Raw genomic sequence first — 121,896 nt, 5'->3', positions numbered from 1 at the left:
ATTAGCTGGGGTGGACAGAGGAGGAAAGCAAGGCTCCAAGCTTGGCTTTCAACCATGTCCAGGCCCCCAAGAGAGGAGGAAGGGGAAGGAGGGACGGGCCACACACCAGGGAGGGGGTGCGTGAGGGCTGCGACCAGCCTGGCCCGCTCCTGCCGCCCCCGGGCCACCTGCAGCCCCCAGACCCCTGCCAGGACCTGATCCCACCCTCATCCGACCCTGCTCCCTAGGGTGGGGCCCCGAGAGCCCTAATTTATGGCCCGTCGAGGTATGCTGGAACATGCCGGGCCTTCCTTTCTGGCTTCCAGGAAGGACTGAGCCAGCTGTGCAGAGAGCCCAGGGCCAGGCCGTGCCAGCATCTGGAGCCGCCTAAATCGCCAGGCCCGACAGGCAGCAGCGGCCGAGGACCTCGGGTCCCTCTTCTCGTTGCCGTGGGTACCTGCCCTGAGGGCTCCCGGTGGCCTGTCACCCACCTGTCGGACGGGGACGAGGCTCCGGGGCCAGGCTGTCCAGGGCTCTCCGCTCCAACACCCAGGAATTTGGAAACGGGCCGTGCATGGGGCCTGGGCGTGTTTTCCACATGCTGTTGGCTTTGGGGGGAGGCCCAGAGAGGGGCCTGCAGGGGGGGCCGCAGGAAGGGCTGTGGGCAGCAGGGCCCAGTCCCGCCCCATGGGCTCCAGCCCGCCAAGAGAACAGGCCGAGGCCCGCAGACCCCTGCCCGACGCCTGCTCCCTCCTCCGGGGCCCAGCTGGCGCCGTCGGGCCGTCAGGCACAGACCCAGATGCCTTATCTCCTGCCGCTTCCTCACTCCTCCAGCATCCGCCCTGAGGCCCTCACCAGCGCTGGCCTGTCACCCAGCACTCCTCGGACAGGGCTGCACCCCAGAGAACAACGGAGCAGGGGAAACTCACACAGACATACACAGAATTTATTATTTTTAGACGAATTTCAACCTGCCTGAAGTTCCAGGAGGCGGCAGGGCTCACACCTTGGGCTCTGCAAACACCTTCCAGCCCTCCAGCTGGCCCATCTTGACCAGGGCGGCCGTCATGCCCATGTACGCACAGGCGGCAGCTCCAATCCCGTAGCTGTGGGCTGTGAGAGCGGGGAGGCTGGCGTCAGGCACGCACGCGGGCAGCTCACTCATGCCCACCCGGGGCGCCGGCAGTGACCGCGAGAGGACAGCCCCCACTCCAAGCTCGGGTGGCCGGGATGAGCCCCCAGGCCCCGTGCCTTTGAAGACACGTGGCGTGGAAACAGGCAGGGAGGAGGGAGGAGGGAGGCAGCAGTCCAGGCTGCTGGGTCCGGGGGCGGGAGGGGACGGATGGCATGTTGGTCGGTCTCAGCTAGTGTCCTGGCTGAGCCTGCCCTGCGGTCCGGGAAGCGGAGAACACAAGACGCCTGTGGCCTGAGAACGGCCGCAGGAAGGGGGTCTGCCTGCTGGGTGCGGGGCTCACACCCCCATCGCAGGCTCAGGGGCGCTGGTCAAACCCAGACCCCAGCCAAGGTCTCGAAGCGAAGGCCAGGAGGGCGCGGGCCTTCTTCCTCAGCATCCTCCCTCTCTGCCCTGCTGGAACCGTCCACGGAGCACTCCCGGCCTGCTGGGCCCTAGGCCCAGCGGTTTATCTGAGTGTGGCTCTGCCCGCCGCGCACCCCTGCCCCACCCAGGCGAGAAGAGCCGTCTGCTTCCTAGTCCAGGCGGCTCCACTGTGCAAGCCTGGCCTGGGGCCCAGCCCGCCTCCCACTAGGGAGGCATCCGCTCCTGCTTCCCGGGTGCCCTCGGGCCACCTCATCCCCCCTCGGAGACTCAGTTCCTGCATCTGTAAAGTGGGGATGGTGAGAGCAGCTCCCCTGCAGGGCCCTGGGTGCTGGGAGAGGGGCTGCAGCTCCAAGGCCAGCCCCACATGCTCCGTGCGTGCTCAGGGGCCGGCGGGGGAGACAGGCGGCGACCTCGTGTTCTCTGACAAGACGCAGCAGACAGAGGAGAGAGACGCGGCAGACAGGAGAGAGATACGAAGCGAGGGCGGGCGGGGGCCAGGATCACACACCCTGGATCGTATGTAGGGGGCTGGAACAGCGAGAGGGACCGCCGTGCTGACATCTGGGGGAAGGGTGTTCAGGCAGAGGGCACAGCCCATGCCGAGGCCCTGGGGCAGGACCGTGCCTGGTGTGCAGGGGGCACAGCAAGGAGGCCACGGGGCTGGAGCAGAGCGAGCGAGGCGGCGAGGGCAGGGAGGGGACGGGAACAGTCCACGCGCGGGGCCTCGGGGGGCCATGCCAAGTGTCACAGGCAGCCACAGGAGGGCGAGAGGGTGTGGCGAGGTGGGCGCGGGTAGCTGCCTGAGCAGCAACAGCTGAAACCACTGCTACGCTAGCTGGTGGCCAAGGTTCAAAGGTGCTGGGAGCTCTCAGGGCAAGGGCCGGCTCTGCAGGTGGACGCGCGTTCTTCCTGCCCGCCGCCCCCACCAGGCCCAGGCCCAGGAGACAAGAGAGGGAGGAGGGGTGGCAGAGGTCAGGGGCGCGGGCTCACTCACTGCGTGCTCCCAGGGCCAAGCCTCCGGCGCAGCCTCCGAGGAAGTAGTTGAGAGGGTCGTCAGGCTTCTCGCGGACCTGGGCGCTGATGCAGGAGGTGAGGCCGAATATGGCACCGATGGCAGCTGTAGGAGCGGAGGGGAGGGACGGGCCCTGAGTCTGAGTCAGGGGCCCAGACCAGCGCCGGGAGGGCCCGCGAAGGAGAAGCCCACGCGCCGGGTGGTCTCGCTCGCTCACCTGCGGTAAACGTGTACCGTCCTGTCCTCGCCACTCCCTCCAGGAAGGAGGCCGGGGTCTGGAGCGCCACGCTGTAGGCGGAGGCGATGAGGCCTGTGGGAAGAAGGGGCGGGGAGGTGAGTCAGACCCGGGCCCTGGCTGGGGGCTGGCCCCTCCCCATCCCACAGTGACCGCTCCCTTCATCCTCACAGCAGCCACCAAGGTGGCTCCTGGCGCCACTGCTTGGCCCAGGAGGGGCTGTTTCAGTCCCACAGTCGATGAGCTGGGGCCCAAACCCGGCTCCGAGGCCTGGGCTCTCACCCGCCCTCTCCAGCCCCCAGGCCTCCCCCTACCAAGGCCTACAGAGTGCCACCTGCGTCCCCCTGCCCTTGCTGGCCCCCCGCAGGGCACCAGCCCAGCACACGGCCTCCGCAAGGATGGGCTTGGGCCTTGGCGGCTGCGCTGGCACTCTGGCCCCGCTCCCCACTCCCACGACAGGCTGCATCCACCCGCAGGGCCCAGGGTTCCTTAGCAGAGGCTCGGAGGCTCGCTCCGGGGCCACCAAGGCCTCTTCCTCGCCACCGCCGGCCTGTCCCTCGGCCCTGGCTGGCTCAGCCTCGCCACTCTCATCAACTCTTACATCTCCGCCGCCGCCCCGGCTGCCCTGCCCCTGACGTTGGCTTTTACGTGTGAGGGGCCCTGGTGGGGGCCAGGCCTGGAGCCAAGTGCCAGGTGGGCGGCCAGGCCTGAGGTCCTAGCCTGGGGCATCCTGAGGGAACGCAGACCTGGGCCGTGTGTGGGTCTGGGGTAAGACTGGGGCAGCCTCGGGCAGCCTCCCCAGCCAGACCCTCTTCAGTGGACATTAGACCAAAGGCAAGCTGGCTGGCTCCAACACGGGGCTCCCCACCCTCCAGCTGACCCTGCTCGGGGCAGACAATGCACCCCTCCTCTCCCGACAGACCACCAGGGGGAGCAGGCTGCCAGCACAGAACTCCTGGGGCCAGCCCACCCCAGACAAAACACAACTGCCACTTGCCAGGCGGCAAGGGCACCCACCACCCCATTCACCCTCCTCGGGGCCCAATGGGCTCAGTCCCCTCTGATCCGTCGCTTCGTGGGCAGGGCGGGGGGTGTCCTCAGACAGGCAGAGCGACTTGCCTGATGCCACCCAGCAGAGCTGCCTGGAAGCCAGAAGGGTCTACGCCAAAGGCCAAGCGCCACCTTCACCGATGCCCCGGGGATGTGGGCCCCGCCAGGTCCCCAAGCCTGCAGCTTCTGGAGACCTCACAGCTTGCGTGCAGCCCTCACGTGACCTTCCTGGCTGAGCAGTGTTCCCCCCCAGCCCTGGCTGGGGTTCAGCTCACAAGAGCTGTGGGGAACTTTTCACACTGCACAGCGGGGGTAACCTTGAGAGCAACCCCGAGGCCAAGAGGGCCACCCCACTTCCCAGACAGGGAAACTGAGCCCCAGGGACGACAGGAAAAGAGCACACACACAGAAGGCTCCCTCACGCAAGGCGCCCACCTGAGGACTCCCCAGATCAAATCCCTCCTAATCTCATGATGAACCCTAGGGTCCCTGCTCCCCTCAGAGCGGCTGAAGGCTGGGAAGGGGGGAGGGGACCAGAGTCTGGGGTTCCCCCAAGCCTGCACGGCCCGCCCTGGCCCAACAAACCCCCTTCTTCAGTCATTCTCTCACACGTCCCCACCCCCAAACCCCACCTTGCAAAGAGGCTGAATCAGAGGGGGCTCCCCATCCTGCCTGGGACCTGGGGAGGCACGATCTCCAGAGCTGGGCCAGGAAGCAGGAGTTATGACCCTCTGCCGAAGAACCACTGACAAGATTCAGTGACGGTCCCCAAACCCAGTCAGGCAGTGAGTCCTGGCGGGGGAACCTGATTGACCCCACCCCCATTTGCCTGCGGTCCTGCCTGAGGGACGCCCAGTTCACAGGCCACGTGGGACACAGAGTGCCCCACAATCCCAAGACCCCTCAGAAGTCCTTTACCTGGGAGCGGATGACCTGGAAGGTGCCGGACTATCCCAGGGTCAAGGACTGGCCCCCTCCCCCCAGCAATCCTTCAGTAGGTGATGTGCCAGCCCGCGTCCCCGGGAGCCCACCTAACTCCTCAGACGCTGCAGCCGCCCTCCCCAGCACTCGAGAGTCTCTACTGACTCGGCCCTTCCACAGGCTCCCGTCACCCCCTCAAAAGGCCCCTCCCCAGGCCCTCCGCCTGCTCCTAGCCTCCTGAAGTGACCGTCTTGACACGGTGCACATTCATTCATTCACAATCTGTAACTGTGGGCCCACATACATTCATTCACTCGTTTATTGTGTACCTTCCCTCACTCATTAATTCATTCACAAGTCACTCATTCATTCATCCTAGTTACTGTGGGCCTTCCTTCTCTCATTCATTCACAGTCATTCATTCACTCACGAAGTCACTCTTTCGTTCACTCCTAGTTACTGCCCTGTCTTCCTTCCTTCCTTCCCTCACTCATTTGTTCCTCCAGTTATTGCGTTCCCACGGGGTGCTGGGCTGGGCTAGAGCCCAGCTCCCTGCCCTACAGGGGCTCACCATCCCAGGGAAGCCAAGCGTGAAACGAGTTCCCTGGGTGGAGGGCTGAGGGGCGGCAGGGATGGAAGGAGCGGGGAGGTGAGGGAGGATCCAGGAGCACGTTTAATCAGGTCCTGAGTGTTGAGTGGAGTTGGTCAGTGAGAAAATGCGGGCGGGCAAAGTGAGTGACACACGCACACAGCAACGCCCTCGAAGACCCCCGGGTCCCCTGTAGGGCTCCTGGAAGCCAGCGACCACCCCCAAAACTGAGTCTCTCCACGACCACCCGACATAGCGCCTCTGTCAAAGGTTTCCACCCGCACCCCCTCAAACACCCTCCAACAAGCCCCCTCCAGGCTCTGTTCAAGCAGATGCCACAAAACCCATCCCCTGGGGCTCCCCCTTCAGCCTTCCTGAAGACCCTTCAGGAGGACCCTGGAGCCGCATTCCTTGCCCCAGTCACCCCCAGGAGCAGACCGGGATTTGCAGCCCGGCTCCCAAAGACACCGGGGCAGTTCATCCACCTCTCTAACCTTCAGTTTCCGCCTCTGAGAAATGAAAATGATAACGGTGCTTCTTATTAAATATGCAGAAAATGGTAGCGTTGACTAGGTCCTAATGCAAAGCCTCCCAGTGCAGACTCAAATTCTGCCAGGCCCTGTTGCAGGAGCTGGAGATACAGAGGTGGCCCCCAAACCCATCATACCTATGTCTCAGACTGAGATTGGGAAGGAGACTAGAAGAGGCTAGACTCCAGGGTCTCTCTCCCCTGCAGAGGATTGCCAGGGCTGTGCATCCCCTCAGATTCCCCCAAGGCTACCCTTATGGTAGCTGCTGACTCACTTCATTTATCATCTCCGCAGCGCCCCTAAGACCCCTCTGATGGCCCCCAATAAAAGTTTCAGATGTCTCTGACCACCCAGTTCTCCTGGATCCTACAAAGACCTCATCCCACTCCAGAACCTTCTCAAACTTCTGCCTTCAGACACCTCAATAATAACCCACGATCCTGCCAAACTATCTCAAAGACACCAGTTGGAAAGTCTCAGAACCCTCCAGCTTCTCTGACACCGATAATGGCCCCGTCCCACTCCACCACTTCCCACTCCATCACTTTCCCAGAGCCTGGTGAGCGTTTCAATAATAACCTCAAAATGCCAGCACCCAGGGATTTTGACGACCCCAGTGACCAGCTTGTAACATGTACCACGACCTTCCAGGGCCCTCCAACCCTGCCACACCCATCCCCCCACAACGTCTATCTCACACCAGCGGTCCCCATGGCCGGCTCAGACACCCCGACGATGGTCACGTACCACTCCGCGAGATTCCCAGTCCCCATGGGACCCCCTCGGACTGCTCCCAGTGACCCTATGACCTCTCTGCGCCCTGTGAGTTAGTCCGACACCCTCACAAAGTCTACCTTGTACGAGAGCCCCCGAGCGTCCCAAGGCCGCCCCAGACACCCCGACGATGACCACTGCCACCCCGCGAGATCCGCTGCCCCTCCAGGACGCCCTCGGACAGCCCCCAGTGACCCCACGGCCTCCCTGCGCCCTCCGCCCTGGGGACCCGACCAGCGCTCACCAGTGGCACCACCGATACTGGTGGTGGCGTAGGCCTTGTGGTGGCACTCGGTACCTTCGGGGATGTCCCAGTACTGGTGAAGAAGCGTCTTAGCCATGACGGAACACCCCGGGCCCCGCACCGCAAGACCCCACGGCTCCCAGCGCCCAAGGGCGGACGCCGCTGACTCTCGCGAGACTTGCTGGGCGGCGCGCTCAGCCTCTCTTGCGGGCGAGACGGCAACAAGCGAGCAACTTTATTGAGCGCCGCGGAGGTGGACACGGGTCGCGCTCAAGCGCTTGGAATCGGGACTGGCGTAGAGGAAGAGCGCGTGCAGCCCTGGCCGACTTCTGGAGGGGGAAACTGAGGCCGACCAGGATCAGTGAAGGCAGATGTCGCTAGTTCAGCTCAGAAGGTCGTGGGTCAGGAGTGGTTGACTCCCGGAGGTGGGGCCTAACTAGGGGCGGGACTATCAAAGGTACTAGGCCTATCCACAGGCACAGACGAGACCGCGGGGCCGTACTCCACTTGATAGGAGAGAGACGTCATTATGGGGCGGGACGTGGCGGGATGTGGCCACTCCCAGCGCCCGAATCTGTGGGGAGGCTTGGTTACGCCCAGTGGCCAGTCTTAACCCAGAGTCTGAACAGCGTGCGACTATTTGGGAGCGTGGTCAGGCTCAGGGGCTTAACGAGAAAGTGTCCAATCCCAGTGCTCGGATTCTTAGCACGATGTGGTCTGTGCCTAGTTTGTGGCTAGTCCAACCCCTGGGCGGGATGAAGAATGCTCTAGGCTTGGGGCGTGGCCAGAGCCCAAACATAACCTGAAGGCTTGTGGGCCTGACCAACCCGGCGTTAGCTTCTAAGTGGGGGGGGGGGGGGGGGGGTTGGTCCTGTCTCGAGGGAATGACCAATCCTGCTGCCAGAGCCCGAACTGGGGCGCCACCAGAGGACAAGGCCAACCTGGGGGCGTGGTTTGTTAAGACCTTGGCCAATCTTGGAGTTAGGCCCGGCTCAGGGGTGGAGTTTCGAGTTGCCGGAACCAGCGAGGGTGTTCGAGTTTGAGGAGGGCGAGACCCAGCCCTGGAGGCGGAGCCTAGCAGTGATCGCGGCCAATCACGCCGAAGCCCTGAACGGACCGCTGGGGGCGTGGCCCCGTGGGCGCGGCCGGACCGGTTCCGGGCCGCCCGTGGGCGTGGCCGGGCCTGGACCGCGGCGGGGCCATGTCAGCGCCGCCGCCCTTGCAGATCCGCGAGGCGAACGCACACCTGGCTGCGGTACACCGGCGCGCGGCGGAGCTGGAGGCGCGGCTGGACGCGGCCGAGCGCACGGTGCGCACCCAGGCCGAGCGCCTGGCCCGCCACGACCAGCAGCTGCGCGCCGCCCTAGACGAGCTGGGCCGCGCCAAGGACCGGTGAGGCTCGGGGCCGGCCACATGGACTTCTCGGAGGAGGTGGGCGGAGGCAGAGCCGAGACTGGAAAGGAGGACCGGCAGGGGAAATCGTGTGCATTCACGTGGAGCCGGACTACTGGTGGGATTGGAAAAACAAACACCAAAATACTTGACTTAGTTTTCACTATGTAAAGTTGAGAGGTGTCATACAAGTGTGGGTATCTAACTTAAACAGGGTCCATTTTACCACTAGGCAAAATCGGCTGGTCCTGAGTGGTGCAGGGACCACCAGCCGCCTGATGTAGGTACTGGAGCCATGGCAGGTTCTTGAGGAGGGGAGGATGGGATGATATCAGCAGTTTTGAAGAGTCCCTCTAGCTGAGGGTTGAAAGGGATGAGACAAGTGCCCAGGGAGGAAGGTGGTGCTGAGGACCGGGTGGGAAAAAATTCAGAGCTGGTTGGATTCATTACTTCATCTTTACTGAGCATCTACTATGGGCCAGGCACTGTGCTGGGTATTAGGGCACATCAGTAAGACCTATGCAGCCCTGCCCTCAAGCAGACACATTGTTAGGCAGTTCCAATATGGGGTGATTGGGTGTGTGTGATGGAGGGCCACACGGCTCTGAGGGGGCCCAGAGGGAAGGCTTCCTGGAGGGGGAGCCATCTAAGCTGAACAACAAATAGGAAAAGAGGTAGGGGACAAGGGAACTGCAGGAAGAGCTACAGGGATGGATGAGAGAGTGTGTTAGTCTGCTGAGGTTGCCGTTAAAGAATACCACAGACTGGGTGGCTTAAACAACAGCAAATCATTTCTCACAGTTCTGCAGGCTGGGAAATCCAAGATCAAGGTACTGACAGATGCAGTTCCTTGTGAGGGTCCTCTTCCTGGCTTGCAGATGGTCATCTTCTCACTGTGTCCTCACGTGGCACAGAGAGAGAGCAAGCTCTCTGGTGTGTCTCTTACAAGGAAACCCTCATGACCTCATCTAAACTTACCTCTCAAGGCCCCATCTCCAAGTACTATCACATTGTGGCATAGGGATTCAATATATGAATTCGGGGAGGGAGGGACACAGACATTCAGTCCATAATAGGGGGACTTTATCCTGACAGGGATGGAGGTCGGGAGCAGGGGAAGAGAACCTCTGGCTCCCCCGTGCCATAACTGCCCCGTGTTGCCTTCCTGCCAGTGAGATTGCCGCTCTCCAGGAGCAGCTGTTGACCTCCGAGGCTACTGTCCAGAGTCTGCAGGCTGCCGTGTGCCGGAGGGACAAGCTCATCAGGCAGCTGCAGCCCCGGGCTGAACTGCTGCAGGACATCTGCCGCTGCCGGCCACCCCTGGCTGGGCTGATGGCCACCCTGGCTGAGGCTGAGCGCCTGGGGCCCTTGCCGGCCAGTGTCCCCAGTCACCCACTCCCTGGTGGGCCCAGTTCACACCTTGCCAACAGTACTGGGGAGGAAGAGGACAGGGACCACCTCCAGCCTGCTGTGTTTGGGACCACTGTGTGAGTCCCAGAGTAGATTCCAGGATGGAGAAAGAGGACCCCTACGGGGACTTTTTCCACTGCTGTGGGTGTCCTTGGGGGTCACCAGTACCCCAGAGAGGACCCCGTGGCAGAGCCATAATCCTGTCCAAACGTCAGAACCTGCTAAAGAGTCATAGGTTTCAAATGGGCGGCCTACAGGAACAAACGCAGATGTTGAACCCGGAGAGAAGTGTTTGTTTTTTTAAAAACAAAACTTTGAATCAATCAATCACCCTTGTTGGAGAACTGGCAGTGCTGACACAAAAATCTGGATTTCTAGCTTCGGACTGGGCCGTGCCTGCCTGGATCTGAGTCCAGGGCACCCTCTTCAGTGAGTGTGAGTTTCAGGCCCCACATGTCTCTTAGGGCCAGATGTCTGGCCCCTGAAGCATCTGAGTTTGAGACCTCTCTTTTTCTAGTGGAGGCGGATGATTTGAGTTTCTCTCCCTTTCCCCCTTGCCCTGATTTTTGTTCGTCCCGAAGCATTCCCCATCCTAAAGCTTTTTCTTATTCTCATCTCAGTCCAGAATTGTGAGCCTCAACCCTCAGGCCATTTTGCATTGGTTATATGAAGACAAAGTTTTAATCCTAGATTTTTTCCCCCCAAACTCTATCCTTCCCTCAACGCAGGGAAGAGTGTGTGCGTGTGTGATGTGCTGAGATGTCTGCAGCCAGGCTTTGCTGCCCAGGCAAACTCGGGCACCCCATAAGCTTTTCTTGATAGCGTCCTGCCTCAGGGTCTTGACACTGGCTGTTCCCTCCGCCTAGAATGCACTTCCCCCAGCTGTCACATGACTAGCTCCTTGTCACTCAGGTCTTTGCTCAAACGTCACCTCCTCCCAGAGGCCTTCCCTGACCACCTTATTGGAAGTCATTCTTCTCCACTCCACCCCCACTGCCTCATTTGATTTTCTTTATGTAACTTCTTACCATCAGAGTGGAAGCTCCATGGGGGCAGGGTTTTTGTTCTCTGTCACCAGTGACAGGCACACTCTGGGACCCCGGTAGGAACAGGATGGGTCTATGGGCCCTGAAGAGAGCCAGGGACCCCAGCACATCCCATGAGGCGCCCCGGCCAGTGTAGCTTTTGTAGCAGCAGCTGGCTCCTTTTTATATTCCTTAGAGAATCTATTTTTTCACTCCTTATTTCTATGCTGCCCTTCTTGGCCCAAGATATTCGGGGTGCTTTTTTTTTAAAATCAAAACAGGGAACCCTGTGCCCTTCTCTGCCCAGCCCAAGTGCCTGGCCTGGTACCATGGTAGCTTTTTACCGCCTCCTGACTCAGGGAATGGTCATACCAGGAACCATGGCGGGGCACAGCCCCTTTCAGCCCGGAAGGCTCAGCGTCCACCCTCAGCCCTCAGGATGGGGCCGCCTGGCGTCTCACAGTGACCCCTCAGTGTGGCAACAATGGCCCGGTTTTCTCCTTTGGACGAACAGGGGTTGGAGGGTGCTGTTTGTACGAGGCGAAGGCAGGCTGGCGCCTGTCGGAGCTCAAGAATAAACCAAATGATTTCGTGGCATTGGTCCTTCCTCCTTTCTTCCTGGTGGGGGAGCTGGAGGGGGGCTGCTGTGCTGCTCCTGGTCCAGGGTGGGGCCCCGCTGGGTGCGGAGACACAAGTTACAGCCCCGGGAGCTTGTGCCAGGCACTCCACACACACGGTTGTGTCTCATCTCCTCAGACAACTATGCACACAGGCATCACCCCATTCTACAGCTGTGCAAAGCAAGGCTCGAGAGAGGTAAAGTGAAAAGGGCCTCTGGGTCGGAAGGGCCCTGGCCACTTCCAATTTTTTATTGTTGAAATTCTGATTCTCTTAAAAATGTGCAGATGCCCAAACAGAGCTACAGTAGTTGTGGTTACATTCTACATTTTTCTATATATATAAAAAAAAATCCAACATTTGTAACCCTCATAAAAATACACAATGGAGTATTTCTTTGCCTATGTAAAGAATTTTGGACTGCAGCAAGCCACAAGAATTTCTGCAGCAGAGTGCCACTGCAGTTTCTCATAAAACTGATGGTGTTGCAATCAGCTGTGGCTTGAATCGCAGCGCCGGGTGGCTTGTGATCCACGGCTTGCCTTCTGACTGTGGCAGCAACTTTCGACAATACCACTGTGCTGTGTGCAACTGCAAGCTTTGAAAAGCTTCTGATGATCTCTGGGTCTCTGCGGGTGGTGGCGTCCCCAAACGGGGGCCCACGTTTTTAGTCCTGGGAAATCCATTATCATTTTCAGTCCTGACTGTTGGTGTAACGCTCTCGGTTGGCAAGATGTCCAAAGTCTCGACAGAAGGCATTCAGTGATGGCAGCCTTGGTTCCTCTTGGATTACGGATGTCAGGGGTCAGGGTCGCTTCTCCGGCCGGTACTGGAGCCCCTGGCTCAGCGGCTTGTCATGAATGAGCCAGCCCACCAAGTGATGTTTGAGACCTGGAAACCAACCACCAGGTGACCCATATTGACTGGCCCTAAGTAACTACCAGGAATTGCTTTGTTCAAGTCAACGTTGATGTCTGTAGGACCCAGCTGTGAGCACCACCTGCTGGACAGGGGCCTGGGTCACCTCGAGTCCTTTAAAATTGGATCCCTCAGCAGCTTTGGCTGCGGCCGTGTGAAAAGGGGCTGGTGGCTGGTGAAGCCCAGAGAAGGGAGGGGACCTGCTCCAGCTCACACAGGAATTGGGCCTTGCCTCCCTCCATCCAGGACACTGGTCCCCACAGGGCTGTGGCCCACCCTTCCTCCTTGTGGTTAGGAAGTGACCCCCTCCCCCCCACCACCACCTGGGCCTGGCTTTATCCCAGGACCTGGGCACTGCAGGGAGTAAGCGAGCAGGACAGCACGTGGACAGCGGCGGCAGCAACAGCACTGCCCTGTGCCTCTCGGCCCGCCATATGCCCCCACAGGGCCATGCTGAGGGCCATGAGGCTCTGGTGCCTAGAGAGTTACAGCTGGGGCCCCTCCCAGTCTCCAGGGTACCGTCCCTTAGCAACAGCCCGGCCCGGCAGGACACACTGCCAACGCTGGGCAGAGCAGGCAGAAGGCAGAAGGCAGGCGGAGCAGCTACCCGGACTCCAGGACAGACGAAGGCCAGGTGAGTGAGCGGGGGCACCCGGCCTGCAGCCTGGTTGCCGAGCGGGAGCCCCTCCAGATCTCTCTCCCATCCAGCAGCCCAGGGAGCCCTGACCCATCATGGATGCTGTGGACGCCACCATGGAGAAGCTCCGGGCCCAGTGCCTGTCCCGAGGGGCCTCAGGCATCCAGGGTCTGGCCAGGTGAGCTGTCCCCTCACACCTCCCCAACCCCCCGGATCACTTTCCAACCACGCTCCCTGCCCACGCCCCCTGCCCCCCAGGTTTTTCCGCCGCATGGACCGGGACAGGAGCCGGTCCCTGGACGCAGGGGAGCTCCAGCGGGGCCTGGCCGAGCTGGGGCTGGTGCTGGACACAGCCGAGGCGCAGGGCGTGTGCAGGCGCTGGGACCGTGACGGCAGTGGGACGCTGGACCTGGAGGAGTTCCTGCGGGCACTGCGGGTGAGGCCGGGCGCTCGACCGCGCGTGAGTCCCTCCACCCTGTCGTCCGGGGGTGCCAAGTCCTTGTGGGCTTATCCACATCGGTGTGGGGACTCGGGGGACCTCCCGAGCTCCACCCCCCCAGTCACCACCTCCCCCCAGCCCCCCATGTCCCAGGTCCGGGAGGCAGTCATCACAGCCGCGTTCGCCAAGCTGGACCGCAGCGGGGACGGCGTGGTGACTGTGGATGACCTCCGGGGGGTGTACAGCGGCCGCGCCCACCCCAGGGTGCGGAGCGGGGAGTGGACGGAGGAGGAGGTGCTCCGCCACTTCCTGGACAACTTTGACTCCTCCGAGAAGGACGGGCAGGTGGGTGCGCGGGTACCACCCCCTCTGCCCACGCCTGCGGTCCCCCCTGACAGCCCATCTGCCCCCAGGTCACGCTGGCCGAGTTCCAGGACTACTACAGTGGCGTGAGCGCCTCTGTGGACACGGATGAGGAGTTTGTGGCCATGATGACCAGCGCCTGGCGGCTGTGAGCGGTGCACACCCACTCGGCTGGCACCATGCAGCGTAGGGCCCCACCTGGCACCCCTGGGTCAGGGCCCCTCTCACCTGGGCTTTGAGCTGAGCAGCCCCGGGGTGGGGGATGGAGGGGATTGTGGGAAGATTGAGGCCGCAGAACCGGCTGGACCAGGTCTCCAGGGACACGGCTTGGCCACCAGGTGTCAGTGGGACAAAGGTTCCAACGATGGGTCACTGGTTCAGGAGCCCAGGGAGTGAGACCCTCCATGCCCACGCCATGCCGACCCCAGGTCTCCTCCTGGGTCTGCTCAAGTGAACCCTGTCAGCACCCTCACCCCTCCCTCGTGACTCCCCCAGGAAGCCAGGCAGCGCCCGGGTGGGGAAGCAAACTGCTCTTCTGTGACGCAAGGCTCTGCACGGAGCGGCCGGTCTTGGAAGGCAGCCGAGCTTGGTCACCTGCCCAGGTGTGGAGTGCGGGGCAAGCCAGGCTGCTGAGGAACCGTTCCTGGCCAGGTTGCCTGGCTTCCTGAGGCCCCTGGGGCATGCGGGAGGCCAGAGTTTTAGTTAAAAGTTTTAATGTAGTTCCCAAATACATTTCATATGACAATCTTACATAAATGTTCCAAAACACATGGGCGTTATCTGGTTTTACTTGTCACTAGTTGGCTAAGGCTTAAAGCAGAGAAGTGTGACCGGATCTGCTGGGAGGGCCTTTGGTGTCGTCCCGTGGCTCAGGCGCGGACGCGGATGCGGGCTGCACAGGCCACCCTGAGGTGTGGGCGGCACAGCTCAGACGGGCCTCCCCCTCACCCTGTGAGGGCCCTGTGCACAGAGGCCTCCTCTGCGGGCCCCGCCAGGCGGGCGGCACCCAGCTGGCTCTTGGCCACGCTATGGGGTGGGGCGGGCAGAGGGCGCCGCTCCTGTGTGTGCTGCGAGCATGGGTTCTGCCCATGTTGTCTGGAACCGGTCCGCTCGCTGCCCCCTCCTTGAAGGCCCTGCCAGGGTCCCCCTCTGCCTCTCACAGAGGCCCCCAGCCCTCGACGGTCTTGGGGGCAGAGATGTCCAGGGCTGGGCAAGGAAGGAACGGCCAACAGCAGGAAGCAGGTTTTGCACCTGGGTGCCTGATGACGGGTGACCCATGTTATGGGGACAGACAGGAGGATGGGGGGGAGCCCTCCCACGCCCTCCCATGCCCAGTGACCCTTTTCTAGATAGGCTCTCCAGGCCCAGGGCCCAACCCCTCCGCACCCCACGACTTGGCCTGGAGGAACCCCAGGTGGGGAGCACCCCTGGCATGGGGGCCGGGGCCACAGGGGGAACGAGGACGCAGCCCACGACGGAGCCGTGCCTGCTCAACACACAGAAGAGAAGCGCCTCGATCTAGGAAACCAAATACAAAGCCCTGGGGGGAAAGGAAAGGTCTAACAATCAACCCCCCAAATCAGAACGTGGGAGCTGGGAGGTAAAGACAGTAGTAACAGAAGGTCCAGCAGGCCCAGCGTGACACTGTGTGGACAGACCCGGTGCCCGGGCAGGTGGAGGCGGGGAGAGCCGGCGACACGACGAGGGTGGGGTGAAGAAACGAGGGGTCCCAGTCCCAGTGAGAAGCCGTGACAAGTCTTAATGTGCCATTTCAATTCAAGGTGGGGAGGGAAGAAATGTTCTTTTTCGTTTTGCTCATCAATATGATGAGGTTCGTGTCCCAAACCACATTCAGGCAGTTCCCGAGTCTGCTTCTGAACGGGACGTGCGGATCCAGACTGTGGCCACCCAGCGGGGAGTGTGGTTCCCGAGCCCCGCGCCTCGACGCTGCCGGAGGGAGGGGCGGGCGGGCGGGCAGACAGACGGACAAAGCAGCAGGCTCGTGGGCAGCCGGCTCCCGGCGCTATGTGCTCCCGGCCGTCTGCCCGTCCCCTTCGTCGCCAGCGCCTGTGGGGAGCGGTGGCCTGGCCGTCAGGTGTCTGACCTGGACACAGCCCCACCCCTTGGGTCAGCCCCGGGACCCCTGGCTCACCGCCTCCGGTGGCCCCCGACGGGGCCAGGACGTCGTCGTCGTCGCTGTCGTCCTCGTTGGACGGGGCCGCCCCAGGCTCGGGGGCCGGCGTCCTGGCCTCCTGCTCCTGCTCCACGTGGCTGCGCAGCGCCAGGATGCGGTGGTGCAGGGCCGCATACAGCTGGCCCGTGTCCTTGGAGCTGGCCTGGTGGAGGCAGAGGGGAGGGCCAGGTTACAAGGCCTCACGGGGAGACCCCTCCTCAGGTGACGTGGCCGCAGCCCCTGCCGTAATGGGATGTCCCAGCTCCCGGGCTGGACTGGGGAGGAGCCTGACCTCTCTCCTCGACAAACCCGGGGACAGCAGACCGAAGCTCCCCCAGGTCCAGGGCCTGTCCTCCCGAGGGGTCCACAGAGCCTGGGCCGGGCCAGCCTTCGGTGAGCCATCCCGACCCTGGAGGCCTCCTACTCTCCCCGGCCAGGCCCTCAGTGCAGGGCTCTGAGTGCTAGGCATGGGGCTGCCCTGCCCTCGTCCGGGGGCTGTTTGGACAGCTTTGTTCCCCGAGAGGCCGGGGGCAGCCCAGCCCGTCCCTGGGGCTGCTCACCGAGATCAGGAAGACCTTCACGCCCTGGTCCTCCGTGTCCATGGCTGTGATGCGGATGCTCTTCTCACTGGCCTTGTCCATCTGCATCTGGGCCCACAGCTTGGTGTTGAGGATCAGCCGCAGGCTGCCCTGGGTCCGCATCACTGCAACCAACGAGGCCATCAGCTCTGCCCCCCACCCCTCGACGAAGCCGCTACGAGAACAGACACAATCTGCAGGAAAGCCAACACCCCCAGGGTGAAATCCCACAATCCCCCCAAGGTCCACGAAAGCCTCCTGTCTGCTGAGCGGCAGCCCTGGCAACCTCCCACCCCTGGCGGCACATCCAGTGGATGGAGCTGGTGCCAGGACGGCGGCTCCCCTGGGGAAGGGGCTGGTCAGGCGGCAGCAGGAGGCGGAGGTGGGTCTGCACACTGGGGACACGCCACACGAAGTCTACGCCCCCTGACTGTCGCCACACACAGGCCAAGGCGCAGCTCCTGCCCCATGAAAAGGAGCTAACTGCTTAGAGGAAGCGTCAGGGCTGACCGCTGCTCAGAGCCTCCATCAGGAGGGAGACAAAGGTAGACTGAGGGCAGCACACAGTGGAGAAGAACAGGGGACAGGCCTCTCCTCTCTGGAAATGTGTGTGAGACCACGAGTTCCACCCACAGCGGGCCCAAGGCCAATGTTGTCCTGCTCAATTTGTCCGAGCCTACCCACCCTGCCCGAGCCCCAACCCCATGGACACAGGTGAGCCCTGGCCTTCCTGCCAGCCCGGCCCTCCCCACTGGAAAACCCGGAGCAGATTACAAGCGGTCACCCCAATCTGGGTGACCCTCACCCCCTCCAGCCCTCTGGGCCCGGCCTCACAGCCCAACCCACCCCCCGAGGTGGACTTGGAGGGAAGGAAGGTCAATGCCAAGGATCAAAGGCTGCGTGGGGTGAAAGGAGACGATGGCCGGGAAGGATCTCAACAAGGGAGGGAGCAGTGCAATTACAACGAGGCTGGTCACAGGCTGATGACCCAGGGGCAGAGCCACGAGCCGCGGGGGCTCAAAATCCTGCGCCCTCTCTGTCCAGATACACTTGCACGTTTCCATTAGGGAAAATGAAAAAGAACAGTGCCCGAACAGAAGCCCAAGTGCATAAAAACAGTGCCGAAAAGACGCAGCGTGAGCTACGCCTGGGCCAGGAATGGACGTTTCTGTAAAGGCCGCAGGACAATTTTAACTGGGGAGGATTAAAACAACAAAACAAAACAAACAAAAAAATGAACACACACGTTTCACATATATACAAACATGCCCGCACACACATCCGTTCTGTAACAAGCGTACTTCCGGGAATAAGATTCACGTGTAGATGGCCCCAGTAGCATTACTTTCAAGTCAAAAACAATTAGAAACAACCTACATGTCCGTCAGCAGGGAAATGGCTGAATACACTCACGGCCGATGGAATGTTAATTCATACAGAAGCTTTTCAAAAACAGTCATATTTTAGGGAAAATTTAATAACACAGGAACACGCCCACAAAACGGCAAGTGAAAAGAGCAAGAGACAAAGTCACCCCACTTCCTTAACAAAGATCCACAGAACAGGAATGGACCGCCAAGACATTCTTGGCAGACAGAGATCTCCCTCTTTTTGTAAAGAGATTTTCGTTGATGTTTGATTTCTTTGTTTACTCACCACGAAACAACTGACACTTTATAAGAAAATACGTTTGAAAATGGCTAAATCCTTTCATCCACTTTCACGATCAGGAAGAGGAACATCACAGAAGGGCTGGCGGCTGGAGCCTCTGGGCCAGGCCGGGTCCCGCAGGCTGAGGGCCGGCTGTGGGTGCAGACAGGGAGCCCCGCCCCGCCGCGCCCCAGGCTCCTCCACAGAAACCTGGCCGAAGCTCACCTAGTCGGGACTGCAACGTCCCATCGTCAGTCGATGCCATGTCGTTGAGTCTGAGCAGCCCCCGGCCTCTCTCCACCCACGACTGCGAGGTCTTGTCAAAGACAAACAGCTTACACTGGATCTGGAACACAAGGTGGCCCTCTGGGTGAGCAGGGACCCTGGCCGGCAGACAGACCCCGGGAGCCTGCAGGGAACCCGCGATGAACCAGCAGGGTCAACGAACTATGGTCTGGGGGACACGTCTGGCCCTTGGCCACTTTTCTGTCCTGCCCTCGAACTAGAATGGACTTTACATCTTTAGAGGAGTATTAAAAAAAAATAATCATTAAGGAAATGCACATCAAAACCACAATGAGATACCACTTCACACCCACTAGGATGGTAATAACCAAAAGGACAGATGACAACAGGTATTGGAGGATGTGGAGAAATCAGAACCCTCACACCTTGCTAATGGGGATGGAAAATGGGGCAGCCACAGTGGAAAACTGTTCTCCAACACATTAAACGTGGAGTTATCATATGGCCCAGAAATTCCACTCCTAGGTATCTACCCACGATAAGTGAAGCACGTGTTCACATAGAACTATTACGTGAATGTTCACAGAGCATCATTCTTAATACCTCAGAAGTGGAAACAAACCAAGCGCCCACCAGCAAGTGACTGGATAAACAAATGTGGGCTACCAATACAGTGGACTGTTATTCAGCCTTGAAGAGGAGTGAAGCGCCGACACACGGTCCACCAGGGATGAACCTCGAAAATGTGGACACAAAAGGCCACATGTTGTACGATCCCATTCACGTGAAATGTCCACAACAGGCAAATCCACGGAAACAGAAAGTGGGGTTGCCTGGGGCTGCAGGAAGGGGGATGGGCAGTGACTGCTCATGGGCACAAGGCTTCTTTTTGGGGGGGCAAAAATGTTCTAAATTAGTGAATACAGTAAAAACCACTGAACTGTACGCTTTAAAAGGTTGAATTTCATAGTATGTGCACTGTACCTGGATAAAGTTGTTATACAAAAAAAAAATGCAAGAGAGACCACACGTGGCCCTTTACAGAAAAAGTTTGCAGATCTTTTAAGTCAGTATCTCTCAAGATAGATAGATAAGAAAAACTGTGAGTGGGGGAAAAAAGTACCACTAAAAACCCCACATTAAAAACTCCCCAAAGCCACATATACGTGGTTTATAGACACACACGCAGGTATGTGTGAAAGGACGAAGGGCAGATGGAGCCCCACCACACTGGACGTGCTGCCCCAGGAGGGGAGGGAGATGGGACGGGGCACGGGTGCCATGAAGTCTGGTCTAAGAAAAGAACACAGCACCATCGGGACAAAATAATCACAGCTGTTGACTCTGGGTGGCAAGAGGTGTTTGTTACACGTCTTTGTAGTTCCCTGAATTATCGAGACTGTCTCAGAACAGACCGTTTTGCTCTAAAACAGAGCAGTACAAGAAGTCCGCTAGCCGCACCGACGGGTCCCAGAGGCCGGGCGCGCCTCACCTGCAGCACGTTGCTTTCGGCCTCCTCCCCGGTGATCACCTCCACCTTTTCCAGCAAGCACTTCCGCGCTGTCGCCTTGGTGTAGGCGGCCGCCGACTCGGCCAGCGACTCTGCAATGTTATTAGCTAAACGACATTGACTATTGATTTGGTCAGGGGGAGGGTGTACCTCACAGGACACCCAAAGGGTGGCTCTGGCCTCAAGGGGGCCAGCGCCTCGGGCCCACAGCGGACCCTGGCAACGCACCACGTAACTCTGCCTCGGAGTCTGCTGGGCGGCCACCGGGAGCGGCCAGTGCAGCTGCGGCCTCCCACTCTCCCACGCAGGCGAGGAGGGCAGACAGCGAGAGACCTCCGAGGGCGCTGAGGAGCGTCTGCCGCCTCAGGGCGAGGAGGAGGGCGACAACCACCTCAACCCCATCCTGGTCACCAGGCAGGGCCCCGGGCCTCGCCCCCCTCCTGCTCACTGGACAGCCAGCACGCACGGCTGTGGGCTGTGCCCGAGGGTGGTTCACAGCGTCCCCGCCCCTCCCTGCCTCCCGGACGCCCCCGGGAGAGGGCAGGACCGAGGCCTACCTTTCTCGGGGGTGGCCTCCTGGGACGAGGACTCGGACCCGGACTCGGCCACTGTGTTTTCTCTGTTGGCATCCGGGCTGACCTCATTTAACTTGGGCGGGCTCTGCGGGGAACGAAGGCGCACAGGAGGAGGGGGCGTGGGGGGTGGTCCCGGGGGCCGACCGCTGCAGGACAGGGAACCCCTCTGCCGGGAGGCAGCTCCTGGCGCCCCCCGCCCAGCAGAGGACCCCCTCTGCCGACGCTGGCCTCCCTCCCGCACTCTGGGGACCCGCCCAGCCCCAGCCCATGCACACTCAGCGCCTGCTGAGCAGCATCAGAGACAGGCGGTCCTCAGTCCTCACAGGCCCGCCCGGACGCGCACGCGAGCCGCCTCTGGAGCCTCTGTGGCGTCACCTGGAGGTGTGTGCCACCAGCCGACCTTGGGCCACCTGGTCCCCCTGGCCCGTGAAAGAGTTCTTTGCCTACTTCATCGTAATCGAAAAAGGACAGTACTGACGCTCAAGAAAAGAAGCAGGCGGCTCCTTAGTGAAACAAACACTGAGACCAAGACGGCAGGAATCAGGTGGGCCCCAAACAGCGCCTGAGCTGCCCTCACAGTGGACACAGCGGGGCTGTGTGTAATGATTGGGAAAGAAAAGGAAGAAAGAGAAGGAAGCGGGTAACGACCCTAGAAGCCCATCCCGGGCTGGCTGGGCTCTCTGGGACCAGGATGTGGCCCGCGGTCAGCCACGTGCCTCAGCCGTGGTGTGTCAGGAGTGCAGGGGACACTGGAGACCCTGCAGGGTTGCCCCCTCGCCCCCCACTCTGTGCTGCAGCCTCACGGTGGCGATGGGGCTGCCCTCCCTTGGCTTCAGAGGTGGCACAGGGTGGTCCCGGCCCACATGGCTAAGGAGTCTGGCCTGACGGCTGTCACCGCACCTGCCCTTAGCTGGGAGGAAGCGCGGCCCGTGACTCAAGGGAAGCCCCTCTCAGGACGAGGAAGGACAGGATGCGCGACACTGGCTCCTACAGAGCCTTCCTAGGCCACCAGCGCCGCCCCCCGTTTAAGCTGAGTCTGAGCTGGGTCTTCTTTCTCTTACTTGAAAAAGAAAACATTCTAATTTCACAGGACTCAAGGCAGCAGCCACACCCGACGTGTCCCAGTGACCTGCGGGAGGCTCCGAGAGCCTTCCAGGCCCTGGGCAGGACAGTCCCCACGGGGGTCACTCACCAACACGCGCTCACTCATGTTCTGGCCAAATATGAATTTGCTGCTGGCGGCGTCCGCACTGTTGGCTGAGCTCTCTAAACTGAAGAGGAGACACGCTGTGAGCGCAGGGTGGCACAGGGCCAGGCGGTGTGCACGCCCACATGCGCGGCACACACACACGGTCGCACGGTCGAGGCCCCGCTCCGCCTCGGGCTGGGCTGGTGTGCCAGGGACAGGTACCCGCAGGCCTCCATGCCAGCCCTCTCCAGGCGGCAAACACAGACCCTTGGCTCGCACCGCCTGGCACCAACTGCACACGGGCGCCGTGTGACACACCAGATGCCCGTCTTCCCCAACCCCCAGGAGGTGGGCAGCACCACACAGAGGCTGAGCGCAGGGGCGTTCCGTCCACTCCCAGCAGACAAACCCGGCTGTCTCTTGCCAGTGGGCTGCCCCCGGGAGGCACTGCAGCTCTCTGGGTCCCTCCCCAGGCCTGCACCAAGGAGGTGATGCCTCCTATGGGGTGGCCGGCAGGTGACACAGGATGACCTTTGGGGAGCGCTCAGCAAACGGCAGCTGCCCTGGCGGTCACACTTCATCCGTTTTAAGACATCACAGGCTGCACGTGCCTCCCAATTTGGGAAACACTCAGGTGCAAAAAATGCGTCTTAAAATATCTGATGCACTCTGCTAACCGGGGGCCAGGCAGCCAAGCAGCGAGGTCACTGTTCCCATCGGGCCTCTCCGAGGTGGGAGCCCGCACGGCGCCTGCTCTCCTGGCCCATCTCCCAGGCAGGGACGAGCCTTCCTTCTCAAACACCCCGGCAGCCAGGCTGTTGGCAAGTGCCACCACCAGTAGCGCCAACGGCGAGCCCAGATCCAGGGCAGGGAGCACCTGGTGACAGGAGACAGCCGAGCTGTCACTGGCCCACCGGGTTCTGTTCTGGGCACGAGGCCCGGGTGACAGAGGTCACTCCCGGGGCTGGGCTGAACAAGCCCACGGGACTGGGGTCCTGCCTTAGATGTCTGCTGAAGCCCACCATCCCAGCCCCTCCACATCTGTGTCCAGAGCGGAAAAGAGGGAGGGGCTGCACGGTGACTGGGATTCTGGCTGCACGTGCCCTTGCCCTCCCGAGGAAGGACTGGGCTGGCTCCTGGTGCAGGAGGGTCCAGGCTTCTCTGGGCCCTGAGGCAGGTACCACGGGTGACCACGGGCCCGAGGCGGAGGCTCTCCCCGGACAAGGCTGGGCACCAGGCCCGAGGCGCAGACCTGGAGCTGATGTACTGAAGGAAGTAGTTGGTGGCGGCTGGCGCTTCTGAACTGGGGTGTCCGGCGTTCTCCATGTCCACTACTTCAGCGTTCTCATTTATTAACTGGGAAACAGAGAGGAAACACTGCTCAGAGAACGGCATGTCCTGGACCTCTGCAGCTCAGCCTGCGTCCACAGGCCCTACGCTGACATGCGGCATGGCTCCGTCTACATGTGTGTACCCTGGGGTGTGGTAAGAGTTAAGATACAAAAACAGTCCATAAGGCACTAGGGAGCCTTTTCTACCTTGTTTTAAAAAAGCACACTCAGGCTGGCACCTTGTTGGCATTTTTATCAATACTTCTGCACCGAGGAATCACAGGTCGCTTACAAATCTTACATTTTAAGGGGTTCATTATAAACAAAACAGAAGCATCATTTCTCAAGGCTGCTTCTACGCCAACTGCCATGCTAGCCTGGTTAAATACATTCTCCGATGAAACTCTCCCGGGAACGCTGAGAGGTGGGTGTTAGCGACCTTGCTCTGAGTGAGGAAGCAGAGGCTCAGAGCGGTTAAGAAACCACGGCTTTGAGTCGCCCCCCCATTGAGAAGCTGGGATGCAACCATGAGACGCCCGGATCCCCACGAGACATCGTCCCCACCCCAATCTCAAGGCAGCGAGGAACAGACTCGACCTGATGGCTCAGGCCAGGCCCCCGGTCCCCAGCATGGGTGGATTTCCAGGTCCTCCCTGCTGTTGCTTTCTGCTCCCAGGAGGGGGCAGCTGCCAAGGGACTCAATATTTTGCCTAAAGCTGTGCAACATCAACACCTATTCTTGTGTCTCTTGGGGTATGTGTGCTTCTACTGGACCGTGGGCACCAGAGGAGGAAGCTGACGGCGTGGCCTGACATCTCCTCCACACCCGAGACACTCTTGTTTTCTCGTTTCAGGGCTTCTCACCTTTTGCGTTACTGACCCCGGGCGCGGGTGGTTCCCTGAGCGGGGACGGGGGCTTCCTGGGCACTGTGGGGTGTTGGTCAGCATCTCTGGCCTCCACCTACTTAGTATCAGTGGCACCTACCCCCCAGCTGTGGCAATGACAAATGTCCCCAGACACAGCCACTGACACTGCCCCTCAAGCCTCCAGGAGCTTCTTGCCAGATGAGCTGCTGGAAATGGCACAGAGGGACCTTCAGTCCCTGGGGCTGGGACAGGTCTTCCGAGAGGGCCAGCGCGTGGGGTCCAGAACCCAGATCCCCTGCCACTGCCACATGCTCCCCACCCCCGACTCAAAGTCCCCAGACTAGACCAACACACCTGGGGGGCAGCCAGGAGGTGACAGATCCTGTTGCCTCCTGTGGGAGAGAAAACAGTATCTTTCCACCTGCCCTCCTTGAAAAAAACAAGGCGATGGCTCTCAACTGGGGGTGACATGGTCCCACGGGGAACATTCAGAACCGCTGGGGATGCTTTTGGTGGTCGTCACTGGGGGCGGGGAGGGGGTGCTGCTGGCATCTAGAGGGCGGGGGCCGGGGATGCTGCTCAACACCCTACAGTGCGCAGGACGGCCTTCCACAACTAAGAAGGATCCGGGCTGAACGACGCTAGTGCTGAAAGAAAGCCTGAAGTAAGCACAGAAAAATCTCTTTGGTGACCTGGAAAGCATCGGATCCTAATGTCTGCTTGTTCCTTGGCTATAAACACGTCAGCTGTCAGGGCTAAGGTGCCTCTCTCAGCCTGGCTCCTGGAAGAACGAGGGGGCCTGCCGCCAGGAGCCACCGCTCAGCCCCACACTGGCAGGGGTGGGGCAGGGTGGGGGGCAGCCGGTCGGGGTGCTGCCAGGAGTCAGCAGCACAGCACGGAAGGGACGCAACAAGCAGCTGCTGGGCGCTGAGGCCCAGGACCACCCCAGACACGGCCCCCACTCCCCATCCCCGGGCAAATGAACCTGGGGGAGGCGTAAAAAGATCCCTTCACTGGGTCAACAGCTCATCCGGCCTTCTGACCACATACCTTAACTCTGTCCCTCAGGTTCTGCCCGAACACAAATGCCTGCTGTGCAAGCTCCTTCTTCTCGCAGCTCTCCTCAGAAGCACTGCTGGACTCATTTTTCTGCAAGTCTTTCTCCTGGTTAAAACAAGCAAACAGAACAACTGAAAAGAAGCCACACATCAGCCCCGAGAAGCGAGATGAGCCATCTCACACCACTGCATTTGCCTGGCGTGAATCCTGTGGAGCGGGCCCTGGGGTGGGGGACCAGGGAGATGCCCTAGGGCTGGGGGGGACCAGACCTCTCCAGGGAGGGGGAGGGGCGAGGTCTTGGCAGTGCCCTCGTCACCGGGAACACTGGGTGGAGACGGTGGGGTGGGGGGTCACGTCCAGGTCTCCCTCCAGCTCAGAGCCCTAGCCACCAGTTTCTGAGAAGCAGTATGCTGTGGGAATGATTCCTTTTTCCAATTCCACTAACTGTGGTTTCAGGGTGGGGGGCTCAGGGACATCTGAAGATTGAATTGGAGATGTTCATTTTCACCATTTGAGCCTGAACATCCGGCGGCGGTATGGCAGCGGGTGGGGGAGGCAGAGGGTGGAGAACCTCAGGCAGCGACCTGTCTGCTGAAACAGGCAGAGTGGAGATAAACACACGGGTGCAATCTGTCTCCGTACGTGGAGCCCTGGATGTGTTGCTGCAACTCGGATTTCAAGTCCGTCTCTGCCAACCGCAAATGCAGGCTCTTCATTAAATGCCCCTTATTTTCAGCTGCTATGCAACGCTACTGGAAAACATATGCACCTGGCCTATATAATCCCAGAACCCTGGAGGACTTTTTTTTTAAAAAACAAACAATTTCTGGGCTTCCCTGGTGGCGCAGTGGTTGAGAATCCGCCTGCCAATGCAGGGGACATGGGTTCGAGCCCTGGTCCGGGAAGATTCCCACATGCCGCGGAGCAACTAAGCCCATGTGCCACAACTACTGAGCCTGCGCTCTAGAGCCCACGAGCCACAACTCCTGAGCCCACGTGCCACAGCTATTGAAGTCTGCACGCCTAGAGCCCATGCTCTGTAACGAGAAGCCATCGCAATGAGAGGCCCACGCAACGAAGAGTAGCCCCCGCTTGCTGCAACTAAAAAGAAAGCCTGCGCACAGCAACAAAGACCCAACGCAACCAAAAATACATAAATATATAAAAATAAAAATAAATAAATAAAACAAAGGATTTCTGAGCGAACTCCCAAGCACACTTCTGCCACTAGAAGCAGCACATGTGTATGAACCCCTGAGGAACTGCTCGGCTGTGGAAGAGGGACGGGAGACATCTCTCCAAGTACAGCGGTACAAGGCCCCAACAGACTACGTGCGTGGAAACGAAACAGGCCTTGGGCTATCCGGCCCTAAGTGCCAGAGCCCTGCTCGTGGCCCCTTTCACTCAAAACCAACTGTGGAGTTCTTGGTGGTCTGGTGACCTGGCCAGTCAGTTGTGGTTACACATGGAGACCTCTGAGCAAATCAGGATGCTTTAGCATGGGCCAGCTTGGATACAGCCCAGAGTGGTCAACAGCCCATGCGCCCGGTGAGGCCCTGAGAAGCTTCACGTGCGGTGCACTCCCTGCCCCATTGCCGACGGACCTCAAGTGCTGGTGCCTCGTCAGAGGGACTCCTCCGGGCGGGGTTGTCAGGCGAAGCCAATGTCGCTGCCCCCGGGCAGTCTGCCGGGACACTGACCCCGTTGGTGCCGCTGCTCGGGACTGTGGGGAGAAAAGGACAGCAGACATCTCAGAGGTCAGCCCGGACCACCTTCAGCACCGCTGCCTTCTACCATTTGGGCTGAGAGTGTAATGTCTCCTTCTTAAAGGAAAGGATCTGGAATCAATACAAATTCTTAGGTTAGAAAAACCCAAACCCAAAACTAACACCTCACAAAAGAAAGAATCCTTTATTACTTATTCCACAAAGAACCATGTGAATTTTCAGTTTATTTAGAAATACTACTACTTAGGCGAAAAAAAAAAAGAAAATATATTTGGGGAATAATTATGAGTTTTATAAAACTAGTTTTACTAATAGAGTCTTTTTTCTATGCACTTTCTCCTTTAAACAGTTGAGATTATGTGACATGTACAATCTTAAATCTGGCTTTGTTTAGTATTAGACCAAAACAATTTTCCATGCAATTAAAACCCTTCAGAAATATTAACTATTTTTGCTCCCGATGAAAAGCTCTTGAATTGTAGGGAAAGATTAAGAGGAAGAGAAGAAAAGTTTATCAGTATTAAGAAAATTAAGGATGAACTGAAAACCCCATCCTTTGTGGATATAATAGAAATATGGTTCAGGTCTCTTAGACATACAGGGCTGAGTTTTGCCTGCAAACACACAGGGACGCATCTGGGCCGCTCAGGGCTGGGGGGCCAGCTCTCAGGAGGCCAGTGGAACTGCCTGTCTTCCAGGCTCATTGGGGATTTGAGGGCTTGTTTCTCCAGCACTCTATTTCCCAGTGCGTTCAGCAGACGGGGCCAAAGCCACCTGTGTCGTGACGCGGCTGTGCCCTGACGTGTGAGCCTGGGAGGGGCCACGGCCGAGTCACTCACCGGTCTGTGAGAGCACCTTTGGCTGCGGGGCTTGTAGCACTGCTGGGCGAAGCACGCTCCGCTGCTGCTCCTTGGGCTTCTGGCTCGGCAGACCTGGGGACAGAGGTCGGCTTGCCCGGGCCCTCCGACCGCAAGGGCAGAAATGCAACCCACCCCCACGCCAGCTCTCAGGCACTTTACAGAAAAATTCACCCCAACAACGCATCTGATGTCCCTCTTGGGCTAGACTTTACAGGGAAGCATACTGAAAAAATTAAAAACCCAAGATATTTTCTCTACAGTTAGACATACAAATTCTGGCTATTGTTATTTTTATATGTGATTAAATGAAACCCCCATGAAACTGATCATGTCTGCAAATCAATCCAGTGAGTACAGGAATGCTACAGGGGGGACCAAGAGACAGCTGTTCTCAAGCGTGGGGCTCGAGGGTCAAGGGCAGACGGTGAGGGGAAAGCAGCGAAGCCACAGTTCACCTCTCAAAGTTTAGGACTCTGCTACGGGTCACGTAAAGGTACCCCTTGCACCTGCTTCTCAAAATGCCACGTTGAGAAAATCCCTCTGCCAAACATACAGGGCAAGGACCACGAGAACGCTCCAGGCCCTGCAAGGGCTTCCCGTTGGATGTGACGTGTCTCGATGGCGCGAGTGCTGGGCCCCGCTCACTAGCGGCTGCTCTGCTACTCAGGGTTAACGCTGTGGGCAGATCGCTCAGCAGAGACAGTCTCACAACTGAGCTACTGCCGGGCACGGAGCCTGAACGCCACCCACCAAGCCGGGCCCGCTCCCTCGCCGCCACCTCCTCGGGACAGCGGGCTCACAGGCAGGAGAACCTCCCTGGTCCGACGGGCTCTTTCCAGCGGTGTTCCAGTGCTCACGTGTCAGAAAAGTGAGCCCGGACCGCACTGGCACGCAGAGGCCGCAAGGCAGCCACTCTGTGCTCCTCCTTCAAGGCGGACACCCACCTGCACTGGGTGCCTGGCCGTGGATCAGGGTCGGTGGCTTCAACCGGAATCCACTGCTCTTTTCCTCTACAAGCATAAGAGAAAAAAAAAAAGCGGGCCTGCCTGGGGTGGGGCAGCAAAGCTAGGAGGGACCAGGGGCAGAAGAGGACTGTGGTCTGGGCTTCGGTGGCCATGGGCCTGGGGAACTAGGGAAAATGTTTCCAAGTTAAAACAGAAGAGCAGAGGCCCATCCAATCCCGTCTGTAAGGGAGGAGGCTGAGGGCTGCAGGCAGTGCTGGCCCTGGGGTGAACTGCTGGCAACAGAAAACTGGAGGGCATGTGTGGGGCTGGTCAAGCTGCAGTCCACCCACCCAGCTACCTGCCGGGGCTGAGAGCTCGGAGGCTGGGCTGTGCTCGCGGGCCCCAAGGAATATCAGGGAGCCACGGAGTTCTGGTCCCTGGGACCCAGCTCCCTTTCCAGGAGGACACGTCTGTAATCAGGAGAAGCTTCTCTACTACCAGCAGACCTCTGAGAAATGAGATGCATTTTCTGTGGTGAAAGATCAAAGGTGGCAGACGGCAGGCTCTCTCCAGATGTGCCCGGAGTGCTTGCGGCTAATGAGGGTGCTGGGAGGCCCAGGAGGAGGAGGCGGGGCCTCCCTCAGGACGAAGTCTGGGATGGACAACTATGCAGAGCTGACAGACACAGGGGCTCAAAGCCTGGTTTCAGCTCAGCCACCAGTACACACAGATCCCTTAATCCCTGCACCTTGGTGACTCTGCCCATCTCAGGGGGCGGGGGAGACAGTCTAATGCATTCCCTGACCAGAAGGATCAGGATAAAAAGCCTTGTGACTCCAATAGGACACGTCTGTCCCCAGAAGAGCCCAGGGACTGCAGCATTTTGGGTCCCAGAGGCAGCCTCACTTTTGTGCTAAGGTCCAGCCCACGGGGGAAAAAAACCCTTTTCGGGTCATAGGGAACAAGATCAAGACAGAGAAATCCCTTGCCTGTTTTTACACACCAGCAGTGAGCAATCCAAAAGTGAAGAAAACAATTCCATTTACAATAGCACCACAGAGAATATAATACTTGGGAATAAACTGAACCAACGAGAACTACAAAACATTGTTGGAAGAAAGTAAAGACTTAAATAAATGGAAAGATACCCCAAAAGGCCACACAGTGTATGACTCCATTTACAATGAAATGTCCAGAGCTGGCAAATCCACGGAGACAGAAAGTCGATTTGTGGTTGCCAGGGGCTGGGAAAGACAAAGTGGGGCGTGACTGCTCAAGGGTACAGGGTCTCTTTTTGGAGTGACAAAAATGTTCTAAAGTTAATTATGGTGATGGGTGCACAACTCTGGAGATACACTAGAAACCCTTCAACTGTACACAAAAACACCACCACAAACACACCTGGTCAGCCCACACTTTCAGGTATGAAACAAAATCAAATCAGAATTCCCAAACAGGGGGCTTCCCTGGTGGTACAGTGGTTGAGAATCCGCCTGCCAATACAGGGGACACGGGTTTGAGCCCTGGTCCGGGAAGATCCCACATGCCACGGAGCAACTAAGCCCGTGCATCACAACTACTGAGCCTGCGCTCTAGAGCCCGCGAGCCACAACTACTGAAGCCCGTGCATCTAGAGCCCGTGCCCCGCAACGAGACGCCACCGCAATGAGAAGCCCGTGCACTGCAACGAAGAGTAGCCCCCGCTCACTGCAACTAGAGGAAGCCCGCACGCAGCAACGAAGAACCAACTCAGCCAAAAAAAAAACCAAAAAAAACCCAAAAGAATTCCTAAACAGGAAGGTCCTCTTCCTGCGGGCTATGTGTTGGTGAGCCAAACTGCTCTCCTTGGGCAAAAACAGGTTACAATAAGTAACTCTCACTGCTAGCTTGCATGAAGGAGCTGATCCCTACGGGCTCCGGGGAGTCTGCGCTGGTGGAGCTGGTGTTTCTCCCGTAGAGGGGTCGTTAACACCACACTCAGGAGAGCCAGACAGCACAGGATGCAGGGGAGGACATGTTGCCAGATGTTCCTTTTGGGAAGGGAAATACTGAATTACATTTTCAAAGCTCAGGATTATTCAGAAGATGATTGGCAATTTAGAAACATTAAAAAAAATGCGATGAAATTCATAATTCAGGTGATTTTAAAAAGCCCTTAGAGCTGGCTTTGCAGTGTTCACACTGGGGCTAGAGACTGCTCTCACCGCCCTGCTCTGACCGTTGGACCCCTGGGGCTGACCAGGCTAACCAGCAGGGGCGACAGGCCTGGAAAGTCACTGCCACTGACCCCGAGCACTGGGCCCAGTGCCTGGCCCACCCCAAGGATGCACAGGACATCCATGCTGAATGCTGCGGTGAATGGAGACACAGACGAGCGTGTGTGCCACACTCGCAATGGCAACCAGGGACTCGGGACAGCGGGGCCCAGAGCAGCAGGGAGGGTGCTTACAGGGTGGCGCACCCTGGAGGTCCTGCCACAAGCCCTGTCTGCACTGAAACAAACGTGGTCTCTTCTCATGGCCTCCAGAAGCTCACTTGTCCTGCAACGCAGTCAGGGTGCAGTGAAGAGGCACTGCCTGATGGCCAGAGCCCATCACGGGGGTGCAAGGTCACGCCAAGGTCACAGGGGTGCACAGGCCGCTGTACCCGTGTCTTCTCAAGGGCACATGCACGGCCCCCCGTGAGCTTGCTGTGGGGCAGCCTCCGTCCTCTGAATCATGCCTGAAGCAAGCAGGCTTTTTTGTGCCCCACCTCAGAGAGACCCAGGTGATGAGGGAACTCTGGATTTAACCAGGAAGGCAGATCAGAATTTAACCTGGTGTGTACCACAGGCTAAAAAGAATCTGAGAGAAGGCAGCTTGGCAGGGGCTTGAGCGATGAGTAAGTGTGTTGAGGACAAAGGGAGCCAGGTTTCTTGTTGTCAGAAAAGAGGCAGAAATACGAAGGGGGGGAAGGGGGGGAGGTGGGGCTACAATGAACCCTGTTGGTGCTGGAAGCACCCACCCGAACCCGGGGTGACCTATACAAGCAGACAGAATAGCAGAGGCACAGAAACACGTGCAGATGTGAGTGTGTGTAGGCGAAGAGGTCTACGTATGTCTGTGCTCCTGGCTGTGTGTGTTCTCAGCTCTGGGCACAGAGAGGGCTTGGGAGCGGCGACAGCCCAACGGCGACCAGCACGCAGAGCACTCAGATCTTGGTCTCTAGAGACCACTCTCCCCTAAGCAGAACCAGGATCCCCTTGAGGAAAGGGAGGGAAGAAGATGAGCCTGGAACCCCTTATGACAGAAAGAAAAGGACATGCTCGAAAGAATGATGCGGACATGGCCAAGGGGCACAGGCTTGACGCAGCTCCCGGCAGCCAACTGTGGGATGATTAAAATAAACTCATGGTGAAGATAAAATCTGAATGTTAAGGTAAACACTAATAACAACAGATTATAGCCCACTGACTAAAACAGGAATGCGAACATCCATGTGGCTCTAGTAAACACATGAGCAAGCAGTGGCAGAGAAGAGCTCTGCTGTCCAGCAGAGTGCCGGCCCACAGGAGGCAGAAAATCCCCGGCCGGCCAGCACCAGAGGAGTAGCCGCTCCCAGCAAGAAAACATCTCTGGAGGCTAACACTGCAGCAAAAAGTAAGAAGAGGAATGAGATCTTCCAGAGTCTCAAAGTATCTCTCCAGAAAATATTAATCAAAGGGTGAAACATGACTTTTCAGTGGAGAACCTGGGCGGGCTCCGCCCTATTCAAGTAACAGGACAGTAAACGCCATGAGTCACCTGCTACAGTGCACAGGAAGCACACAGCTTCACCTCTGTGGTGTTCTAGCCCCCAAGGGTAAGTTGGTCCAGTCACCGGGAAACAGCGGGAAAGCCAGGTTGAAGGCCTTCTCCAATGTAACCGGCCTGCACTCTGAAAGGTTATAAAAGCCGAGGCAAGCTCGAGGGACTGTTGCAGATACGTGATGTGTGAGCCAGGATCTGATGCCTTTGCCATGAAGGACATCACTGGGACGCCCCGGGAAAATCGAATGGGGTCTCTAGGTAGAGGGATAGAGAAGTGCTTTACCATTCTTAAGTGTTACAATTTTTCCCGCAAAAATTAAAGCTAAAAAAAATAAAAGGCAGGCAGGCAAGGAGCTAAGAATAAGTTCACTCTGCAGAGCGGCTGAGCCAGTCTATCACCGCTGCACGTGGCAGCGGGTCCAGGGGCCGGCCGGGCTGTGGCAGGCCTCGGAGGCAGGTCCGAGTTACCCGCCTTGCTCAGGGCTGCCCTGCTCTCAGTGCTGCAGGATAAAGGTTTCGGGGAAGAAGCGGGAGTGGGGCTGTCGCACAGACACCTCGGGGGCGAGCATTAGATTCCTAACAGAGCTCGAGGGCTGGCTTCAGTGGCTGATCACCCACCACGGCTGACACGGCCCCCGGGGTTCAGAACGTGACTCGCTAGGCCAGTGCCCAGGTCTTCCCAAGGACCCCTACAAACCAAGCTCCTCTTCAGGCCCCGTGAGGGGGGTCAGCTCAAAACAGTTTGCCTTTAGAGTCAAAATGAATTCAACTGTTTGAAACAATGTCTCATCAAATCAACCCTCAACGTTCTAACAACTTGCCTCTTCCCTCGACAGTGCCCTCGTGCCAGAGTATGACTGGTCTCGCAGCGCTTTTGAAGTCGGCAATGAATTTATATAAGGCAGGTTGCGTTACAGAATTAAGATGGTTACACTCGCTCATTAAATCTTTTATGAGGAATTTCAGCCACGTGGGAGAAACTTTCAGGAAACCTTGGAGTTGCTTCTCTAGTGAGAGACCAAAAAAGGAAAGCCCCACATTCTTCAGAAAGGATCAAGCTATTTTCCTTAAAATTCTAAGGCTCTGATTAAATATATTTATCTAAACAGATCTAAGTAATGTTAATTCATGTGAGAATTTAATACGCAGAGAAGGGGTCTGGAAAATTACATAAACTTCAGAGTGGTTACCATTGGGATGGCAGAGTGCATGGGAAATGGAGAGGTGGATTCTTTTACTCTATGTATTTCTGAGTTTTTAATGATACAAACGTATTATTTGTGTAAACTTTTGAAAAATGAGTAGTATACTTCATTACAGTTTTTCTTTGTTTTTGCTTGTCTCTCTCTCTTTTTTTTTTTAAAAGGACTTGCAACTCCTTGTAACCAGGCCCTGCTTGTAGAAACAGAAATTAAGGGCTGATGAAGCCTGCTTCACACCAGATTCCAAATCTGTGCAGTGAAGAGTTGGGGAACATTTAGGAACTGAAAAAGAAGGTTGCCTTCAAACCACCCATTCCCAATTAAGACCTTGCTTTTCATCCCAGGAAACCCCCAGTGACCAGCCGAGAAAGGTAAAGGGACGCGAGGGCTCACCTGGTTCTGAGTCAGAATTGCCTGCAGATGGCTCGCAGAAGGTGGATGGCATAAAAACATTGTTTTTTGATACTGTCAACAAGGAGGTGCAGGCAGGGGAGGGAACAAGAGGAAAAACAGTGTGAGTAGGCAGGGTAGACGTGCACAGGATCACTTCTCCCACCTGAGGGGTCATCTCCAGGCCCCACCGTTGGGGAAAGGGGGGTCAGCATTGTGAACCTGGCCTTTGGCAACTCCCAGTAAAAGTGAAACCCTGGGACTCTTTCTAAAGCACAAGAAAGGTGGGTGTCCAGTGGAACAGCCTGAATCTGTTTGATATCTACCAGTTGACTCTGGCCTGCTGTGGCCACCCGCCTCGTCCTTGTGCCCCTGTGGGAGCAGCCAGGAGGGAAGCGGATGCACCCGATGTTCCGAGTCTCCCCTGGGGCCAAGCCTCAGGCCCTGCTCCTTGTCACCAGTCGGGGCTCGGCTGGCTGCAGACCCCCTCCCCTCACCTGTTTAGGATCTTACAAAATCAACTGCTTCCCGGGTTGTGGGCCAGGCAACAATGCAGTGGGGCTGAAGATCTAACTGTGCGGACAGAAGGCAGCTAGCTAAGTGGAAACAGTGCAGTGCAAAGGCCTCCAAACGTGGGACTGCTTGTGGCTCCACTCCCCTGATGGCTGAGCGCTGAGCATCCCCTAGGTGGTGACGCGCGAGAGGAGAGGGCTAACGCCTGCTGGTCCTCTACCCCTTCAGCCTACGGTCACAGCACAAACCACCTCCTCTTTTCTCCGCTGCACCTTCTCGATGTGCAAAGTGCGGTTCAGCAGTGGACGGTGAGCGGGAAGGAGTACGATCAAGGCCAGGAAGTGGACGCTCCCTCCTCCTGTGGTAAGGCTCACGTGACAAGCGTGCAGAGATCCTTAGAAAAAGGACGTAACCGCAGCCTGCACTGTGGACCGCCCGAACGGCTCCTCAATGCCTGGCTAGCAAACGACAGTGCCTCTATTCAGGGGGGTCTCCCGCAGTTGTGAAAAAGGATGAGGCAATGTCCAAAACAAGTGTTCAGGGAACAGGCATGAAATTAAGTGTTACAGGGATGAGCGTAAGAGGACACTCACTTTCTACACTGTACGTTCCTGTGACGTTTGCATTATTCTTGGAAGCAGAAACAAAGCTTCCAGGAGTGTCTTTTTTCCCCTTAAAGTGATATCCTTAGGGCTCACACTTGTAAATGTTTTACATGAATTCCCAAGAATGAACTTCAAGCTGGGGAACTGGAGAGTGTCTGTAAGCCAGCACCGCAGACAGCACGGGGCGATGCCAGAGTGGACGGAGCCAGGACCGGGGGCGGGAGTGGGGAACCCTGCCGCAGCTTTTACCCTCCAAGGCGCAGGAGTGTCCCCAGGCTTGCAGAGCCCCCTGCTAAGTAGTCCCAGCATCTCCCTCTACCCCAGGAACCCGCCTCTTGCCTGAACCAGCCTGTGTCCACCAGCTGGTCTGCTGGCCTGTGTGTGTGTGTGTGCAGACCTGGCACCAGGCTGGAGCTTCCAAGCCCTTGGGCCCAGCCACAACCACAGGGACAGGGTCCCAGCCTGGCCAACGCTTCCAGGCTCCCCCAAGCCCCCTCGTCGGGGAGCTCACGGTATTCCACCACCAAAGTGCCTGCTGGGGCCACTGGACTCCCTCCTATGTACTGTCTGTGTGTGTGCCTGGGATTCTCAACTGGCCCACCGGGCTCTAGGCACATGGCTGAAGGGCCAGGAGGACGCCCCATTTCCCCCACCTTCAGTCAACACATAGCCAGCGGCCTTGCAAGGTGGACGTGCGCTTAATGGTCAGAGCCCCGACCAGGGCCCTGACGGTCCCTTTCAGAGGGACGATTTCTTCGCAAGCCTTGCTTATTAATAGTCTACTAGGTCTCACCCCTCCAGACGGGGGCACCTGTGCTACCCTCGGGCACGCTCCAGCCTCACTCCTGACGGAGACTGAGTTCTAACGGGATGTGCACAGGGGACAGACAGGGGTGTGAGGCGCTGGAGGGGAACAGCGGGCTTGGAAACACAGGTGCTTTCACCGTCTATCGAAGGGCTGCAACTGTTACCTGACTGTGAAGGCGGGAATTGCGTTAAAGAGGATGTTCTTTCTCGCTTGACGGGAGGGCAGTAATTTCCATCTTCTCGGTCAGAATCTACAGAAAATGAGGAGGAGGAGAAAAATCAGGCTGCTTCCGCTTTTACAACCAAAACTGGTGAAACATTTGAGAGATTTCCTCACCTTCTCCACCTTCGGGGCTGGAGCCTCCGGCTGACCTCTGAAACAAGAACACATGTAAGGGCGGTCAGAGAGGGCCGCGTGGCCCAGGGCCCGGCAGCTCCTGACTTCTGCCACAAATGGATCCCGAAATGTAGCGTTGAGGGCACGTGGCCTGGGCTCAGTCACCCGGGTCACAGACAGGCTTTCAACCTAATGCTCAAAAATCCCCCATGAACCGTCACGCCTCTGCCTCACCAGGCCTCGTGCCAAGGAATCCTCTTAACGGCTGGGAACGCGTTCCCAGCACAGGATCAGTTTCCGTGTTTCTCCACTGGGTACAGCTAACTGGCGTTCCCCCACCCCAGCCCCCCAATTCAAACACTGAAACTGGATCTGGCCAAGTTCACTTTGCCAAGAGCTGGAAAGCAACCCTCTCTGCACCCTGAAGGGCTGCAGGACCGCTGACACTGGCTGCGTGACACTGGGTCATGGTGGTTCCCATTCCTGGCCCTGGCACATCCCATGGTATGGAACTGTTTCAAGGTGGGCTGTTATTTCCAGAGCAGCCGAGAGCTTTGAAGCCTTGGGCTGAAGTGTTCAGAAGAGAATCCCCAGGTACAACAGCTCAGACCGTAGAACCCACCGAACAATCATCAGCTGAGAGTGAAAGGTGGCTGAAGCATCTCCTCCTTGACAACCTCTAATTTTAGAATGCGAACGAGCAATTAAGAAGCTTATAATGAGCCCCCGCCCCATGTGGGATAATACACAGTCCCTGCTGTACATCCCCTCTCAGGGACATGAGATTCTTCAGAACTAAGCAGCCAAAAGCAAACTCTGAAGGGTGAACATCACCACCCCCGCCCCCGGGTCACCGGTTTAAGAGCAAGCAGGGGAGCCAATTTGTTTATTTTCAGAAAAGCCCCTCAGGAGTTAAGTTTAGCCAAAGGAGGACCACCTGCCTCGAGGAGCTGTTAGGGATTAAATGAGATGATGCATGGGAAAGTGCTTGGCAAGCTGCAAAGCCGTGTGTAAAAGCAGTAACTGCTGCAAATAAGAAAACTGCAGACGAGGAGCCGGGGGACCTCCCAGAGCTGGGGTGGCACTTTCCCTGTAAAGGGCCAGAAAGTATTTTCAGCTTCACAGGCCCCATTCAGGCCACAAGTTGTATATTCTTTATTTTGTTTTTACAATCCTTTAAAACACCATCTTAGCTTGCAAGCTGGACAAAAACAGACGGGGGGCAGAGTTTGCAGACCCATCCTAAAGGACACTGAGAGCCTGGATGGTAAGAAAAGGACCCCAACCTGGCCTTCACCCCCAACCCCCCCATCAGAGACCATCCACCAAAATGCCTGGGAAACGCGAAACCCTCGTAACACAACAGGGGCTCAATATGTGAACATATCATGGGGCCCAAAATGAAATAAAATACCCAAGGGTCCAGCAGGCTGGCTCTACATGAGTGCAAAACAGTGGCCAGGGCTCGAGCTCAGAGCATGAAGGCACTAAATCCTGCTCTTGAAGGCTTGCCAAGCCTAGTCAGCTTCTCCTAGCTCTGCATGTCCTAAACCTGAAACGCGGGGCAAATTATTTCACTGGCCCAAGCTTCCACTTCTTCGCTTTGAAAATGGCGGGGCCAGCGCTTCCTCCGTAGGGAGGGAGGTGCAGGGGGTCAGTGGGCTAAGCAGGCAGTGCCACATGGCTCGCAAATGGACAGGCCACGCTCTCCCAGCCAGCTCACCCCCTCGGGATGTCATACTTTGGGGCAGTGCTGGGGGAGGTGGGAGAGCCAGGTGAGGGACCAGGGGACCCTTGGAGGAGCAGAGAAGAGGGTCTTAGCATGGGGCACCCAGAGAGGCGCTCTTGCAGTGCTGTCATTCTACGGGGCCCAGGCTGGCATCTGACAGAACGGAGCCATGTCACCAGAACATCGGGTGCTCCTCTCAGATGCTCCCCTGCCCTGGGTGACACCATGAAGGTGCAGGCTCCAGGCCCCTCCCTCCTACTCCTCCACAGCAGGCCCGGCCATCCCCAGCCCAGCCCTCGCCCTCAAGTCCCATCCTCGACTCCCCCCACCCCCCACCTTTTCACTCAACAAGCATCTCAACTCTCCCAAACCTGCCCATGGCAGCCTCTGGGGCCTGTGGGATCCGCTGCTTCCTGAATGACTTCTGGCACCTGGAAAATGGCCAGCCCCCTGCCTCTGTAGACACTGCTCCCTCACCCACAGACACCGTCCCTTCCCTTGCCCCCCAGACGAAAACCCCTCAGGCCGTGGCCCCACCGCTCCCTGCACTTCTCCACGGCTCTCACTCCAGCCGTGGGTCGGTGTCAGGGTCCCCCTCTAGCCTCTAAGTTCCAGAAGGGTGTGGCCCCAGCACACAGTGGGGCTTCACTGGCCTGTGTTCAGTGGAAGCAGCCGGATTCCAGGCACTCCATGGGCCATGGGGAAGCTGCCAAGGCATGTGTCCCCCAAGTTACACACAGAGCAACGGACCCAAAAGCTGTGAGGCCAGAGCGTCGTCCTGTTTCTCAGCGGCTGGGGAGGCCAGTTCTCTGTCACCTCAATCTCAAGAGGACCCCCGCCTTTCCTCTTGGCTAGCTACGTTAATTTCCACATGTGTGAATTTCCGAGCATTCCTTCTGTTGCGGATTTCTGATTTTATCCCATTGTGGTCGGAGAAGACTCTGTGTGATTTCAATCCTTTTAAATCTACTGAGACTTGTTTTGTGGCCTAGTGAGTGGTCCATCCTGCAGCTTCCTGCATGCCCCTGAGAGGACCGTGTACCCTGCAGCTGCTGAAGTCCTCTCTGTCCTCGTCCTGCTTCTGTCTGGACGTTCTAGCACCTGAACATGAATGAGGAGCACTGAGGTCTCCAACAATGTACTGGATTGTCTATTCTCCCTTCATTCTGTCAGTTTTTGCTTTGTGTATTTTGGGGCACTTTTAACAACACTTAACTTCCTCACCTCTGCCAGTGACACCCCAAACCTCTCAGGGATCTGGGTCTCCTTGAAAATTTGATGGGTGCTAGGAGCCTGTCTCCAGAAAAGTACCCAGACCTCAGGGGCTGCAGCCCCGCCTCTTGGGGCCCAGGACTGCTGAGGCCGGGCGGCCTCCTGCAGCACTGGGCCCCCTTCGTCCATCACATCCTAGCCTTGTTGTCTCCTTCCTGTCTCCTGAACATGTCAACCCTGTTCCTGCCTCAGTGTTCCTTCTTCACGTGCTACTTCCACAGCTGTCCCTGACCACCTCCAGGGTGAACCCCTGCTCACGGGCTACATCATCACCCAGCAAGCAGGAGCAGCTCTTCTCCACCCTACCCTCCAGCTTCTCTCGGGCCTCTGCCCTGTTTTGTGCATCACAGTGGGATGTGATCTAATGTGTCCATCTGTTGTTTGTCTCCTGCTACCATGAGGCCCTACCCTGTCTGTTCTGCTCACAGCTCATACACCCCACACCCAGGACACTGCACAAAAGACGCTCAGCAAGTACTGCACAAATGGAGCCTGTCCTCCGCCACAGCCCCTTTGGTGACCTGGAAAAGAAAGGGCACCTGGCCAGACAAGATCAGATACTCCTAGACCCCTGACCCCAGAAGACCCTCAAATCCACGCTCCGAGTCTATTCTAAGACCCACCCCACAGGCATGTGGCAGGCCTCTTTGTCCTGGAAAAGCTGGGAGGCTAAGGCCTGCAAAGGACAGCACAGGAAGATTCCCCAACTGGGAGGACCTTCCAGAAGCTGCTGGAACTTCCTGGTGGGTCTGAAACAGCCGACTCAGAAGCAGTGAGGAAAGTGACGCCAACAACTCTCCTCAATAGGAACCAGGGCAAGGAAGCAGGAAGACAGACTGCAAAGCGAAGTTATTTCTGCTTGCCTTTGGAGCCTACTTGACAGCTAAAAACCCTCCACCACTGCCCGTGCGAGAAGCAGCCTGCCCCCTGCTCCTGCCAGGGAAGGCCTGCGCTTGCTGTCTGGGCCTGGCTGCCTCATGCTGTCTTCCCCCAAAGCAGGAAAAGGCCTGGTGTGCACTGCTCCCCTTCAACCCACACAAGGCCAATGACAGCTCCACAGACACTGTCCTCAGACACAGCAGCCTGGGGGGACAGGACGTCTTCCATGTCAAAGTGGTCTGGGGGCCACTCCTCGCCCCAACCAAGGGAACAGCTCTTCAGGGGTCAGTCTAGAACAATGCCTGGGACACACATGGAGTCAGGCCTTGCAATCCCAACTCCTTGGAGCCCAGAAGGCTGCAGCCAAAGCTCAGGAGCCACTGCTCCAGGGACTCCTGTGAGGAGGATTTTAAGAGCAGGCTCTCAGGATCTGCGCCTCTGGGGAGGAGCGGGGACAGAGCAGGGTGTGGAAGCCCCATTTCCTCCTCTGCTTCTTCCCACAGCAGAAGCCACCACTCAAGGATTGGGGCTTCAGGATAACACCCCGGGGACGCTGGGACCAGCACCCTTTAGGGATGCCACGATGAAAATATGCCCAACGAACACTTACATGAGGAGGCCAAAGAGAAAGAAGACCAAAGAGAACACTTCAACTTATTTTTCTGGCGCTAGTGAACGAATGAAGTGGACGGCGGCAAGGCCGCGGCCTAGCGAGCAAGCCCGCCCTGACTGCGCACTGCAAGGTGGCCTGAGTCCCTCCAGTGGGCGGGACAGGCAGCACAGTCCTCTCCCCTCAGAAGACACTGGAACCTCAGGGGAAGCAGCTCATTCTGTGAGGTGCGTATAAGTCCCTGTTGCCAAGTACAAAATAGGAGGGAACGCCTAACCCAGGATGGGACCACAGGTGTGAGAAGCTTCTGATCTTGGTGTAAAGGAGGAAACAACGAAAATTACAATCGTTAACTGAATCACTTTGCTGTACACCTGAAACCAACACAACATAAATCAACTATATTTCAATAAAAATTTAAAAAATCAATAAATACAATTATGACTGTAAAAAAAAATAAAATTACGATCATTCACTTTGCTAAGGCTTGCACCCTCCCCCCTCCCAAACATGGCTCTCATGAGGCTGCCTGGCGTGGCCTCGAGAGGACAAGGCTGCCAGGCCAGTCCAGGAGGAGGGGACGGAGCTGAGACACAGACACAGACAAATGGGCAGTGAGCAGGAATGAACGGTGCTGCCTTCCTGACCTCCCGGAAAAGACCAGAAAGCAATACCATGTCAGGGAAATTCCTTCCAGAAAATGCCAGACACCGTTTGGCCTGCCTGGGACTCAGTGATTCCCCATTTGGACGGCCCAGTTAGAAAGCCCACTGCTGGACTTCCCTGGTAGCGCAGTGGTTAAGAACCTGCCTGCCAGTGCAGGGGACACGGGTTCGAGCCCTGGTCCAGGAAGACCCCACATGCTGTGGAGCAACTAAGATCGCGCGCCACAACTACTGAAGCCTGTGCGCCACAACTACTGAAGCCCACGCACCTAGAGCCCGTGCTCCTCAACAAGAGAAGCCACTGGAATGAGGAGCCCTCACACCGCAACAAAGAGCAGTCCCCGCTCGCTGCAACTAGAGAAAGCCCGTGCACGGCAACGATGACCCAACGCAGCCAAAAATAAAAAATATAAATAAATAAATAAATTTTAGAAAGCCCACTGCTGGGGCTGCAGGAAAATGGACGCCTGGGATTAAAAGTCACTTAAGGGGTGTCCTTCATGTGGACCACAGGCAGATTCACTGCTGTTTATTCTGTAACTGAGGGAACCAGCTCAGAGATTCTTACCAAAAAGGCAGACATCGAAAAAAGAAAAAGAGAGGTGGCCTTCCAAGATGTGAATGCTGGGCAGGGCCAGGGCGGAACGAGGGTCAAACCCTGTGCAGATGCCAGAGGATGAGGGGCTGGGTCCAGACTCTTTCTAAGCTTCCTGGTGGGTCTCATAAACATATTTCAGGCTCGGCAGTGCCTTGATGCAGAGCTTCAGTCTGGTAGACTCCAGCCAGCCTCCAAGTGAGCATTGGGAACGCTCACTCTCTCCGGATCAAACGGACAACTTAATCTGGATGTGGTTTGGTCTCCTTCAAGCTGCCTTATGAGAGCCAGGAAGTCTGATATATTGAGACTTTTTCCTGGTACTGAGTCTTCAATGGCCAGAGTTCTGATGAGACTGAAAGACGATAAGGGCCCTTTATAGGCAACAATTCAGCGAGCCACTATTTATTATAAAGAATTTGCAGCTTTACACTCGCTCAAGGGATTGTGGAATAAAGAAGAGACTAAACGTGAGGGATGGGACCTGTCGGGTAACATGTGGGTGTTTCCTGAACTCCAGTGTGGCACAGAGCAAGCTCCAAATCTGCTCTGATGCAAAAGCAACTAGTCCGAGTTAGCCATAGACATCTCAGCCCGGGAAGAAGCTGGGCTCAGGTTCCATCTGCCTTGATCTATGCCCTAATTGACCTAAAAAACAAAGGTTACTTTGCCTTGATGCCTAATCAGCAGAGAAAGCCCTGGTTGACTCAGAGCTGTCACAAGTGATGTGATGGTCACGCTGCTGGGACTTCTGACAGAACTGGGATCCCCACAGTTACGCGCGTGTATGTCACGGGCATGGCCTTGGCTACGACGCTGGTACATTCAGAAACTGCTTCCCCCAGCCCCGACTCTCTCCCACGTGACGTAACAACCATCCCAGGCTCCCTGCCATTGCGCTTGACCTTGCATTTGCCAGTTGGGGCACTGCTTGAATGTCTCGGAATTAGAGTCTCTGACCCACAGTCCAAAAGAAATGAGGAGCCGAGCTCCACCGGCCAGGCTTCAGAAATCACTGCCTGGACCGGCCACAGCCTGAAGGCGAGGCCCCCAGGGTGCTTCCTGCACAGGCCCTGTCTCACCAAGTGGTCATCAGAAGTAAGGGGCCTGAAAGAGCCTCGCTTCTGGAAAGGCAGTTGCCGTGACACAGCCTCTACTGTTTGCCACCCTAGACTGAAAACCCTCAACCTCTTCAGCGGGAGATGCTCCGTAAACCGTGCTTTTCAACCCAGGCAGCAGCAGAAGGGCCCAGTCTCCTGGGCAGATCCGCACAAAGATCATCTGTTCTCAGGGAACTGAAAACATGTACCTGCAAAGGCCGAAGGCATGAAACTCATAACGGCCAATTTGGGAGAAGGTTCCAGCAGCTGCTCTGCCTCCAAGCCCAAAAGTTGAAAAGCCTCTGAATTCTTGCTGTCAGCCCTCGTGTGAGGACTATGCTCCCAGAACTCTCTGGTGTAAGCACCTCGGGCCGGAACCTCTCGTGGGCTTCCTTACCCCAAGCCCACTTCTATGCCACGCAGGACTCCCCCATACCCCGCCCCACACGGATCCCTCCAGAATGTTAAAGTTTGGCTCCAACCTCACCTTGCCTGAGTATCACTTATTCCTGCGCATCCCAGGGTTTGGTGGCTCTAAGAGAATTTTAGCGGCTTCCTTAAGGACACAGGAGACTGGTGATGGGACACAGGGAACCGCTAAAGGTCTGGGGTAAGGCCTGGGACTGTGACACCCTGCAAGGCTGCCCAGGGTTCAGTGTGGCAGAGCGGGATCCTCTGTTTTCTTGACAGTCATTTTCCCCTGTCATGAGAATGGGGGACTCTGTCACTAGGTACCGAGACGACGAGGTTTTCGATCCTGAATGTAGGCTAATGTTTACCTTTCCCAATTTATCAAACTCCAAAAACTCAAGACATTTCTTGTTCTGGAGAGCTCACAATCTTCTCCACCTATAATCTTCAAAAGCCTTCTGAATACAAAGATAAAGGGCTCAAGGGATTCCCTCTGGATTCAAAGGAAGAGTCTCTTCTTCTTCCTGCTTTGATTGAAGACAAGCAGTTCACAGCCCAACCACGGTCCAAACACAACCAGTCTTGCAAAGCAATCTGCGGTAGACACCTTTTCCTATAGGTCAAGGAAGCCGGAGCCTTTTGTGTTTCTAAGATAACTGAACTTGAATGCCCAAATTCAGGGAGAGGAGAAGGAAAAATGGAAGGAGGGAGAAGGGGCCGAATTTGCTGTGGAAGGTTCTACCCCACTACTCAATTCCTCTTTTGCCCCCTCGCCTCCTTCAGGAACCAGGACTAGCTTCTGGCTATGGGTAAATGTTCCCCCAACTAGAAAAGTCTCAATGTAAAAGGGGACTTCCTCTTTCCTGACTTTTTGGCAGCAGGAATTAAAGGGAGCTGAAGAGGGCCTTTGTTATCTTTTCAGTTATCATCAGCTGCTGACAACCTGGGGTGTGGATCTGAGGGGCCCGGAGGGAAAGGGGCCAGTCTGGGTTGGGAGCCCCGGGCCATGGGATGCCGGGTGGAGGTGGACTTACCCCTGCCAGTTCTCGTGGAAAAGGAGGAAGCTGGGCTTCAGGAGCGCTGGCTGAAGCGCTAGCGGGGGCAGGAAGCTCTAGGGCATGCTCACCAGCTGACTCGGGGTGACCCGTGCCATGGTGGGGGGCCTCAGCCTCCCCCCGAGGCTCCTCTCCCGAATCCGACAAGTCTTTTTGCTCTGCAGAGGACTGGGAGCAAAAAAGACAATTTTCCTTCAATGTAAATAAAGCCAGCAACGCGGGGCAGGGGAGGGGGGCAGGGGAAGGTCTGGAGATGCTCGGCCTTCAGCAGCTCCTGCCCGGGAGGTCAGGCCAAGAGAGCCGGCACATGCTACCGCGTTCTGCTCCACAGAGCCAGCCCTCCACACTGACAGAAGGGCAGTGAGCGCGGACCTGCTGCTGTCGGACCTGGCAGGGAGCTCTGAGGTGTGCAAGAAGTTGGACCCTCCTTCTGAAAACTGCAAGGTGGCCCCTGTGGCACAGAGATCCTCTGCCGATGGCAGTGACTGAGGAAACATCCCTGTGACCAAGACGGGGGCGGTGCCTCTAGCAGAGGGGAACAGGGGCAATTGTGTCAAACTGTCCCCAGGGCTTAATTACCCATCCACTCAAACATACTCGTGAGGGGAGGTGGGCGCCAGCACCCTGTCTGGCCACTGGGAGAGCCAGGGCGGTGGGGCCAGGGCTTCTGCACTGGCTGCGGCCCCGCCAGCACCTTCCCATCTCTGCCGCTTAAACCCGAGAGGAAAGGAATGCTTTCTTGCTCGGCGAGCGCAGGTGTGGGGTGACCCCGCGAGTTGGCAGACACACAGAGAGCCGGTTTTGTACCAGTGACAGGTGGGTGGGGCTCCGGCTGAAGGAGGGAGCCCCTCGGCCTACAATTCTCCCAGACTCCCACTGCACATTCCGAGCCAGGGCTTATCTAGAAAACAGCCAGGGTAAGGGGAAGCCGGTCCCCAAAGTCTTCGTCCTCAAAAGCACAGACCCCCCCGGCATCCTTTGAGGTGGTTCTTGGGATTCTAAAGGGGCTTCCATGGGCTGAGGGCTCTGTGGCCAAGATTCTTCTTGAGAGGTGCGTTACAGAGCTGGTGTCCTGTTATAAATACATGGGCTCCGGTCCCCAAGCCTCCTGCCTGGCATCGTCCACCACACGTTTCTCTCGCTTTGTGAACTAAATGACCACGGGGCCACCCTGCCTCCCTGCAGACACGGCTGTGTTCTTCCTGCCTGTGAAGTGACTGAAACCTCTTCAGATAGGACTTGGGACTATTTTTAAATGTGTGAGCCTGCTAGATGAAAGGAACTACATAGAGGATTTTAAGAGAACTTTCAAACATTCTTACGAAAAAGCAAAAGCAACACAACTCATCCATCCATCTAAAAAAGCCACCCAAATCGACTCTTCCTATGCAGGGGCGAGCCAAAGACATAAAAGGCCCTCCTTCCCAGGCCATTCCTCAAACCTGTCCAAGGCACCGAGGCTGGTCCACGCACCAGTCTGCTGCTACTTTATGGCTAGAGATTTAACACCATTTTCAAGAGAAAATGAAACCCAGAGCTCTAGGGGAAATTGCCTATCTCTGTTCAGAACCACTTGGATTTTTTTTTAAAATCCCTGCTTTACGAATATAAATGTAGAAATGCCCTCATGGCATGGCAGACTAGAGACGAAGCCTAAGTCGGAGGACCAAAAAGAAATACAAATGCCATTCCAGCATTTTCTCCTTGGGTCTGAGTAAGCTCTAAGGAACCAAGATAGAGCCTGCAGTTTTTCAACATGTTTGTTAAAATCGGACATCGAGATTTTGGCAGGCTTTGACATCATCCTAAAATATACGTGGCTGACAGAAAACCACGCATACAGGGTACGCTTGTTACACACACAGTAAGCTCCCAGTGCTGTCGGTGACACCCTGCTTCCTGCCCAACTGCTGCTGTAACTGCTTTCTGCCTTTTTGCTAAATGGACATTATCCTGCCAGTGCAACCCCAAAATCTTCTGCCTTCAGATTAGCAAATATTTGGAAAATAAAGTAAATGAAAGAAACGTTCAGTCGTCACAAACAGTGAAACAAACTACGGAAGGAGATTCAAATTCTCTTCACGTTAAAGAGAAAAAAACTGTCTGTCTCCATTCAAGCCAGTTAAGAAAAGGTTTCATTTTTGCCCCTAAAACACAAATGCGTGGAAATGCAAGCATTTTGTGAAGAGCGCCATCTTGAGGAAGCTCAAGAACAGGAAAGCAGTAGAGACAGTTCCTGTGCTGTCAGTCTGGCTCCAGGTTTGCATTTCGGGCGTCAGGACTGGAGTTCCGCTGCTGCCCGATGCTCTAACACGGAACAGTGGGAGGATCTGACGACTTGTCCTGAGACCAAGGGATGCCACCGGCAGGCCACCACCACCAAGCTGTGGTTTGCTGCAAATGCAACTCCAAATGTCTATGGGACTGACGGAAAATCTTGTGTGTCTTTGTCACCAAACCAACACCAAAACGCCTGGGCTGGCAGCCTAATTTTTTTCTTTTTGATTTCAAAGCCTTTGAAGGGGGCTGTGGGCTCTTGGAGTGCATCCCACTGGGGCACTGGTGGTTTAGAGATCATTTACTGAAAGAAGGTAATGCTCCCACAGTTGACAACGGGACTTCTTGATCTTTGTGGATCAAAAAGTGGCTCAAAAAACAGCTGTATGGGAGACCTAGGTGACAATTAGGAAAATTTCAATGTGGACTATCTATTAGAGGGTATTTCTGAATTAATTATCATTTTCTCAGGCGTGCCCATGGCACTGGGGCCATGGAGAAGAATTCCTAGGAGACACTTGTGCTGAAGTATTTAGGGGAAAACTGTCAGGTGGGTGCAACTTATAGTCGAGCGTTTCTGGCATTTATGATAAAAATGTTAACGGTGAAGCCAGGTGAAGGATACCCAAGGGTCCACAGTACCATTCTTTTAACTTTACTGAGGATTTGAAAAAATTTTCAAAAACAGAAAGTTGAAAAGGGAAAATAAAAGCTCCCTCAGAAAAAAACAACGGCAACCTGAACAGATCTTCCCAACTCTTGCTACTGTGGCGTGAGGAGGGAGGGCTGAAATCGCGGCAAGGGGGGGAAGCTGGGAGGGTCTCAAGGTGTCATGTTGTGAGAAGTGTCGTGGCCACTCCTTGCAGACCTACCTTCCCGTCGCTTCCCCTGGGCCGGGGAGCCACGCGGCCATGGAGCCGGCTGTCCAAGCCTCTCCGCTTCCTTCCCGCCCGACGCCCGAGCTGTCATAGCAGCAGAGAAAGGAGGAGGGCTCTGTGTCCACTGGGCAGCCGCCCACCCGGCAGCTCAGAGGGCGGCCCCGACGGACATGCAGGCTCCTCCGGCCTCTGCCGTTAGACGCAGAGGTTTTCCGTGCCCTTCCGATGATCTTGTCACACAAGGGTGACAGCAGGCGAACTCTGAAGAGCTGGAGGTCAGTTATTTCTAGAAGCCCATTTAGAGCTGGCACTGAGTCAATATTTTGATGTGCACGTTTTCACGGTGACGAGCACCTCCCTGGAGACTCTTCGGGTTCAACCTCACCCCGTTTATGTAATTGGCATCAACCTTCTGAAGGTGACACGTGTAAGTCAGCCTTTGAATTACGAAGCAACAGAACCACCTCAACCGTGAAAACAGTACTGAAATAAGAGTTAGTCATTTTAAAAGCATTTTAAATTCAGTCAAATAAACATTACGTTTTAGCGTTTCACCCTGCTGGCTGTCAGAAAGTCTTCAGGTTTTAAGAATTATTCATTCCAATTACTTGTTTCAAATCTGGGTTGGCAAACTTTTTCTGTAAAGGGCCAGATACTAAATATGTTCGACTTTGCAGGCTAACTGGTCTCAGTCCAAACCCCTTCACTCTGCTGTGGACAGCACAGGTGTGGCCTCAGCTCTCTGCACGGGCCAGGCGGGGCCGAACGCCAATAAAGCTTTATTGACAAAAACAGCAGTGGGAGCAGCCCTCTTAGTTGGCTGACCCCTGTTTCAAACTAAAAGTGGTTCAAAAGAAAATCATAACAAAACTCAAAATTCTAGAAAATCCCGATTTTACGGAAAACCTAAGAGAAGTGACTTTTACATCTGAAGCAGAAACCAAACACACCCACCTCTAAAAGCCAGAAGCACATCAAGCCCCTTCACAGTGACTGAACTTCCAAAGGACAAATGATAAAAACACATGTATGCACTGGTCAGGGCCCAAGGGAGAGGGGACGGCAGAGGTTGATGTATCTTGAAAATACCACTCGGAAAACTGAAACCAAAAGGGAAGAACATTTCCTTGTTTTGTTTCCTAAAACGATTCTTCGGCATAAGAATTAACAACGGGAAAGATTAATTTGAGAACAAGCCTAGCAGATGAGCCCCAGCTGACACAGAAGACACCCTGCGCGGGGGTGCAGGTAGGGGTCTCAGGGCAGCCGCTTCTCCTTCCCGCACCCTCCACGCACTTGCGCCCTCCCCGGCACAGCCCTTGAACGCTGGGGCTGCTCTCTTTTCAGGCCAAGGGGCAGGGTTTACAAGCAGCAGCTGGGCCGCCAGGAGTCCCAAATCGCCAGGCCAGCAGCCCCCAAACTCAAAGCTGGCCACCCTGTGGGGGGACTGGATATCCACCGGAGCACCTGGTCTGTGCGTCACAGCCCTGAGCCGAGAAGCCCTCAAATGCTGTCCTCATCAACAAGACGCACACGGGTTTCAGAACACCTGCATCAACGCAGCGCATTGGTCACCCTGAAATCTTGCTGTGGTTATGACATCACACCTGCTGTCATGTCCCAGGCATGAGGGCAGGGACCATCCATTTTTTTGACAAATAGGGGGAGTCCTCATACAAGCTTGGGAGGCATCACCACAGAACACCAACCATCTCTGGACACAACCCGGACCTTCCAGGCTGATCCGTTCAGGGAGGGAGACAACCCCAATGACTTCAAGATAAGCAGCCACACGCGACTTTGTGGGAAGGCACCGCCGCATGCACCCACCAGTCCTCTGACGGGCTGCTAGCTCATCACGATGAATTAGGCGAGGTACATCAGGGAAAACAAGACATTTAAAGCCCAAGAAGGGGGAAGCAACCTAACAAAGATGGGTGGTGAATATATAATGCAAGCTGACTACTAATTGTTCAAAATGCATTTATGGCAAGTTGGTTGGGGCCAAAAAAATCCCGCGAAAATCTTTAAAGGTCCTACTTGCCCCTTAACCAGCACTGCTCCCTCTCCTCTCCTCCCTCCCCCCGTCCCCGGCCCCCTTTCTCTCCCTCCTACCAGATTTCCTAATGCACAGCAGTACTTCTAAAGCAAATCATTAGGAATGAGAAGGAAGCTGATTCTTCCACTGCTTTTTTAAAGCAGGGTCTCTGAGCCCTGTCCATACACACCCCCTCTTAACCTCGTGCCATGGTAACCTAAAGCCACCGGGCTTTTTCTCCATGGCAGAAGGTTCCTCGGCCATGCGACCTGGGGAGAGAGAGCTTGGGGAGAAAACAAGGCAGAGTTAACCACGTGAAGGGAGAACATACCGGCCCCTTACCTTTTGTCCTTTATCCTTCTGAAACACAAAGACGGGCGGAGCAATGGCAGGCTTTTCTGCAAAAAGAAAAATTGGTGTTTTTCCCCCCAACACTATATTCGTACAGTAAACAAAGCTACATTCGTTTGTAATAAGTAAAAACAAAAAACAAACCTGGTATAAAACTAGTAACTCAAAAGATCATCAAATAGCTTAGAAAACAGTTTCTTCACATGGATGAGGGGAAGTGTTCAGTGTGAAAAAACTCTACACAGTGGTAGGATACGTGCACTTTTCTGTGTGCATGTACACACCAATAAAAAGGTTCCAAGACTCACTCAGAACAGGCCATGTCACTGATGGAGGGAGTGCGGTGTGGAGGGTGGCAGGCTGCAGGGTGCCCGGGTGGCTGCTACTCAGCGCCACCAACCGTGGTGCTGCAGGAACGAGGCGCAGAGATGTCAGGTCCCCAATTTCAAAGGCTGGAGACTAGTTTAGTGTTCTCATTTTTTTTTTTTTTTTTTTGGTCGCGCCATGTGGCTTGCAGGATCTTAGCTCCCCGACCAGAGATTGAACCCGGACCCCAGCAATGAAATTGTCAATTTTTGACCACTGGCCCGCCAGGGAAATCCCTAGGTTTTAAATTTTTCCACATCTGCAGGCCAGCTGAGGCCAGGGATGACCCATTTGCAACCTCTGCCCACGGGACGCATGCTCTTTGGAGAGCTTACTCCGCTCAAGTCAGCCCTGCATTCCACCTGGGTCTCTAAGTGAATGCCCGTTAAAAAAAAAAAAGTGTGGAGTTGTGAGAAGTCTGAAAGGCCATCTTGCACAGCTGCTGCTGAAGGAAGAAACCCTTTGGGATGTTGTCACTGGACCAGGGAGATGCCGCCGGTCGTTCTCAGGCAGCTGAGTCCATGGCTCTTGGCCACTTGCTCGAGCAGGCAGCCGCTCAGGAAGGCCCTGCCGCTGGCCAGCGGGTTCTGGACGAGGACTGCCTTAACCCGTGGGGGGGCCCAGAGGCGCCTGTCTTACTGCCTGGGGCCAGGGCGCGTGGCTCTGGGTGCGCTCATGAGTCCTGCGGGCGTGCCTGGGGCCTCTCTCAGCACTCGAGGCCTGGAGAGTGGCGTGGATGGGAAGCTGGGGGATCATGAATTTGGGGAGCACTCGCACGACTCTTCCCCCTCCCTCAGTTGTGGGGAGCCGAGGTGAACCAGGAACCCGCACTCACACAGCTTTACCCAGGCAGGACCACTACGCGGGAGGGGACACAGTTTGCGGGCCATGAGAGCGCTCGTGGGGGACGCGGTCGGAGGGTCTGGTCTGGAGCATCAGGGAAACGCTCCCGAGAAGAGGCAGCTGTGCTGAAGCCTCAAGGAGAAGAGTGAAGGGAGAGGGGCAGGTGTGAAGGTGACAGGGAGCCCGAGGGGCGGATGGTGGCGACGCGAAGGATTTGGGACGGTTGTAAAAGGAGTGGAGGAAACACAGAACAGAGTTTGGGGAAGGGGGCGAAGGCGATCACCCACAGTAAAGAAGACAGGGGGTGGGAGGGACAAGGTCTGGGAGGCAAAAGGACAAGTCCCGAGATGGGCAAATGGACACTGTCCCACTCCCCACCCCCAAAATTCCCACCCTACAGAGGAGTAGGACAGACACCAATCTTCACTTTGGGGCCACAGCCCACCAACGGTGACCATTCCCTCCGCTGTGCTCACTGAAGCCTTGTGGCACTTGGGTCCGATTCACCACGACAGTCCTCCCCAGGCACAGCCCACGCAACCACTGGGGTGAATGACATCTAGGAGACCAAACTGCCACAAGGGAGGAGGGTGGAGGCGTGGAAGGGTCTTCCACGCTTCCCAAGACAGCTGTCTCCCCAGCACAGATGCACAGTTGCTCCACAAACCCGGGGGATCGAATGAAAGCATGAATGTGCTTACTGCTGGGCAGTAAATGACAGCAAAGGAAAGCTGGAGGGACTCTGGGGACAGCTGCAGCTTCTCCACACCATGTCTACCACGGGCGAGCCCAGACACCTTCTGGCGCTGCCCTTTACCCCATAAGCCTAGCACCCGGGGCTGTGGGTCCAGACTCCAGCCTCACTTCTGCAACCGACTGCCCGCCAGCCGCAAGGCTCGGGGGTGTGCAGGAAGGAGCTGGGATTTTGGTCAGCCTAGGCCCCCCCCCCCCCCGCCTTCCTCACCTCCGTGGTTTAGATGGAGCCCACCCTGGCTCCAGGCTCAAGGAGGAGAATACTGCATGCCCTGGCCCCAGGGGACAAGGTGGCACATGAATAAGGCCAGGCCGCTGCCAGCGAATGAGACTCGGGTCCAGGACTTCCGTTGGAGCTACTGGGGAAGGGGCGCTCTTTCTCTGCTGGGGCTGCCAGCAGCTGGGTGTCACCACAAGCGGCCCTGGAGCAGAGCCAATCCAGCAGGAAGCAGAGCTGGGGATGGAGGAGGAAACTGAACCCTGGAGACACGGCTGGAGGCCCGGGGTCAGCAGGCCCGAAGCTAACCCCACCCCACCCTGACTCTTCAGTGAGGCCAGCAAAAGCTGATTTTTGGTTAAGCTGGCCTGAGCTTGACTTCTGTCTGTCCCTTGTCTCTAAGAGCCTCCGGCCTCTCCGGGAGAAGAGGCCTAGCCGCTGTAGACTTAATTAAACACACACCATACCCTGTAGAAGAAACCTAGGACTGGCCTCACAGTGAAGCCAAGATGCTCTCTTTCTCTTCCTAGCAGGCATCACCACCTGATGTACCGTGTGTGTGGGTTTATTATGGTCTGTCTCCCCTAGTAAGGGATCAACTCCATGAGATCGGAGCCTCTGCCTCGCTCCCCTTGTGTCCCACGGTCTGAGAACAGTAATCGGCACCCTGCAGGGATTCAACAAATATTTGATGGAGGGATGAGTAAGGCAAGGGGGGCACTGAGAAAATGACTGCCAGGCTGTAAGGAAGGACTGGAACGGAGAGGAAGCATCTGAGTGGTAGAGGAAGAGCTTCCTGGTGCTGGAACTGGGATGGCTGATGTGCAGGCACCCGGGGGGGCTGCCTGTGGGCCCCCGGGGCAGGACGGGAACAGAATTAGTTTCAGCAGGAGGCTGCCTCTGGTGCAAAGGTCCTGCCCAGCACCTCCTGGACCACACGGCAGTGTCCGGGCGCAAGCTGGGAGCGGTCCCATCTGCTGGAGGAACCCTCCTGCACGGTAACGGGGCATGTCGCACGGCTGCGGGCAGAGGCCAGCGAGAGGGGGGCATGGGGCTCTGAGCTTGGAAAGCAGACCTACCCTCATCACCTCCACTGCTGTAGTTCAGACCTCCCTTCTTTCTCCGCCTCCACCCTCACCCCCTGAAGTGAGGCCTCCACAGAGCAGCCAAAACCACTGGTGTGAAACTCACACTTTCAACTCGGCAACATCCTCCCAGACTAGGGTCGAAGGCCATTCAAAATGGGCACCCCGCACCGACCATGACTGTGGCACTGAAGAGCCCCCAGCATGTCCCACGCTTCTGGACTTCTGCCTGGCTTAGTCCCTCTGCCTCCAAGACATTCTCATCTTCTCTTCCGTGGCAGACACACATTCAGGTAGAGACACCACCTCCTCTAGGATGCTCCCAGTTTGAACTGGGCTCCTGAAGCCTGCTCTGGCTTATATCCTGCATGGGTTACACCAAGGGTACCTGTCAGGGATGCTGAGAGATCACAGACACAGCATCTGAAACAGCTCTGCACGCAGCCTGTCACCTGGTGTGTGCAGTGTAAGAACCGTCCAGTAAATGTTTGAACTAAACCCCTCTGTACTTCTTCACATGGGTAGCACCAGCTGCTATGAGATCACATAAATATTTATGAAGCCCTTGTTCTGTGCAAGGCATCACGGGAAAAATGCGGAAAATGCGGAACGGGAAGCCGGGGGCAGAAAACTTCAGGGTAAAACGTCTGATGAAAAGGGAAGGGGTGTGTCTGTTTACTTGGCCGTGTGTGTGTGTGTGTGTGTGTGTGTGTGTGTGCGCGCGTGCGTGCGTGTGCGTGCGCGTGTGTGTGCGCGTGCGTGTGCGCGCGCGCGCACATGCTATTTGCTTATTTGCTCCCCTGGCAGTATCCTCTCCTGGACCTTAAGCTCCACAAGAGTGGGGCCTCTGTTGTGTTCGCCTCTGTATCTTCAGAGCCAAACGCAGTCTCACACATAACACGTGCTCAACAAGCAGAGAGCAAGTGGAACGCCGTGGGCCACACGGGCTGGGGCCAGGGAGGCCTGGGCCCTGGCAGCCCACCTCGCGGGCCACAGGGACCCCTGCTGAGGGCAGGTTTGGGGGACAGAACTTTGGTCAGTTCTCTACCAAAGACACAAAGCATCAGAGCCACGCGTGTTTCATTTCTGCTCATCCGCTTTTAGGGCCCAAAGTCCGTAAACTGCAAGCTAGTCCCGACTCCACGGCAGCAACACACGCGTGCCCCCTTCCAGGCAGACTGTCTTTAACTGTCCCACATCACCACTGCTTCTGGTTGTCACCGAAAAAGCAGCGTCATCCAGCCAACTGAAACCCAAGTTTGGGGAACGAACAGGGGACAGAAGCAACGAGGCTCCTTGGAACTGCCTGAAGCCCCAGTCCAGCTTTTCTTTCACAAGTGAAGGGAAAACCACCACCAGAGATTTGTAGAGAGACCTAGGCCACCGCAAAGACCTAAAATATTAAAATGTTAACCAAATACACGTTATTTGATCCAGATTCTGTCCACCAGGTGTTTTTTTCTTTGTTTTTTGGTTCTGTGAAGTGCTCCCTGGGACTTCCCTGGTGATCCAGTGGTTAAGAATCTGCCTTCCAATGCAGGGGACGCGGGTTCGATCCCTGGTCGGGGAACTAAGATCCCACAAGCCGTGGAGCAACTAAGCCCGCGCACCAAGTAGGGAGAAGCCCGCGCACCACAGCAAACAGTCCGCATGCCACAGCTAAGACCTGACACAGCCAAATAAATAAATTCTCCTTGATCAAATTAGTCTGTAAAAAAACAGCCCACCTGGAGCGTTGAATAGACTCATCAACATAAGAAGGGTTAAGAAAACCAACAGTAAAGAAAGCCGTTTCACCAAATGTTCCCCAAAGTTATCTGACCAGGCAACCCCTTTCCAGGAACACCGTGACGAGGCCTGAGAACTGTGGGTGACTGCGGCCAACATTGCTGTGTGAAGTGGGGTGGGATTCGGAACCCTCAAGTCACCTCAAAGAACAGCCCTGCTCTGGGTGGCACAGGCACTACCGTCTGGGACACACTTGGTGAGTCGGCCTCACCTCAGCTTCCCAAGGTGCCGATGCCAAGTCCAAGGTGGCTGCTCTTGGTCTGAACCCCTCCCCCATCCTCCTCCACACGCCCCTCCTCAGCCCCTGTGCCCCAGATGGCTCCCTGCCTGAGCCCAACCATGATCCCAGCTCCCAGCAAGGGAAAACCCCTGCTTCCCTGATCCCCCAGGTGGCAGTGGGTGGTGGCGAGGAGGCCGGGGACAGACCTGGACAGGCTGGAAGGAGTAGCCTCTGGTGACACCCCTTGGTGACATCCCGGCCCACAGCATGGGCTCTCCCTCCTGTCCCCTGCCATCCTCCACCCAACTGTCTGCTTTGGATGTAAACCTTGGGGCAGCTCAGCTGTGATCCCCAAGGACCAGGACTGGGTTCCGGACCTGGCCTTCACAGTCCTGGTGATAAGCACAGACAGGTAAGCCCAGGTGTGGGAAGTCGCAGATCTCTGCTCCTGTGACACCCCTCTGCCAGATGTCTGGGACCCCTCCCTGCTCCCAGGGGCACTGGTGACGTGGCTGTGACTGTCAGGGTGCTCTGCCCACCCAGCTGAGCCGGGAACCACTCCTCCAGCTGCACCTCGCGCTACGTCCATAGAGGCAATCGTGACAGTCACTTGTCAACTACAACTTCCAGCGACTCCACACATTTGAGTGCCCACTGTGCACCAGGTACCATGCTGGCTTCTACGGTGTGGTGGTGACATGGAGAGACATGTCCCCTGCCTGCCAGGAGCTGACATCAGACTTAGTTGAACGTTACAACACAGGGGAAGCACAGAAGGCACTCAGACCGCGGAGCTGGGGCACCCAACCCGGTGAGGCTGCAGAGAAGGAGCAGATCAGGGAGGGCTTCTTGAAGGAAATGCCACTTAAGCGGAAGGAGCAGCATTTAGCCAGGTGACCAGGAGCGGGGAGGAATGAGGCAGCACTGGAGGAACTGGAGGAAGGTCAGGGTGGCACCACTGGACTCCCTTAAAGACAGACGGGAAACAACCCAGCCCAGGGCGCGAGGAGCGGAGTGCAATCCCTCACACCTGCATGGCCCAGCGTAGAAGCTCCTGGCAGGTAAGCACCAATCACACTCAGGCAGTTCCTATCTTGAGCAAAGGAACCAAAGATGGCTCCAAAGAAGTCGGGGGTCCCTAAGGTGCAGGCTGCCTCTTGACCCAAAGGGCCGTAGACCATTCTCCCTGCAGGGAGCGGAGGTCTCTGGGTAACAAAGGGGTTGCCAAGGAGGCAGGCCCTTCTACTAAAGCAGAAACGACTGACCAGGGGCCCTGGGACAAGGGAAAGTCCTCGGATGGCTTGGGTGGGTGCGTGCGTGGGAAGTTCTAAAAGCCCCACCCTGAAGGCATCGCTGTAATCTGTGTACAGTGTCTTTGTCAGGGAGAGGGCCTGTAAACTGCCTCCTCAGATAGTGGGTAAGGAGGGTCCAAAGGAGGAGCGTTTTAAGAAGCCCCACACTTGTCAGAATTAAAACAGTGGGCTTCCTGATACCACCACTACAAGCAGGCCAGGGTACAGCACTCAGGGTTTCATCTGTGTCTTTTCTGCCCAGAGATTGGTGGCAAAACCCTTAAAACAAAATGCCTCCTGTGTCTATTTCAGACCAGCAAGGAAGGGGACGCAGTGGGTACTGCCCTGCAGCCAGTCTAAGGAGGAGGAACTCCTAGGGAGAGGGTGGGTGACGGCAGCTGCCCGGATGTGAGGAAAGGAGGCCAAGTCCCTACTGCAAGCAAGGGAAGGGGAGCAAGGAGCTGGCGGGGACCCCAGAGGTGGCCCCGGGGTAGAAGGGTGTGTGTCCCCACCCTCCAGGGTGACAGAGGTCTTGGGATCCCATCTTTAGACTTCTCCAGCCTCTGCCACGTAGTCACAGCGAGGACATTCCCAGATGGGGTTTCCCAGAACCCTGGGATGGTCTCTCACACAGGCCAGCAGTCATTGATCAGAAAATACTTACGGGCCAGGCACCTAGGTGCTCAGCACCTCATCCGCATCACTGTCCTGAAACTTCACAACCACCTTAGGAGGTAGGTCCTTAGTTTACAGAACAGGAACGGAGACTCAGAGAGGGCGAGCGACTTGTCCAAGGTGGGGCTGGGTCTCCAACCCAGGCGGGCCTGACTCTGGTCCCCGACCCCCACTACTACCCACGCACTGCAAGGGCAAAAGGGAGAAGTCACCGTCCCATTTTGCTTCCTCCCATCTTTCCCTCTCAGGTGGGCCTTGAAGCTAAGAAACTGGGACTCTTCTTTTGAGAAGTAACATCAGGAATAAAGCAGCTGTCAGTAAACATTCTAGACAAACATCTCTGGAAGAGTACAAACGAAACTAAAGGGTGAGCGATGGACTGTGGGGTGGGCCCGAGGCTTCCAGCAAGTCTTGCGACCATCTGCTTCAGATGAGCATGCAGTGACACCAAGGGCAGACCCTCAGGCTCCTCGAGGAGAGAATGGAGACCCACGTTTAACGGTGAGGCCCGCTACGCCTCTGCAGCTGTCAAGCGTGTAACCGTGGGAGACTGTACGTAACACATTCACAACCGAAGGTGAAAACACACACATTCTGTGTGTTTTCAGCCCCGCATGCAGGCTTTCCTTCTTCACACTATGCACGGAGGCAAGTACACAGAAGCCACGGGCAGGCCTGCCCCTCGACTAGCTCTGGCACGCCCCCGTGGCTGCCTCCAGCCTCCGTCTCTGAGGATGTCTGCTAAACTAAACAGAAGAAAATATGTAGACCCAGGAAAACACACAGAGAAGGGAATCTGGACTATCTTGGCCTGTTCTGTTTATTCCCCTCCTAAATGATGGATCGAACACCTGCCAGGAAATAACCCCCATCTGGAAAGCCACATAGAATTCTTGTCCAAAGTGTCAGCAAGGTAGTTGTGCAAAATGAGCTTTAATCCTGCGCTGATGTGTCTTAATCTTATCTGTGCAAAAGATATGGAAAGCATCTTGCCAACACAAACAACAGTCTGTTAATACGTGCCAACTGCTTTAATCCTGCGACACTTACTATCTCAAGCCTTCGAGTCCTTTCTTTTCTCAGGAATTATTATAAACAGTCCTGTGCAGCAACATAAAGGTGAATTTGTCACCGATGTGTCAACTCTGTTCGCCAACTAATTCTTTGGTGAAGAGTAGAACTGATCTCAATCATGCTGTTGCTAGGCAATACCTCTCTGATTTCAGTGTACCGCAGGCTCAGCTAGTGGGCAGTGGGTCCCTTCATTCTTTTTTTGGTACTTGAATATATTTTTCCTCAGGCAGTTCTCAACTGGTCTCATGGAAATCATAGGGGGGCCCAGTTTTGGGAGATGACAGTATATCTTTCATCTTATACCCTTCTTTCTGGGATGCTCTTCATCACAAAATTACCATCACCTACTGAAACCCGAGCCACTCTTCAGGGCTCTAACATGACCCTACATTTCTGACAACAGCGGGGGTAATAAGCCACTTGGATTTGCTGAATGGCCCTAACTAGACCCGGAGGCAGGCGCTTTACATACTCCATCTCATTCAATGTCATCACAGCCCTATGGCATAGAAATTATTTATCGTCTCTGATTTGCAAATCACGAAACAAGACTGAGAGGCCTCGGAGAGACACGTGCCCTGCCCAAGTCACGATGCTGGTAAACAGCAGAGGTGGGATCAGAACCCTAAGCCTGACTTCCAAGCTGGGTGCCTCACATCCCCCTCAACCCCTCTCAGGCCAAGCCACATCCGCCTTCTTTACTTCTAGAAGCACCAGCCCTGCAGCCCTCTCCGATCCCTCCACCCCTGCCCCACCCACTCAGACTACAAGCTGCTGGGGCAGACCCTGCACTTTGGATACCTCTGTGCCTTAAATCGAGGAAAAACCCCATAAACCTATTAATACATCAAACAAAGTCAGCAACCTCACCTAAAACTACTGAGAAATCGGGGAGCCAGCTTTGACAGCACTTTTCTATTCTGCCACTAGATGGCGCGACACAAGCACAGCTGAGGTGAAGTATCGATGCAAGCGGCCGGCCGAAGATTCAGGGGAAAGTTCCAGTGAAGACAGCGGAAATCCCCTCACAGGAAGGAGAGCTAAGGACTCCAGAAAATCTGCTGAGGCTGCAGGCCAACTGATGAAGTTTGGGAACGCGGGCGCTGGTTTCTGGGTGTGTTCAGATGGGCCTCAACCACCTGCGGCTGGGACCCTGGGCAAGTTCACACACGCTTTCCCCACATACTGCCTGTGTCTGTCAACAGGGGTGGTACCTACACCCCAGTCGGTTCGGAAGGACTGAAGGAAATGATGCATATCAAGTGCTGGGGAAGTGGCTGGCATGCAGTCCGAATTGCACGCTGGCGTTACTACCGTTACTAGAATTCCACAGAGACTGCAGATACACTGACGCCGTCTCAAAGCAGGGGTCTTGGACTCCAGGACTGTCTCCAGTCGCCAGGCCCTCAACGATGATAAACACCTCCCGGTCTGGCCCCTTCCAAGAGCTGCCTGGACACGGGGACACCTCGCCACAAACAGTCTCTCCTAATCCCCTGAGCCCTTCTGAGGCCGAGGGGATCACTGAGGTGAGAGCCGACGGCAGGCCCACTAGCCAAGCCCTGCTCACAGCAACACGACTTCCTGAGAACCCACGATGAGCCAGGTGCGAGGCACCAGGCACTGGAGACAGGAGGAAAGGTGAACGAGGCCGCAGCCATCTAGTGGGAAGAGGAGAGAAAAATAAGCAGCCGGAGGCGTGCGAGGATAATGAGGAAACCCTGGAGGCAGGCGCTAGACGGCCGCTGGAGCAGGGCGGTGGGCAGAAGGGGGCCGCGGCGGGGGGAAGGCCTCTCCCAGGCGCCATCTGAACCTTGGGTGTGAAGGAGCGACCAGGTGAAGGTGGAGTATGCCGGGCAGAGGGAGCCCCAAGAACGAACATCCTAAGGACAGGAAGAACCCGGAGGCCCATGTGACCCCAGAGTTCCCTTAGGTGAGGGCAGGAGGTGAATTTGGGGAGGGGGAGCATGGTGAGGAGTCCAAGCAGGGGTGTGATATGATCCGGTTCATTTTTCTGAAAGACCACCCTGGCAGTGGTCCTCATGAATCCTTTCCATTTCTGCGTGTTATGAAGTTTTGTAATGTGACGTCAGGGAAGATCACCCTGGGAGTGGTGAGGAGAACAGATCTCAGGGAGGCAGGAGGAGTTGCCAGGGGGCCAGCGAGGAGCCCTCAGGTGCTGTCCAGGTGAGAAGCGGCAGTGACAGGGAGGCTCGGGCAAGTCTTGTGGCCTTGCAGACTGGGCGAGGCGGCTGGAGCCTGACTATTCTGGAGACAGAGCGTGCTGGTGCCTGAGCTGTGGAAGCACGTCTCGCTCACTCAGTGGCCGACGTGGTCAGCAAACACAACCCCCATTTTTCTGACAAGACTCCACAAGCAGGCGGCCCCCTCCAAGTGGCACTGATGATGAGTAACCCAGGCCCTGGACTCTCAGATCCCCGGCGGCCACATCAATGCTGCAAAACATCCTTTCTCCTCTGAGCAAACGGTAGCCTGTTTTCTCACTCTTGCCACCTGAGAAGCCAAACTCTCCAAACTGTTTTCCCCACTCCCGCTCTGCTGTTACAGATGCAACACAGGCGTTAATTCTGGGCTGATGAATTCTCGAAATTCTGTGTGGCAAGCCTGGGGGAGTTTAATTTAGCAAAGGCATTTAAAATGTACTGCAAAAGCAAAGCTTACCGCCTAGACACGTGCATGGAGAAACCACTGTCGTCTCTGTCAGGTTTCAGGAGAATGAGCGCCCAGTGAGTCAAAATGATCCATTGGAAAGGATGAGCTGGGCTCCTAGACTCAGTGGCTGGAGGTGGGCACACTGGGACAGGCCGACTCCTCTTACAGACACAGCCTTGGGCTTCAGCCCCCGTGAAAGGGAATGGCCCAGATGCAGAGCATCTCAGAAGGTCCCCCCCTGGAACTTGGAACAGTGCTGAAGGTCATGGAAAACACTGTTCCCCCTTAACGGGGACATGAAGTCCATGATGCCTACAACGGCCAAAAGGCCATAATGGAAAAAAAAGGTTGGGAGGGTGAGCCCTAAGCTCTAGTTGGCAAACAGTTTATTCTTGGACACTTTTGTTTTGCCCCCAACTCCACCCCCTGGACACTGGGCAATGTCTGAAAACATTCCTGGGTGTCACGATGGGGAGGAGTTCCTAACAGCATCTAGTGGATGGAGGTCAGGGATGCTGATCAGCCTCCTACTGTGCACAGGATGCTCCCCCAACCACAAATGATCCAACCCCAAATATCAACTGTGCTGAGGATGAGAAAAAGACTGAGTCAGACCCCTAACTCGCATTATACACCAAAGTAAATTCTCCGTGGCTCAGACGGCACAAACCAGGGTGATGCCCCAGCATCTGTGAATTACCTCCTCTCTCCCTCCCGGCTCCGTTTGTGTATTTAAATGTGTGCAGCATCCTAGGACTTTAGTAGATCAGATGACTATGTTGCACAGTCTCTTGGCAGGGGGAGGGTCAACAGAATCCCCTAACACAGGGGTACTCAAACACGTGCGATTTTGCCCCCGAGGGGACATCTGACAACGTCTAGAGACATTTGGGTAGAGGTCAGGGGCACTGCCAAACATCCCACGATACACAGGACAGATCCCACTGGAATGTCTCAATGAAACTTGGCTATAACCTGAAAGGAGCTTTCTCTCTACCTAGGCATCCAATCAGAAGACTAACAGCCAGTAGTAACTGACATAGATCCGCACCTACCAGTGGGCCAATCCCATGCCATATGTTCCTTTCACACAACAATCCTCAGACTTGATTAGCATCGTTCCCATTCTACAGATGCAGGAATTGAGGTCAAACAATTTGCCCAAGCTCCTGGGCAAGTAAGTGGCAGAGACAAGACACAAACCAAGGGCACTTCCGACTGTGCCACAAGCTATCAAGCGGAGCCTGCCAGTCAGTTCCGGTCTAAAATTCCTTTGAGGCTTGAGACAGGGGAGAAACCCACATGGATCTCCTTACAGGCCCCACTCAGGCCAAGCATCTGTCTAAGAGGTGCTACGACAGGGCTGAAACCCAAATGGCAGCCAAGGTCAGGCAGGCACTGGAAAAGGGGGAAGTGGGCCAGGTCCCAAGCAAGTCGGTGGAGACCGCGGTGTCTAGGAAGGCACAGTCTATCTCAAGGTGGCAGCTGCTCCTTAGTCCTGGCAAATCATTACTGTGCAGGAACGCAGGCTGAGGCTGGCTGCTGTTTTTCAAGAGAAATCAGAAACCTGGATTATTCTTTCCCCTGAAATCTCGGAATTCTTAAGTATTGCCTCCTAATTAAAAGCAAACAAAGACAAACCTAAATGAGCCAAATTATATATGTCTGCTTGCCCCCAAAGCAAGGTTACAACTTCTGCCTGTGGTTTTTGACTCTGGCTCCATGTCGTAAAACATCTGTGGGGTCCTAGACACTGCGGACCTCCTGCAACAATCTCCAATGGTGCAGCCAAAGCATCAGTTTTAATTCTCCTCCACAACCTCCTTAAATAAGCGTGAAGCACGGTCAGGGTTAATATTCACAGCAAGTGCTACGCAATAGCACCAAGTGCCAAGACAACCAAGGATGAAGTGGAGTACAGGGACTTTACTCTGAGACTCTGTGCTGTATAGTTTTCTACCAAGCAGTGCACAGCCACACCGAACACGGCTCGTGGAACCACAGGAAGGTTACTGCACGAGGTGGCAAAAACAAACCCCTTCAAACAAAACAGAGAACCCCTGCTGCTTGCTGCCAGCACTACCACCAGATCCTGAATAGACAACGAAGCAAACCCATCTGCCTCCTGATGGTTTCAAAGTACCATGGAGAGCTACCAAGGCTCAGCCAGGTCAATACCAGCTGCCTTTCCCAGGTAGTTTCCATTACATGAGAAAGGCCCTTTTCAAGTCCCCCAGATGCATCCCATTGCTCCCCAAATGGCCCCCATTTCCCACTCTACCCCAGCCTATTCTCTGGGCCTGAACTCACTTACTAAGCAGGAATTCGACTGGTACCTAAAATGCCCCCTTGGCTGGCCCCAAACACGGTCCCCGCTCCCAAGGCCATTCTAAGCTTCCTGGCTCTGACCCTAGGAACTTCCTGTCGCCTCCTCTCTCTCCAGCTCCTTCAGCGTACAAGCACACAGCAGATCCCGACTGGCCCTCATACCCCATGATGCCCGCAGGCAACGGGACTGCTGGGGTGAGTCCATTTTCCAGTTAACTGGGAGGCAGGCTGCAGACGTGGTGGAGAAGTTTTAAACTTGCAGAACTGCAAGCTTTTCTGTCTATACACAGGATCCCTGTCAAAACTTATTTTCTTCCAAGTACATAAAGACTTTAGCATGGCACCCTCAGCTACCGCCAGGCCCCATCTGCCCCGGGTGTGAGAGGCATGCAAGAGTTGACCTCAGGACAAACCCCAGGGTCAATGTTTATCATAACTTCATGAAAACTTTGAAAAATTGCTTCTCACTTCTCCTAAGAATTAAGTTTAGGGCAGGGGAAGGGGGTGGTGAGAATCAAGTGAACTGAGGATTCCAACTGTTTTGAGTTCTAGCTCATCAATAAAAACTCAGCTGCATCCCATCCTCTCTGGGGTTAGGTTTTAAATCAAAAAGTAAGGTGAGAACTGATGAAAACCAAACAACCCTTGAAAATCTCTGGACTAATACTTGGTCTGGCCAGATCAGGGGTTCTCAATGGGGGGCAACTGTGTGGGGGAGGCTCCCCCCACCAGGGGACACTGAGCAATGTCTGGACACTTCCGGTTGACATGACTGGGGGAGGGGGGAGGGTGCTATTGGCATCTAGTGGGTCGAGACCAGGGAAGCTGATCAACATCCTACAATGCCCAGCACAGCCCCACAACAGAGAATTATCTGGCCCCAAATGCTTAGAGTGGCGAGGCTGAGAGCCCCTGCCTAGATGATCACACAATCAAAGTCAAGACAGAACCTAAGAGGACGGACAGCCCAGCTCTGGCTGCCTCTCATCCTGGGCTCACCCCAGGGGGTGGATTCAGTGGGGGTGGATTCACCTGCACTGTTCAGACTCACTTCTTGCCCTCTCTTGCTTCGCTTTGAGCACTTCAGCTAAATGTGTCTGTAACGTAAGTCCACCACAGTAAAAATAGCTACTATTTACTGTTTATTACTGGGCTGAGATAGGCGCTAAAGAATTTGTATGCGTTAATTCAGCCAAGGGTCACAGCAACCATGGGATAGATAAGATCATTGTTATCCTCATTTTGTTGGTGAGAAAACTGAGGCTCAAAGGAGTTAAGAATTTGGCCAAAGTCACTCAGAGAGTACAAGGCAGAGTAAAAACACAAACCCGGCTCTAATGCAAAGCCTGTGCCCAACCATCACTTTATATGGAGGGTCTCAACTGAGAGTGATTCTCCCCACCTCCTGCCCTGGGACACTACACAATGTCTGAAGACATTTTTGGTTGTCACGACCCCTGGGGTAGGGGTGCAGGGGAGGGTGTGTGCTACTGGGATCTTATGTGTAGTCAGGGATGCTGCTATGATGCTCAACATCCTACAGAGCAGAGGACAGGCCCTCAACAGAGAATCACCAGGTCCAAAATGTCGATAGGGCCAAAGTCGAGAACCCTGCTTTATACGGTCTCTTGGGTTTCCACCCTGCGCGTCCGCAGGCTGGCAAGGCGTCATGTGCACGTGGTATCTTTTTTTTTTTTTTCGGTACGTGGGCCTCTCACTGTTGTGGCCTCTCCCGCTGCGGAGCACAGGCTCTGGACGTGCAGGCTCAGCGGCCATGGCTCACGGGCCCAGCCGCTCCGCGGCATGTGGGATCTTCCCGGACCGGGGCACGAACCCCCATGTCCCCTGCATCGGCAGGCGGACTCTCAACCACTGCGCCACCAGGGAAGCCCTGCACATGGTATCTTTTAAGGCTGGGATCTAGAATCCAAGATCTCCTATAGCTCAAATACACTTTGCTCACCCTCTTCTCAGTCTCTTTACCTTTACCAGGGACCAAACGCTGCCTTCAAAACCCGATGCCGGTCTACAAGGCAGAATAACTCCAGAGACAGGATGATTAACGACTTTGGGATGTATCAGTAGCGAAATGCCAAGCAGAAGAGAATATCCCAGGATACAAGTGTACAACACTCACACACTCCTAGGAGAGAAACATTCCAGTTGGACCTTCATAGTCATGGACTACAGGACTACCAACAAAGGGCCGTGGGAGTTGCTGTCACAGCTGAGATCACCATGGTAAGGAGGGCCAACAAGATGCCGTACTGGATACACAACTGGAAGTGTTTCTTTCCACACAAGCACAGCACTCCTAACCTGTACTACTCAAGCCAGGGCTTCTCAACCCTAGCTGCACGTTGGGGTCGCCCGTGCTGTTTTCTGTCTCTATAGATGCCCAGGTGTGAGGACGGCTATGATTAGGATCCCAGTTTGGAAAGGCAGAAGCCGAGAGAGCATCTGAGATTAAACAACAAGTAGGAAAGCACACATATGGCGCAGTCCCTACAGCTTCAAAATGCATAGGCAAGGAAGTCCCAGTTCACATAGTGGATAAGAAATTAAAGATCCTAGCAGGCTGCGCAAGCCCAAACCAGAAATGGAGTGGAGAAACACATGACACCCAATTAAAGGGCGGCAGAGATATGAGAGGCATAAAAGACCACTAAGATTTGATTTTTTTTGGAGACAGCTAGGCCAGAACTAGTGTCAGAGGCAAAGTACTAGGTGAGTGTGGCATTTACTAGGCAAAAACTTTAAGTACTACAAAACAGTCCGTCTTCTCCATCTTACACTTAACCTGTTCAACTACGCAATTTACAATCGACAGCTCATGTGTCAGCGCATATGCTAGAAATGGTGTCCCTGGAAAACAGGAATCCATAATTTTCCCTTTGTGCTCAAAGGTACACCTCACCACGAAGGTCCTGACTGATGAATTCACTCATTCCTTCAACAAACATTTCTTGGACACCTACTCTGCGCCAGGCACTATCCTAATTGGGGTGGGGGATCCATCAGTGGCAGACAAAAATCCTCACCCTCACGGAGCCTACGTTCTAGAAACAAACAAGCAGACCTAGCACACCGGTTGGTGATAAGTGCCGTGGGGCAACATGAAGCGGGGCAGAGGGGATAGGGAACGCGGATACGATTTGAAATAGGTGGCCAGAGAAGTTCTCAACGATAAGGGAACATGTGAGTAAAAACCTACAGGAGGGGCAGAAGCGAGCGTGGGGACATGTGCAGGAAGGCTGACTCAGGCAGAGGAACCAGCGGGTCCAAAGGCATACAGGAGAGAGGATGTGGACCATGCAAGGGACGTGGAGACAGCCAGAGTGGATAAAGCAGGGCCCGTCGGGGACAGAGTGGCGGGAGAGGAGGACAGGGAGGTCTCAGGGGCTATCTGCCTTTGGGGTTGGCAAACTGTCAGCTGGCTGAAGGTGGAAGGGAGGCCCAGGCAGCGGCAGCGGTGGTGGTGAGAGGTGGTCACCCCCGGAAAGATTTTTAAGGTAGAACTGACAAGATGTGCTGTGGCATGGGAGAGAAAGAGGAGTCGAGGGCGACGTCAAGGTGTTTGGCCTGAGCCATTCAAAGGATGGACTTGCCATTTACTACAAGTGGAGAAGGACGGTGGGCTGGGCGGGTTTGGGGGAGAAAGACAGGGGTTTTGTGTGATGTGGCTATTGGACATCCAAGTGGAGATGTCGAACGCGACGTCGCATAGGAGTCTTGAATTCAAGAAAATGAATGAGCCCAGTACACAAATACACAGAGTGCGTCATACTGACTCCCATTTATCCAGTCCCCGTTCTGCCTGCAAATGCATCTTGTGAATGGAATGCCTCAACCCTCCACTGGCTCCTTTGTCTTATCAAAGACTCGCGGCCTGCGTGGCGGGAGGGGGTGGTGATCAAGACCACCTTGATCCACATCCCTGCTCCTCACTAGCTGTGTGACCTGCCTTGGACAAGTAACTTAACCACTCTAACTCAGCTTCCTCATGGAGAACAGGAGCCGACGGTACCTTCCTCCGGGAGTTTTTGTGAGGAGCGAGGGTTACTCCAGATCACACGCGCCCAAGACTTTGAACAGTACCTGGTAGCACTCCAAATGCTCCACCAGGGTGAGCACTTATTATTGTCATTCGTGCACTCGTGCAGCTCAGTACAAACCTCAGGCCAGCAGGGAGAAGGGTATGGGGGAAAATCAGGGCCAGGCAGGTAGATGGCCTGCCTGTAGCTGTGCACCTAGACACGGAGGGAGCTAAAAATAGGCCTCAGAAGGTCTTGAAGCTACTAGCGATCTCAACGCCACGGCTGATTTCATCAGACAGCGGCTGATGCGGCGCTTTCCCTGGGCCATTCGGAACTGTAACCTTGTCAAAATCGCTCACCCAGGATGTAAGCGCTCCGCAGAGGAGGGGATCGCACAGTCTCTGTCTCTCCCTCTGGAAGTGCAACCAACAAAAAGGGCCGAAAAGCCGCCAGGGCTTTCAGTGGCTCACACCCTGCGGCTGGACCTAAATGAGCGGAGACGAGGCGCGACTCTCGGGTCGCCAGGAAGGATCCGAGGGAACTGGCGGGAACTGGGGGGCTGAATTGGGGGTGGGAGTGAAAACAAACAAGACGTTCTCCATCCTCGGCGTGGGGCAGGCCCGCGGAGGATGAGAAGCCCACAGACCGGGGGGTGGGCCGGCTCGGCAGCCAGGCAGGGGAAGGGGGAAAGCCGGGGTCCCCGAGAACGAGGGGGCGGGGAGGGAGCGTGGCGCGCTGGGCCCGCGACCAGGCCCGGAGATCCATTTACTTCCGAGGCCGAGGCGTTGAGGCCGCGCTCCCGCCCCCTTCGGCCCCCGGCCTGGCCTGCGAGGCGAAAGGGCCTCAGGGCCGCGGCCCCCGCCGTCTCCAGAGCCGTCTGGCCAGACGGTGGCAGGGCCGGGGCTACCGGGAGTGATGGGCCGGGCCGGTGAGCCCGGCCTGAGGGGACGCAATGGGGGACGGCTGAGGGACCCACTGGGCCGCTCTCCCGGAGCAGACAGGCCCCCCGCACCCCGGGGTGCTCAGCCCTCGGGCCTGTGGCCCCCGGGCCTCCCGCCGCCCGTTCCCTAGCCGCCGGCTGGCCCCCAACGGCGCCTCCCCTACCTTCGTTCGCCAGGTCCGCCATTTTACTTCCTTAAGCCCTCCCACAAGGCCCCGCGCCGGCCCGGGCTCGTTTGCCTTCTGCCAGAAACTCCCGCGCGTGCGCACTTGCCAAGTCGACTCCGAGCAAAGCGGGCAGTTAGCGGCTGCGCGCGGAGCCCAGCGCGGTGAAGCTCTCGGGATCCGGGTCCGAGCCGGGCCAAGCTCGGAGCACGCGCCTGCGCATTAACCACCCCCGCCTCCTTTTCCCGCCGACCGAGGGGGCGTGGGCAGGGCAGGGCGCACGCGTAGTGGGCCTCGCGCGCGCCGCGAGTAATGTGGGAATCTGCGTTCCCTACGGCTGCGCGCCCGGAGTGGGTCTTCATGCTGCTGTTTTCCGCTTGTTTTTCGGCCTCGCACCCTCGGTGGGAGCTTGAACCGTGGAGGGCGCCGCGACCGACGCCTTCTCCTAGGTAGATCCCTGGGTCGGGGCGGGGGGCGGGGCTTTCCACGTGCGCAGTCCCGAGGCCCGGAGGGAGGCCCGTAAGGGGTCGTGGGGCGCCTTGTGTCACCCCAGGCCTCAGTTTCCCCTTCTAAGGGACCAGTACTTTAGGCAAACTTTCTGAGGCCACGTGGAGAGGTGGGGGATGGTTGGGGGGAGTAGAGGTCAGAGGTTGAGGATCACTGGCCAAAGGGAAGGTTCATGGCGGGGCGGGGCACAGGTGTTGATCCGGGACTTGACCTCACAGAGCCATCAGAATGGGAGCTCCAGGACGACTGGCCCCTGAGGCCCCGTACTGAACAGCGCCTGGCACCGAGCCTCACCGAGTGTCTTCACCGATCACGTGGGCTGATGACCGCTCCCTCCCCCCACCCCCCAGGACTGAGGGGAGAATATTGGACGCCCTGGGCTCATTCGCGACTCACCTGCTACGCAACATCCCGCGGGCTCTGCCTCATCTCCTAAATAGAGCCCAGATCCGCCCGTTCTCCCCAGCAGGGCTCTCTCTCCCTACTCCAGGCCAGACCATTCTCATCTCTCTCCTGGAAAACCCAATAGCATCTTTCTCTCAATGCTCTCTTTCCTTTCATTCGTATGAAATAAGCAGCACACAGAGGAATCTTTCAAAAATGTGAATTAGATCAAGGGCACATCTTTTCTCAGTGCTTCCAAAGGGCTTTCTACTGAACTTGGAATAAATTCGAAACTTCTTGTTCAGGCTTACAAAGCCCCCGTTTTTTGCTGCCATGTTTCCCCTTGCTCGTTGCAGTTCAGCCATATGGGTCTTTCTGTGTCCTTGGAGCTCACCAAACCCCTTCCAGCCTCAGGATCTTTGCACTGGCTGATCCCTCTGCTTGGGACTTTGTGTCCCTTTTTTTCCTGTTTGAGTCCCAGCTTCACTCCTGCTCCAGTATGATCTGGAGGAGGAGGTCCTATAGCCTGTGGGCCACATTTTTAATTATTGGGAGAAAACCAAAAGAAGAATAATTGCTCATGACATGTGAAAATTGTATGGAATTTAAATTTCAGTGTCCATAAATGTAGATGTATTTGAAAACAGCCATACTTAGTCATTGACATAATGTCTACGGCTGCCTCTGACCTGCAGAAGCAGAGCTGAGCCCTTTTAACGGACTGTCGGGCCAACAAACTTAAAATATTTACTCTTTGCGGCTTTATAGAAGTTTGCCAACCTCTACTCTAGGACACGTGTATTTACATGGTTGTTCTATACATTTCTGTACAACCAATGGGGTGTGGTGAATGTTTAACAACAGCTGCTTCTCTGGGGGGAGAACATGTGTTTCTGTCTGTGTTTATATGTGTGCCTGTGTGTGTATAGTTTATTGTAAATTTTACTGTTTTCCCATCACTTTAAGTCTTGAAGACAATAAAACCATCAATTGGACCCTGGCTGGTAGTGCTGGTTTTCTTGGTATAAGTATACTTCAGCTATGGCTGATTTCAAGCTACCAATGTGAATGTCACTAGCCAGAGTTGAGCAGAGGTGTGCAGTAGCACACTAGATTTTTTCTTCTTCTAGAGCCTGCTGCTTTCTTGCTGCAGCCCCCAAAACAGCATCAGCATCACCTGGAAATCTGTTGAAAATACAGACTCCCAGGCCCCAACCCAGACCTGAATCAGAATCTGCATTTTAGCAAGATACCCAATAGACACCTGATTTCGCTATCCTGGATTTTGCCTCCGGGCTGAAGGCACAGGCCACAGAGCTTGGTTAGAAATTCTTTTTTTTTTTTTTAAACTTGTGGCTCGCGGGCTCTGGAGCACAGGCTCAGTAGTTGTTGACGCTCGGGCTTAGTCGCTCTGTGGCATGTGGGCTCTTCCCCAACCAGGGCTCGAACCTGTGTCCCCTGCATTGTCAGGGGGATTCCCAACCACTGCGCCACCAGGGAAGTCCTAGAAATTCTTAAGGAATAGCTAGAATGTCACTGTTGGTCACCTGCAGCATGTAGACTTAGGTTTGCTCATTTCTAGCTTATTGGTATCACTCTATTCAGTACATTTCGTTATCTATAACTTCTCTTGAGTAAGTGTTATTAGTTTAAGTTTACATTAAATAGGTACTGTAGATCACCATTTCAAGTATAAAACCACTAAGCCACGAATAGGAGATAACTGTTTATCACGAATAGGAGATAAACATGAAAACGAAACAATGTTTTTAAATTCTGGGTAGATAACTATTGCCTGCCAAGGTGCTGTGCCCCAAGCCTGCTTTTTTTTGTTTTTTTCATGTAAATAGAGATTAGCAAAGTATTGGAGGCATATTAAAGGCACATTATCACTCAACTGAAAACGCGATGAGGAGTGAGAGAATTGAAAATGGGGTAACTCTAATCCAGGAGATTCCTTGTCATTTAATGCCCTGTCTGCATGTCTCCGAAAGTCATTTCATATACCACATCCATCCCACACTTTGGGAAACTCCCAGCAACATGTCACCGCTTGCTAAATATAATCCAGTTGTGGTTTTTTAAGGGACGTGGAGAGATGCTAAACCCATCAGCCTGACGAGGCGACTCAATTTCCCTTGGTTTCACAATTCTTCTCCCAGTGCCGAGGCTGCCAACATCGTGGCCCTTAGTTCCTTTGCTTTCTTTATCTGGTCTCCTCTTACACATTAATTTAGTCAACGTTTTTGTTTTTGTTTTTGTTTGGCTGCGCTGGGTCTTCGTTGCTGTGTGCGGGCTTCTCATTGTGGTGGCTTCTCTTGTTGCAGCGCATGGGCTCAGTAGTTGCGGCACGCGGGCCCTAGAGTGCGCGGGCTTCAGTAGTTGCGGTGTGCGGGCTTAGTGGAATCTTCCCAGACCAGGGATTGAACCCGTGTCCCCCGCATTGGCAGGCGGATTCTTGACCACTGTGCCACCAGGGAAGTCCTCAACATTTACTTATTAAACAAATATTTGTTGATTACCTACTGTGGTGGTTTTAAAACGGCCCCAAATTCTTTGACCGTCTTCCCATCAAGAGGTGAGGTCTCAAATGCCACCTGATATCACTTATATGTGGAATCTAAAACATGACACAAATGAACTTATCTACGAAGCAGAAACAGACTCACGGACATAAGAGAACAGACTTCTGGTTGCCAAAGGGGAGGGGAGGTGGGGGAGGGATGGACTGGGAGTTTGGGATTAGCAGATGCAAACTATTAAGTATAGGATGGATAAACAACAAGGTCCTACTGGGAACTATAGTATCCTGTGATAAACCACAATGGAAAAGAATATGAAAATGAATGTATGTATATATATATGTATATAACTGAATCACTTTGCTGTACGGCAGAAATTAACAACATTGTTTATCAACTATACTTCAATTAAAAAAAAAGAGGTGAGGGCTCTGTTTCCCTTGAATGGGAGTGGCTGGTTACTGGTCCATCAGTAGAGTCTGTGGAAATGATAGCATGTGACTTACGAGGCTGGGTCATGACAGGGACAGAGGATACAACTTCTGCCTGCTTTGCTGGAGCAGTTGCCCTAAAAGCCTTCAGCCGTCATGGAAGCTGTCCACCCGCCCTGAGGCTGCCATTCTATAAGGAAGCTGAAACAGACACTGAAAGGCAAAGCCCTGAGAGAGACCTGCCCAGCCTGGCCCTTCCTGTTTCTCACCCCCCATGAAAGATAAATGATAGTTGCTGTTATGAGCCAAGCCACTAAGTTTAGGAATATTTGTTACACAGCAGTATATATCCACCACACCTACTGTACCTGACACACTGTTCTACATGACATTCTAGTAGAAGACCTGCAGGAGAAGCACTCTAGACAGAACAGTGAGTGCAAAGGTCCTGAGGCAGGAACCAGCTTGCTGAGCTGGAGAACAGCGAGGAGCTCAGTGTGGCCAGGGCAGAGTGAGCGAGGGGCCATGCAGGGCCTTGTAGGCCATAGAGTTCTCGGAGGAGTTTGAGGTTTTTCCCAAGACAAGGGTCGGAAGTGGGAAATGGAGGGATCCAGATGGTTTCCCTTGACCATCTGACCTCTCTGCTGCCTGCTTCCTTCTCGGCTCATCAGGAGAGAAGTCTGAGGAACCCCCAACCCACCGAGCCCAGGCTGAGCTCTGAGAACTGGGAACTTCCTTCTCTACAGCCAAGCCCAGGAAAAAGGGCTTTCACAGCTGTAATTCTGTTCTCATCTTCCCATCGTGGGCAGGGACCTGGCCCCGTGAAGTATCTGCTCTGTGCCCAGCCCCACGCAGAGGGTGAGGACCCAGATATTAATCAGCTACAGTTCCTGGCCTCCTCTGCTCGGCAGCGCCCCCCAACACCACCTCCGCGCCTCCCCCCCCACCCCGCCCCGCAGTCCACAGGGTCAAGTTCTTGACAGCAAGGTGTCCATTGCAGCTGACGCTGAGGCCAAGAGGGGAACCCTTGACTCGAGCTGGGTGCACTAGCTTCTCTCACTCGCATATTCTGCAGCAGCTAAATGTGGTATGGAGCTAGGAGGAAATGCTGATTGTACTCTTTGTAATTAAAAAGATTTAACCTTCAATTTAAAATAAATTCAGACTTACCCTAACCCTAAAAAAAAAAGAAAAAGAAAAAAAATTCAAATTTACAAAGAAGTTGCAAAAACAGCACCAAGAAATTCCATACAGCCTTCACCCAGCTTCTCCAAATGTTAACATCTTACGTAAACAGCACGATGACCAAAACCAGGAAATTCACACTGATGCAGTACGATTCACTAGCATAAAAACCTATTCAGGTCTCACCTGCTGACTGCCAGTGTTTTGTTCCTGTTCCAGGATCCAGTCCAGGATTCCTTGTTGCATTTAGATGTCATTACTCCTCAGTTTCCTTTAGTCTGGATTAATTCCTCTGTCTTATTTTTCCTTCCCCATGACACTGGTGAGGTGTGCTGCCCAGCTATTTTGAAGAATACCCTTTCATTTTGGGTCTGTTGACCGGTTCCTCCTGATTAAATTCAGGTGTTGAATTTTTGGTGTAAATAACATGGACGAACCTATCAGGAGGCACCTGATGTCAATTTGTACCATTTACAACTCAGATCACCGGTGTCGGCCAGCTTACCACTGATACTTTTCCCTTTGTAGTTATTGACTATCTTGTGGGGAGACAAATAAATAGGGAATAGTTGAGGAAGAGGAGGAGAGGCAGATGGAGAAAAGAGGCAGCTAGCTCTTGCACTCCATTGCTTGTGGTCTTTGCATGCATGATTGCAATTTTAGTAAACAAAACAGCCTCCATTCTAGGCAAAATCCCGAGCTGGCTGGTTTCCCCGGGGTGAAAAGGAAGAGGCTGTGTCACACAGTGACCACAGGGGGGCAGCAGAGGATTGGGAATGAAATGAAAACTGGGCTCTAGGATGAAAAGCAGTTTAGTTCCTTCTAAGTAAATAAACTTGCAGAAACGCAAAGGCTCTGCTCCAGCTGAGGCCTGTCATCTTCTGGGAAACAGGTCAGGTAGTTGCTGGCTGCTCTGATTACACTCCCAGCATTAGGCATGTCTAAAACAGCGGCTTTTTATCCTGGGAGGGCTTTGGGGGGGGGGCTGCTGAGAATCCCTTCTGCAACTGCCTGCAAGACTCATGGGTACTGAGGGTGTATCGGTTTGGAGACTGCTTGCAAACTCCCCAAAACACCTCTGTCAAATGTAAGCAAGTGGAAAGTTTGCTGGCAAGTGATGAGCATGTTCCTAAGATCAGAGAGAGAAGAGAAGAAACTGGGCAGCTCCAGTGGGTCTTGGGAACCGGTGGGTCACCTCCCGAGAATGCTCAAACTTCAACTGCTTTCGGTCTTATATTCAGCTCACAATTCAGATTCTGAGGAGGAGGGGGTCAGATGCGTCCAGCATGGCAGGGCACGTTATTAATCCCTGCCCCCTCCTGCTTTCCCCGACTCTAGCCACTTTATGCTCTGGTCAGTTATTCATTGAGCGAGAGCCTTTAGGTGGAGGGGTCCAGTGGACAGCTGTACAGAAGAGAGTTGACAGAGGGGAGTTTGACGTCCATTTTCAGGTCATGGGCCGTCACTCCCGGGGTGCAACCCCCAGGCCTCGCCAAGATCTAGGAAGCCCTCCCTGTCTCCCTCCCAGCTCACCCCGGGCCACCTCACATGTCAAGCCCGTCCCCTCCGTCCCCTCGGCCAGGAGCAGCCTCCTTCAGTGTGTGCAAGCGCCCACTTACAGATGGTGTTTCAAACGGTGGGAAGAAGGGTCACTGCCCAGAAGGAATCGGAGTGTTATGTCCAAAGAAGGGAGAACAGGTAGATGCTCGGTAGCAGAACCCCACAGGCGTCCATCACAGAGGATCCTCAAAGGGCTCCATGACCTCAGCATAGGTGAGGACTAGTCTCTAGGACTGTGGCTTTCAATACGTACGTATGTTCAGTACACTTTACATGCAGCCCAATCCCGTATGTGTACGTCCACACACATCGTATAACATATACTGAGCTGTTACAAAGCCATAGTTATCTTTGCTAATTACACTGACACTCCTGATCTTTTCTATTTCTCTCCTGGTCCATTACAAAGAAAAACGGGTCAAATCCACCGACTTGATTTCATAGCCGCTTGGCCTGCTGCTCTAGCAGCCCTCTTGCCTCTGCTCCCCCGCCTTCATCTGCACTGCGGCACTCTGACCCCCCACCCGGCCTGTACCATCTTCACAAGTACCTAGTGACCCCCTTGCTTCCATTTTCTTCGTGTGTGATCCACGCACCAGAATAAGTCTTTCTAAAGCCCAGCTTCGATTATATCAAAAAATGGTGGTGGTGGCCTCCTGAATGAATTTGATTTTATCTGTGCAAGATGTGGGAAATACAGTATTGAGCAAGCCAGATCAGAGCTACTCACCCTCAGAGCTCACGGGAAAGAGATTTGCCAACAATCATAATAAAGTAGTGCAGGAAATACGGGGTAGAAGGGATCCATCCTAATCTAGCTGGGGATCTTCCAGGAAGGCTTCCTGGAGGAGGTGTAAGTTAAGATGAATGCTAAAGAGGAAGGGGTGTGTGTGTGGAGTGGAGTTTAGGTGGGAAGAGCAATGAAGGTGAAAGAGCCTGAAATGAGACACTGGGGTGAGTTCCAGGAGCAGAAAGTCAGAGCAGGGACTTCCCTGGTGGTCCAGTGGTTAAGACTCCGCACTCTCAATGCAGGGGACCTGGGTTCGGTCCTGCACACTGCAACTAAAGATCCTGCATGCTGTAACTGAGACCTGGTGCCGCCAAATAAATAAATATTTTTTAAAAAGGATCATACTATCTTAAAAAAAAAAAAATCAGAGCAGCAAGTGGGTCACGGGAGGAAAAGACAAGTGACATGGTTGCCAAGGTGTGAAAGATGCAGAGAACTGATAATAATGAGAATGCGATTACCCGGTGGTTCTCACCTGCGGGCAGGGGACACTTGGCAATCAGTATCTGGAGATATTTATGGTCTTCGCCACTGGGGGTGGGGTGCTAGTGGGGGTGGGGTGCTAGTGGGCCAGGGGTGCTGCTCAACGCCCCCCCAGTGTCCAGAAAGGTCCCTCCTCTAACCCAGAGACTTAGCCAACCCCAAATGCCAAAGGTGCCAAGGTTGAGAAACAATTGTTGAATGCTTACTCCAGTACTTTCTATAAATCAACTTATTTAAATCTCACAACAACACTGTGAGGTAGGTGTTTTTATTACCCTTTTTTCCCAGATGGGGAAACTGATCTAAGTAATTTACCTGAGGGCACAGCTATTGTCCAAGCCCGGCTGCCCTGCTGCATCTCCAGGCAGGGAGGTCTCAGGGAGTGGCCAGGAGGAAGGAACCAGTGGCCATGTTAGGGGCAGTCTGGAGGAGGTAGGAGGGACGGAGGGCATGCAGGTGGCCCTGGGTTTCTGGCTCGGGCAGTGGGATGGGGATACAGGCAGGAGGTCTGGATCGTCAGATGCTGAGCTCCTGTCTTGCCCTTTGGAGGGCGAGGCATCCACGAACCTCTGAGCCACGGTGGGCAGGCAGCTGTGGAGCAAGTCAGCAGCACGTGGACGAGGTCATGGAGGGTGTGGAAGGGGCAGGACCCAGGTGCAGGGGGTGGGGGGGGCAGCCAGAGAAGTGGGAGGAAAACTGGGGTGGGGGTGACACTCCCAGCCAGGGAGAATCTCTCCCTTCTTACTTAGCATTCCTGCAGCTGATGTGTGTGTGTGTGTGTGTGTGTGTGTGTGTGTGTGTGTGTGCGCGCGCGCACGCACGCCTCGCATCTCACTTCAGAGTTCTTGCTACCAGAGAGTTCCTGGAGGCTAGAACGCCTATGGGTCCCCCTGCAACCCTCCCAAACTGTGGCTTATTGCACTCTGACTCAGGGCCATTAGGGTTATAATGATCACCAGGAACCCAGGTACCTTCTGTCTCATTGCTTTGCCATCCTTATTTTATGATGTTCACCTTGAGGTCCAAGATGGCTGCCGGGGCTCCAGCCATCCTGCTTGCATTCCAGCCAGCAGCCTCATTTTCCCCACGTGCACAATGGTGGGTGGGGTTAACACCTACCTTGGAAGACTGTCAAAAAGAAGAGAAGAATGGACCACAATGACAAGAAGCCACTGTGATCGGTCAGGACCTCCTGGAGGCTCTTGGTAGGACTGGGTCCCCCTTTTGCTGTGCCTGTGCCCCGGAGCCCTACCCAATGGGCTAGGGACCCACGGGCCTTCGGCAGCCTCCCCTCCTCGTCTCCTCTCCAGCTCCTGGGGCAGGAATCACGTGGGCATCTCCTGTGCTCAAGAGCCTCGCCAGCCACCCAGGCCCTAAGGTGCTCTCCCCTCCCAGGGACCCTGCCGCCTGGCCCCGGGCCGGGATCTCCAAGGGGGAAGATTCAGGGGCAGCTCCTGCTCCCCACAAGAGCTGGTGCTGCTCAGGGGGCCTCGGGCTGAAATCGTGAACCACGGGAGGGTAGGGACGAGTCTGGATTCCGCTGGGTTCTGAGAGCCTGGCAGAGGAGTCGGCCTGGAGTCAGGGCCTGGCCACCCGGCTGAGGGGAGGCTGCATGCTTGGGTCCTGAGAGCTCCTCCCCAGGATTGGCCACAGTATTGGTGGGGCCCAGTGCAAAATTAAAGCAGGGGCCCTTTGGTGGAAAACTCTTAAGAATTTCAGGATGGTGGCAGCAGAGCCTTAAGCCAAGCGCAGGCCCTGGAGTTCCCAGCCTGGGATAGCGATGGATGATTTTAGTGTCACCTGGGGTCCCCAGGGCCTCCACCCGGGACAGAGGGGCCCGGTATGGGGCCAAGGCTGAGCATCTCCGGCGGCACACGGGGCACCAGCCTGGCCCCTGAGAAGCAGCTCTTATGGGCGACTAACGGGGAACTGCGTCCACGTTTCTGGAACATCCTCCCCCCTGTGGGCCCTTCCTGAGTGCATCGCTCTCCTCTGCAGGGTTTCTTCAAAGTCCTATAATGCCCTGTGTCACGGGCCCCCAGAGTGGGTGGTCACAACAGTACGGATGCCCGGCCCGCACCTTCAGCCCACGAGCCAGGCTCTCTGGGGATGGCGCCCAGGAACTGGCGATTTCGGAAGAAGCTCACGCCCTGATTCTTAGGGGGTTCTGAAGTTCGGGCCCCACCGCTTTACCAGATTAACCCCGTAAACAACCAGTGGGCCGTGTCAGCGGCCGGAGCGTGGATTTATTCTGCGTCTCTGAACCAGTTTAGTCTGTTTACAGTCTCGCCCATCCCGGGCTGACAGTTGTTTTCTTGCCCTCTCTGGCCTTGCTAAATGCTCCTTCTGGAACATTCCCCAGAGAGCCGGAGGAGAGCACTGCTGCCCTCCCTTCCTGGGCTCGTGTGGCCCAGGTCTGGCCAGGCTGGCTGTGCCAGGGCCAGGGGAGTGTGGGAGGGAGGGCTTCGTCCTCCAAGGCCACTGGAGTGGGCGGCGGGGCAAAGGCTGGAGCGTGGATTGCGACCCACAACGGGCACGTTCAGTGTGTTTATTGCAATGGGAAACGAGAACGGGCTCGGAAGGCTGGTGTCTTTACCGTCATTCATATTCCTCCTCACGGAATCCGGCAAAGGACTAGACAGAGCGTAAGGCAGAAACGTGGAAGAAAAGGCAGGCGTCACAATCCGGGAGCCGTGAGCTTGAACGTCTCCCAGGAAAGGAGATGCAGCTTTAAAGACATTCCTTCTGTCTGAGTTCATCTGAGTCTGCAACTTTAAGACCACACGCAGGTTGTGATCATGACGGGCTTTTGGTTTCTTAAAATGAGATTTCTCGTCCTTCCCTGCTGCTCTCCCCGGGCACCTGCGGGCGCCAGGGATGCACAGCGCTCCTGCTTGTCGAGAAGTAGGGTTTTTAAAGGCCTCGTGAGTTTACATTAGTACCTTCTGCATGAATGAGAAAACAACATGGGGGACTGAATATACACATTCATAAGGAATGTTCTAATAACAATTAGAGCACAAAACTATTTGTATGAACATATTTCCAAAAGGAGAAATTATTGCATTTGAGAAGTCGATGCTTCTTAGACCAGAGGTTTGTCTTTCTTCTTTGCAGCTGCTTCGGGAGCGGAACTCTGGCACAGGGCTTACTGGTGCAACACGTTACGAGGGACACAGATCTGGAGAGTTTCGAGGTCAGGGCTGGGACAGCCCTTGGGATTCGTTTGTCCCCAGAGGAGAGTTTGGACCCTGGGCAGTTCAAGATGGGACCTGCCGGGGTCCCAGTGCTCTGGGATCGCTACTTCTAAGGCAGACGTTCTGGAAGGTTCTGTGGAGTGGGGCTCAGGCATGGCTGCTCGTGCACAGACTTGGCAGGATGGCTGCCCTCTGACGGCGCGGCGGAGACCCTGACCTCCCGGCCCCCTTGGAACAAACTCATTCCAGACCTCACAGTTGAACTTGACGTTGGCTGTGAACCTGGACAGATTCACAGTCCTTCTGGTTGCTCATCAAGCTTCTGGCTTTGATTTGGAAAGGCCCCGCCCCCACCACGAGCGGGCCCGCTTCCGTGATGTGTTCTTTGAGCCACGTGGGGCCGTGCGATGCGCGCCGTCCGGGGACGCAACTGGCGGCTGCTTCTGATCCCTTCGGGGTCTAGAGACGGGGTGCCTGGCGGCCGGCAGGGCAGGAGGCCACGGGGCGAGGACCGAGATGGCCTCTCCCACCACAGGGCCTGAGGGGGGCTGCGGGGACACGGCCCGCTTGGCGCTGCCCGACGGTTGTGGGACATGCCTTCCTCCCCGGGACCCGCTGGAGTTTTTTCAAATCAGGGTGCAAATCGGAACGAGCTGGCAGGGGGAGATGCCCAAAGTGGAGGTAGCGACTCGCTCAGCACGGCCCCTTCCAGCTCTGGAGGGGGATGTTTGCAGTGGGGGAAGGAACATTCAGAAGAAGGAAAAGGGGTCTGGGCGCCCCATCTGAGCTTCGGTCGCGGTCACAACGGTTTTCCTCTTGAGGGAGAGCGTGTCCTTTAAGGGCGCCCTGGCCCAGGGGCCCCGGCACTCAGAGTAAAGGAGGCACTACCGCGGCGGAGCTCTGGGACCTGGAGCCGGGGCAGCGCGGCCCAGCTAGACGCCCTGCAGCGGGTGGTTGGGGTCGCTGCGCTCCCGCTTCACCAGGGGCTCGCCCCGGCCTCGGGCCTCCGAGCGGGCCTCGCTGCCTCCACGGTCCTCGCTGAGGTCATCTGTGGAGGCGGGGTGGGGCGCGGGGCACATCTTCAGGGGGCGTGAAGGGGCCAGGGCAGGGCACTGCCTTAGCCTGGGCCTGGGTTGACCCAGTCAACCTGGAGGCCTTCCTCCCCACGACCAATGCCCACGTGCCTGGGCTGTGCTCCCGGCAGCATCGCCCTTGGCGGTTGGGCCCCCCCACCTCCACGGGGCAGGGTATGGGGCCCCGGGGGGGGGCGCTCTCTGGCCCACCTGCCCTGCTCCCCCTCTGGACGTGGCCGCAGGAGGCCCTCACCCCGCCAGCCCCAGCACCGGCACCAGTCCTGTCCATGGCCCTGCGCTGAGGGGCCTGGTGTGCAGGGAACCAGGGAGAGGAGTAAACGTCATCCAGTAGGAGGGGCAGGGCCTCTGCTCTGAGCCCCCAGTGGGCTGCTGCCCAGTGTCCCCGCCCCAGGGGCCGCCCTGATCGCCACCAGGCCCAGGACAGGAGGGAAAGCCCAGACACACCCACCTTTGTCGAGCAGTGTCAGCGACAGGGAGGCAAGATCGTTGAACTGAAAGAGAGAAGCCCGGAGTGAGGGCCCTCCGCAGAGCAGGTGCCGGGGAAGGTTAGCAATGTCCTCGTCCACAGAGGAATCGGGCTTTCGCTTTGTAAGTGAGAGGGCTTCTGCCGTGAGAAGCGGCCCTGAGGCTGCTGGGTGTCTGGGTGTGGCCCCTCTAACACTTTCCAGGGCCCTGCCTGGGAGTCGCTGGAGGGCTGTGGCCTCTGAGTGGTCAGTGAAGGAAAAGCCGCTGTTTATCACGGGCTTACCACGTACTAAAAGCTCTACAAGTGTCGCCTCATTTCTTCCTTGAAACAACCCTGTCATGACCCAGCAATTCTGCTCCTCAGTCTATACCCCAAAGAATGGAAACAGGTGCTCAAACAAAATGTGTACATGAATGCTCACAGCAGCACGATTCACACCAGCCAAAAGGTGGACACAGCCCATCTATCAACAGGTGATGGATCAGCAAGGTGGTGCATATCCGTGCAGTCAAACAGTGTTTGGCCAGAAGAAGGACAGAAGCACCGACACTCGCTACCATGTGGACGGACCTCGAGAACACGATGCTCAGTGCGAGAAGCCAGACACAGAAGGACACACAGGGTGTGATTCCATGGATGGGAAACGTCCAGAACAGGCAGATCCACAGACACAGGGAGTGGGTTCACGGTTGCCAGGGGCTGGGGGGTTTACTGCCAAGGGGGTGGGGTTTTCTTTTGGGGTGATGGAATGTTCTGGAACAAGATAGGTGGTGGTTTCACAACGCTGTGAATGTACTAAATGCCACTGAATTGTTTCCTCTGAGATGGTTAAAAAGGTACATTTTACTTTCTGTGTATTTTACTTCAATGAGGTGGAAATCCTGCCCGGGCCACGTGAGTAGGGGACAGAGGAGCCAGGGTCCGTCCTGCTGGGGCAGGTGAGCTTTTTCCCACCCGCCGCCCGCCCCCACGAGTGTGTTCTCTCGGGCCCCGAGGCCGGCCCTCTCATCCCGGGGGCGCTCACCTCTCCCATCACGGCGATGGGCGTCTCCCCAGTGGCCTCGGCGACGCGGTGCTCCACCAGGTAGAACATGTACTCATCGTAGAGCAGCCGGATGAGGTGGAAGGAGCCAAAGCTGGCGGCGCTGCGCAGCGTGAGGTCGCGGATCACCATGGAGCTGAGGCGGCAGACACGGGCTGGCACCTCCGGGACGCCAGGCTCCCCTCCAGCCCCGAGCTGGCCTGCGAGGGGCCTGCCAGCCTCCCAGACCACCCCGCGGCCTTTCCCATCCTTCCCATCCTTAGCCAGCAGTTTTAGGCGCCTAAAAACGAGATTCAAGTTCAGGGCACCTTTGCCTCTTTCATCCAAAGCAGGGGTTGGCAAACCGCAGCCCAAGCCAGACCAGATCCAGCCTGCCAGCCAGGAATGGTTTTTACAGTTTTGAATGGTTGGCAAAAAAAGTCAAAAGAATTGTATTTCACGACACATGCAATGTACCTGAAATTCACACTGCAGCATCCATTAATAAAGTTTTATTGGCTGTGCCTGTCGTTGATGTGCTGTGTGCCTGGAAAACTTTATCCCTCAAAAAGGTCTACTATCTGATTCTTTCCAGAGAAAGCAAGCGCCGATCTAAAGGAGTTATTAAACGTGGTCCCCGACCAAAAACCCTGGCCTATACGTGCACTGCCACGTGGCCCCAAACACCTGGACACTCCAGCTCAGAACTCACTTACTCTCAGTGACGTCTAATCGCTGTGGTACCGAGAAAAGAAACAGGAAGGGACAAGACAGGAGAGGAACCCCGGGGCATCGCTCCGGGGTGGCCCTGCCACCCTGGAGTCCAAGCACCCAGGGCCCGGCGAGATCTGTCAGAGCACCCAAGCTGCAGCCATCGAATCACTTCCTTCTGTGCAAACAACTCTCCCCCTGCTCCTGTCCGGGCAGCCTGTTAACGGCTTTGGCCTTCAAAGCGATGTTTGCTCAAAGAACGTTTTTATTTATTTATTTATTTTTGGCTGCGTTGGGTCTTCGTTGCAGATGGTGCTCAGGCTTCTCACTGAGGTGGCGTCTCTTGCTGCGGAGCACGGGCTCTAGGCGCGCGGGCTCAGGAGTTGTGGCTCGCAGGCTCTGGAGAGCGGGCTCAGTAGTTGTGGCGCACGGGCTTAGCTGCTCCGCGGCACGTGGGATCTTCCCGGAGCAGGGCTTGAACCCGTGTCCCCTGCATTGGCAGGTGGATTCTTAACCGCTGTGCCACCAGGGAGGTCCCTCAAAGAATCTTTTGAAAATTTAACGAGCCTCAGTTTATCTTTTAACAGGCTGAAACTGCTGCCTGCTCGTGTGTTAGCAATGGGGCATGCGGGCAAGTCGGCAAAGACAGCCGACAGCAAATCCGTTTACTTGATTCTTCTTGCATCTTCTCCGGGCCAGTGTGCAGACACGCTCTGACGGCACTTTGGTTCAGCGGTGGAAAAGGAGAGCTGGCTCCAGCCGGCTGTGGCTTCGAGATGCCCTGGAAGGGCAGCCAAGGAGGGGACCCGGGTGGTGCCTGCCTGTGTCCAGATGAGCACTTTAGGAAGCAAAGGTCACCTGAAGAACGTTCACAAAGAATGAAGACGAAGGCCGCCTAAGTGGGCACAGGGAACAGGCTCGGGGTTCGGGATGTGTTTTCTGCTCAGAAGCTCCTTTGGCTCCGTATGGCTGACCCCTAAAGGTAAGCGAGTGAACACAGACCACGGGTCCCTGGGAAGGGGCCCCCCTCACTCCTCACCCCCTCCCACCCTCCCTTCCCCACGCCTGGAAGTGGTGCTTGGTTTTCATGCTGCTGCCGATAACACAGGCCTGGAACGAAGCTGCTTGCATTTCAAAGTGTTAAGATATGGTCTGCGCTGCTGCCGCTCTAACGGGAGACCCCAGGCCCGAAGGCTTCGAGCCACCCTCCCACTCTGTGCCCACCCAGAGGGGTACCCGGCACCCTTCCCTGAAGGACCCCCTGGGTCGGGCGCTGGTACCCGGCGCCCCCCAGCCTCAGTGTCTGGTTTGAAGCTTTGGATCGAGAGGCTTTTCTGAACCGTCTCCATGGTCACCTTGGTATGTTTTGGGTTCTCCAAACGGGCTCGCAACTTTCTGCGGTGGGAACATCAGTGGCTGTCAGCTTACCCAGCCCCTGCCCACCGCTGTCCATTTGCTGGTGGATGCTACAGAGGCAAGTCCCTTAAACTCAACAAGCTGGAGTCAGGTGGGGCCTCCGTCGTTACAGAGAACAGCAGCCCCCCCTCACGGAGGCCGCAGCCACTTGCAAGCCTCAGCTGGGTTCGCATCTCTGCGGTGTAAGTCACGGGGTCACCCTGCCAGTCCTGATTCCTCAGGTCACGACTTCCGGCCACGGGGGTGGGGGGCTGAGTCCCCACCAGCTTTCTCTGCAGCCACCGACTCCGACTCCATTCCTCCCCCATCACCCCAGTGTTGCTTTATCGCACTTTTGGACTAAATCCTGTTCCCTCTGTGGTGATGGGGTGTAAGTGCACAGCTGAGCCACGTGGTCAGTCAGGCTTACAACCCCTTTCTTGTTCATTCATCACCCAACATTCGGGTGCTGAGAAGCAGCGGTGAACAAGGGCGACGTCCCAGCTCTCGAGCAGACACGGGTGGTTGTCGAGGAGACAGGCGACGGACAAGCAAACAGAGAGCGGGGTGACGGGCAATGGAAGAAAATCCAGGCGCAGGGGACAGAGGACGAGAAGGGGGACGCTATTTCACTCGGGAGGTCTGCAGGCTTCTCTGAGGGTGATCGGGCCACAGGGCTCCCTGGGGAACGATGCTCCAGGCAGGGGAGGGCAGTGCAGAGGCCCTGAGGCCAGCAGGCCAGGGCAGAGCATGAGGACGGTGATGGGAACAGGGAGTGACCAGGCCAGCAGCCGGCCGAGGGGTCGGGAAACGCTCCGATAAGAGCCAGACAGTCAATAGCCTTCTGCTCGTCACTGCTCAACGCTGCTGAGGATCTGTAAATGAGCAGGCCTGGCCTCACGCCGATAGCATTTATCTGCACAGCCAGGTAGACAGCAACCTGAGCCCTGGGCCGCAGCCGGCTGGCGGGCTGTCCTGCACGGCCTGCAGGCAGAGAACAGCTGATCGCCTCCGTTGAACAGAACGCTCCACCTCCACGTGTTTATCGCTGAGTGGGACCGGAACTCCGCCGCAGGGCTTCTCTGGGTGAGCGCAGCCCACGTTTTCTGGGCCAGGCAGGGATCCCCGCTCCCGCTCGCCCAGGTGAGAGGTGCAGCGTGGGGACAGCCTTCCCGCGCGATCCTGACTACACCGCTCCCCGGCCTCCTGGGCCCCGCGTGGCCGCACGCAAGTCTGATGCTGCTCTGGTTCCTGGCCTGCGGCGTGACCCGCTGTTTTCTCCCTGGAAGCCTTTACGATCCTTTCTTATCCTAACGTGTCTGAACGTCTGAACGTCACAGTGTCTGAACGTCACAGTGAGGCTGGGAAGCTCATCCACTGGGCGGGGAACCCGGCAGCTCTCGGAAACTTGGGCCGTTAGTTATTATTTTCTTTCCCTCCGTTTTCTCTCTCTTAAAAAAAAAAAATTCCTATCAGCTGGCTAGTAAACAGCCGGGATTGATCCTTTCATGTCTTTTTCCTTCTCTCTTCGTTTTCTTTCATGGGTTCTCTTTCTCACATTCTTTTTTCTTTCTCCATATGTTTTTCTCTCTCACGTTTACTTTCTGTGACGGTTAGTTTTCTGTGTCAGTGAATGGCAGTGATTCAGTCAAACATTAGTCTAGGCGTCGCCATGGTTCCCGTCCACCATCCCTCGACTTGAGGTGGAGAAGCTCAGCCTCCACACTGGGGGTGGGCCTCACCTAGTCAGCAGAGGGGCCTTGGGAGCAAAACTGAGGTTTCCCTGAGGAGGAAAGGGTCCCCACCTGCGGACGGCGGCATCTGCTCCCCCCACTTGAACGTCCAGCCAGTCAGTCCCTGCTACAGACTTTGGACGTGCTGGCCCCGCGATCATGCCTGCCCGTCCCCTGAAATAAATCTCCTTACATTCACACACACACACACACACACACACACCCCTAACTCACTATAATACAGTTACATACATCGTTTTAAAACACGTCCACCTAACCCTCGCCCAGGACCACCCTGTGGGGAGCCGACGCCCGTCCCTGCCCCGTGCTTGTACTTGGTAGTGAGGGGATAAAGGCTCACGTCGCATCCTGTTTTCATCCTGCTGCTGTCCTAGCTGGCCCCTCGCACCACGATTCCCCACCTGGTTCTCATCTCCCACCTGCCGCTACCTGCGCTCCTGTTCTCTCTAGATTCTTCCTTTACCTCACTCCGTGGGGATGCTCTAGGGGCAGAAACAAAGGCTCGTGCTTGAGCTGCCGTGTCTCTCCAGCAGGCGGGCCCGAGATGACGGTTTCTGTCTGCAGAAGCCTTTGTAACCCAGTTTTAGGCCCCAGGGGGCTCTGGGCCTGCCCCGGGAGCCCCCAGGAGTGAGGCCCACAGGCTGGTCTGCGTCTCTGGGCCTTGGCCTCCCTCCCAGGCCTGGAGCTCTCTGGGAGATCAAGGGCACACCTACCTGTAGAAGGACCATTTCAGCAGGAACTGCCGCGCAGCCTTCGGGAAGCTGGGGCTGCCCGCGTGCTGCTTCAGGACCTGGGTGACTACGTTGTCCAGCCAGCTGGCCCACTGGTCCAGGGAGCTCTGCTGCTGCAGGGTCAGCTTGAAGTCCTGCTCCAGACGCTGCACCACGCCCTCCTCGCACTGGCACACCCACGAGGCCTGCTCCTGTAGGGCGCGGGCAGGCGAGGGCCGGGTCAGGACGGAGGGACAGCGACATCTCCCGGGCGCGGCCCTAGGCCGGACACACACAAGCACAGACACCTGCTGCTCTCGACCTTTTCCAACTGCGAACTCGGCACCCGCTTCATAGGGCAGAGACGGATGGCCATCCAGAGGGAACCTGCCCGGCTTCCAAGGGCCTAAATCCAGGCTCCCTGCATCCTAGGCCCAGGCTGTACCACGTCTTCGCGTTGCGTTATTTCTAAGCGGCCAGTCCTCTGTGTGCGTGTTTCTGTTTATTCGGTGGATAAACTCAGGGCCTACACTAGACGTAAACACAGCAGCGGGACTCCCCTGACGGCGGCTGCGCTCTCCTAAGCCCAGAGGAGAGAGCCGTGAACGTGGCAGTGGGAAGGCAAATTTTTAATGAAAATGGGCCAAGGCGTCGTCCCAGAGCCTGGAGGCCAGGGGGACGATCACGCAGCGGAGCCCGGGGGTCCCTGAGGACTGTGGGTGCCTCAACCCCGACCCTTCTCACGCAACAGGAGCCTGGGCCGGGCCCGGGTGCGGGGCCGGCTTTGCGGTAGGCTGAGTTTGGTGGGTCTGCGCATTCTTCTAGCGGGTGGAAGCCGGGTCCGCGCACCCCGGTCCCAGGCCACGGGGAGGCGCGCGGGAGAGTCACCTGCACGTTGGCGAAGTCCACGCGGTTGAGGTCGCTCAGCATCTGGCTGATCTGCGCCGTGTTCTGCAGCACTGCCCGGGCCGCCTGCGCCAGGTGGTTGAGCGACGTGTAGCGCCGCAGGGTCTGTGCGAAGGCGCCGACCACGCCGACCTGGGGCCCGGGAAGGTGTGAGGCTAAGCCCGTCTGCCTCTCTTCTCAGGGGCGTGGCGGCGGAGGGACCAGGGGAGAGCTGTTCTGGCAGGGGAGAGGGACCCGCCCTCCGGACCGTCTCAGAGACCCCGAAGTTGAGAATCAGTGAGGGACTCGGGCGTCACCAACGCGTGGAGTGGCATCTACGGCGGACGCCACGGCACAGCACAGCGTGGCCAGGCCCTGGCTGCTAGGATCCCTCTGGCTCTCTGGGAGGGACGGCAAAAATACCGATTCCCAGGCACCACTGGCTCGGACGCTGCGAGGTGTGGCCTGGAAATCTGCGCTTTTGAACAGCGACCCAGCCGGTTCCTAAGCGTCCCGACGTTTTACACTCACTGGTCTAACCAGTCAATTCCAGCTTGTGGGGAGCAGGCAGGCGGGATGCCCAGATCTGGCCCCGCCTGTCTGAGGCCGTGAGAATGCTCTCGGGAAGGGAATGGGATCGCCTCTTTTCCACAGGTAGGCCTGATGGTCATGTTTTACATTCTGATCTGTGGCCGAGACGCTAGCAGTAAGGGTGACCACAAAGAGGTTAAATCCCCCTCCTATGACGAGCAGAGCAACACTCGATCTGCTCTGAATCCACCCAAAAGTATCACAGCAAAGACATCTTCTGTCGGGCGCTCCCAGCCAGCACCTGTCCTCCACCAGCAGCAGCCCTGGGCCTTCCTGGAAGGACCACTGGCCCTCAGGACACACAGCAGCAGCCCCCTTTCTCTGGGGCCCAGCGGTCCTCCAGTTCCCTGGGGGCAGAGGGACAGGGGCCCCCTCCCTTCACAGCACAGCGGGGCCCGAGGGGGTCCCAGGCTGGAGCCTCTGCCCTCCCCCCCCACCCTGCAGCGTGGTCTGGAGGCCCAGACCCCAACCCCGACAGTTACCTTGGTCTGGATGACCTGCTGTGGAAAGTCGCTCATGGCGTTCGTCAACCAGCCTTCCAAGCTCTTGGCAAAATTGCGGATGGCCTGTGTCAGGGTACCTGGGGGACACGAGTATTAACGGTGAGAAAGGCAATCTTGCCCGTCAGAATCAGCTCACGTGTAAGAGGTGCACACATGCCGTGGAAATGACCACCCACCGAGAACAAGCAACACAGAGGAGAAGAGATGGTGAGAATTTAGGGCACTTAGTGACGGAGGTGCTGAGTAGGAACTGGGGCCAGCGCCGTTGATCTCTGCTCATCTACCTGTCTATGCTGGCAGTTCTCACCTGGGGTGATCCTGACCCCAGGGGACACTGGGCCATGTTTGGGGACATCATGGTTGTCACACTGGGGCGGCTCCTGGCATAGAGGGGATGGGGCCACAGTGCCCAGGATCGCCCCCCGGAGACGGACCCACCCCGATGTCATTGGGCTGAGTGGAGGGGGGAGACCCTGATACACACACGTGCATGTAAACATATTCTACCAACTTCCAAATTTATTTTGAGATGGCTTGCAATAAGAAATACATTTTTTTGAAAAAAGAAAACCACCCCTAGTGTTATAAAAGGAAATATACCCAACCTCAAACCTTAATACACAGAGACTCTAAGAGCACACTACACTGAACAGTCTCCAGGCTGGCAAGGCCAAAGGAGAACTGCAACGGTTTTGCTGCTTCCCATTTTCTGGCAAAAAAAAGCAGCAGACCAGGTCATCAAAAAGATGGAGGTTCCCCAGCGCTAACAGGCACAGATGTTAACAGGCAGCCGTTCGGGAAGAGGGAGGCTCAGCGCCCGGCCTCCTCGCCCTCACGAGGTCGGGACTCGCGTCCTGGGGGCCCGAGGGACAGCCCCTAGGTAGGGGGCCCCCTGGTGGCGGGTGTTGTCACCACCTCCGGAGGCCACAAGGGCGGGTGGGGGCAGAGGCCCTGGGCGGGTCCCCACGGCCCGCATCAGCCCCAGACGGGTGTAGCCATCAAGGGCCACCATCTCCTTTTCTCTCCCTTCCTCAGTCAAGGCCGCTGGAAGCTGGAGAAGGTCTGAAGAATCCACCCCTTCATGCTGCAGACTCACAGTGCTGGGAGGAAGCCGAGCTCAGCGTCAGATCAGCTGGGGAAGCGGGTTAGAACCCGACTCAGCCCCCGCCCCCCGAGGCTGTCCCGCGACCTCGGCTGGCCTCCACTCTGGGAGTCTCCTCTGGGGAGGTCGCGGGCAGGGGTGTGGGGAGGGGCGCTTACTGGGCACGGGCCGCAGCACGTCTGGGATGAGGATCTCCACCAGCGCCTGGTACAGGATGTGGTCGCAGGTCCTCATCCACCTGAGCACGGGGTCGCACTTGCACAAAGATACCAGCTTGTCCTTGGGGAGGACGGCGCCCTCCGGCTCCTCGTCGCTGCGGGGGACGGGGTCACGGGGGACACAGGTGAGCCGTCAGCCCGGGGCCTGCTCTCGCGGGATAAGCCGAGTGAGGCTGCAGGACCACCTGGGGCAGGCAAGCTCCCTGCCCCGTGGTCACCCCTGAGATCCTCGCCGAACAAAGGGAAATGCCATACGAGTCGCACAACAAGTCAGAGGAAAGACCACACGTGTGTGAGGGGGTCTGAGCGCTGATTCTTGAAAAGCTGGTGCATTTGTGGGTGTCAGCAGGAGACGGTCTGCAGGGCAAACCCAGGCCCCGTGAAACTGAGGCCTGTCTGGGGGCTGACGGGCAGTACCTGGTAGGTAGAGAGGCAGGGCCGTCGCCGGAGGAGGCTTTAGAATTCCAGAAGGAAAGCCACAGCTTCTCAACGTAGTGGAACTGGAGGTTCATCACGACATCTAACGTGGCCTAGGAATAAACACGGCTGGATAAACACTCCGCTGCACTCGCACCACGTGAGTGCCATCAGACTGTGCCAAGCAAGCGGCCGGGATACGGGCTGCAGCGGGGCCTTTCCAAACCCAGACAGACCACGAGAGGGGATGGGAGTGAACGAAGGAAGATTCCATCCACCCCCGGCCAGAGGGAGGGGGGGCCAGTCCTGTCTGCTCCTTGTCACCGGCGGGGACACCCAGTGATGCTCTGGCGCTGGCCTCGCGCAGCTCACCGAGGCGCCCACCGGAGCCCCCAGGGCCCGGGCTCGGGGTTCGGGGGGCAGTCACCTCGCAGTGCCGCCGGTAGGCCAGCTGAAGGGCCTTGATGTCGTGCAGCGTGATATTCTCCTGCAGCAGGACACTGCCCAGGTCGGGCGCCGGGAACTCCGGAAAGACGTGGGACACATCTGTGGTGGGGTGCGGGGGAACGAGGGGACAGGTCAGCAGGGCTGGGGACACCGGCCGTACGTGTTGGTGACCCTATGCCAGCCCTGGCTCCTCTCACACCACACAACCCTTAAGCTTTGGTTTTCTCAGGTGCAGGGAGGGGACAACATCGTCAGCTCCCGGTGACGCACAAAGCACAGGGCCTGGGCCTGGCACACATCGTGCACTCCATCCCCCCAGCATTGGGGGCGCCCAGGTGGGTGACAGCGTCTCCAGAAGACCCAACAGGGGAGGGTTCAGTCGGGGCTCAAAGATACACTAAAGTACACGGAGGCCACCCACGTCTTTAGCGTATCCCGTCGCTCCGGGGCAGGGACGGTGCCAGCTGGGGAGGGACTCTCCCAGGGCTCAGCTCAAAGTACATCCAGTCCTCTTTCCGATGGGCATTTCATTTTACTTATTTTCTTTCAGTTTAGTACATTTTATATTTTAATTTTTGGGCCGAGCCACGCGGCTTGTGGGACCTTAGTTCCCCGATCAGGGATCAAACCTGTGCCTCCTTGCTGTGGAAGTGTGGAGTCCTAACCACTGGACCACCAGGGAATTCCCCTTATTTACTTATTTTTATGATGGTCACTTGAATCCATTATTTTTGGATTAATATCCATTAATTTGGGAGGAACATGCTGATTATTCTAAAGTCTCAGGGATTCCACAAAGAGGGTTTATCTAGAACTTTCTACGTAATTGAAAAGGTGATATACAAGAAAACTGTCTGAAGCATCCCTGTAGATGCTGCTGGTGCCGAAACCCAGCCCCAGCGGTGCCGAGTGGCCCCAGAGCCTTGCCAGCAGGCCCTGCGCCGGGGTGGGGGGCTCACCGATGTACTGCTGGTGGTGTTGGCTCTGGGCAGCCATGGCCTGCTCAGGTGTGCTGTGCAGGCTGCCGTGCGAGCCGCTCTCCCCAAGGCTGTCCGTCTTCTGGGCTGGCCGGTACCTGGGCAGGGAACACGTGTGCCACCGTGAGGCCCTAACAGCACTGCCCGGAAGGGGCCCAAGGAGTGGAGGACGGAGCAGGATTTGGTTTGGGGTGTGTGTGTAATTTTCTAAAACTAGTGGTCAAATAGAAAACACAAACTTTACCATTAAAATGGTACTTCTGAGTGCACAGCCCAGTGGCATTAAGCACATTCACACTGTCGGGCAACCGTCCCCACGATCATCTCCAGAACTTTCTCATCTTCCCAAACTGAAACTCTGTCCCCATGAAACACGGACCCCCCCTTCGCCTCCCCCAGCCCCTGGCCCCCACCATCGACTTCCTGTCTCTATGGATGTGACTCCTCTAGGGACCTCACATAAGTGGGATCAGACAGTATCTGTCCTTCTGTGTCTGGCGTATTTCACTGAGCATCGCGTCCTCTGGGTTCATCCATGTTGCAGTGAGTGTCTGAATCTCCTTCCTTTTGAAGGCGCAATACCACTCCACTGTACGGATGGACCACATTTGCTTATCCACTCATCTGCTGATGGACACCCGGCTTGCCATTACATGTATATATTCTAACACTTCTCTCTTAGAAAACAAGTGAACTTCTTTACATAGAGTCCCAAACGTCTTACTATTATGTGATCTCAAAGCACGTTCTGAGACTTTTATTTTGCCCTGAGCTAGAAAGCAGTGGACAGCCTGTCCAGGCAGCAAACTGAGAAACGTAACAGAGAAGGGCTTCCTGGGGTGAGTTGCTTGAGCCCTGAGGGATGCGCATGCCAGGTGGGATGGGTGCGAGGGACCCAGCCTGAGCTGGGGGTGCCTTTACTTGTGGGATGTAGGGCCAGGCTCACTGGGAGGAGGGAGGACGCCGCTCAGAGGTATGTGGACCACCTGACTTTGTGGGGGTGGGTGGCTCTAAGTGTCAATGGCACAAGCCTGTGGCCCGAACCCCACAACGGAAGCTACAGAGTCCTTGTCTGTGGACGATCAGGTACAGGATGGACTCCTGGTCCCGGAGAAGGTTCCAGGCTCTCTCCTGCGACCTCCAACTCCCGTGATTGGCCATGTGGTTGGGAGTCACTGGGACCCCTTAGAGCAGCTAAAATGGGGTGTCAGCCACGCAGCTCAGCTGAGGCACGAAGGTGCCACGTGGAAGAGAGTGGGGTGTATCCCTGCCCTGGAGGAGAATGGACCCCAGAGAGGGGCCGGGGACAGAGGCGGGCAGAGGGGTGAGTGGAAGGGGCCAGGGAGCTGGTATTCGAGTGGGGCCCTGAACGGGGCGTCTCCAACTAGGGCTGCAGAGCACCATTTCTGCCCCCCGTTTTGAAATAAAGTTTGACGGCCACATGGCCACACCCGTTGCTTTGTGGAGGCTTTCACGCTACACGGGCAGAGCTGAAGGGTCTCCACAGATAGTGTCTGCCTGCGAAGCTGAAGATATGTGCTCTCTGGCCCTTTACAGAAAAAGTGTGCTGACCCCTGCCTTAAAAGATGAGTAGGTCTGTGAGGCAGAGAACATTCCAGAAAATGACCAGGCCTTTCCAGCCATCAGATCCAAAGGTCAGGAGGAAGCAGCAACGTAAGTGTATAAGCTTCTTTCTCCTGGCTTCTGGGGTTATGTTCAGTGTTCTCTCTCTTTCTTTGAAGACAGAGAGGAAAAATCAAAGATCTGTGATTCTAACTCTATGGCATTCAGGAAAAGGTAAAAACTACGGAGCCAGTAAAAAAACATCGGCGCTCGCCGGAGGTTGGCGGGGAGGAGGGACCAACAGGAGGAACAGGGAGCGTTTTTAGGGCAGTGAAACTACTCTGTACCATCCTCTAATAGTGGATACAGGTCATCGCACCTTTGTCCAGAGCTACAGAGTGTACGACACAGAGAGTGAACCCTAATGTCGGCTATGGACTTCGGGTGACAAGAACGGGTCTATGTGGGTTCATCAACTGTAACAGAGGCACAACACTGGAGGCCGGGGTGTGTGGGGGGCACGTGGGAAATCTCTGCACCTTCCACTCACTTCTGTTGTGACCCTGAAACTGCCCGCGTCCTGCTGGCCTCACTCCACGCCAGGTGCAAGTGAAAGGCAGGGCTCTCCCAGGACGCCGAGATGGGGGCGAATGTGAACTGGTTTTCTCCACTCCATCCATGTTTCATCCATTTCCAGGTTGTGGTCAATGGTCGAGAAACCCCTCTCCCTCCGTTCCTGCTAGTGAAACCTCTCAGTGGGCTGGCTGATCCTTGGGCCGGCCGGGCAGCTCACCCACCTGGGCTTCTGATGCACAGGCTGCTGCCGCATGGCCATGTACTGCGTGTCCTCCTGCAGCCGGTTCAGGGGCGAGTCTGGCTTCAGACGGATCCCGTAGTAATGATACTTGGAGTTGCCCCTAGGAACCAAACATCTGGGGTCAGCTCTCTTTGCAGATGTCCTAAACCGCAAGATGGGGCTCTTTCCCCGCCCTTCTCCGTGGGCTCTCGGGGCCAGTGTTCCCTGGACCGTGTGGGAAACGTTCATGGGCTGTCCCGTGGTCAGAGAGGTTCAGGAAATTCTGTAACGGCTTCCCCCTCTGGGAGACTCCCCTCTTGTTTTTTAGTATGATAAAGGCTCTGAGAAGTCCTGCAGTAAAAAAGCCAGTTCAACTTTGTTTAACCCAGCATGGTCTAATAATAGCAATAATCATACTTGTTATTATAATAAACAATAATACTACTTATTATTATAATAAATAATAATAATAATTACTATTATTAACTCTCCCCCCTTCCAATCATCTAATAACACGTTTTACAAATGGTACAGTTTGGGAAACACTATCTTATTTTATTATGGGAGAAATGATGCTCAAAGGTTTTAAAATAATTTCTTTAAGGAAACAGGTCAGAAGGGGCTCCTCTGGAGGGAAGGACAGACACGCGGCCTTGCAAACACCCCCAGCTCACGGGCTGCCATTTTCCCTGAGCTGGCAACATGGACAAGCCGGGGAGCCTGGGTCCTTCCCGGGTGAGGTGCAAGCTGAACTGGTGCTCGGAGGGAGAAAGCGGGGAGGATGGGCCCCAATTCTGAGGCCAGCATCTGGGACCCTCTGAAGGTGGAGGCCCCAAGAGCCATCTGGAAAGGCCCCAGGGCAGCAGTGGCCGTGTCCCCAGAGGTCATGGACTCCTCCTCCCTGCCTCCCTCTGGCTGCCCACGTTTTGTAAGGATGTCCTCCGTCAGGGATCCCAAGGCGGCAGAGAACTCTCCTGGCCCCGTCCTTTAAGACACCCAGCATGCCCGCTTCTGGGAGGGGGTGAGTGAACGCCGAGACCCACGTGTGTGCGCCTTCACCCAGGGCACGTGGCGAACCCAGCCGGCCACAGGTCAAAGCCATGCAAGATGATCTCATGTGTGGGCCAAGCCCCCCGCTTTGAACAGAGCGAGGCCGTCTTTTCCTAGTGGGAGGAGCCAAACGCTACTGCCGGGGTCGGGGGTGGAGGGAGAAAGATTCCTGCCCGTGAGGGTCCCTGGCCGCTGTCTGCCAAGAGCAGCCCAGAGTGGATCGGTCCAGGCACAGCAAAAAGCATCAAGACATGGTAAATCCAACTCGACTAGACAGTCCAGAGGCTGCTATTTAAAAAGCCTGCTATGGCCAGGACACGGAAGCAACCTAAGTGTCCATCGACAGATGAATGGATAAAGAAGATGTGGCACATATATACAATGGAACATCACTCAGCCATAAAAAGAAACGAAACTGAACTATTTGTAGTGAGGTGGATGGACCTAGAGGCTGTCATACAGAGTGTAGTAAGTCAGAAACAGAAAGACAAATACCGTATGCCATATATATATATATATGGAACACATATATATGGAATCTAAAAACAAAGGTCATGAAGAACCTAGGGGCAGGGCAGGAATAAAGATGCAGACGTAGAGAATGGACTTGAGGACACAGGAAGGGGGAAGGATAAGCTGGGACGAAGTGAGAGAGTGGCATGGACATATACACACCACCAAATGTAAAATAGATAGCTAGTGGGAAGCAGCCGCATAGCATAAGGAGATCAGCTCGGTGCTTTGTGACCATCTAGAGGGGTGGGATAGGGAGGGTGGGAGGGAGGGAGATGCAAGAGGGAGGAGATATGGGGATATATGTATAGCTGATTCACTTTGTTATAAAGCAGAAACTAACACACCATTGTAAAGCAATTATACTCCAATAAAGATGTTAAACAATAAATAAATAAATAAAATAAAAAGCCTGCTATGGAAAATGTCAAACGAAGGGAGAGAGCCGAGGTGAAGCAAAGGGAGAGAGCGGAGGTGAAGCCCGTGTCCCATCACCAGGAGAGAAGCGATCACGGCCCACGGGTGGCCAGGCCGGGCCCAGGCTACCACCAATTCAGGGCAACTCCAGGTGCACCCGGAGCCGTGGACGTCAGGACGTGCCAGGAGGGGGGAGCCTCACGTTCTCCCGAAGCTCGATGTCTGTATAAGGGAAGAGGAGGGTGGGGGGCGGGTGCAAGGGCTGCCAGACACCCTCACCGACCCACCTGGTACCCAGCCGCCGCGTCCTCAAGCCCATGAACACGGAGCGGATCAGCTTCCCAAAGGAGGCCGCGTTCACGGGGTCCAGCTTGTGTTCCTGGCAGTGGCGAAGGTAGTGGTTGTAGAGCGAACTTCTGGGGAGACTCACGCCTTCTGCGGTTTCGTAATTATCCAAGAGCCACTGGAGCTGGATGGACAAGACAGGCCGGATGCTGACGTGGACGCACCGACAGCATCACACGCCTTCTGTCCTCCGACACGACGGGGAAACTCACCTCTACTCTCACCGATTCAGGTTCAATTTGGGGCACGTTCAATTACTTAATAGCTTCTTTTCACTTGCTTGTTTATTCCTTCGATTTCTAGCCAAGCTTTCAGGTTCCTTGACTTAATTTACAAAAACCTGCCCGTGATGGAGACTGAAACCCCCACAGGCCTCGCACACCAAATGCTTCCTAAACCTACGGGGATGGAGATGATCTGAGCACACGGGAAAGGAAGACGAAGAAAAACCCCACGGCCCATCCGCATGGCGCCCCGCGTTAAGGTAATACCACCGCAGTTCCTGTACTCAGGACCGAGAAGAAAACAAGCGGGAAACTGAATAAGAGACTGAAAGGCTCGTGTGCCAGGTTTTGTGCTCAGGCCAACGGCAGGGAAGAGGATCCAAGGCCGAAGTCGAGGCCCCCAGAGGTCAGCACTGACTCAGAACTGTCCACACAGAGAGCTCAGTTCCCACACCAAGGGAGGCTGAACCCCCTCACCCACTTTGCACCCACTGCAGAGCGCCCCAAAGGCTGCGGTTTGATCCTGGCTTCGAGACTGTTCCCCAACGGAGGGAGGTCTGGATTTGGAAGAGTGAGCCCGGGAACGAGGCCAGAGGCAGGATCCCACATCAGGATCGGGATGGGGCTCCCTGCTGCCGGGACCCCTGTCCTCTGTGCTCCCACACGCTCTGTCCTTCTCCCTGGGAGATCACCGCCCCACCCCCCTACCCCCAGCCCCCTCTGGTGCTCGGCCCTGCAAGCCAGGTCGTGGCCCCGCCCAGACTTATAAGCCCGCAGGCTGCGAAGTCTGCTGGCGTCACACTTTTAGACACGTTTCGGAATGGTTTTAACATGCAAAGAGGTAGAGAGAACAGACTCCTGAACTCCTGCTTCAACAATCACCACCTCAGGGCCCATTTTACTTCCTCTAAGCCCCACACACTGCCTCTGCCACTTTATCTCAGTTTGAACTCATTTTTAGTGGAGTATAGTTGCTTTACAATGTTCTTGTTTGTTTGTTCATTTGGGGCCACGCCTCGCAGCATACAGAACTTCCCCGACCAGGGATCAAACCCGTGTCTCCTGCAGCGGCAGCGCGGAGCCTTAACCACTGGACCGCCAGGGAGGCCCCCTCCTGCCATTTTAAAGTGAACCTGACGTGCCTTCGTTTCCTCCCTGGGGACTCCCGGCTCTAACGTGGACCCAAGTGAGAGGCGGGTGGTGGGGTCAGCTGGTGGCAGGGATGCTAGAATAAGGAGAGTTTCAGAGGCAGAGGGTGGGCCTGGGCTGGATGTGCAGGATGAAGGTGGGGAAACGGTCAAAGGTCCAGGTGAAGGGGCCCTGGGGGACTGACAGAGCAGAGGGTCCTATAACACAGCGCTCCCCAACCTTTTTGGCACCAGGGGCCGATTTCGGAAGACAATTCCTCCATAGATCGTGGCGGGGGGGAGGGTTCAGGCGGGATGGTGGGGAGTGCTGGGCAGCAGCAGGTGTAGCTTCACTCGCTCCCCTGCTGCTCACTTCCTGCCGTGCGCCCCGTTCTTAACAGGCCGTGGACCGGTGACCCCTGCTCTAACGGAAAGACAGACCTCTGGCCTCCAGAAGGGCTGGGTAATGGGTTCTGCTTTGGGGAGGTGGGGGAGGAGTGCTGGGCTGGCATTCAGGGTGGAGGTCGGGACCAGATGTGTCAATGCGACACCAAGGAGCCCAGAGCGGGCCTGTGCGGGTGGGGCCGAGGAGGGGTGTGTGAGGCGTAGCGTCGAGGCCTGGGGTCAGGTGCTGCCCCGGGGACAGCCTGCAGCGGGCCCTCCCCAGACGCCCTGCAGATGAGGTATCTGCCAACTACCTCCTCACTGAGGGACCAGCCCAGCTGCCGATCCGAGTAGCAGGTTGGAACCAGGGGTCGCCGGCCCTCCCGTCACCACGAAGCCTGCCTCCTGCAGCCCTGGGTGCACGGGAACAGCTGTCCACTCATCTGTCCGTGTGCTGTGGGATGTCATGTGCCGGCTGCGCCCGTGACCCCGCAGGGGGATCCCACCCCCACCAGTGGGTGAAGGGGGGGCAGTTACCACGGGGATGCGGGGAGGAGGAGGCAGCAGCCAGAGGCTGAGGGAAACAGGAAAGGGTTCTTCAGTTCCCCCTTTGGGAAAGAACATCACGGTTTCTACTTTCCATCAAGTCACCTAGATATATAATTTTCAAACTTTCCTTAAATGTGCTTTTTCTACACAAAGGTGGCAGAGCACCCCCCCTTCTCTCTCCAAGGCTTTGCTCTGGCCCACGGCTCCCACCCTTAGGGGCCGTCTCCTTGGCGCCCCTTGTTCTGACCCCTCCTCCTGTCTTTGATGCTATGAACAAACTGTGAACTTAAATGGTTTAATCACTGCGCACGGCCTGCCCCAGGAGGCACCCTCCTCCCCACCCCGAGGCACCCCCGCACACACCCCGCCCCCCGCTGCCTTGACTCTGGGGCTAAGGGACTGACATCACCGCGAGTTGGGAAGGAGGGCATGGGTGGCACAGTGGAGCTGCTCCTTTCTTGCGGGTACGCCCCCGGCCTGCTTTGTGCTCACAGCGGGGGGGGGGGGGGGCTGTCCCACCAGCTACAAGCCTTCCCACAGCAGCCTCACCAGCCACAGGGGGGAACTGGGTTCTGTCTGTCGCCCCGCTGTCTAGTTGCAGTTGGCTCAGGATCCAGGATCCAGGTGAGGAAGGGCTGGTATTTGCTGGCCCCTGAGCCCCAAGGTTTTCCAGAGCACTGCTCGCCGACACAAGCATTCAATTTCTATCGCTTGTCTCCCTGCTGAAACGGGAGCTCCAGGAAGCAGAGACAGAACCGGGTCTGCCCACGTTTGCACCCCGTGAAGATGCCTCAAGAACCGCTGATGGAGAGGAGGAGGGGTCCCGCAGAGCGGAGGGGACCCCAGCATGAGGAGGGCCGACAGCCTCTGGATGTGCAAGCAGGAGGCTCTTCCTGTCTCTGCCACCCTGGCTGGGGAGCATAGGCCGCTTCTAGGGGAGTCCTCTGTGGGAGGGAGAAGCCGGGACCAGGGGCCCAAATGTCTCAGGGTCTGAGCGCCCGGGGGTTCCTCAGGAGGCTCCTCAGGCCGCGAGGTGGAGGCCTGGGAGGGGCCCCGGACCAGGTCCTGAGAGATGGAGGCTGAGACCCCGCCTGGCACCTGACATGACTGGCCCAACGTGAGAAGGAAGGTTTGGGAAATAAGATGATGGCTTCTGCTCCTGACCACCTGCGCCAAATCCCAAGAATTACACGGAAAGCACACTTCCTTGCGGGTGACTACGTGGACACCGACACCAAGGATGTGTGGTTAACTCCCTCCTGAGTAAAGGTAAGCACAGAGCGAACAGATGCCACCAGCAGCCTCCGAAGCAATAGTGGGTTCACTTCCACCCTCTCCGGCGACGAGAGGTGACCCGGAAGGGAGGCTGACGGGAGCTGGAGGGCGGTCTACGGGCTCCGTGAAGGCAGAGCCTCCCCTGTAGGCTGAGCGAGCGCCGGCGGGGTCTGCGCACCGAACTCCTGACGCCGCTACCTGGTGTCATCCCGACCGGCTGAGCATCGCACGTCAGTGACACTAGGTGAACGGCAGGCCCATCTCCCCACCACACAGCCCCGCCTCGCCCGTGGCAGACTGACCGGGTGTGACGGTAGGGAGGCTGTGGCCATGGTGGGTGGGGTGGGGAGAAGTGGTCTGATTCCGGATGGTTCTGAAGGCCAAGGGGCATTGGATGCGGGCTGTGGGCAGAGGAGGGGGCACAAGGATGAGCCTCCAGCAGGACGGCGCTGCCCTGGATGAGCCAGGAAGGTGGCGGGAGGTGCAGGGTCTGCTGTGGGGTGGGGGCGGGGGGCGGTCAGGGCTCGGCCCGCGACACACGTGCGCAGCTGCGCCTCCAGGCGGGCGGGCGCCCTTGGAGGCTCAAGGGTGGAGCTGACGGGGAGAGGCCCAGCCTTGACGCCCACTGGGAAAGAGCCTTTCCCTCCAGGAGACCAGGCGGGGTCGTCGAGGTGGTGAGGGGGCCGGGGAAACTCCAAAAAACAGCAGTCCAAGCGCGACCACTGCCGGAGGCCTTCGCCGCCATAATCTGGAGCAACTCCTAGGCAGAGCACCCAGCCCATGAAGCTGCCACAGCCCATCGCCAGCCCAGACTGCAGGGCACGGCTCTGTCACTACACCACCACCCGAAGGCTAAATCACCTTTGACGATTTATGTTTCTTGATTTAAAAAAAAAAAAAAAAAGGTCGTACAATCTGAATACGATCCACCTAAAAGCAGGTCCTTCTCCCAGGGGCTGGAAACAGTAGTTTATGTACAGTGAGCAGCGGCCACCTCTGCAGGGACCCATGATGGGGGTCCCTGAGTCAGCAGGGGCTGGGGGCCTCTCCCGATAGACCCGGGGACAGCAGAGGGGCAGGCCTGGCTGGCGTGGCTGCACCCACACGCCACAGTGACACCCTGGTGAGGGACGGCATCTCCATTCCCAGCTCAACTTTCTCTGCCTCCTTCCTCCAAAACAGTCATCCCTCGTTTCCTGCCACCAAATCATGCGTTCCCCTGTTTTAAAGATGGCTCGGGGCCCACCTCTTCCCTCAGGGGCTCCCACACCAAGGCTGGAAGGTCCCTTCAACCCTCAGACACCCTGGTCCGAGTCCCGAGGGCAGCCTGGGGAGCTGGGGTGACCCTGATGTTGGGTTGGGTCTGGAAGGCACAGCCCAGCCTTCCTGGGCTCTGGGCATCTCGCCACCCGGCACCAGGCTCTCCTGCCCGGGCGCGGGGACTGCAGCCGGTGGTGCCCAGGGACAACTGTCTCAGGTGAGCGCGGCCAACTAGGACCACGAAGGGCTCTGCAGGACACAAGGCCGTCTGTCGCCAGGACACACCCTAGCTCTCTCCCCGCCCTCCCTGCCCAGACAAGCTCCTGGCCGGCTGACCGCAGCACGTGGGGCCGACTCTTTACCGAGATCTTCTTTCTATCCCCTTTGAGTCGCCAAGCCTCAGATCCTACTTCTTACGGCTCCCAATGGGAGAAAACGACTTAACAAATCGCCAGAAGGAAAACGGACACAGGGAGGATCTTCCTGCTCAGAAACTAAACTCAGGAACGGAAGCTGGTTTTGGAGGAGCAGCCAAGGCAAGCCCGCCTCCCGGAGGAAAAGCGTTAGAAAGCCAGAGGCACCCCTGCAGCCAGAGACTGAGGCTCATGCGCTTCACATAGACATTTTAAACTTCCCGCGGATACGCCGCCGGCCTGGGGTCCGCACCCATCCTGCCTTCCTCATGGCTCTCTGGGGCTGCCCTAGCGCCTGGCCTCGCAGGCTGTGCCGTGGCCACGTCTGCTCGAGATCTGAAGAACTCTGGTCCCCGAGCAGAGAATGCTGTCTTGCAGACTTCCTACACGCTCCGCTCTAAGGCTGCAGCTTCCCTTCTCCAGACCTTCCCACCAGGTGACATCATCCGGCAGTGATGGACAACAGGGTGGCCATGACCCACCTAGCCTGGGGCCTGATGGACTTTTGTTTTTCCTTCGAGACAGCCGGGATGAGGCTGCTCTTCCTCCAGTGACCAGCCCTCTGAGGCTCCGCCAATGGGCTGGAGGTGCTGGCCACGCCTGTGCCCCCCGACAAACCCAGAACCTCCTGGATCTTTCCCTAGCGGGCTTTCTGGCCCCGCACCCTGAATCACTCACTTTGAATGTCGGCCAGCATGAAAGTCTTGCTGGGGTCACAGCTGGGATCGGGTCCAACTAAAGGGGACTTCTTTTCTTTGATGTTTTAATTCTCAAAAGGATGCCAGTCCCAACCCAAGTGCTTGAGAAAAGCTGCCAGAAGTGCGCTCTGAACTCCTGCGGCCTGTCCTACCTCCAAACTGACGAACGAAGTTCCAGTCAAATTAAAGCCGCATTGAGGGCGTTTGGAGAAGTAAGGGGAAAAGGGAGGAGTGGGGCGGGGGGCGACAGGAGCTTCCCCTCCTCAACGGTCCCCAGAAGCCGAGTCCCTGCACTGTCATCTCTGCCAGCCCCATCCTGCCACTCAAAGCCACCCAGAGGCAAAGACCTTTGCGCCCTCCTGGCCTTGGGGCCTACGATCACGTGGTGTCCCCAGCAGAGAAAGGTCTTATGCAGCTAAAATCAATAGGAATTAGTTGCTTTGCCCTTTTGTCGAATTACCAATCTTTTTTATTTTCAAAAAGCTGATCACAGGAGAATTAGCTAAGAACGCTTACGGCACCCCCAATCCGGCGTCATCTTTTGGTTGTGGCTTGTCTGAGTACGAATTTATTTACAACGCTTACCCTCTGCCAGGCATGGTGGGGAGGACGTTACATACACTAAGCAGTTTAATCCCTGTTCCCCCCAAGGAGGGAGGCGCTGTCACCCCACTTTCACAAAGGAAGAGCCTGCCTTAATTTCCCTTCGCTGTGGAAGGACGTTTTTGCTGAGTGTAGAAGTCTAGATGGGTTCCCCCCCTGCACCTTTTCGGCACTTTAAAGGTGTCAACTCACTGCTTTTTTTTTTTTCGGCCGTACCGCGCGGCTTGCGGGATCTCCGTTCCCTGAACCAGGGACTGAACCAGGGTCATGGCACTGAAAGCCTGGAATCCTAACCGTTGGGCCACCGGGGAACTCCCTGTTTGTTTTTAAAATGCCTATGAAGGTGACAAGCAGAGCAGGGCAGACCAGCAGGTTGACACACACTTACATGACTGTTGAGTAAACCGCTTTTGTGTGATGTGATCCCTTCGCTTTTTTGGAGGTTTTCAATCGCCATTTCAAGCTAAAGAAAATGTGCGCAGAAACAAAACAAAACAAAATGGAAAAAAAAAAAACAAAAACGAAATCAGATGGTTAGCATTAGCCAAGATTGGTTTGTATTAATATCCAAATAAAGATCCGAGCGCCTACGAGATAGAGAGCAGGCTGGACGCAGGCGGGGCGTGGGGGGTGGGCGGGGGCAATGGGTTAGGTCGGGGGCTGAAGCCTCAGCAGGAGCGTTGCTTCATCACGTGCAGAGGAGCCCAGGAGCCCGTCAGACACCAGCAGCAGATGGGGTCCTACTGTCTACACTGGCAGCTGAGTTTTAACACGTCTGCATGTGCACATGCACAACGGGAATGCTTAGTCACTGCGTAAGTTCAAGTGTAAGCAAAGCCAGCATGATAACCGCCTGCTGCTCCCCAAACCCATCGTCTGCACTGGGAGAATCAGAGGACCACAGACCCGGGGACAGGTGATGGCACTGGCTTCCCGGCCAGCCTGCCCTGTTGCAAAGCCAGGGTCTCCCAGCTGGAGGGCTTTGGGAAAATACCAGTAGGCCACGACCCCAGCCCTGCCATTGGGAGGCGCAGGACCCTGGGGCCACGGAGATGAGACAGCTCACAGAGGGGTCCTCCTGGGGGAGGGCCTCCGAGATGGGTCCTCAGACCTCGCGGAAGCGAGGGCTGAGGGGCCATGGCAGGTCTATGCAAAGGAAGAGACACCCGGCCGAGTGTGGCAACCACCACATCTGAGCCCGACTTGTACATGAAAAATGCAAACATAAGCTCTGCTGGAGGCAGTGACCCTTAAACATCCAGGGGAGGCAAAGACCACAGAGACGATTCTGTAAAAAGCAGGCCCAACACTTTCAGAAAGTGCAGCTGGACCACTTCCCCAGAGCTGAGTTCAGGAACGAGGGGTTTCTGCTTCGCCCCCCACCTCTTCTGACCACTGTTGAGAACATCTACTCTTGCCACTGCTATTCAACACTGTACTGGAAATTCTAGCCAGGGTCATTAGGCCACAGAAGAAAATAAAAGGCATCCACAGAGGGAAGGAAGAAGCAAAACTACCTCTATTTGCAGATAGCATGATCTTAAATATGGAAAGGATCTTCCCAAAAACTATCAGCACCAGGGTTGCAAGATACAAGATCAATAAACAAAAGTCAATTATATTTCTAAATAATGAACGATATGAAAATGAAATGGAGAAAACAATCCCATTTGCAATAATATCAGAGAGAATAAAATACCTAGGAATAAATTTAACCAAGGAGGTGAAATACTTGTACACTGAAAAAACTATGATACACTGTTGAGAGAAATTAAAGACGACCCAAACAAACAGAAAGACGTCCTATGTTCATGGATTGGAAGACTTACTATTAAGATGGTAATACTGTCCTAATTGATCCGTAAACTCAATGCAGTCTCTATCAAAATTCTCTACAAAGCTTCCAGCTGCCTTTTCAAATGGACAAGTTGATCTTAAAATTCATATGGCATTGCAAGGGACCCCAAATAACCAAAACAATCTCGAAAAAGAAGTACCAGGTCGAAGACTCACAAGTTCCCATTTCATAACTGATTATAAAGTTACAGGAACCACAACAGTGCAGTACTGGGATAGGACAGACATACAGATCAATGGGATAGAATTGAGAGTCCAGAAATAAACCCATACATCTAGGGCCAACTGACTTTCAATAAGGGTGTTTAGACCAGTTAATGGAGGAAGAATACACTCTTCAACAAACGGTGCTGGGATAAATAGATAGTCACGTGCAAAAGAATGAAGCAGGACCCTTACCTCACAGCATATACAAAAATCCACTCCAAAGGGATCAAAGAACTACATGCAAGAGCTAAAACTATAAAACTCTTAGAGGAAAACATGAGGTAATCACATAAAGTAAGGTTATCTCCATGACCTTGGATTTGGGAATAGAATCTTAGATATGACACCAAAAGCACAAACAAAAAATAAAAGATAAAAACTTTTAAAAAAGATATATTGGACTTCATCAAAATTAAAAACTTCTGTATGTCAAAGGACACTATAAAGAGAGTGAAGAGACAACCCACGGAATGGGAGAACATATTTGCAAATCATGGATCTAATAAGGGTCTTATATCCAGAATATTATAAAGAACTATGGAGACTCAACAACAAAATGATAAAATGACACAATTAAAAAATGAGCAATGAACACCACATTGTTAATCACCTATGCTCCAATATAAAATAAAAAGTTTTAAAAAATGGGCAAAGGCCTGGAATAGGCATGTCTCCAATAAGCACATAAAAAGATGCTCTACATCATTAGTCATTAGGGAGATACAAACTAAAGCCACAGTGAGGTACCACTTCACACCCACTAGGTTGGCTATTAAGAGAGAAAAGAAAAGTAACAAGCGTCAGTGAGGATGTGGAGAAACTCGAACCCTCCTCAGTTGCTGGTGGGACTGAAAAATGGTTCAGCTACCGTGGCAAACAGCTGTTAAAATATAAACTCAGTTAAACCACATGACCCAGCAATTTCACTCTACCCAAGATAATTGAAAACAGGTGTTCAAACAAAAACTTGCTCGTAGCAGCCTGATTCATAACGGCAAAAAAAGCAGAAAAATACAAATGTCAGTCACTGATGAATGGATAAACAAGATATGGTCCATACGTACAACTGAATATTATTCATCTCTAAAAAGGAATGAAGTTTTGACATATGTTACAATGTGGATGAACCTTGAAAACACGATGCTCAGTGAGAGAAGCCAATCACAAAAGGCCACGTGTTGAGTGATTCCATTTGTATGAAACGTCCAAAAACAGGCAAATCCAGAGACAGAGAGCAGATTAGTTGCCCCGGGGCTGAAGGAGGAGGGAATGGGAGGTGACTACTAACTGGTACAGGGTTCCTTTGGGGGTGATGAGAATGTTCTGGAACTCGACAGGGTAATGGTTACAGAACATTGTGAATGTACCAAATGCCACTGAATTACATGATTAAAATGGTGCGTTTTATGTTATGTGAATTTTACCTCAATAAAAACTATACAACTAATTAAAAAGAACTTTAGTCTTTCTTGCAATTTGAATGGATCTTTCACCCACATGCACGGTTTTGTAACAACATGCACTGGTCACTTGGAAAATATTGGTTCACTGAGTTTGCAGATCTTCCAAATGTTGATACATTTCATCACACGGTATTGAAAAAAGTCACACTGGTTAATATCACTACCAACAACTTCGGCAAGATACCAGTTTCCCAAAATTCTGTTCTTTTGGTTTGAGAACATATTGACAATAAAACCTGTCGTGTTTTCCTCGATATGTCAAGCTCACAACCGTTCAGTTTTGAGAAAATGTGTACCAAATCTTCGAGTCTGAATAATCATAATTTGTCTGTCATCCTTTCGAGGAAAAACAGCGTTTCATGAAAAAAGTAGCTCGTTCTGCTCACAAGCCATTTGCCCGTGAGCTTTTCCTCAAGACTGTCTTCGTATTTTGGGAAGAAGCAGAAGCACTTTTCGTCACACAGAATATTAAGTGTTCTCGAGGACTGAGATTTAATAAAATTAATAATTTTTACTGCTTCATCAGGGAATTCTTGAGTGAAACGAGCATTTGGTATTTCTTTTCTTTTCTTTTTTTTTTACTGTGCGTGCATGACGGTGAGGATTACAGTGACTTCTAGAGACTCTGATGTGTCTGTCCGCTCTGATTTGTGCACGGCTGTGTCAGCCGTGCTGGTTTTGCATCGTCGGGGCAAATGTCAACACGGGGAAAACAGCAACTAACGGGTTAGTATTATTGTGAAAACAGTTTTGATCTCGTGGAGCTCCTGAGAGGATCCTGGGGACACCCAGAAGTTTGCCAGACGTGTGTAAGACTGCTGAAAATCGTGCAGTTCCGAGTATTGCGGGAAAGAATACAAATGAACTTTTGCTTTGTAAGACCATCCTCAAAACCCCATAGCTATTAAATAGGGTCAGAACAAGCCCACTGATACCTTAAATTAACTTAATACACAGTGGAACCTCCCAAGGTGTTCACTGCGTTTTAAAATTAAGACGTCAGGTAAACCTCTGAAGGTGATGAAGTTCAGGACAACGTCACCAGTCCCCTTAGTTCAGATGGAGGGGTTGGTGCCCGGGAGTTAGGACCGGAGGCGCAGCGCAGTGCACCCAGAAGAGGGCGCTGTGGCGCCGCCTCCCAGCTCCAAGCTGAGGCCGTCCAGCATCCTTCAAAAAGGAGCATCTCACGCTTGAAGTCTGGGGGCTGGAGTGGGAGGCTTCCTTACGGACCCGACCGAGGGATTCTTACTGCACAAGTACAAGAGGCTTGATAAGTCCTCTCAGTGGCTGGAAAAGTCAGTGTTTAATCTTTAGATATACTTAAATGGAAATTAAATTTATACTTGACTGGAGTTTAATTTTTTGTTATTTAAAACATTTTATCAAAGTGGTACCTGCACAGGCCCACATGTCAAACTGTAAGGAAGAGCCGAGGATGGATGCAGAGGTGCCCCCTCGCTACCCCAGGGCCAGGCTGCTTTCCCTAAAATCGTTTCTGTTTTCCGAGCTTCTCAAAGATTTCTTTCCATCTTGGTATTATGCATACACTTGTCTACCTATTTCTTGACGTATCAGGAGCTTCATCTTTATTTCTGATTGGGTGCAGTGCAGCCCATATTCCTTTTTATTGGCCGTTTAATTTCACTGGTTTCTGCTGCGTGAATTACTAGCGGAATGCCTGGGGAAAAGGGCACACACATATGCTTTAGGCATTCGGGAGAAAGGAGGGGAGAAAATGCCTAACGACTTGTATCAAAGATACAGCGTTTCAAAAACTCAACGTGGTAGCAGAGTGCAGATAAGTTTTATTAACTCCCAAGTATATTAAAATTAGTCGGTTATTTAAACATTTTTAAAGGAATTTAAAAAAGTCCTTTCCTTTCATATATAATCCTAGCAAAATTTTACCTGACATAAGGACTAGATTTGTGTCTTCTGAGTGAGGGTGGAGGTTACTTCTCCTCTGAATTCATTAGCGTCCACTGTAATGGCCATTCCATTTATAACACAATAACCTCATTAAAATGACCTGCCAGGACTTCCCTGGTGGCACAGTGGTTAAGAATCCTCCTGCCAATGCAGGGGACACGGGTTCGAGCCCTGGTAGGGGAAGACCCCACATGCCACGGAGCAACTAAGCCCGTGGGCCACAACCACTGAGCCCGCGTGCAAGGAGAAGCCCGCGCACCACAACGAAGAGTAGCCTGGCTTGCCACAACTAGAGAAAGTCTGTGTGCAGCGACGAAGACCCAACGCAGCCAAAAAAAAAAAAAAAAAAAAAAAGACCTGCCAGGCCAAGGTCATCCCTGCAAAGGGCCAGCAATGACCAGCATCAAAGCAACACCTGTGGGCTTCCCTGGTGGCGCAGTGGTTGAGAGTCCGCCTGCCGATGCAGGGGACACAGGTTCATGCCCTGGTCCGGGAGGATCCCACATGCCGCGGAGCGGCTGGGCCCGTGGGCCATGGCCTCTGAGCCTGCGCGTCCGGAGCCTGTGCTCTGCAACGGGAGAGGCCACAACAGTGAGAGGCCCGCGTACCGCAAAAAAAAAAAAAAAGCAACACCTGTATCTCCAGGCTGGGTCTGCCATAATTCGATATCAGGACCACGCCTCCTGGGCCAGAAGTGGGAAGGGGGAGACGATGCTCCTGGAAAACCAGGGAGAAGTGGGGGTGAGGACAGAAAACTGCTGCAGTAAATGTCCTGTCCTAAAATACAGCTTATTATGTGACCATAGAAGGAGGAAATAAACGTTTAAATGTTTTATGAACGCTTTTGGAGCTTTAAAGAAAATGGAGAGTATTTAAAAGAACCAAAGTGTCACGGCTGGAGTTCTGAGGGCAGGGATAGAAATCACGGAATTCTGCCTGGAGAAAGGAAACAGCTGCAGTTAAGGGCCAGGTGGGAGGATGGAGAGAAGGGCAGGGCTCACCACTGGGGAGACGGGGAGGCTGGCTGGGGGAAATGGGCATTTTCAATTTGTCCAGTTTTATTTCGCTAATTAAACATTAAAAAATTATGTAGTAATTTTATATGCACTTGCCATACAAAAACCCGATTAGGCCAGTGACATACCAGTCTCCTTCCAGGGCCAGGACTGGGGTGGCGCCCACGAGGCGCCCAGGGCACCAAACTGAAGGAAGAGCTCATTGTCAAGGTCGTGCCGTGGCAGGGTCAGCCCCCGGAAGGGAGCAACTCCCTAAATTTGGTGCCCTGGGCACCTCGCTTGCCCCGCCCCATCCCAGCCACAGCTTCTCCCAGGCCTCCACCAACTCCCACTCAGGAGAGGAAGCCCCTCCCTTCCCTAACAGCCCAGTGTGCGTCCATGAGGGGGCGTGGCTGTGTGCCAATAAAACTTTATTTACAAAACCAGGGGGCCGGCAGGATTTGGCTGGAGGGCGGCACTCTGCCGCCTCTGTCCCCAGAGGTTTACTAAGCAATTGTAAATCACTCACACAATTGCATTGTATGGATTATACTTTACTGCTAAACTGAGTTTTTAAATTTTTAGGTAGAGAGGGGATCGTTGCACAGCACCATGGATGTCCTAAATGCTACCGAATTATGCACTTTAAAATGGTTAATTTTATGTTATATGAATTTTACCTCAATAAAAAATGTATAAGGTAATGCATGCATGTGGTTAAAGTTCAAATAGAAGAAAAAGGTATAAAAAAAGCAAGTCTTCCTCTTCTTTCTACCTCACGGAGATAATCTTTTTTGGTAATCATTTTTACCAGCTAACATGTTTACTTCTTCTTGTAGTTCCTAGAACTTTAAAAAATATAGTTCTACTTCTTAATTTATCAATTGAAAAATTTTTAAGTTTGGAAATAACTCCAGATTGTATAAAAAGTTGCAAAAATAGCACAAAGCATGCCCTTCAGCCAGGCTCCCCAAATGTCAACATCTTCTGTGACCCGGAAATTAACCCCCACTCAACACTGTTAACCGATCGAATCACTTGATGAAAGTCCTGTTTGTGGACCAAGATCCAATCGGGGGTCACACACTGTGCTCATTTACATACGGAGCCACGAAAGAAAACAGTAGGAACACAAGGAACAGATGAAGGAAATTAGGAAGAGGCTTTTATTAGATGGATGACCCATGTAGCCCTTGACATGGTAAGTGGGTTTGTGTTACTCTAAACAGGATGATGACTTCTCTGGTAAGTTAATTGAGACTTTTCAGAATAAGAACCGGAGTGCTTTCCAGTACGCATTCTTTCATTTTGTCACTTAAAGCAGAGCAGAGATGAACTTTAGATAGATCTTTCAAAGGGGCACTGCTCCCACCTTTGCAAAGAAACTTGCAAAACCACATTCAAAAGTGATGATATTGGGACTTCCCTGGTGGCGCAGTGGTTAAGAATCCGCCTGCCAATGCAAGGGACACGGGTTCGAGCCCTGGTCCGGGAAGATCCCACATGCCGCGGAGCAACGAAGCCCGTGTGCCACACTACTGAGCCTGCACTCTAGAGCCTGTGAGCCACAACTACTGAACCCGCGAGCCACGACTACTGAAGCCCACGCGCCTAGAGCCCGTGCTCCGCAACAAGAGAAGCCACTGCAATGAGAAGCCTGTGCCCCGCGATGAAAAGCAGCCCCTGCTCACCGCAACTAAAGAAAGCCCGTGCACAGCAACGAGGACCCAATGCAGCCAAAAATAAATTTTTTTAAAAAAGGGATGATATCATTAGATGTTTGTCAAAACCCATAGAACGTACAACATAGGGTGAACCCTGATGTCACCAAGAGCTTTAGTTAATAATGATAATGGGTCAATATTGGCTTATTGGCTGTAACAGATGCACCAAACTTAGATGTTAATAATAAGGAAAACTGCGTGGGGTACAGGGTGGGGCATTACGGGAATTCTCTGTACAGCTGCTCGATTTTTCTGTAAACCTGAAATTGCTCTAAGAGAAAGTCTATTAGAAGGACAAAAAGTGATGATGAATTATTTATTTATGGCCAACCCACGGGGCTTGCGGGATCTTAGTTCCCCAACCAGGGACTGAAACCATGCCTCCTGCAGTGGAAGCACCGAGTCTTAACCACTGAACTGCCAGGGAAGTCCAATGATGAATATTTTAGAGAAAAAGCGGATGTACTATTGGCGAAACTACTTTATCAAATAATGTGCTTTTGCCGGCAAACGTTTTGCTCTTGTGGTTGGACAAAAGCTCTGTGCAGGGCGCGAGGAAGCTTCTAGTGAATGCCCAGTAGGCGTGTGAGTTCATAGTCCAGTCAAGATATCCTGGGTCTTCCCTGAAAACACAGGCTCCAGAGAAGAGCTGCTTAGCGGTTGGCGATCCATCGTGAGCTGTGACGCTGAGTGGATGGTGCACCAGCCCCATGGGCCACCAGGAAGGGTCGCCGTGAGAATGGAGGTGCCCGAGTGGGAAGCCAGTCCACACACAGGGAGCCGTGGACGGTCCAGGGTCCCCGCTGGCCTTGACTCAGCACTCAGGACTGAAGCAGGTCCCTTACAGACACATCCACTCGAAGCGGCCGCAAGACCATCTTCCCAGCGAGCTGGATACAGGATAGAAGATTCGTCTCTTCTGTATCCACATGTGCTGGTGGTCAGAGCGAAGATGCTCGCTGGAGTTTCGAAAGCAGGAGCTGCGTTTCTGATGACTCAGCAAAGAAATGCCTATGATTTCAAGTGGCACATCTCAGGGATGTCTGCTGTACCTTTAACACTGCAGAACTTGAATCTATCATTCCAGGGCCCCAAGTATTGTGACTTTTAAAAAATATATATATTCTTTTTCATATTCTTTTCCATTACAGTTTATTACAGGATATCGAATATAGTTCCCTGTGCTATACAGTAGGTCCTTGTTGTTTATCTATTTTATACATAGTAGTTTGTATCTGCTAATCCCAAACTCCTAATTTACCCCTCCCCTACCCGCTTTCCCCTCTGGTAACTGGAAATTTGTTTTCTATGTCTGTGAGTCTGTTTCTGCTTTGTAAATAAGTTCATTTGTATCATATTTTAGATTCCCCATATAAGCGATATCATATGATATTTGTCTTTCTCTATCTGGCTTACTTCACTTAGTTTGATAATCTCTAGGTCCATCCATGTTGCTGCAAATGGCATTATTTCATTATTTTTTATGGTTGAGTAATATTCCATTGTATATACATGTACCACATCTTCTTTATCCATTCATCTGTTGCTGGACATTTAGGTTGCTTCCATGTCTTGGCTACTGTAAATAGTGCTGCTATGAACATAGGGGTGCACAAATCTTTTTGAATTAGAGCTTTGTCTGGATATATGCCCAGGAGTGAGATTGCTGGGTCGTATGGTAGTTCTATTTTTAGTTTTTTGAGGAACCTCCATACTGTTCTCCATGGCGGCTGTGCCAATTTACATTCCCACCAACAGTGTAGGAGGGTTCCCTTTTCTCCACACCCTCTCCAGAATTTATTATTTGTAGACTTTTTTTTTAACAAATTTATTTCATTTTATTTATTTATTTTTGGCTGCGTTGGGTCTTCATTGCTGCATATGGGCTTTCTCTAGTTGCGGCGAGCGGGGGCTACTCTTCATTGTGGTGCGCGGGCTTCTCATTGCGGTGGCTTCTCTTGCTGCAGAGCACGGGCTCTAGGCGCGCGGACTCAGTAGTTGTGGCGCACGGGCTTAGGCGCTCCACGGCATGTGGGAACTTCCCGGACCAGGGATCGAACCCGTGTCCCCTGCATTGGCAGGTGGATTCTTAATCACTGTGCCACCAGGGAAGTCCCTACTTGTAGACTTTTTAGTGATGGCCATTCTGACCCGTGTGAGGTGGTACCTCGTTGTAGTTTTCATTTGCATATTGCGACTTTTAATATTAAGATCTCAGTTTTTTCGAAGAAGACCCAAAGTGTTCCATGGGGCTGGGCTGCTGAGGCTCTGCTGCACACACCCAGACAGGAGGATTTTCCTCACTTGGGGGTGGAAGACATCGATGATGCTTTCTTAGGTGTGTTTGAAAATCACATCAGATGCCACAAAGCTTACAGAAGCTGAACGCAACCAGAGAAAGATGGAACCCATGTGCCGCCATCCTCCAAGGTGAAGCGCTGGCCCTTCCAGCTTCTGTGTAGCTCTTGCTTATGCACCAGTTGTCTGGCCTGCCTGAGCGGGGTCGCCAGGGCAGGCAGCCCCCAACCTCCGTGGGACTGGAGCACCCAGGGCCACCACTGCCTGTGTGCTGGCCCTCTCTGACTTCCTGGAAATGCAGAGTCCAACGGGTCTTCACCAGACCAGGTCCCAGAGCCCCGATGAGACATCGCAATGGTACATCCCCTCACGGACAGGGATGCTGTATTTTTATCATCTTCAAAATTGGATAGATGATTTGTCTTCATCAGCCTCCACTGCGTGGCCCAGGGGGGCCGCCTACTTGGCATGGTGGCAGGGGGGCTTTTCCTCATGCAGCCCCGGAGCCCCCAGAGTCTCCCCTTGTTACAACCCAAAGAGCATACCTCTCAGCTTAGCATCTCTGCTCCATGGGGTCAAAAAAAAAAGCACAACAGGAAAAGTTATCAAAAAGTTACCATTTGGGCAATTCACTTCTAAGATTTCAATACTGATGAAATTTTAACCAGAAATGAGATTCAAACAAATGTGTCACTGAAAGTCTGAAGTCCCTCACTGGGGCTGTAGGTGCCGATTTGCTCTGGTCTTTGTGCTCTGTTTGCAGGATTAACTTGAAGTCCCTGGAAACACAACTCTGACCTAAGGAAACTGATAGACGTGAAATGCCGGATCCAGGAGCCATCGTTATTTCTGTCGCAGCCTCAGGGCCAGTCCTGTTCCTGGCTCTTGGTTGGATCTCTGCTGATCCTTGTGAGATGTCCCCACACCAAAAGCAAGTCAAAAACCCACAACAGCGCAGAGGGAGTCTGGAGGCAGGTGCTCATCCAAGGTGATAACTCTTGGAGCTTTTGGGGCTGGGGGTGGGCAGGGTGTCAAAACATAGCCTGTTCGTGGATTTCCAACTGATTTAGAAACTCGATTCTTCTAGTGCAACCCAGACATCAGACTACAGTAACCAGGCGGCCCGGGGTCTGAGCTGCACATCTGTTTCCAGCGAGGCAGTGTGCACTGCAGAGAATATCATGACCTGTGACCTGCGACCCTAGCCTATTCACTATTATGAGTTGATGCAGTCTGCTGATACGGAGACGTCACATTCGTGAAACTTAACGTAGTCTGTGAGGAAGGCTTCTGATCAACGGCAGCTCTGCACTCAGGTCTGCCAGCCAATCCTCTGAGGGTGTGCTGAGGACCCTGGAGGGCCCGAGTGAGGCAAGGGGCAGGCTGGTGCCCCTGGGGTGGAGTGGCAGGCACCATCCCACAGTCACCGCTCTAGACAGCAAATGACTCCTCTCCACGCCTGTCCTCAGAGCCAGGTCCTGGGGAGCACCCTGGACAGAGAAAGGGAGAGAACAGCTAAGCTCAGAAGGCCTCTAATGTCAGGGTGACCCGGAAACACATCAGGACCAAGAGAACAGGGATGAGGCTCGAACATCATCTTCTATTTCGCATTAAGCCCACACAAAAATAGGAAGTTTTTTTTTTTTTTTTTGCGGTACACGGGCCTCTCACGGCTGTGGCCTCTCCCATTGCGGAGCACAGGCTCCGGACGCACAGGCTCAGCGGCCATGGCTCACGGACCCAGCCGCTCTGCGGCATGTGGGATCCTCCCGGACCAGGGCACGAACCCGTGTCCCCTGCATCGGCAGGCGGGCTCTCAACCACTGCGCCACCAGGGAAGCCCAGGAAGTTATTTTTTAATTGACAATCAATCAAAATCCATCACATTCGTAGTCTAAAGAAGAAAAAACACGTGATCATATCAATAAGAAAAAAGCATTTGGCAAAACTCAACATCCAATTATGATAAAGACTCTCAGAAAACCAGGAATAGAAGGAAACTTCCTCAACCTGAAAAAAGGCATTTGTGAAAAACATACAGGTAACATTACACTTAGGGGTGAAAGACTGAAGCTTTTCCCCTAAGACTGAGAACAAGGCAAGGATGTCCACTCTCACCACTCTTACACAGCATCGTACTGGACGTTCTAGTCAGTGCAATAAGGCGAGAAAAAGAAATAAAAGTCACCCACACGGGAAAAGAACTAAAACTGTTCCTATTTGCAGACCACAAAAAACTCTTAGAACTAAAGACTGAGTTCAGCATGGTCACAGGAAGCAAGGTCAAGAACCAGAAATCAACCATACTTTTGTACACTAGCAATGAACAGTTGAAAACTGAAATTTCAAATCAGTACCATTTAAAATAGCTCCAGGGGACTTCCCTGGTGGTCCAGTGGTAAAGAATCAGCCTTCCAATGCAGGGGACGTGGGTTCGATCCCTTGTCAGGGAACTAAGATCCCACACGCCGCAGGGTAACTAAGCCCGTGCGCCACAACTACTGAGCTCGCGCGCCTCAACTAGAGTCTGCATGCCGCAAACTATAGAGCCCACGCGCCCTGGAGCCTGCGCGCCACAACTAGAGAGAGAACACCCGCACACCACAAGAAGCCCGCGCGCCGCAACGAAGAGCCCCCATGCTGCAGCTACGACCCAACATAGCCAAAAAAAAAAAAAAAAAAAAAAGCTCCAAAACCAAAAAATACCTAGGCATAAATATAACAAAATAAGTACAGGATCTGCATGCTAAAAATGACCAAATGCTGATGAAAGAAATCAAAGAAGAGCTAAATAAATGGAGAAAACACACCACGTTCATGGATTGGAAGACCCAACATAGTAAAGATGTCAATTCTCCCCAAATTGATACACAGCTTTAATGCTGTTTAATCAAAATCTCACTAGGAATTTTTTTTGGAAATAAAGATAAACTGATCTAAAATCTATATAGAAAATTCTAAATCTATATAAATAGCCAATATAATACTGAAGAATAAAGTGAGAGGAGCCAGTCTACCCATTTCTGGGACTACCCTTCACTGTGGTGTGCGGGCTTCTTATTGCAGTGGCTTCTCTTGTTGCGGAGCACGGGCTCTAGGCGCGCGGGCTTCAGTAGCTGTGGCATATGGGCTCAGAAGTTGTGGCTCACGGGCTCTAGAGCACAGGCTCAGTAGTTGTGGCACACGGGGTTAGCTGCTCCACAGCATGTGGGATCTTCCCGGACCAGTGATCGAACCTGTGTCCCCTGCATTGGCAGGCACTCTTCATCACTGCACCACTGGGGAAGTCCCAGGCCAATTGATTTTTGACAAATGTGGAAAAGCAATCCGATAAAGGACAGTGTTTTAACAAATGATGCTGGGACAACTGGTTGTTTCATATGCATAAAAATGAACCTCGACATAAACTTTACGTCTTATACAAAAGTTAGCTCAGAATGAAGCGGAGCTAAATGTAAAATGTAAAACTATAAAACTTTTCAAAGAAAACAGAGGAGAAAATGTTCACGACCTCGGGACAGGCGAAGAGTTCTCAGGCATGACATCAAAAGCACGATCTTTCCAAAAAAGAAAAACTGTTAAATTGGATTTGATCAAAATTATCGGGAAAATTTTTTTTTTCTCTGCAAAAGACACTTCAAAAAAAAAATTTTTTTTTTTTTTAAATTTTTGGCCGCAGAGCACAGCATGTGGGATCTTAGTTCCCCAACCAGGGGCTGAACCTGGGCTCCCTGCAGTAGAAGCGTGGAGTCTTAACCACTGGATCACCAGGGAAGTCCCCAAAAGACACTCTTAAGAGAATGAAAAAGCACTTTAAAGACTGGGAGAGAATATTTGCAAATCACATATCCGGCAGGGGACTTGTATCCAGAATATACAAACAATTCTCAAAATTAACAGTAAGAAAACCAACAACACAGTTAAAAAAATAAACAAACTTCAACTGACGTATCACCAAAGAACATACATGAAAGGCAAAGCCCCTGACCAGGTGCTGGCCATCGTTAGCGATTACGAAAATGCATAATGACAACCACAGTAAGATAACACCACACACCGATGAGAATGGCTAAAAAGAAAGATGCTGACAACACCCGACAACAAAAAATGCTGGTGACGAGGTGGGACGAGAGGAACTCACACCTGGCTGGGGGAGCTCGAAATGGTACCTCCCCCCCCGGGAAAACACGGGTGGTTTCGGATAAAGTTAAACATACACTTACTGTAGGAGCCAGCAATCCCATTCGTAGGTATTGACTGACCCCAAAGAAAGGAAAACATGTGTCTATACATGAGAGTCCTTCTAGCTGTTTTATTCACAATCACGAAAAACTGGAAACAGCCCAAATGGCCCCGCAGCTGGTGAATGGAGGAACGAGCCGTTAGGGTCACGGAACATGACTCAGCAACAAGAAGGAACCACTGACTCACAGGACAGCTGGACGGGATCTCCAGGCTCCACACTGGGTGAAAGGAGCCAGTCACAAAAGGAGTCTCCTGGATGATTCCCTTTATACGGCATCCCCACAGAGACAACAGTACAGTGACGGAGAGCAGACCCACGGTGCCAGGGGTTGAGGGTGAGAGGAGGTCGTGACTACCAAGAAACACCCGAGGGTGTTTTGGGGGTTATGCAACCATTCTGTGTACTGATGTGGGGACAGATACCCGAGTCTGTACGTGAGTCAAAACTCATGGGTCTGTGCAGCCCACACCGTCCACTTTGTGCTAATTTAAAAAATAAGAGTAAATATGGGAAATAGAGTTTTCAAAGCAGATACATCTTTAAAGCAGGTAAGCCACCGTTTTGGACAGAGGTGTGGGGTACCAGTCTAGTATAGCTCTGCTTGGGTTCAGCCCAGTTTTCGTGGGGATGTGTTGATCTCCGCCTGGGAGAGGCTGATGACGATGAGGACGGTCATGGTGGACCACCAGCGGCAGCAGCATCTCCCAGCACTGAGCTGCCTCCTCATCTGCAACGCTCCCAGCACTGGCTACAGCCATCTACCCTCTGTCTTTACCAAGGGAGGACCCGAGGTTCAAAGACGGGGGCGCTTGTCGTAGGCTAGTGGGGTTCCGACGCCCGTGCTCCCGGCTGCCTTCTACTCACCGTCCCTGCTGCTGCCGGGAGTCTATTCAGGGCCTAACCTGCTGCCCCCGAGAGCCTGGGACGTACATACCGTAGCGGGTGATGAGCGGGATGTGTGCGCCAGGGCGTGCCGGGTGCCGTCCATGCCCCCGTGGATGAGGTAGGCTCCCGTGCCGGAGACGATGGGGCTGCCCCCGACATCCATGGTGATGCCCACCATGCTGTGGGCGGGGACTGCCGTCGGGGAGGAGCCTGCCACGGTCACCTGGGCACCGCCCGGGGCCTCGAAGTACGACGCGGAGCTGCTGGGGGCGTACATCTGGGGTTCGGGGTTGTAGGCATACGCCGTCCGCCTAGCGGGAGAGAGAAGGCTTCACGTAAACGCCGGAAACCACGGCGCCGAGCACGTGGCTAAGTCAGACCCGGCTGTCAATACAGCGAGTTCACAGCCATGGTCTCCGAAAGCATTCGGGATCCCAGCTGATCCCTCAGCGACTGGTCATTTACAAACCGCACGTGCAAATTGCACTCGACGGGGGCGGGGCTTGGTGGGTGGGGCGGGGCTTGGTGGGTGGGGCGGGGCTTGGTGGGTGGAGCAGGGCTGGACCTGACCCTGGTTACTGGAGGTCTACCCCTGGGATAAGACCACGTAGAGCTGTACACACACACACACTCGTGTGCACACGTGCGCCTAAAGGCTGTGAAGCTGAATATGGCCCGATGTGGTGCCCTGGTTTTGATACCATCCTGCAGTCATAGAAGATGTCACCACCGGGGGTGCGGAGGCTGGGTGAAAGGTACAAGGGACTCTGGGCTAATTTTGCAACTTCCTGGGAGTCTCTAGTTCTTTCAAACCAGAAAGTTTTTTTTTAAAAAATGTAATTGCATAATAAAAAGAATGTCTAAGGGATTCCAAGAATTTGTCTGAAATCCTTTAACATCTGGATCAAATCATTAACCATGTCGGTTGATGTACATCCGGCCGCAGTGAAAGCCGGTCAGTAGGGGTTTTTCCTCAGGGGTGACTAAGGGAAGGCCCCTCTTGGGGACAGGGCAGCCTCTCCGGCCCCCGGGGGACGTCCTGTCTGACCGCAGTGCAGTCGAGCCAGGATGCTGCTGCGGAGGGTCCCCCAGAGCCTGCTGGGGGCTCACAGGCTTCACACGCCCTCCTCTGGGTCAGTGTGTGTCATGCCTTCAGTGTTGTGCTGCGGGCGCCCACGACTCCAGCAATCACATCTCTTTAACCACAACCAAACCCTCCCGCGCCCTCAGGACGGGAGTCGTGGAAACCGGAGGCAGAAACAAGCAAAAGGACGCGCGTCCCGAGCACAGTGAGCTTCTGGGAAACGCATCATTTTCTGCCCCAAGCATCACGGAGTTTGAAGGCAGAAAACCCTAGACGTCCTTGACAAATGGAAGATCAAGTTTTACCAACATCAGAAAAAGCCAGAGGTTAACAGAGGCCAGGATGAGAAAGCAGAGATGGACACGGTTTCTGGATTGCAAAGGATATCTTCAGACTTCGAAGGTGGATTGGTTTTTTGGGTTTGTTTTTAAAGACTGCCTTTTCTAGAAGTGAAAGTATAACAGTCTGTGATTTCTGAAATCTCCACCAGGCTGTGATGTCCTTATGCCATTGTAATAGTTGGGACACATCACCCGAAGGGTAAGGGAAAGGATTCTGTGTAAACACATCCCCAAGGGAGCTCAGTGGGCGTCGTGACAGAAGGTTGGGATGTGGCCTACAGTCGGTTCCCTGTGAGGCCCCTTTCGGGGGAGGGGGAGGACACCACGTACAAGGCTCCGTTGGTGTAGACGGCTTCCCCCCCTTCCACGTACTGCACCTGGGGGGGATACACGTGCTGCACGGGCTGGACCTGAAACAACAGCAGATACTTGGTGTTACACGGAGTCTTCCTTGCTCAGGACTTCCAGATTATTCAGGCAGAAATATCTCCTATTGCCTTTTGTGAACACTTAGCAGCACATCACAGTTGTCCTGCCCCCAGCTGGCACTTCTAAAAAAACCAGGGGAGGCAGTCACATCAAGGCCACGTATTCCGGATGAGCGCAAACGGAAATGGAACCGCAGCGGGTCTGGGCCCCTATTCTGGGCGGGGAGGGGCCCAGCCCGGAGCGAAGGTGCAGAGCAGGGCTGGGGGTGCCTGCGGCCTGCTGGCCACTGGGCAGAGGGGCCAGTCTTGCTGGACAGCAGACGCCAGAGACGTGGACGGAATGCGGACCTGGGAGCGCCCGATGCCCCCACGGCCCCTCGGCAGGGGAGGGGGCTCAAGCTGCTCGTGCGCTCCACCACCCCCCGCCACTCTTTTCGGTGGCCCTGGAGGCCGTCCCCAGCAACGGGTCGGGGTCCTGGGAGCCACGCTGGAAGAGACTCTGAAGGTCTGAGCAGAATTAGCAGGAGCGCTGTACCTGGAGTGGGGCGGGGGGGTGGAGGGAGGAGGCCGGTGGGAAGACCCCTCCCTCGTTGGTCAGTTCACAGCCTCAGCTGATGACCCCCAAGGGACTCGGGCCCTGCTGGTGGAGGCCCAGAGCTCTGCGTGCAGAACTTCGGGACCCCACCGCAGAGGGAGGCTTAGCGGGTCCCTGATTCAACCTTGTTTGGGGGTCAGAAAATCGAGGGCCAGTCTCATCGTGCCCTCTCTGTAGGCCTTCTCATGCAGCAGCAGGACAGGGCCGATTCCCACCTCTGAGGACAGCCCAACCCGGGGGACATATGCACACACGCAACCCCCTTTGTCTTAGCGGACTGGGTAAGATGCAGAGGTCAGCCCCCAAGTCTGGGTGGCCCAGGAGAAACAGCAGGCACAGGCCCAACCCCACAGAGGAGGGCAAGCTTCTGGAATCCCAGGAGTCGTGGTCGCCCCTCCCTCAAGGAGCTAAAGCAGGGCCGCTGGTTCCCTGCTAGCCCCCCACCCCCACCCCATGCCTTTGCTTCTCCTCTGGGACCCCGAAAATCACACAGCACCAGGCAAACATCTCTAAACACCCTACTACTCTGGGCAGGAGCCCCTCGAAGGGAGAGGTGTGTCCTCTGGGGTCTCGCCATCTCCATATGCTCCTGGTTCCTTTCAGGCAGGAGCCTGAACGAATTTTAATTCAGCATCTTACAGAGCAGGAGTCGGCAAATTCTGGCCCTCGGGTCAAATCCGGCCCGCACGTTCTTATAAATAAAGCTTTATTGGCACACAGCCACACCATTCCTTTGTGACTTTCGCGAGTGCTGCATGGTTGTGCCAGAGACCATCTGGCCTGCAAAGTCAAAAAAGAAAGATGTACGGCTAGGCCTTTCCCAGAAGAGGTCTGCCAACCCCTGCTCAGATCACACCGCCTGTCTGAGCTGATGATCTGGGCTGCGATTTGGCTGGTGAGCCCACACATTCAAGCTT

At 55.0% G+C, this 121,896-nt stretch overlaps 5 protein-coding genes across 13 annotated transcripts in view; 2 read left to right on the top strand and 3 right to left on the bottom strand.

Moving 5' to 3' along the window:
• Positions 1 to 909: 909 nt before the first annotated feature.
• On the bottom strand, positions 910 to 7,207 carry NDUFA11 (NADH:ubiquinone oxidoreductase subunit A11). The gene is made up of 4 exons (XM_079917948.1): positions 6,893 to 7,207; positions 2,767 to 2,859; positions 2,532 to 2,654; positions 910 to 1,092 (listed from the first exon to the last, which is right to left on the bottom strand). Exons 1-4 carry the CDS (start codon positions 6,987 to 6,989, stop codon positions 980 to 982), a joined length of 426 nt encoding a protein of 141 aa, XP_079774074.1. The 5' UTR covers positions 6,990 to 7,207; the 3' UTR covers positions 910 to 979.
• An 817-nt stretch (positions 7,208 to 8,024) lies between these two features.
• On the top strand, positions 8,025 to 11,310 carry VMAC (vimentin type intermediate filament associated coiled-coil protein). Its single transcript, XM_079918739.1, has 2 exons — positions 8,025 to 8,284; positions 9,457 to 11,310. The coding sequence occupies exons 1-2, from the start codon at positions 8,094 to 8,096 to the stop codon at positions 9,773 to 9,775; spliced, it is 510 nt and encodes a 169-aa protein (XP_079774865.1). The 5' UTR covers positions 8,025 to 8,093; the 3' UTR covers positions 9,776 to 11,310.
• A 54-nt stretch (positions 11,311 to 11,364) lies between these two features.
• Positions 11,365 to 14,314, top strand: CAPS (calcyphosine). Of its 2 annotated transcripts, none has more exons than XR_013827578.1 (4): positions 11,365 to 13,070; positions 13,151 to 13,328; positions 13,470 to 13,880; positions 14,190 to 14,314. XR_013827578.1 is itself a non-coding variant. In XM_079916745.1 (4 exons), the coding sequence occupies exons 1-4, from the start codon at positions 12,988 to 12,990 to the stop codon at positions 13,844 to 13,846; spliced, it is 570 nt and encodes a 189-aa protein (XP_079772871.1). In that variant the 5' UTR covers positions 11,365 to 12,987; the 3' UTR covers positions 13,847 to 13,867. The 2 variants fall into 2 exon arrangements, 1 of the variants encoding a protein (XP_079772871.1); XM_079916745.1 differs by lacking the exon at positions 14,190 to 14,314 and having other exon boundaries at positions 13,470 to 13,676; positions 13,745 to 13,867.
• Positions 13,844 to 68,472, bottom strand: RANBP3 (RAN binding protein 3). Of its 3 annotated transcripts, none has more exons than XM_079916739.1 (18): positions 68,361 to 68,472; positions 49,897 to 49,952; positions 44,341 to 44,529; positions 36,046 to 36,082; positions 35,873 to 35,959; positions 33,787 to 33,858; positions 28,404 to 28,469; positions 27,439 to 27,531; positions 26,477 to 26,595; positions 24,864 to 24,977; positions 22,868 to 22,971; positions 21,619 to 21,697; positions 20,409 to 20,511; positions 19,834 to 19,958; positions 18,321 to 18,441; positions 16,428 to 16,570; positions 15,847 to 16,030; positions 13,844 to 15,761 (listed from the first exon to the last, which is right to left on the bottom strand). In XM_079916739.1, the coding sequence occupies exons 1-18, from the start codon at positions 68,380 to 68,382 to the stop codon at positions 15,718 to 15,720; spliced, it is 1,758 nt and encodes a 585-aa protein (XP_079772865.1). In that variant the 5' UTR covers positions 68,383 to 68,472; the 3' UTR covers positions 13,844 to 15,717. The 3 variants fall into 3 exon arrangements, with proteins under 3 accessions (XP_079772865.1, XP_079772866.1, XP_079772867.1); XM_079916740.1 differs by having other exon boundaries at positions 13,846 to 15,761; positions 19,834 to 19,943; XM_079916741.1 differs by lacking the exon at positions 44,341 to 44,529 and having other exon boundaries at positions 13,848 to 15,761.
• Positions 68,473 to 78,254: 9,782 nt separating this feature from the next.
• The window catches only part of RFX2 (regulatory factor X2), a 185,955-nt gene continuing 142,313 nt past the window's right edge, over positions 78,255 to 121,896 (bottom strand). For 3 of the 6 annotated variants that reach the window (XM_079918167.1, XM_079918166.1, XM_079918168.1), the window contains 13 exons: positions 120,287 to 120,366; positions 118,581 to 118,842; positions 103,316 to 103,390; positions 96,337 to 96,518; positions 94,071 to 94,190; positions 91,693 to 91,808; positions 90,714 to 90,832; positions 90,287 to 90,399; positions 89,810 to 89,964; positions 88,529 to 88,626; positions 87,459 to 87,608; positions 86,574 to 86,782; positions 81,576 to 82,157 (listed from right to left, as the gene is read on the bottom strand). In XM_079918167.1, coding sequence (XP_079774293.1) covers positions 81,839 to 82,157; positions 86,574 to 86,782; positions 87,459 to 87,608; positions 88,529 to 88,626; positions 89,810 to 89,964; positions 90,287 to 90,399; positions 90,714 to 90,832; positions 91,693 to 91,808; positions 94,071 to 94,190; positions 96,337 to 96,518; positions 103,316 to 103,390; positions 118,581 to 118,842; positions 120,287 to 120,366 — 1,998 coding nt within the window. In that variant the 3' untranslated portion in view covers positions 81,576 to 81,838. Of the gene's footprint in view, positions 80,468 to 80,961; positions 81,005 to 81,575; positions 82,158 to 86,573; positions 86,783 to 87,458; positions 87,609 to 88,528; positions 88,627 to 89,809; positions 89,965 to 90,286; positions 90,400 to 90,713; positions 90,833 to 91,692; positions 91,809 to 94,070; positions 94,191 to 96,336; positions 96,519 to 103,315; positions 103,391 to 118,580; positions 118,843 to 120,286; positions 120,367 to 121,896 lie in introns of those variants that run through there. The other 3 variants (XM_079918169.1, XM_079918171.1, XM_079918170.1) reach the window with 3 other exon arrangements.

The sequence above is a fragment of the Stenella coeruleoalba genome (genome assembly GCF_951394435.1).
Source record: "Stenella coeruleoalba genome assembly, chromosome: 3".
Taxonomy (NCBI): domain Eukaryota; kingdom Metazoa; phylum Chordata; class Mammalia; order Artiodactyla; family Delphinidae; genus Stenella; species Stenella coeruleoalba.
This window is presented reverse-complemented; position numbering and strand designations above follow the sequence as displayed.

Excerpts from the sequence above, each read along its gene's own strand:
- NDUFA11 (XM_079917948.1), bottom strand. The coding sequence starts at position 6,989 with ATGGCTAAGACGCTTCTTCACCAGTACTGGGACATCCCCGAAGGTACC. Across the intron at positions 2,860-6,892 it reads CAGTATCGGTGGTGCCACTG|GCCTCATCGCCTCCGCCTAC; the intron begins GTGAGCGCTGGT and ends TTCTTCCCACAG. Across the intron at positions 2,655-2,766 it reads ACGGTACACGTTTACCGCAG|CTGCCATCGGTGCCATATTC; the intron begins GTGAGCGAGCGA and ends CCGCTCCTACAG.
- RANBP3 (XM_079916739.1), bottom strand. The coding sequence starts at position 68,382 with ATGGCGGACCTGGCGAACGAAG. Across the intron at positions 33,859-35,872 it reads ATTCCCGCCTTCACAGTCAG|TATCAAAAAACAATGTTTTT; the intron begins GTAACAGTTGCA and ends CCTTGTTGACAG. Across the intron at positions 19,959-20,408 it reads GGAGGCCACCCCCGAGAAAG|CTAATAACATTGCAGAGTCG; the intron begins GTAGGCCTCGGT and ends AATGTCGTTTAG.
- VMAC (XM_079918739.1), top strand. The coding sequence starts at position 8,094 with ATGTCAGCGCCGCCGCCCTTGCAGATCCGCGAGGCGAACGCACACCTG. Across the intron at positions 8,285-9,456 it reads CTGGGCCGCGCCAAGGACCG|TGAGATTGCCGCTCTCCAGG; the intron begins GTGAGGCTCGGG and ends CCTTCCTGCCAG.
- CAPS (XM_079916745.1), top strand. The coding sequence starts at position 12,988 with ATGGATGCTGTGGACGCCACCATGGAGAAGCTCCGGGCCCAGTGCCTG. Across the intron at positions 13,329-13,469 it reads AGTTCCTGCGGGCACTGCGG|CCCCCCATGTCCCAGGTCCG; the intron begins GTGAGGCCGGGC and ends ACCTCCCCCCAG. Across the intron at positions 13,677-13,744 it reads CCTCCGAGAAGGACGGGCAG|GTCACGCTGGCCGAGTTCCA; the intron begins GTGGGTGCGCGG and ends ATCTGCCCCCAG.